At 40.5% G+C, this 144,179-nt stretch overlaps 1 long non-coding RNA gene across 1 annotated transcript; it reads right to left on the bottom strand.

Moving 5' to 3' along the window:
* Positions 1-23,621: 23,621 nt before the first annotated feature.
* On the bottom strand, positions 23,622-120,862 carry LOC135984118 (uncharacterized). Its single transcript, XR_010602026.1, has 6 exons — positions 120,736-120,862; positions 31,032-31,117; positions 27,888-27,965; positions 26,866-26,937; positions 26,223-26,279; positions 23,622-24,220 (listed from the first exon to the last, which is right to left on the bottom strand). It is a non-coding gene; the product is annotated as an uncharacterized LOC135984118 (long non-coding RNA).
* Between the last annotated feature and the right edge of the window lie 23,317 nt (positions 120,863-144,179).

Below are 144,179 nucleotides of genomic sequence, written 5' to 3'. Positions count from 1 at the left end.
GAAAAATTAGGCTACTGTACGACTTACAAGACCCAACTATAATTACCCAAAATAGCCAGATGGTATTGTCCTTCTAATTCTGCATTTGGGGCAGAACCAGACCTTCTGAATACTTTTTCTTTTAGATTCTGGAGGAGTGAAATATTAAAAAAAAAAAGAAACCTCTCTTCTGATGCCTAAAATTACATGCTGAAGAAGATACTGGTTGATTTCACTGGCTACTGGGCAGTTTGTAACATTTCCATCTTACTTAGCAAACTAAAAGTTTACTTACAGGACATGAACTTCAAATGGATGTTTTCTGCCTAAAACAAATCTTACAGTAAATCCTTTGTAGAGAAACAGAAGTTCTGTAATGGGTGCAAAGTTTTAAACATATCACAGTAAGAGAATAAATATCACAGTAAGAGAATAAATAAAAAAGTTATTAATAAGGAATCAAATACTGACATAATTCAAGAACTCTTAGTGTTAGAGATTTGGAGAGCTACAAGAGACAGCCATCAAGGAATGAAAAAGGGAAGGAATTAGGAAAAGGTCAAGGGTGTTAAAAATGGAAAAAACCTAGATATTGTCAGAATTTGAAAGACAAAAAATAGGTTCAGAAAGAAATGAAATGAGAAGTCTAAATACTAGCACTTGCAAGGTATATATGCGAAAATATGAACCTCTTCATGCTGTTCACTAAGAAAGATTAAGGTACAAGTCCTCATCTACACCCAAGGCTAGTGGAATGTAATTTATTAGGTGACATTAGAATAAAGCTCTAGGAGTCTAAAAAAAATGCACTTGATCTATAAAGACGAATCCAGAAACATTTCTGATTATAAATATAATGGGAAAGTGATTTTAAAGGGCAAGAATCTTAATTTTCTAGGGATATGAGGAGGGCAAGTATAGAAGGAGAATGGGTGGGGTGTTCTTTTAAAAGAGCACGTTTTCAACCGTCAGATGTGGCTGAAGCATTCAAAATGAGATTTCCTCACTTTTTTTTGCGCATTCTTTTTCAAATGACAAATATATATTTCGTTGTTGCAAACATATGATCAGTTGTTAATGAAATGCCTGAATCCATAAAATCTAGTTAAATGTGTTATGTTATTTCCAGAGTTCAACTTTTGAGAGAAATCTTAGATGAATATGACTATGATAGAATGTCCCATTTAGTTCCCAAAGAAGCAAGGATACTTACCTAGGTACTCCGTCAAAACTCTCACAACAAGTCTTTCTTGTGTCATCTAAAGGCTATATTCTTTAGCAGTTGAGAGATTGGAAAAGATGTAAGATTAAGTGAAGAACATTACAGAGAATTATTTTGCTAAAGTGAAGTGTATGAAAATAGATCAGCTGAGTTCACATAATTTCTGTCCCAATATGCTAATTATTATTTCTCTACAAAAAAATTTTTTATAGTTGTTGCCAGACTTAGTCTAATATTCTATCTTTGTCACCCATAAATCTGTACACACTTATGATAGTTGCATTTGGCTCAGTTTATCCCAAGATCTCAAACATCTTAAACCATGCCTTACCCCTTTAAGAGAGGGTAATTTATTTGCTGAGGGTTACCCAATGGGTCAGTGACAGTAGTATAAGGGCCCTACCGTCCATCAAACCCTAAGCCCGCCCCTTTACCCCTTAAGCCCCGCCCCTTGATCCATTGGTCCCTCCCACCTGTCACCGGAAGTCCCACCCCATGGGGGTATTACTTCCGGGGTCAAGGTGCCACCTGACCGGAAGCAAGGTGTCTCATGTGACCCCTCTAAGAACTCACCCCACCACCCTCTACCAATCAGGAGGGGTTTCGTCCCAAAAGGACCGCCCCAAGAGGAGATTTTGACCAATCAGGGTGACTTCTGGGGCGGAGTGAACCGCCCGGAAGTGGGTCACGTGACCCCTCTAAGAACTCCCCCACCACCCTCTACCAATCAGGATGGGTTTCGTCCCAAAAGGACCGCCCCAAGAGGAGATTTTGACCAATCAGGGTGACTTCCTGGGCGGGGTGAACCGCCCGGAAGTGGGTAGTGTGACCCCTTTAAGAACTCCCCACCCCCACCCTCTACCAATCAGGAGGGGTTTCATCCCGAAAGGACTGCCCCAAGAGGAGATTTTGACCAATCAGGGTGACTTCTGGGGTGGGGGTGAACCGCCTGGAAGTGGGTCACGTGACCCCTCTAAGAACTCCCCCACCACCCTCTACCAATCAGGATGGGTTTTGTCCCAAAAGGACTGCCCCAAGAGGATATTTTGACCAATCAGGGTGATTTCCGGGGCGGGGTGAACCGCCCGGAAGTGGGTAGTGTGACCCCTTAAGAACTCCCCCCCCCACCCTCTACCAATCAGGAGGGGTTTCATCCCGAAAGGACTGCCCCGAGAGGAGATTTTGACCAATCAGGGTGACTTCTGGGGTGGGGGTGAACCGCCTGGAAGTGGGTCACGTGACCCCTCTAAGAACTCCCCCATCAGCCTCTACCAATCAGGATGGGTTTTGTCCCAAAAGGACCGCCCCAAGAGGATATTTTGACCAATCAGGGTGATTTCCGGGGCGGGGTGAACCGCCCGGAAGTGGGTAGTGTGACCCCTTTAAGAACTCCCCCCCCCCACCCTCTACCAATCAGGAGGGGTTTCATCCCGAAAGGACTGCCCCGAGAGGAGATTTTGACCAATCAGGGTGACTTCTGGGGTGGGGGTGAACCGCCTGGAAGTGGGTCACGTGACCCCTCTAAGAACTCCCCCATCAGCTTCTACCAATCAGGATGGGTTTCGTCCCAAAAGGACCGCCCCGAGAGGAGATTTTGACCAATTAGGGTCACTTCCAGGTTGGGGTGACCCCTCCAGAAGTGAGTCATGTGACCCCACTAAGACCTCCTCCCAAGGGCTTCTTCCAATCAGAGTGCAGCACCATTACCCCATAAGTCCCAACGCCAGACAGAGGAGGCGGCCATCTCTTACCAAGAACACGTGTTTTCGAAATCGCGGAAAGGCTGCTGGGAGGAAACATGGACTCCTTCACCACCCCCGTGAGAACTTCGGACTTTGTTTTAGCCCTGAGGGTCTTTGACCATCTGCGGAGAAAGCGCTACATCAGCAACAGTTCCGAGGAGGAGGAGGGAGCGACCAAGGGGAGCCCTTTGGCCCAGCCGTTGCTGGATACGCCAGAACCCGACCCTGAAACCCTCATGAGACACCCCGATGAGCGTGGCAGTCTCTCTTTGTCCACCCCCTCAGAGGTGGAAGGCGACTGCGGCTCGGGGGAGTCACCGGCAGACAAGGTGAACGGAAAAGATGGTGTTCAGGTAAATGAATGATTAAGAAGCGGCTGTCGAGGATAATGGGTTAGGAACTGGGGACTGCGTAAATTAAAAAACAAGCAGTGAGGGGTGCTTACACGTTTTCTTTTCTGAAAAATTTCTCAACAGCTCGACGATGCCTTTCTAGAGGACCCGGACAATGTTGCATCAAGCAGCAAAGATGAACTGGCCCCACCATGTTTTTGCTTAACGCCAATACAAGTTGTTGAAGAGGACTCTGAGGATGATGGCTATGAGGAGTTTAGGAGGCAGCTTGGCATAGAACTAACTGAGCCAGTGCCACGTCGTGAGCGTAAAAAAGTCATGCGGACTATTGTATGCATTGCTGTTTATGCTATCCTTAAACACTGCCTTAGGGAAAAGCTTTTTGAAGATTGTGAGGACTGTGTCATAAATGCGCCAGGCCAAAGGCACCATGACTGCGTGACTTGGACTTCAGTGGATATAAACTGCAAGCTCTGGGGCCTGTGTGCTGAGCTGTATTTGGAAAGCTTATTAAACACTGTTGTTGCCATAGGTTATGGTATGCAATGTCTGTGCCTAACCCAAGAACATTTAGCGCAAGGGGTGACCTTGAAAAATGCTGTGCAATTCAGTGCAGACCCTGACCGTGTTCTAAGGAAAATGACCAAACCGGAAGATGCCTGCTTAGATCATTATATTGACAGTTTAGTCCGCACAAAAAGTTACAGAACCCTGCTTAAGAAAAAAACTATTTGTAAGAAATCTAAAAGGATTAAGTTAGAGAATGGTGAGGGGACAAACATGTGATGTAAAACGTGGTAGCTGTACATTTTTTTAAAAATGGGGTTTGTGACTATCTGTGTTTTGTTAGAAGGCCTTTGGCCTTTAAGTGAGCTAAAAAGTTTTAATGAAGCATCTTGGTTTTGTTTTCAAGAAACTGTATGTTTTTTAAATAAAAAAAAATAATTGTGAGAATTAGCTCTTGTGTTTTTGCGTGTAGCAAAAAGCTGAAATGTATGTTGTGGTGGGGGAGGGGAAAAATCCTAAAAATGTGCTTAGAATAAAACAAACAAGGCTAGTTCAGACATGTGTCTGAGTACAATAGAGTTAATATGGAGATTTACCTATCTCATAGAGCTGCCTTTACTAGCAGGGCCAAATATTGATTTTGCTGCAGACCCCTAAGTGGCCCTCTCAAGGCTTGAAGTCACAACCCTGGCTTTAGCAGGCCAATGCTTAAACCACTGAGCTATCCTTAGTCTTTAGAACTGAATGGGGTTTTAACCACACACACCCAGACAAAATGGTTTCACTACCCCAGATCACAAAAAGGAATGCTATGGGAGGGGTGATTAAATTAACCTGTTAGCAACTATGTTGAAGTTTTGTTTGAAACAATGGAAACAAGAGGGTATAAAAACCTCAGGTATGCTGCAGTTTGTCCTTTTCAACAGAAAACTTTCTTGGATAGCTGCTGGACTGCAAAAAGAGGTAAGACTTGCTGTCATTAACTCTGAAACTATATATTATATAATGCCACTCTTTGCCCATGCTGTCTTAGTAAATAATGGTGCCTATGTTTATTGCAGTGTGATCTGTTTAGCATGGAACCAGTAACTTTAAACTGCATTTCACCACCAGGCCAAGATAAATCATTTTAACTATAGTTGTGCTTAATACTGTTGAATTAAAAAAAAAAGTATTACACAGGCTGTATAGGGATTTGGTGGTAATACTAACTAACATTTTTGCTTGTTCTTGAACCTGAAGGCCCAAGCACACATCAGGGGGAACAGAACAAGCATGTGCCTGCAACACTTTATCCCATAGTGAAAGGTAACTTTATTTATTTATTTATTTATTTTTGCAACAAGCTTTTAAATGCATGTGGGTTTTTAAAAAGTATATGGCTGCAAACTTGGTTTGGTGTGTTTTATAAAGCTGCCGTTTTTTGTGTGTATGTGTGTGTGTGAAGGGCCTGTGCAAGGCATAGGTTTTTTTCTTTTAAAGTACTTGGTTTGTTTTAAACTAACAGGGTTTTTCTTTTTACTGTGCATAATGTGATGGGTTTTTAAAATGGGGTTTGAGGCACTTGGGGTGGGGTGGATGTTACTGACTAAACCAAAGGCACATGGCTGGGGGTCAGAACAGCCATGTGGCTTTTAAAATGCATGTGGGGTGTTTGAAAACTATTTGGTTGCAAACTGTGGGTTTTAAACTGGTGGTATGTGTGTTTTAAACTAACAAGGGTTTCTGTGCAAAATGGATTTTAAAAGCAATTTTGGTTTTTATTCTGCAAAATGAGATGTATTTAAAAACCTGTTTGTTGTACAGCCTGAAATGGATTATTTTGTTGTTAAGCTATGACTTTTTAAATAGAAAAACACCCTAATGAAGTGTGTGTGTGATATGTATGTTTACAAGACGGTTTCATGTGTTTTATAATAATGTTGTTGTTTGCTCCACAGTACAGTCAAAACATGAGAGATCCTTAGACCAGAGGGAAAACAAGCTGAAAAGAAAAAGGAAAGAGACCACTGAAAAGGAAAATTCACCAGCATCAGTGATGGATGGATGGATGAAGCCCGGTAAATATATTTTGCTTATTGGTTTGGTTGTTCTATGAAGTTTTGTATTTTAAGTAAATACATAGGTGTGGGTGAGAGAGGTGGTAAAGTTCAGTTTTTGTAAAATGTTGTTTTTTCCCCCTCATAGGCTTGGGCAACTTTTCTGACAATGCTGTAGTCAGAGATACAAGGACATATCCTCCAGAACTGCCAACGAACCAGGAATCTGCTTTGAGACCTTTAACAACGCAAAACAGCACAAAAGTGCAGCTGAAGCATCCGGGCGGACCAAACCTCATATACGTCAAACCCAAAGACAAAACAAAAGACTCTGGTAAAAAACAACCATGCCACCACAATTCCAGTTCCTCAGTGGCCACCACCACACCAAGCCCTGAAGAAACTGTGAGCGAAAACACCCACATTCACAAACCCAGAGCACGCATTCTAGGGGTTCTTAATGTGCGCAAACCCAGAGCATGCGCTCTAGGGGCTGCATTTAAAAAACCATGGACTAAAAGCTTCTGCGATGCTGAGCTATTGCAATCACACAACCAGCACTCTAGTTCCTCAGCGGCCACCACCACACCAAGCCCTGAGGAAACTGTGAGCGAAAATGCCCACATTCACAAACCTGAAGCATGCGCTCTAGGGGTTGTGAATAAAAAAACCAAGAACTGACAAACCATTCTCCCAAAACCATAAGCTTGTCACAGCTACCCCATATTCTAGTAGTTGGGACGGGCTTGAGGCTTCCCTCAGAAAAGTGATGGAGGATGTATCCTCGGGTAGTCTAAAAGAACGGGATTCTAGAAAGAAATGGGAAAAATATGATGCTTGGTTCAGAGCCACGCTGAAAAACATAAGGGCTGGAAAGGGTGGCTCTGAGCAGGCATGACTAGTCGTGAAAAGGGGCCTGGGTAAAAGGGGCACCCTCCAGGGTACACATCAGCTCATGTAAACAAAAGGGGGGACAGCGCTTGGGGGATAAACAGATGGCTGCCAAAAAGTTCCAGGCCCGGGTTGTTGTAAAAATTTTAAAAAGGGCTAAAGAGGTAATGAGGAAAAAAAAAAACCAAAGAGATGCCCCCTACTGGAGGCTCTCAAACTGGCTTGTCTGAAAATGGGGAGGCGGAATTAGACTCTGGTTTAGCAAATTCCCCAGAGGGCTCTCTAGACGGGTCCCGTTCTACTCCCAATGACCCTCATGGAGGCGCCTCAGAGTCTGACTCTCAAATAGCATCTGATGTAGAAGATGCCGCTAATGATCCCATAGAGGAACCCCCAAGTAACCCCGAAAATGCCGAGGTGTATATGGAGAGAGTGAGAAGTTGGCAACGTGAAGTATCCAGATTTGGGGGGTCGGTGTATTGTGAGGAATTTCGTTTTGTCAATCTTGAGCAAATAAATTCAGCTCAGCAGGTTGTTGAAGCCATACATCGGGGAATACAGTTAGTGCTCACTGACATTAATGGTAGGGTAGGCCCTGATGATTATGTTCAGTTACGTTTAGAGAGCCATAATTTAACTAACTCTTTGTTTTCGGTCAAAAGAACTAGGGATGAGCTGTCTGCTGAGGATTTCTTAAATCAGACCTCAAAACTGCTACAGAGCAATAGAGAGTTGCATGTCGATGGGACATTGCGCCTCGTTGTCACAGTTGTAAAAAACAGGGATGGGGGTGCTCGTAGAGTTTTTTAAATTCTATCCTTAATAGTCAAATTATTCATAAAAAGAGACCGTGTTTAGTAGACCTGACTTACACCGGTACCAATCTGTGTTTTGCGGGTGGACTCTTGGCCGTCATGTCTGATCGTAAACCTACGGACACGGAATTGTTAGCGGAGGTGAGAAAGTTACATGAGAAACTGGGGTGGTCAGATCAAAAAAAGGTTATGCTCAGCGACGTAGCAAAGTTTGAACAGCATTTAGGAGTTAACATGCAGGTGGTGCTGTATACGGCGAAAGGCGACTGGGGCTTTTTTAAAACGGGGGGCACCGTGTACCCCAATACTTATTTTATCCTGTTGCACGATGAGCATTACTATGGGGTTCTGGATGTAAAAAAGTTGTTCAGAGCGAAAAATTATTGTGAGTTTTGCCACACGGTGTACAGCCACGACCACTCTTGCAGGTATCATTGCCGCCTCTGCTTGAGCGTAACGTGCTCAGACAGCATGGGCATGCAGCAGTGGTGTCCTAGCTGTAGACTATATTGTCGGTCCAAAGAGTGTTTAGACAGACATATCGACTGTGCATCAAAAAACCAAGTTGAATGCCTGTCTAAAACTTTGTGTGAGAAGTGTCAGTCTTACGTGGACAAGTGGCATAGGTGTAAAGGGAGACGGTGTAAGCAGTGTCAGGGTTTGATTGTTGGTGATGTAGACTGTCACCTCTGTTTTATGGACAGCCTTAGAAAGCCCGAATCTTCAGAAAAGTATATATTTTATGATTTCGAATGCACGCAGGAGACCGGGGTGCACATTCCCAATTACATTTTTGCTATGTCCCTAAAGCCAGAAAAATCCTGGAAATTTAAGGGCAATGAGTGTCTTTCGGTGTTTAAGACCTGTATTGGCAAAGAGTTTCGGGACTACACGTTCTTAGCACACAATTCTAAAGGTTATGATGCATACTTTATTGTTAGACAGTTACTCAAGGAAAAGATGGGCCTAGAACTGATCACTCAGGATAGTAAACTAATGTGCGTGGAAGTTAAGGCCCTGGGCATTTGTTTTATAGACTCTTTAAACTTCTTGCCCATGAAGCTTAGCAAGCTACTGCAGGCGATGGGGTTTGAAGGGTGCAAAGGGCATTTTCCACACTTTAACACGTTAGAAAATCAAAATTATGTGGGGCCTATGCCCGGTATGGAACACTATGGTGTAGAAAGCATGATGCCCAGAGAAAAAGCAGAGTTTCTCGACTGGAATTGGGACCACAGCTCTGTGGCGTTTGACTTGCAGAAAGAGCTCGCGTATTACTGTCAGCCGGATGTAAAAATTTTGAGACAGGCCTGTATCCTATACAGAAAAGAGATTATGAAAATGACAGAGAAGGGAGATGTAGTAGAGAAAGAACCTGGTAAATTCACAGAGATAAAACTGTGTATAGAGCCATTCCGGTACATAGCCATGCAGGCAGATGCCAGTGTTATGTACAGGTTTATGTTTTTGGAGCCTAACACGGTAGCTCTTCTCCCTCCAGACAACTATCACAGGCAGAAAAAGATATTCGACCCCATCTATTCAGTGGCTGTTGTATATCTCTCACAAAGAAAATATACAAATACGGCACGCTTTACAGGGTGGGTAAGTACAGGTAGGCCCCTACTTTTTAGACAGTTATGCCGATGTTGATGGGGTATGCACAGCCTTTGAGTTTAATGGGTGTTTTTTCCACGGCTGTGTCACCTGTTGTTGTGAGAAAGCACAAAATCCTATGACGGGGACATCTTTTGGGTTTCTTTATTACAAGACGCAGCTCAAGACCGACTATCTGAAACGACTTGTTTTTTTAGTGAGGACTCTTTGGGAGCACGAGTGGGAGGTGATGAAAGAAACAGACAGGGAGCTTGCAGACTTTTTAAATTGAGCCCAGTTACCCCTGCCTCTCGTGCCTAGGGATGCTCTTTTTGGGGGGAGGACAAACGCTATCCGCCTATATTTCAAGCCTAACCCCGGGGAAGAAATCCACTATTATGATTTTACCAGTGTGTAAAACCAAAGAATACCCTATCGGACACCCCGATATAGTCTATGACAAATTTGGACCCCTTGCAAATTATTTTGGAATTGCAAAAGTTAAAGTGTACCCCCCATGAGGCCTCTTTTTCCCATTGTTACCTATCAGAGTGGGTGGCAAGCTTACGTTCCCGCTGTGCCGAACCTGTGCAGAAACCAAGCAGCGGGAGACATTCACCCATACTGACGAGGAGCAGGCCATCCTGGGGACTTGGTGCACGGTGGAATTGAACGCAGCCATAGCGAAGGGGTACGCGGTGGCTAAGATCTATGAAATCTGGAATTTTAATAAAAAATCTGATAAACTCTTTCCAGAGTACATAAAATTACACCTCCGCCAGAAACAAGAGGCTTCAGGGTATCCCAGTTGGTGCACAGACAAGGAAAAACAAAATAAGTAAGTTAGCGATTTCTACCAGAAAGAAGACGTGCATTTACGCTAACACGAGATCAGATCAAACCCTGCTAAACTGTTTTTAAATTCTCTGTGGGGTAAATTCGGCCAAAGATCCAACCTACCCAACACCAGCATTGTGAGAGACCCTGACGAACTCTTGCAGTACCTGTTCTCCCCCAATTATGAGGTTTCATCCTGCGAGTTTATCGATGATGAAACAGCGTGTGTGTCGTGGAAGCACGCAAAAGAACTGTACTCTGTCTCTGGCAATACCAATGTTTTCATAGCCTGTTTCACCACCGCTTATGCCTGCTTAGAATTATAAAGCCTCCTAGACGGTTTGCAAGAGCGGTGCCTGTACCATGACACTGACTCGGTGATATTTGTGAAAAGGGAGGGTGACTGGAATCCCCCTCTGGGGGATTATTTAGTGGACCTCACGAGCGAGATCCTGCCAGATCAACACATCACCGAGTTTGTGTTGGCAGGCCCGAAAACCTATGGGTATAAGCTGTCAGGTGGAAAGGCCTGTATGAAAGTCAAAGGTATTACCCTAAACGTAGCAAAATGCAAAAAGATCAACTTTGACAGTTTGAAAGATCTAGTCTTGGACTATTGCACGGGTCTGCAAGAAAACACCTCAAAAAAAGATAGAGGTGCAGCAACCCTCTATCGTAAGAAACAAAAACCAGTGGCAAATAGAGACAAAAACCCTTAAAAAGACACAAAAAGTGGTTTATAACAAGAGGGTCCTAGGAGAAGGTTTTAAAACCCTGCCCTACGGCTTTTGAAAAAAATGGATACGAGGTGGAAACACCCCTTTTCTGCAATTCTCGCGGGGCCTAGCAACTGCGGGAAAATTACTTTATAAAAAACATGTTGGATAATGCCAAACACACACTGTCTGTTATGCCTGAGAATATCGTGTGGTGTTAGTTATTGGCAACCTCTGTATAAAGAACTGCTTTGTAAATATCCCTTTATCAATTTTGTGGAGGGTCTGCCTGATGCTTTTGATGATGACAGTTTGTTTCCTACTAATAAAGTAAATATGATTATCATAGATGATCTGATGTACTCGGCTTGTGAAAGCGATGAACTCGAGAACGCCTTTACCAAGTACGTGCATCACAGAAACCTCACAGAAATGTATTTTGTCAGGGAAAAAAGAGTTGCACGATTAACCTAAACACAAAGTATATGGTTCTGTTTAAAAACCCCAGGGGTAAATTACAAATTGCTACGCTCGCTCGGCAAATGTACCCCGGCAAAGCTCAATTCTTTCTAGAAGCTTTTGAGGATGCTACCAAAAGACCTTATGGTTACCTGGTGGTGGATTTAAATGCTTCCACACCAGAAGCTTATAGACTAAGAACTGGTCTTTTCCCTCCAGACTGGCCGGCGGTTTATACTTTGAAAAGAACAACAGCTGGGTATAAAAAGAGATGACGTATCGGCAGGCCCCTTTTTAACAGCCGGGGGTGCTGACCGAAAACATGTCTAGCTGCGTGAAGAGAAACCTGGGCCTTTTAAAATTACTTAGCAAACCGTCCCCACAGCAAAGGAGGGCTATACTGTGTTTGGCCTCTAAATTTAAATTAATGGAGATATCCCATCTCCTAGAACTGGAAGGAACCTTGAAAGGTCATTGAGTCCAGCCCCCTGCCTTCACTAGCAGGACTAAGTACTGATTTTGCCCCAGATCCCTAAGTGGCCCCCTCAAGGATTGAACTCACAACCCTGGGTTTAGCAGGCTAATGCTCAAACCACTGAGCTATCCCTCCCCCCCGATGAGCTAGTAGCAGCCATCTCAGAAATAGCGCTCAATACCTTAAAAGGAAACGTACTTTTAACACAGAATCAAGTGCATGTGCTGAAAAAGAAACGCATGCTTATAAAAACTTTGTGTAATAAAAGGGTTTCACTTAAAAGAAAAAAGCAGCTGGTAAAGCAGTCTGGGGGGTTTATCGGACCTCTGTTAAGTTTTGCTATCCCTCTGATAATGGGGCTTTTAACTAATCGATAATGGAGTATGCAGAAAAAATGTTCCTGATGCCCAGCCACCAGTTGGAGCAATTAAGGGCTCCCCCTCTGGCAGAGGAAAATATCAAAACAACCGCAACTCGCTTACTGGATGCTGAAATGAAGTCTGTTCTTCAAAGAACTGACTTGGCCGAATACGAAAAGGCTAAACTTTACAGCGCCGTGCTTCAGAGGTACCTAATGTACGTGAAGCAGAGCGATGCGGATAAAGGGAACATAAGTCTGTTTCTACCGGAACAGGAACAAAGTGTGACTGCCAAACCCCCAGAAACACCAAAGAACTCAGACTCTGTTGCTCAGGAGGTGTTGGATAACGTAAATAAGCATTATAAGAAAAATGCAATAGTATTGCTAAATAAGCTGGGCCAGGATAAAAATCTCTCTTCATGGAACGATAAAGGGTCTTTTGTGTACAAAGGCTCTGTGGTTAATGGTTCTAACATGCTCGACTTAGTCAGGGCTGTCACCCAGACTCACTGTGTTCCTAGCAGACATGTACCTAAAGGATGGGATGTGTTTATGAATGCCATGGCGGAACTGAACGTACCATCTTCCGTCATGGGCAATGCAGCCAACAGAGATCTTTTGGAATGCCTCAAGGCCTCGACTGCTGACACCGGGGTGGATTGAGAAACCGTGACCCCTTTTTTGCCGTCTAAAAAACGAAAATTGGCTAAAAGAGCCAAATGACTCAGTGTGTAACGTTTTTCACATTCTAAATTTTAAAAAAAACAGTGGTAATGTTTTGCTTTAAATAAAAAAATTCTGTAATTTAAAAAAAAATCTGTGTACTTTTTCCTCAGTTGGTGTTTTTTGTTTTTTAAATCCCACCAAACATCATTTGTCTTTAAACCCCTCACCTGGGGTGCTTTATTGGGTAACATGGCTATGAAAATCATTGCAAGATACACGTCTGGGTTTGTTGAAACATGGTTTGAGCAAGGTTAGGCATGCCCAAGAATTTAAATTTACTTTTTACAAAATTCATCACCATCCGGTCATTTTGCACTAAGTCGTTAGAATACAATTTTAAAATCCGATCAAAAGATAAACCCTTGCTACGATGATGTAAGAAAAACACGCAGTGATAGCTGCAGGTGACGGAGCGGGGGTCTTGTAATTGTCTATTGTGAAACACCATGTCTGTGGCATTTTTGTTTAAAAATTTCATAATGCTTTTAGGAAACAACACACTGTTCGGGGGGGTGCCCCTCTGAGTCAAAAAACTCTCCACGGTTACGCTCCGTCAGATACAAGGCGAGCCAGTGTTCACCTGGTTGGTTGTGTGGATGCGTGTTCACCACCAAGCCTAGGGGTCTCTGAGACAGCTTGCCTCTTGGGAGCCAATCGCAAGGGAACACATCTAAGAAATTCTTTTTCGTGTAAGGGTCCGTTGATAAGACACGTGAGAGCTGCACGGTGTCCATGTTCACATGTAGTCAAACAGAACGTTTCTCCTCTGATTTATTTCTATGACATTGTCAAAAACACCATACACAATCATATTGACGGTAACCGTTAAAGCCTTCCCAAAACGTATTTCTGCTCTCAGGTTCCCGGTTTTAATCAGGGAATAGTGATCAGCACATTCCTGGTCGGGAGACAGGTCAAAGGCAAACAAGGTGTAACCCTGTGCAAACTCCTCACGGTCGATTAACAGAGAACGATCTTTCATGTGTTTACCAGCTGTCTGTACCAGATTCATGTATTCTCTCACGCAGCGTCCTGCCTCGAAGTCTGGTTGCAGAGGCTTGGTCGGTATCTGTTCACCATCCACATACAAGGCCACAAAATTAATATTGTAATGTTTAAAATGAAAGGGATTTTTTAGCGTAACTTCCGCTAAAGGCATCGTTATCCACAAACCCTAGGACAAGCATTTTGGGTAACTGTCCCAAGAACAGGTTCTCCTAGTTACTGACCCTGCTGCCCACGGGGATGCTAAGCACTTTCATTCCCACACGGTCCACGGGGTATTTAGCATTAGCAGTAAGCAGGGCCTCTGCGTGCCCCAGACGGACTCCCGGGGCCACCTGTACTTTCTTCACAAAAAGGGATGCTGATACAATGCACAGTTTAAAACCTTCAGCTGCACTGCCCATTAAACAGAAAGGGTCTTTACTGCAGGTCAGTTTAATTTTCACATCCACTCCGTTTAACAAAAGTTTTTCTTGAAAAACAAGTCGCTGTGTAAATGGCCCAGCAGCTCTACCATTCTGCTCCTGGCCGTCAGCTTTGCACGCCTCAAAAACCCTAGATTCCCTCCATCCAACTCTGTTTCTTCATGTTGTCCAGCAGTGTCTTTGTAAAACAGGCCGGCGGAAAATTGCGTGGCGAGGGTGTCGTCGCTGTAATTGAGCACCGATTCTATAAAGGCCCTGTAAGGGTAGCAGTTGTTGCTTTGGCTTATGAGGCGGTCTCCCAGCATGACATCCAACTGACTGAAAATAGAGGCCACGGGGTAATTCACCAGACCCTCTTCGGCGTTCACGGCGAGATCAGTTCCGTCTCCTTTTACAATCTTGCAACACAGGTACAGCAGCGTGTTGTTTAAATCCATATAATCTATGCCATTCCCTGCTATAAAAAAGTCAATAGGGGCAGACTCCGTAATAGCCGATAGAGGCGGCACCTCGATGTAGATGCTTTTCTCGATGCTGGTCTGCGTAGGGGCTATTTGAAACAAGTCTAGTTCGGATTTGGTATACTCTTCAGACCCGCAGTTAACAAAAGCCATGTTGATTAAAATATGTCTCTTTTACCAGGCAGAGCGTGCCTCCTCTTTCGCTCAGGCTTCCTCTTGGACTTTCACTTATGGCCAGCCCTGCGTGTCAAAGCCCTTCTTTTAAAGGGTTTCAGAGGACCTGTGCGTCGCGGGTATGATGTATTTCTCTTTCTCTTCCTCTTCCTCCTTTTAATGTACTTCCTGTGAAGCTGTATTCCCCACCTTCTCCAGAACAGCACGGAAGACATGACCTACCAAATCTTTAGCTATGTTTTGAGCGGCGGTTTTCACGTGGGGTTTAATAATCTCTAGCCCCCTCCTCAAAGGCGGTACGGCTACGAAATATTCCACTCACACCTGCCCCGTACATCACGGGGGCCCCATGATATCCAGGAAGGGCGTATCCAGCCTGGGCTTTGTAATAGTTCCTGTAGATGGTGGGGTCGTCATAATTTTTTGGTGTCAAGTATCAGAGGGGTAGCCGTGTTAGTCTGAATCTGTAAAAAGCAACAGAGGGTCCCGTGGCACCTTTGAGACTAACAGAAGTATTGGGAGCATAAGCTTTCGTGGGTAAGAACCTCACTTCTTCAGGTGCAAGCAATGGAAATCTCCAGAGGCAGGTATAAATCAGTGTGGAGATAACGAGGTTAGTTCAATCAGGGAGGGTGAGGTGCTCTGCTAGCAGTTGAGGTGTGAACACCAAGGGAGGAGAAACTGCTTCTGTAGTTGGATAGCCATTCACAGTCTTTGTTTAATCCTGATCTGATGGTGTCAAATTTGCAAATGAACCAGTCACATTGAAATAAGGTGGTATTGGACTGTTAGGAATACAATCCTGTCCTGATAGTGTGGGGTTTGTTTTTTAAACTCAGGATGAAGGCTCATGAAGCATGAGACCTTATACAAATTGATAATTGTATTCCTGTAGCTGTGGTCAATATTCTCAAATTATTTTCTCATTTCTCTGTACATTTGACATGTCTGAAACTGAGTTTAGTAACTAACTATAGCCTGTGGCAGTGAATTGAGATGACACTTCAAGATATACAGCAGAACATTTAAAAAACGACAATCGAGAAATAGAAATGTCTGTTTTGCTGGTGCCTTTTGTTGTAATGTTGCAAATAACATCACTCACTTGATATTTATGGTATTAATCCACAATAAATACTTAACAGTAGTGTGGTCCTTATCCCCACCCCATCTTCAGCCCCATATTGTTTAAATAGATTTTTTAAAATAGATAAGCTCTTCCATTCAGAGACCATGTCCCCTTGACTTCGTTATTGACTTAGGACATTGAGGTTTTGTATAAACAACAAGTAACATGTTTATTTTTCTTATTTTTATTGTGGTAAGTCATGGATCAGCTAGGCACTGTACAAACACAGAACAAAAATAATCTCCTTGTTTCAAAGAGCTTACTATTGAAGTATAAAAGGAAAGACAACAGGTGAATACAAGAGACAGGTAGAGGATAATAAGGAAACAACGAGGCAATACTGATCAGCACAAAGTAGCAGTCACAGCACACCAGCTGCCTAGTCACTGTCACGATTTTTGTAGGCCTCACAATTTAGAAGGGATTCTTATAGGGGTGGGGTGGGGATGGGAACAGGGCCAGCTCTGGCTTTTTTGCCGCCCCAGGCAAAAAAGCCTCCCGCCGCCCCCCGGCGGGCAGCACGGCAGGGAAGGGTGCCGAGCCCGGCCGCGGCCCCACTCTCCCCGGCCGGTCGGAGTGCCGGGAGGAGGGCAGCTAGCCCGGCCGGGGTCCCGCTCTCCCTGGAGAGGACCATTTCTCCTTCCACTTACACAGTCATGTATAGAAAGGCTAATGATTCACAAGAGGCTCTCTACCAAGATGTGGTCCTTGCAATGAAAATATTTGATAGTCCGTGTACTAGAGAAAGAATTACTCTCCCAATATTACAAAAAACATCCCTGAGTTGAAAGTTAAGTTTGTTCTTCTGTAAGAGTAGAGTTCCGTCTACTATGGGTGGAGGCCAAAGCCTACCATAAGTAAAAGGTCGTTAAGGGTTTCAGAGTTCAGATGTTCTTCACTCAGATTGAGATTAGGAAGGAAAGAGGATGAGCGGATAAAGAAAGCCAAAAGGATCTTCCACCATATGGTAGATATTCTGTAAACCCTGCTGAAGGCTGAGACCAGGAACCAAGACAAAACATATCCAGGCTCACAAAATGTCAGCTATAGCTCAGAAACAAATGAAGATTTTGTAGGGTTAACTGAAAAACATTCCAGTTCAACTGGATGAGGTTGTCTAATAGATTAATAATTTGAGTAATTTGTGCTGAATTTTGTGTTTTCATCATGAAGTATCCTGCAGTGGATTGTCATTTTTTCCATATTCTTCAAATCTATGGCTTAACTATCTTGTATGAACAATACTCAGGCTGAAGCTGGCTTACAAATAGTTAATTGTATTTAATATTTAAAATATGAACTTTTCTGAATGGAGATGTCACACTTCCTTGTATTCCCTAATTGGGTAAGATAACACTGATAATCATATTTCAGGATGTTATACTCATGATTAAGAATTCAAAATTCACTTTCTACATTTTTTATTTATTTATTTTTCTTTCTGCCAGTAAATTAATTTGCTACACTATTAATGGAAAACAGCCACAAATGGGATCCGAACACAAACTAAGTGAACCAATTAACTAACTTGGAACAAATATCTACTGAAAGTGTTTTGCAGTATTCTCTCAGTTCATTTCCAGAGCTATGGAAAAAATCTCCATAACAGAAAAATCAGTTGCAAGAGGAATAGGAATTCAAAGCTACATTTTAACAGCTAAGGATAGATATAGTACAAAGAGAGATTATTAAAACCAGTGAGGGTACAACTACTAGATTACCGTAACATCAAGCAGCATAACATGGGATGTTACGTATTACATATAGACTCTTATTTGAAAGTATCTTCTCTGTCTTACTTGCTGTGCTAACTGCAAATATGTACAGTAATGCTGCTGTTGGAGGAATGCAATAATAATGAAATCAACAGGAGTGCTAAATGTGCCTATAACTGTCCACTTAAAAAAAATGTTTTTATTTACTAACTTAGAGGTACTGTGCGTCTTTGTTGTAAGTGTCAAACCTTCCCAAATATATTTTGCATTTACTTCACTTTGGGTTAAGGATTTGTGGGATCACTGTAACAGGTTGTAAGTGTATAAAATTAAAAATATTTGCTCAGAACACATGCAGATTAAAGGCAGTGATTTATCAAAGTGAAGCTATTTTCTCCAGTATCAACTGAGATACAGCCTGATGAATCTATCAACTATTTTCTGGGTTCTTACTTTACTACTAAACTCAGGTGCTGCTCATACCACCTTACTTGAATGCCTTTCACCTACACAGACACCTGGCAGTCAGCTAGCTTGTGTGTAGAAGTACCGAGGGAATGTCTACACTATAAACTTAAGTCGACCTATGTCAGGTTGACTTATAGCCACCACAGTAATTACTGGGGCGGTTTCATGTCCACACTGCCCTCCTATTGGTGGTGTGCCTCCTCACTAGGAACACTTCCACTCACTTAAGAGGGTCAGTGGGGGGAGGGGTGGGCTCAGAGCCAGGGCTCTCAGCTCCATGCACAGCTCTCTATTGGTAGCCCAGCTCCCCCTGCTCCTCTCCCAGCTCCCCACTGGGAACAGGGCAGCCTCACCAGGCTTCTTGGCTCCTTGCCAGGAAGGGCAACTGCACGAGGCTTCTCTCTCCCTGATCCCCACCAGGAATGGGGCAGCTAATTGGACACCGGGAGCCAAGAAGCCTGGAGGGACAGCTGGGCTCCTCCAGGGAGATCCAAGCCCAGAGTCCGGTCAGCTGCTGTTCTCCTGGAGTGGAGTGGGAAGCTGAGACCCCAGCCTGCAGCATGGCTCCGCACAGCTTGTAGTAGAGACTGGGCAGCAGCCCACTGGAGAGCCAGCTTTCTTGTCAATTTCAAGGCTCCAGCTGTTTAGTTTTCTCAGTGCCATGCAGATTAGAGAAGCTGCACACTTCATTTTTCTGCACACCAACATTGATTTGCTGCTCCATGACTTAGTCAAACACAAAATGAAGCCGGTGTATATGATAACCAGTAACTAGCATATTCAGAAGTAGAGATCATTTCTATATTATCTGCTTGTATTGTGGTAGAATATAGAAGCTCCAGCCCCATCATCCTGGGGAGCTGTAAAAACGTATAAGAGATGGCCCCTGCGTCAAATATCTGACAATCTAACATAATGGCAATAGAATTAAAAAGCCTTTCCAGAAAACCAATTCAATTAATCTCAGGCTAGTAGTAACTCAGTGTTATACCAATGATTTCTGGTGGACTATATGAAAGAAATTGATGGTCTAGGTCCATTTTTAAGTAAACCAGATCCCAAAAGTCAATTGGCACTGACTGGATACTCTTGTTGACTTTCTCAGTCAAGAGACTCCAAGAATTGAATACTTATGGAGACCAATTACTATATTTTCTTTAAATGTAGCTGAAGAATAGGCACTCAGATACCATGTTGATGGATGTGGAGTATGATCCTGAATACACTAGATCATATAGATGGAACAGTGTGGGAAGCCTGGACTTCGATAGTCCTTGTTTGCCAGTTCTATGGGTAAATAGATATTCCATTACCATTTTACGTAATTATTCAATAGTACAATAGATTCAATAATAATAAATCTGTGGACAAGGTTTCCCACATTGCAATAGTGACCCATGAAAGGCCGTGATATTTAATTTGTTTTGTGTTTATATAGAAGAGCAATGACACACATTGTTTAGCTTATTCTTTATTAATTATTTGTTTGTGCCTTGTGTCTTATGAAGATTAAATTCTTCTTATCTGATCAGTGGTTCACTGTTCCTTCATTTTCACTAATTTTCTTTGGCTCCAGGGTCTTCACCTGCTATGCATTCCAACTGCAGAACTTCATTCAATTTATATAAAAGTTAGAATTAAAGAATTAATTTAAAATGCATACTAATGCCTTCTTCACTTAGAAGTATGTTTAGTCCTAGGCGGTATCCTGTTAAAGAATCATAATCACACTTCAGCAAACTTTAAAAAAAATGTGATATTCTACCTACAATATAATGAACTTGTGACATTTTGTATTTTAATTTTCTCACTATTGCTGAACATAAGATTATTTTCATTTATATTTAGTTTGTTTCTCAGTAAATGAATCAGACAGAAGGCACAACATAGGATTGACATGATATCACCATTCACTACCAAGTAAGCAAGTGTGAGGTCACAAAAATTTCACTATGGCTTAAGTGAATTAATCAGAACAAACTTTTTTCTGAAGAGCAGGAGCTGGCTGACTGCAAATTTAGAGTCCTGCAACAGGAAATCTAGAACAAACATAAAATCACTGTGGAGCTGAAGAACTATCTAGCACTCAGGGCACACCCTTTCAGTTTATTTTTGAAAAATCTTTGCAGATCAGAGAGAGAGAGAGAGAGAGAATTAGATATCAAGCCTTTTTCACTCAGTGGGACATTATTAGATAGAAGAGTCTACCCAAAAATGACATTACTAACATTCAAAGTGAATTTAAGGGTAGAATGGATAAATTAATGCACTGACTCATTCTGTCAGCAAACACAGGAACAGTATTGGTTCACAAAATGATCTATTTCTCTCATTATTGAAGTGCAAAATTTTGGACCTACCGGATGAACTTGGAAATACACAGACTAGGTCTTGAGATCTCTAATTCATCAGTGTGATTGGAGAATATCAAGTCAATTGTAATTAAATAGCTTTGAATGTGTTAGATAAATTTAATCCAAAACTGGATCCTTCTGTGACCAAGTTTCAGCTGAGGTATCTGTGTGTTGACATTTTTCTTCCGAAGCAAATATTACTGTGAAAGGGACATGTTGAAATAGATCTAAAACAGACATTAATATAGCCCCCATAAAAATATCCATGTCAATCTCCTCCATGTTTTGAATTAAACCTTTTTTTTAAAAAAAAGATAAGTGTTGGAGACAAGGTTATCCTGCGAATTGTCAAGGCTTCTGTAGCTACCAGTAGATAGCTGAACCTCTTGGTAATAGCAACCATAATATAACTAAATTTAACTGTGTATGGGGTGGGGGAGAATACCAAAGAAGCCCACCACAGTAGCACTTAATTTCAGAAAGGGGAACTACACAAACATGAAGAAGCTATTTAAATTGAAATTAAAAGGAGCAGTCACCAGAGTGAAATGCTTGTACAATGCATGGAAACTTGTTTAAAACACCATAGTAGAGGCTCAAATTAAATGTATACCCCCACATTAGAAAAAAAAAAAAAAAAGTAAAAAAACCAAGAAATGCCATCCTGGCTAAACAGGGTAAAAGAGGTGGTTAGAGGCAAAAAGGCCTCCTTTAAAAATTGGCAGTCAGATCCTACTGAAGAAAATAGAAATGAGCATAAACTCTGGCAAGTCAAGTGTACAAGTATAATTTGGCAGGCCAAAAAATAAATTGAAGAGCAATTAGCAGAAGACTCAAAACCTAAAACAGCAACAACAAAAAATTAAGTACATAAAAAGCAAGGAAGCCTGCAAACAAATGATCTGTGGGACCACTGGACAATCAAGGTGCTAATGGAGCACTCAAGGAAGACAAGGTCATTGCGCAGAAGCTAAATACATTTGTTGCATCCGTCTTCACTGAAGAAGCTATGAAGGAAGTACCCACACCAGAGCCATTCTTTTAGGTGAAGAATCTGAGGAACTGTCCCAGATTGAGGAGACAATAAGGAGGTTTTGGAACCAAATTGAAAAATTAAACTGTAATAAGTCACCAGGACCACATGGTATTCAACCAAAAGTTCTGAAGGAACTCAAATAAGAAATTGCAGAACTACTAACTGTAATATGTAACCCATCACTGAAATTAGTTTTGTACCAGATGCCTGGAGGATAGCTAATATAATGCCAGCTTTTAAAAAAAAAGACTGCAGAGGTGATCCTGCCAATTACAGGGGGTAAACAGTGAGGTGGCAAAGTTTGCAGATACAAAATAATTCAAGATACCTGTCATAACTATAAAGGGAAGGGTAACAGCTGTCCTGTGTACAGTACTATAAAATCCCTCCTGGCCAGAGACTCCAAAATCCTTTGCCCTGTAAAGGGTTAAGAAGCTCAGGTAACCTGACTGGCATCTGACCCAAAGGACCAATAAGGGGACAAGATACTTTCAAATCTTGGGGGGGAAAGGCTTTTGTTTGTGTTCTTTGTTTGGGAGTGTGTTCGCTCTCAGGACTGAGAGGGACCAGACATCAATCCAGGTTCTCCACATCTTTCTAAACAAGTCTCTCCTATTTCAAACTTGTAAGTAAATAGCCAGGCAAGGCGTGTTAGTTTTCCTTTGTTTTCTCAACTTGTAAATGTACCTTTTACTAGAGTGTTTATCTTTGTTTGCTGTACTTTGAACCTAAGACTAGAGGGGAGTCCTCTGAGCTCTTTAAGTTTGATTACCCTGTAAGGTTAATTTCCATACTGAGTTTACAGAGATGATTTTTACCTTTTTCTTTAATTAAAAGCCTTCTTTTTAAGAACCTGATTGATTTGTCTTTGTTTTAAGATCCAAGGGGTTTGGATCTTGATTCACCAGGAGTTGGTGAGAGGAAGGAGGGGAATGGTTAATTTCTCCTTGTTTTAGATCCAAGGGGGTTGGATCTGTATTCACCAGGGAATTGGTGAAGGTTTTTCAAGGCTTCCCAGGGGGGGAATCCATTGGAAATGGTGGCAGCGGACCAGAGCTAAGCTGGTAGTTAAGCTTAGAAGTTTTCATGCAGGCCCCTACATTTGTACCCTAAAGTTCAAAGTGGGGATACAGCCTTGACAATACCTAAGTCCAAAGCAAACTGTGAAGAGTTACAAAGGGATCTCACAAAACTGGGTGACTAGGCAGCAAGATGGCAAGTGAAATTCAATGTTGATAAATGCAAAGCAATGCACATTGGAATACATACTCCCAACCATACATACAAAGTAATGGGGTCTAAATTAGCTCTTATCACTCAAGAAAGATCTTCAAGTCATTGTGGACAGTTCTCTGAAAACATCTGCTCAATACACATGGCAGTCAAAATATAAATAAATAAAGCAAAACCACAACAAAGCCAAAATGTACAGAATGTTAGGAACCATTAGGAAAGGGATAGAGAGCCATAGAATCATAGGACTGGAATGGACCTCGAGAGGTCTTCTAGTCCAGTCCCCTGCACTAAAGGCAGAACTAAGTATTATCTAGACCAGGGGTTGGCAACCTATGGCATACAGATCCTTGGGGGACCCTGCTATTTACCTCTCCCCATTCTGAAAACTGGGTGTCCCTAAGCCTCTGATTTCCAGATGTTGGGACTGGACAACAGAAGATGGATCACTTGACATTGCCCAGTTCTATTCATTCCCTTTGAAGCATCTGGCATTGGCCACTCTCAGAAAACAGGATACTGGACTAGATGGACCAATCGTCTAGCATAGTAAGGCATTTTATATATCATTTATTCTGTCTGAACTCTGTCTGCTGTATTGATTTTAATAGTTTAGTAAATTTAAAAATGATTGGTTTTATTACCTTTTTTTGGTCAAATATTGAATTTTTGCTTTTTGCAGCATTGCATTGGAGGGGCTGGGGCAGCAAAAGGGAAAAAAGTTAGCATATTCCAAATATTTGGCAAAAAAGAAAAGGGAAAAAAACACAAAAAGAGGCTTTATTAAACATACTAAGCTATCAAGAACAATACAGCAGAAAGATTTCACAAAGAATGAATTCAAAATAAGAAGCTTTAGAAAACTTGATGAAGACAATAAAGCAACAGAGAGACACACAACAAACAACTGAACTTGATAACTTACAGGGCTTGAACCTAAAGATAAGGTTATTAGGTGAGCCCCCACTCAGAGTGCTGGCTCTTGTGAATCCGATTTCTATCCCCACAAATTGTATAGGGAGATGGATGAATTCCACTAGATGGCAGGGTCCTTAAAGTTAAGCATTGCATTGCTCAGCCTAAGTCCTCCTTTCTGACTGCCACCCTCAGTAACTAGAATAGGTAAAATTTTCCACTTGAGGGTGGAAGCCATTTTGGATATTTAGGATTCCCTGTACCCCCATTTGCATCTTTATCTTCTTCCATTTCTCTTCTTTCCACTTCCTATCAGATCATTTGTTGTGCAGCTGACTCAGTCTATTCATGTGATGACAGAGAATAATAACTGATTTCCATTATGAAACTCAGGATTGAAAAAAATCTAAATATATTAAATATAGCCAATTTTAAAAATAAATACTTGTAAATGTTTCAGTGGCCATAAGGCACAACAGGAATATTATAATCCAAACTCTGTTTTGTGATGAATGACTTCAGCAAAACAAGTTATATTGATAAAACCACCCCTGGAGTTCATTATTGTTTGAATTGCAGTCACTGACCTTAAAAAAAAAAAAAAAGTGGTTTGTACGAACCATGACTATATTCCATTAATTCCAAATTCTCTTTAATATTCTGAAGGGAGCAGATCTTTGGCAGAGCTTAGAGATGGTTATTTGAGTAAGCGGATTATCATATTTTTCATTTTAAAATTTTCTCTTTGGAACTAAAATTACTGCCTTACAATAAATTCCAAAATACCCATTATTGCAGGTCTTTATTTCTAATAGTAAATCATTAAATAATTAGCTTCACAGATTTCCACAGGAGGACTTCTGTTCCGAAGTAGAAGTGGTAAAAATTATGAAGGTACCAAGAGGGTCAATACTCTGCAGATATTTAGCAATTCTTATGCAGGGCTCAGATTTGCTAGAAAGGAAAATCTAAGTTTTTTAATGTGAGGTAACTGAAATGAAGCAACCTTTCATGCCCACAAGGTTTCGGGGTGTGAAAATGATAATTCAAAACATTTCCTTACATCATGAACTACTATCTGATTAGATTTTCTCTGATTAGAGAAGAGATAAAACATAGCTGTTCCTTTTATGATCCCAGATGCAAAACAAGAATTATTAAAAGGAGAAAAGGAAATGATTTTAGTTTGAGTTTAAAATACACTGAGTGAATTTTAAAAAAAGCATAAGATGTTCCATATTGGCATACACTATGAATCCAAATCCAAAGATTGCAAAAAAAAAACCCAACAAGCCATGACTACTGAGATTTTGACAAAACCGAAGTACTTCCTTTGTCTTGTCTATGCACAGGACCTGAAGAAGAGCTCTCTGCAGCTCGAAAACTTCCCTTTCACAGAAGTGGGTGCAATAGAAGATATTGCCTCCGTCACCTTGTCTCTCTATGCATAGAATTATTTAAACTATTATGGAAATGCAGCCACCTCTGATAATTCCAAATGTAGTAATAAATTCTGTATTTCTATTTCATCAATATAAAGATATGGCTTAATTTGGAAGAAAATTGACAGATTTGATTGTTTCCTGTGAATAGTTTAGTTAAATAAAAGTGCAAAGCATACTGTAGCTATCATCCATCTGGTCAAAGCTAAATTTAATTTATTCCAAAATATGGATTTAAAAATTGTTACTCCAATTTGTATTTAAAATATTTAGAGATGTAATTAGGAAGATATATTTGCAAGGATGTTGACTGATGTTTTAATTTAGACTTATAATTTATATATAATGACATTTTATGTTATAAAACAAGATGAAAACAACTCATTAAAACTAAAAGCAAAAAATATCTGATGACTATATCATTCTGTTCTACACATTGATATCACTTTTTTTTTTTTTTTGGATCCTGAAAAGAAAACTCTGGAAGATACGTAGGGACTTTGATAAATCCTAGAGGAATCTAAGAGTCTGATTTATTTAAATAAATGAGGAATTTGGGACTTTGAGACATGATTCTACCAACACTTGCTCACATTGAATAGTGCCTTATTCTGCAAATAGTTCCACTGATTTCAGAGATGAGACTGCTCACAGAATCAAGTATTATTTAACATGTGTGAGGGTGGCAGAATCAGAACCTCTGACTTCTTTCTTTATCTGATAATTCATCTGATTATTCAGTGCTCTCTGAGATAAATTAAAATAAAAACTCAGCACATAATTAAACCAACCAACCATCCGGACATTTTTTCCGGAAGCCCCACTGCTAGAACTAACCTCAAAAATGAAAAAAAAAAAATGAAGTCTTCTTTCCCCTCTTCCTCTCTTGATTTTTGGCAATTTGGCTATCCTCTCTGCCACCCAGACTCACAGTTTTGTGCTCTGTTGTGCTGATTCTCTTCCCTTCCTCATACTTGACCCATGCAATCACCAAATCCTACTAGTTCTTCCTCTGTAACATCTTCAAAATCTATCTTTTCCCCTCCATCCCTACCTTTCAAAACCATATCCATGCAAGTCACAGTATTCCCCTTTTTGTATCTATTGATTGGCCTCCCTTTGGCTTCAAAGTAAGGCTCATACTCACCTTCCAGGCCTTGCATACATCTCGGTTGTCATATATTTCTGTCCCAGTATTACCAACCTGGGGCATTCAAAATAAATAAATAAATAAACAAATAAATAAATAATAATCGATAGGTTGGCTGAAATATCTTGAGATATGTAAAATAAAATAAATAAAAAAAACAAATGTATTTATTTCTCTTCTGATTTTGAGCCCTTATTGTAAATTCAGCTCATATGTTCAGGCTTTTTTTCCACAACCACGAGGACTAGAAACATTTTATTAATTTATTATTATTATTGATGAAAGCAGAGATTCTCTCACAAAATCACTTGACTATAAAAACTAAAACAAGTATCTTCAAACTTTCCATAAAACCATGAGAGTTGACAACACATCTATTCTTACCCTCACTCCCTGCACTCACACAGAGCCTCCCTCAAATCAGTTTGTTTTGGGTTTGACTCTTCTCTCACTGATTTGGGTAATCTGGAGTAATGCTATTGAAAAATCAATAGGTTTTATTCAGCCTGAAATGAATGACAACATTGTCACAGGGGAGGGAGTAGGCAATGACAACATATTTTGCTAACCTCATGAGAGAATTAGATGGGGAAAGTATTAGGAAGTAATTAAAGAGTATTTATGTTCTAGAAGTAGTTACCTCAGTTCAAACAGTATTGCCAGTCGGGAAACACTATCTTTTGCAGATTCCGTAGGATTAGGAATAACAAACCTGAAGAAATAAAGGTTGAAAGTAACACCACTGCTCCTACCCAGCATGCCAGTTAAAAGGACCAGAATGGCATAAAGGGACTCTAAATGCCCCTGGCACAGGAACTGGGGAAGACAGCTGAAAGTCTGCCTTCTGAGGAACCCTTCACAAACTCTGGTGTAGGGAGTGGTAGGGGCATTTAGGAGACAAGGCTGGACCATTCCACACTGCAGAGATTTCATGTAATGCTTTAGCCTGAAGGCCTCTTAGGATATGTCTACACTGCAATTAAAAACTCATTGCTGGCCCATTCCAGCTGCTAAGGCTACAGACGGTGTTTAATTGTGGTGTAGACATTCAGGCCTGGGCTGCAGCCTGAGATCGGGGACCCTCCCACATCGCTGAGTCCTACAACCTGGGCCCTAATCATCCACACCACAATTAAACAGCCTCTTAGCCCAAGCCCCATGAGCCCAAGTCAGTTGGCACTGGCCAGCCATGCAGTGTAGATATACCCTCTGAGGAACAGCACAGAGTCTCATTCTAGAGGTGTTAAATACAATAGATTAGAATTACTATGGAGGATGCTCACAGGTCTCCTATACCAGCACTGTAAAAATGACAGCATAGTTAAACATGAACTGCGGTTATGATGTCATTTGTATCACTTTTTGTAAAGTCTGCTTCACATTCTACTCAGGTGGGGAAAGGAACATTGTATTACATTGTGCGAGAATATAACTGCATATGGATATGAAATGCATTGTGGTGGAACAAGAAGCTTTAATGAAAGCCAAGTGTGCATCGTTGCATATCAGAACATTTCCAAAATGTGTTTTGTTACTGAACTGAATAGGCATCTCTTATGTTAACAAGTGAGGTTTTTGATTTGGTAGATGACTTCTGCTTTTCCTAATAGACACCTTTTGGGGGACTGTATGGGTCATAGGATGGTCAGGTTTGCCACTTACCATTATGGCAAAGAGAATGATGTATCCTCTCTCACATAGAGGTAGATCATCCAGGAAAGGCTGACTGTTTTATCTGTCCTGTGGATGACAGAGGACTTAGAACACCCTTAATGTCAATCTACTCGTGTTTCATGAACACTGCATTCATAGTATCTTCAACCCCTCATCCTCAATCCCTACACACACACAAACAAAACCAAAAATATCTATCCTTGTTCAGTATCCAGCTTGGTTGCATATTTGAAGAAAAAAATGTAACTCATTTTTCCTCTTGTCCAGTATGAGCACACAAGCGTGTGGTAGAGGTGAAAACTTATATCAAAGCCCATCCTAAAATGAATGATAACAGTATTGGACACTGGGAACATTGTTAGTGTAATTTTCTGTTTCTTTCTAGACCAGAGGTCAGCAACCTTTCAGAAGTGATGTGCCGAGTCTTCATTTATTCACTCTAATTTAAGGTTTCGCATGCCAGTAATACATTTTAACGTTTTTAGACGTTCTCATTTCTGTAAGTCTATAATATATAACTAAACTATTGTTGTATGTAAAGTAAATAAGGTTTTTAAAATGTTTAAGAAGCTTCACTGAACATTAAATTAAAATGCAGAGCCCCCCGGACCGGTGGTCAGGACCTAGGCAGTGTGAGTGCCATTGAAAATCAGCTAGCGTGCCACCTTTGGCACGCGTGCCATAGGTTGCCTACCCCTGTTCTAGACTATAATGCCCCAAATGCACTCATTTATAAACTTACCAGGTGTATATTTATCTGTTCTGAACATTTGCTAATTGTGTAGGCCTTGACAGAATTAGTCTACTTAAAAAGAATGTGTGTCAATATATTGAAAGAAAGAACCCAATTTAGAATTGTGATAATTTTCTAAGGTTTTTTTAAAAGGTGAGAAAATGACACAAATGGCAGCTAATGCCTAATGTGTCAATGTTGCCAGGTAACTGACTAGAGAGATGTGTCAGTGAGAGCCATCTGAATGCAATAGATTCAGCAGAAGTAATACAGCATCAGGTAGGTAAGACTAAACTCTCATTATTAGCTTGTATTTATCTTTTAAGAATGAACATTTATATTTTTTCTTTGCATTTTAGCACAATAGGAATAATGAATACGTAGCTAGGGTGTACTGTGTGCTTAAGACCAAATTTTGAGATATTTTAATCATTGTAGTAGTTATTCAGAGGGGGATAGGTATCCCTCATAATTATTAAAGAGAGATTAGGATAATTAAAATAACCCACCCTGATTCATATATATTCACAGATTAGGCCCTAATATAACAAAGCACAAGCACTTAAGCATAAACTTAGCATATGTCAATGGAACTAATCATATGCCAAAAGTTAAGTATGAACTACTTAAGTAGTTTGCTGGATCAGAGTCTAAAAAAAAAAAGCAGAATTTATTTAAGAACATATGAATAGCCATACTAGGTCCATCTAGCCCAGTATCCGGTCTTCCAACAATGGCCAATGTCAGGTGCTTCAGAGGGAATGAACAGAACAGTCAGACAATCATTGAATAATACATCCTATCATCCACTCCCAGCTTCTGGCAATCAGAGGCTAGGGATACCCAGAGCATGAGGTTACATCCCTGACCATCTTGTCTAATAGCCATTTATGGCCTTATTTTCCATGAATTTATCTAATTATTTGTTGAACCTTGTTATAGTTTTGGCCTTCACAACATCCCCTGGCAATGATTTCCACAGGTTGACTGCATTGTGTGAAGGAGTACTGACTTTCGTTTGTTTTAAACCTGCGAGCTATTAATTTCATTGGGTGACCCCCGATTCTTGTGTCACGTGAAGTAGTAAACACTTCTTTATTCACCAATGATTTTATAGACCTCTATCATATCCCCTCTTAGTGGTCTCTTTTCCAAGCTGACAAGTCCCAATCTTTTTAATTTCTCTTCATACAGAAGTTGTTCCATACCCTCAATCATTTTTGTTGCCCTTCTCTGTATCTTTTCCAATGCTAATAAATTTTTGTGGGAAGTGGGGGGCGGGAGGCAGTGACCAGAACTGCATGCAGTATTCACTGTGTGGATGTATCATGGGTTTATATAGTGGCATGATATTTACTGTCTTATTATCTATCCCTTTTCTAACACTTCCAAACATTCTGATAGTGTTTTTGACTGCCATTGCACACTGGAACAACGAGGAGTCCGGTGGCACCTTAAAGACTAAACAGATTTATTTGGGCATAAGCTTTTGTGGGTAAAAAACCCACTTCTTCAGATGCCACTGGACCCCTCGTTGTTTTTGTGGATACAGACTAACATGGCTACCCCTCTGATAATTGCACACTGAGCAGAGGTTTTCAGAGAACTATCCATCATGACTCCAAGATCTCTTTCTTGAGTGGTAACAGCTAATTTAGATCCCATCATTGAGGCTGGTTAGGATTTATTTAGTCATGTTATTTTCTATTAAAGAGTATTCATATTGCCACTAACTATTTATAATAAAGGCAAAAGCCTGAAATAATCAAATTTTAGTATGAATGAGTATTCATTTGAAAACTCAAACTTGTAGTGTGCTGTTAATTATGCTGCTTATCTGAAAAAAAAAGACAGTCATCCATTCAGAGAACAGAAATCATGACATGTGATTTAGATGACCAAAGGGGAGTTCAAATAGTATTTTAATTGGGAAAGGAACATTTAAGAATCTAGAAAGAATCAAATACTGTGAATAATAAACAGAGAAAAGCAGGAAAGTAACCAATAACAAGGTGTAAGAAGGGCTATATTACAGCTATTGTTATTACAAAGAATGTCATGAATTCTCAGTGTGACAGCACGTAATGTGAAGTTACCCACTCAATTTAGGGCACCCTGCCTATACCCAACTGAGGGCTCAAGGCTTGACCCAGTCAATTTAGGCACCCCCCACCCTTTTCCTTACTGAGGGCTCAGGGGGTAAGGCATCTTACCCTTTCCCACAGGACTCAGGGAGAAACCTGGTCAATTTAAAAACCATCCCCTACCCACAGGGCTCGGGGCTCTACAGATCTGCGTGACCTTTTCCCAGTGAAAGAGCCTTATACAGCTGTGCTCTAAACATCTATTGTATTAGCAACACACAGAACATATATACCAAGCAAATCTCTTATGCTCACCACTCCCTATATACAAATTTCATCCGATGGCCAGTCAGGATCCACTCATCTCCGGGTTCCTGGAGATGCCTCTGAACATCATGGTCCTGCAGGGGTCAGAATTACAACAGCTTGAGGTTGAACTGTAGTCTGGAAATGGCTCCCAAAGAGCATTGTTTTTCATTTACATCATACAGGTAAAACTAGTATTTAGTAAATTTATCACATTATCCCACATTCCTAAATAACAAAAATTTTAACCAATTACACACTGGCACCTATGTGTCCTCTTTCCTGTCCAAGTTTTTTTTTTTTTTTAACATTTTATCTTTCATGCCCAATCTGTAACATAATTGTGACTTTCTCTATTTGTGCAGATGATCAGTATAAAATGCTGGTCAGAGCTTATCTTATCTTGTTGAGTCTCTTTCTGTAGCCTCCCTAATTTCCCAGCGTCTTTACAACCTTGGCGGTTATAACTCTCATTAGGGATATTCCTGAGGTGGGGGTGCTTTATCAGCAGCAGAACATTCTTCTCCCCCTCTCCTTCCCGACTGTAGTGGTAAACTCCCTGAGTTTCACCCAAGGCTGGTTTAATATGGGGTGGGGAAGGAGGAGGGGGTCAGGTCTCAAGGCTACAAATTCTCCATAGAAAACATTAAATATATAGGGCCAGGTCCATCAGACCCACATATAATCACATGCAGCTGGTCATTCAGCACATTATTCACCTGGATCTGCTGCTTATGGACTGTCAGGATTCCTTCCCCACTCTGAACTCTGGGGTACAGATGTGGGGACCCACATGAAAGACCTCCTACACTTATTTTTAGCAGCTTAGGTTAAAACTTCCCCAAGGCACACATTCCTTCCTTGCCTTAGTATTGCTGCCACCACCAAGTCATTTAACCAAACATTCAGGGAGAACTTGGAGACCTACCTTCCCCAAATATCCCCCCCAAACCCCTACACCCCCTTTCCTGGGGAGGCTTGAGAATAATATCCTCACCAATTGGTACAGGTGAACACAGACCCAAACCCTTGGATCTTAAGAACAATGAAAAATCAATCTGGTTCTTAAAAGAAGAACTTTAATTAAAGAAAAAGTAAAAGAATCACCGCTGTAAAATCAGGATGGTAAGTACTTTACAGAATAACAAAAAACTCAAAAAACACAGAAGATTTCCCCTCTAGGCAAAACTTTAAAGTTACAAAAACAAGGATAAATCTCCCTCTTAGAACAGGGAAAAATCACAAGTTAAAACAAAAGGTAATCTAACATTTCTTTTCTTCTATTATTTACTATTTCTGCAAGACTAGCTGCTTAGTTCAGATATAGCTAGGGAGATGCATTTTTCCCTGCCCTGTTTCCTGTCTGGCTCCAAGAGACACAGACAAAAAACCTTCCCCCACAGATTTGAAAGTATCTTCTCCCCTTATTGGTCCTTTTGGTCAGGTGCCCCCAGGTTATCTGAGCTTCTTAACCCTTTACAGGTAAAAGAGGGATTTTATGCTACCCTTAGCTGTATGTTTATGACATGGACAATGGACTTCCCAGTTCACTGGCAATTCCAAAACACTGAATAAACCATTGTTTTGTGGTGCACAAAATGTTTCATTCAAACTGAAATAAAATGCTTTCCTCTCATTTTGAGGCTTTAATGTTCAATTTTATTTTTTTAAATCAAAAGGAAATGTCTAAACAGTTTCAAATTGAAAACTCAAAATTTTGAGATCAAAACAATTTAAAAAAAAATGTTTTGACAAACAAATTTGACATTTCAGTGTCATCAGATATGCATTTTTCAACTAAAAATGTTTCAGATGAAAAGTTTCATTTCTCTCTCTCACTTACTACTCTTTTTCCTGGTTGGGAACTCAAAAAGGAGTGGGCTTGGGATTTTAGCCATCTCTATTGAAGGTGAACTGGACTTGGTATATTTTTGAATAAGACAATTATACTAAAAAATAAAGAGAAATTGGTGACAGTCTCTGGGTAATAGGAAACTAACTCTGCTACCATTCAGCAAAGGGCAATAATATACTCTTCTTTGCTTTCCATGCTACATCACCCTTCTTACTCCCCCACAGAGCATACAACTAATATTAATGCTGACATTCACCTTAGACCCCTCCAACTATGCTAGCTGTGAATTTGGCTCAGTGTGTTTCTCTATCATTGTGCAAGCTCAGTACAATTTTGACATGCTGGAGCTGCATTTTGAAAGGTTGGAGCCTATGCTAGACCTGCAACAAAACATGCAGACACCAATCCTGCCTGCAAATTGTATAATACCCGAGTATGGAAAAGGAATTTATGCACCTGTGCATTTTGTGCAGATACAAATTAGGCATCAGCCTTTCAGAATTTGACTACAGCTGTTTAAGTGATGGGAATAGTTGAGTACCTAAAGTTAGAATGTAGAACACACCACTAGTGACCTAAAGGTTAGATTTCCCATATGCTGCTAAGGAAATTAACTGCATTATTTCCATCAATAGCAGAATCAGGTGTCTAAGTGTGCATCTGTCTGAAAAGGTGTACCATGTACTAAGAAGACATTCAGAGATGTGTAGACTTAATTCTGCAGCAGATTTCATTTAATTTTTTTCAAGTGGCATTAAAATATTTATAGTTTTGCTATGTATTCCCCCAAAAGTGGTGCCTATAAACAGACTTTGTATTTTGGCAGATTAGCTACAAGCAGAATCTATAAATTGCAGGTCTGCACGTCTAATATCTTCTGTAGAAAGCATTACCAAAAGAAAAACATAAAAAGGCAAAAAGAGGAGAAATAAATAGTATCAATGGAATTCAAGTAAAAGCTCAACAGGCAGTGGTTTATTTTGTTGTCCACCGTACATTTAAAAGTTGTCCAGAAGTCTTAGGCTCCAAACTTTGATGAAACTAATATTTTTGGGAAAAAACAAGTGTTTCTATTTCTACATATATCTTTATAAATTATTTTAAAATTCAGTATCAGAAGGGAGAGAGGATTTGTCATAACTATAAAGGGAAGGGTAATAGCTGTCCTGTGTACAGTACTATAAAATCCCTCCTGGCCAGAGACTCCAAAATCCTTTGCCCTGTAAAGGGTTAAAAAGCTCAGGTAACCTGGCTGGCATCTGACCTAAAGGACCAATAAGGGGACAAGATACTTTCAAATCTTGGGAGGGAAGGCTTTTTTTTGTGTTCTTTGTTTGGGAGTGTGTTCGTTTTCGGGACTGAGAGGGACCAGACATCAATCCAGGTTCTCCACATCTTTCTAAACAAGTCTCTCCTATTTCAAACTTGTAAGTAAATAGCCAGGCAAGGCGTGTTAGTTTTCCTTTGTTTTCTCAACTTGTAAATGTACCTTTTACTAGAGTGTTTATCTTTGTTTGCTGTACTTTGAACCTGAGACTAGAGGGGAGTCCTCTGAGCTCTTTAAGTTTGATTACCCTGTAAGGTTAATTTCCATACTGATTTTACAGAGATGATTTTTACCTTTTTCTTTAATTAAAAGCTTTCTTTTAAGAACCTGATTGATTTTTCCTTGTTTTTAGATCCAAGGGGGTTGGATCTGTATTCACCAGGAGTTGGTGAAAGGAAGGAGGGGGAAGGGTTAATTTATCCTTGTTTTAGATCCAAGGGGGTTGGATCTGTATTCACCAGGAGTTGGTAAAAGGAAGGAGGGGGAAGGGTTAATTTCTCCTTGTTTTAGATCCAAGGGGATTGGATCTGTGTTCACCAGGAGTTGGTGGGAGGAAGGAAGGGGGATGGTTAATTTCTCCTTGTTTTAAGATCCAAGGGGATTGGATCTGTATTCACCAGGAGTTGGTGAAGGGAAGGAGGGGGAAAGGTTAATTTATCCTTGTTTTAGATCCAAGGGGATTGGATCTGTGTTCACCAGGAGTTGGTGGGAGGAAGGAGGGGGGATGGTTAATTTCTCCTTGTTTTAAGATCCAAGGGGTTTGGATCTGTATTCACCAGGGAATTGGTGAAAGGTTATTCTCAGTGCTTCCCAGGGTGGGAATCTAGAATTGGGAAATGGTGGCAGCGGAACCAGAGCTAAGCTGGTAGTTGAGCTTAGAAGTTTTCATGCAGGCCCCTACATTTGTACCCTAAAGTTCAAAGTGGGGATCCAGCCTTGACATGGTGGCATAGCGGTGGGATCATTTTAAACCCAAAAGCCAGTGAGATTTTTTTTTCCTTCTAGCTGCTTGGAAAGCCCAGCTGGAGGTAGATAGATGCATATCTTATCTCTCCTTGCCTGAAGGCAGAGGTGTTAAGTTTTTTTAACAGGTCCTTTGTTAAGAGAAGTGTTCAAATGGGCAAACAAAGGTAAAAGGAATTTACAAGCTGAATTGTGTTTTTTTTTTTCTTTTTACATCGTCGGGAGTAGCTAGTTAGAAAGTCTCTGTTAACTCAGCAGCAGCCAGAGCTGAGAGCTTCCCAGTTTCAGTCAACTGCAGAGGGGGTGACCCAGCACAAGAAAACAGGAAAATGACTACCAAAGAAGTAGCTAAAAAAATACAACTGGCCAAACTAGAAGCAGAAGAAAATGAAAGAAAACATCAGAGACTGCTTCAATTAACAAAACTTGAGACAGAGCAGAGAGAAAGAGAAGAAAAAGCCAAAGAGGAGGCCCACAAGAGAGAGATGGAGCTGAAAGAAAAAGAGATGGAGGAGAGAGAAAAAGAAAGGAAGCATGAACTGGAAGTAGCGAAAGCTAAGCCAGATACAACAGCCCATCCCAACAACCCCTCTCCAGGTACCACTTCCCATCCCAGAAAATTCCCCACCTACAAGGCAGGCGATGATACTGAGGCCTTCTTAGAAAATTTTGAAAGGGCCTGCCTTGGATACAGCATCGCTGCAGACCAGTACATGGTAGAGCTGAGGCCGCAGCTCAGTGGACCCTTAGCAGAGGTGGTGGCTGAAATGCCTAAGGAACACATGAACAGTTATGAACTTTTTAAAAACAAGGCCAGACTCAGAATGGGGCTAACACCCGAGCATGCCCGTCGGCGGTTCAGAGCCCTAAAGTGGAAACCGGATGTGTCATTTACCCGTCATGCCTACCACATTGACAAAAATTGTGATGCCTGGGTATCAGGAGCAAATGTTAAATCTCTGGAAGATCTGCTTTCCCTAGTAAAAATGGAGCTGTTTTTAGAGGGTGTTCCTGAGGAAATAGAAAGGTACATCCTAGATAGGAAGCCTAAAACTGTAACTGAGGCGGGGGAGATTGGAGCCCAATGGGTGGAGGTGGCAGAAAAGAAAAAAACTAGTAGCAGTTGGAGCGAATATCAGAAGGGGCAAGCCGAAACAAAACCTTACCACCGGGGACAACCCAAGGCCCCACCCACATCCCAAGGGAAACCCCAGACGCCTTCTCACCCCACCACACCAGTCTCCACCAACCAACATCGTCCCGGTGATACCTTAGCAGGGCGATGTTTTAAATGTAATGAACTGGGACATATAAAGGCTCACTGCCCCAAGAACCCCAACCGATTACAGTTCATTACACCCAAATCACACCAAAGATCCCCAAACCCAGATGCCTCTCTCATACCCTCGGAGCAAAGGGAAACCTTGAGAGTGGGCGAAAAGAAGGTTACCGCTTGGAGGGACACTGGGGCTCAAGTGTCAACTATCCACCAATCCCTAGTGGACCCCAAACTCATCAACCTGGAGGCTACAGTGACAATTCAACCCTTCGTGTCACAGTCTGTAACCTTGCCTACAGCCACGTTGCATGTCCAGTACAAGGGCTGGTCAGGAATGTGGACTTTTGCAGTCTATGACAATTATCCCATTCCCATGCTGCTGGGGGAAGATTTGGCCAACCATGTGAAGCTAGCCAAGAAGGTGGGAATAGTCACCCACAGCCAGGCTAAGCAAGCTTTCACCCCCATCCCTGTTCCTAAGCCGTCCACCAGGGCCCCGTCTGTGTTACCAGAGACCCAGACAAAGGTGGTGGAACTGGATCCCCTGCCAACGACTGCAACAGCCGTAGTGGATCCAATCCCAGAGACCCAGCCAAAGCCAGTCCCAGAACCGGAACTGGAAATGCAACCAGCACCAGAATCATTGCCAGCACTGAGTCCAGCGCTTGCAAACCCGTCTACAACTCCAATGCCAGAGGGCACCAGCGAGCCTGACCTGGCGGAAGCAGTAGATAACCCTACCCAAGAGGCTCAGCCAGAGCCTGAGATATCACATAGTGCACCAGCGGACAGCAGTTCACAGTCAATGGAAACAGCCCCAGCACCTGCATCGCTTCCAGAGGGACCAAGCCCCAGTCCACAGTCCAAGGAGGAACTGATGTCTCCAGCATCAAGGGAACAGTTCCAGGCCAAGCAGGAAGCAGATGACAACCTTCAGAAAGCTTGGGCGGCGGCGCGGAGCACCCCACCGCTTCTCAGCTCTTCTAACCGACCCCGGTTTGTTGTAGAACAAGGACTTTTATACAAGGAGACTCTTTCTGGTGGGCACCAGGAAGACTGGCATCCTCAAAGACAGTTGGTAGTTCCCACTAAGTATCGGGTAAAGCTCTTGAGTGGCCATTCTGGGGTGAACAAAACCAAAGACCGGTTGGGGAAGTCCTTCCACTGGGAGGGAATGGGCAAGGACGTTGCTAATTATGTCCGGTCTTGTGAGGTGTGCCAACGAGTGGGAAAGCCCCAAGATCAGGTTAAAGCCCCTCTCCAGCCACTACCCATAATTGAGGTCCCATTTCAGCGTGTAGCTGTGGATATTCCGGATCCTTTCCCAAAGAAGACACCCAGAGGAAAGCAGTACGTACTGACTTTCATGGATTTTGCTACCCGATGGCCGGAAGCAGTACACTTAAGCAACACCAGGGCTAAAAGTGTGTGCCAGGCATTAACAGACATTTTTGCCAGGGTAGGTTGGCCTTCCGACATCCTTACAGATTCGGGAACTAATTTCCTGGCAGGGACCATGGAAAACCTGTGGGAAGCTCATGGGGTGAATCACTTGGTTGCCACCCCTTACCACCATGAAACCAATGGCCTGGTGGAGAGGTTTAATGGAACTTTGGGGGCCATGATACGTAAATTTGTAAATGAACACTCCAATGATTGGGACCTAGTGTTGCAGCAGTTGCTTTTTGCCTACAGGGCTGTACCACATCCCAGTTTAGGGTTTTCACCATTTGAACTTGTGTATGGCCGCGAGGTTAAGGGGCCATTACAGTTGGTGAAGCAGCAATGGGAGGGGTTTACGCCTTCTCCAGGAACTAACATTCTAGACTTTGTAAGCAACCTACAAAGCACCCTCCGACACTCTTTAGCCCTTGCTAAAGAAAACCTAAAGAATGCTCAGGAAGAGCAAAAGGCCTGGTATGATAAACATTCCAGAGAACAGTCCTTCAAAGTAGGAGACCAAGTCATGGTCTTAAAGGCGCTCCAGGCCCATAAAATGGAAGCGTTGTGGGAAGGACCATTCACGGTCCAGGAGCGCCTAGGAGCTGTTAACTATTTCATAGCCTCCCCCACCTCCAACATAAAGCCTAAGGTATACCATGTTAATTCTCTTAAGCCCTTTTATTCCAGGATTGCAGAGACATGCATGTTTGCATGTTACCGTTTTAGCAAGATACTATTATCCGTCCATACTGAAAGACAGATGACGTTTAATTAGTTCACAATTAGTCCACAACTTCATTCACTTATATCTGGGAGTACCCAGCAACAAGTTGTACAATGAAGGGAGAAGGGGGTCAGCTTCTTGCTGATGAGAGTTTCCATAAAAGATGCTTTTCTTCAAATCCTTTTCCAACCCATTTTGTGGGATAACTGTACCCTTCCATATAGGGAACCTGCATTGGACATCTGCCACAAGGCGGCACCAGCAAAATGTTTGGCTGCCTCCTCACAACCCTGCTGGCTTCCCAGTTATCCACAGATTCCTTCCTTTTTAAAAAAAGGGAAAAAACCCACCAAGGTGACCCATGTTTGTATCTGTTGTCTGCTCTGCCAAAAAAATTGCAAGGTGCATCAGCCCTTCATTCCATGCTAGCTCAGGATTGCCTCACTCCCTAGGCCCAGATCTGAACTGCCCAATGACTTGGAGGTACCATCTGTATACCCAGTATACAATACCATGCCTGCAAGTCCACACCACCACTTGCTTAGCCTTTTACTGTATTAGTCCTTGCCCTTATGGTGCAAATCTTTGCCTCATCCCTCTTCTGTATCATTAAGGACTCACCTTGCCCCCCTTCCCCCCAAATTGGTTTTCGAGATCCTCAGGGTTAAGACAAAAAACAACGAGGAGTCCAGTGGCACCTTCAAGACTAACCGATTTATTTGGGCATAAGCTTTCATTGGTAAAAAACCCACTTCTTCAGATGCAAGGAGTCCATGCATATGAAGAAGTGGGTTTTTTACCAATGAAAGCTTATGCCCAAATAAATCTGTTAGTCTTGAAGGTGCCACTGGACTCCTCGTTGTTTTTGTGGATACAGATTAACATGACTACCCCTCTGATACAGGGTTAAGACAACTATTCTTCCAGTTGTAAATCCCTCCATTGCAATGCCCTTCTCAAAGTATCCCTAGCTGATCCCTAGGTACCGACTTTAAAAGCTCAAAAAAAAAACCTACTAGAATGCAGCCTTGAACAAGGCTGTATCTTGTCTGCTTCTGCATATTTGATTAAGAACTTCCACTAAATGTCTAAGCATTTGAACAGTGATAGAACAGTGTGGATCTTCGCTATGGCCCATATCCCAAGACCTCCCCACTGAAAAAAAACCTCTGACCTAAGAGCCCACTACAAGCATCTGGGTAATCCCTAATGCTACTGGCAAAGGCAAAGACTCGATAGGTGACTAGAGATGGTAGATACTGCCAGCCCGAGACACCATGTATTGCACTATCTGCACTTCCAGAATGGACAATATCATGGACAGGCCTTCCCTTCTCTGAAATTCCACAAAAATCATTAAAACTCCAGTCATAGGCCCAAACATTTGTGGTGCTACCGATCTCTTTACTACCTTGAGAGCCATCACATGCCAAGGTTACAGAGTGCTACCAACATCCACTCTGGTTCTTTGTTGGCTCATGGGGCCAGGTCCTGATGTGTCCAAGTGAAATCAGGACAATGAATCGACTATGCCATTATCTATCCCAGGCATATGTTTGGCAGAGAAACACGTTAAGATTTAAACACTAACGTAAATGCCCTTAGCAACCTCATAACCTTCAGTGCTCTTGAGGACTTGTAATTGATAAAATTTACTATTACCATGTTGCCACTCAAAAAACTCTTGTGTTTGCAAATATTTTCCCCAAATAGTTACTGCTACCAAAATGGGAAAAAAATCCTTTCCTGTCCCCCTTTGTATCCTATCTGAAGGCCATTTCTGGCCAGACCACCTGTTTTTGCAAAATACTCAAACTTTTCCCTTCAGATGCATCTGAAGGTAGCTTTAAATCTGCCTCTATCATTCCTTCCTTCCTCCAAAAAGACATTCCATTAAATTGGATAAGAAACTGTTCCCAAACCCCCAAATACTCCATCATCTTAGTATTAACCCTTATAAAGTGGCTGGGCTTTGCTATTTCCACAGTGGCAGCTCAATCCAGTGCAAAATCCCTGCCCTAGGACCACCACTTGGCATGCAAAGCTAAGATGCCCAATAACTGACTCTAGCTCCCACAATGTAACCTTTTTTACTGCTCTAGTCTTCACAATCAATCCCAAAGTTTCTCTCATCTTATCCTGGGGGAGTCTGGCAGCCTATGCATCTAAGACAGTCCCCAGATAGGTCAGCTTTATAGAGGGTCCCTTTGTTTTCCATCGGCCAAAGGTTCCATCAACCTATCAGCCCAGGCCTGGAATGTAACCAGTAGGGTGGAACCCTCCTCAGGATCTGCCTTGCCTGCAAACAAGAAGGCATTCAAATAGCGTACCACTTGGTACAAACCAGACTTCCACACTACTGCCTGTTTCAGTATTACACAGAATTTTTCCAAACACTGAGCAGGAAATGGATAATCTCATTGAAAGTGACTTATTAAAATAAAACTGACCGTCAAAACAGAAACCCAAGAGGGTAAAACTGGAAAGATTTGCTAGCAGTATTTGGAAAGCCAACTTGATGTCACATTTTGCCACCGCAGCCTCCCCCTCCCTTGCCCCCCCATCCCCCCAAAGAAAAACACTATGGTAAACATAATTCGGTGTATATTTACTGAATTACCCCAGGGGTATGACAAGTGGTGGATCAAACAGGTGCCTTCTTGGAAACCAAGCTCAGGGGAGAAACCCAGACATTCTTCACAGTTAAATGATTGAATAGATCTGAAACTGTTAGCGTTTTTCCCCCCGGTGCAATCTTTTCTTACAGTGTGCCCCTAACTCCTCTATCGGTTTCAAATTTTTAGACATTGTATGACCTCTTACTTCCATATAGGGAATCCTAAACCCTTCCCATAACTGTGCCCTGTCTTGTTAATATAATCTCAAAGTAATACCCATAACACATTGATTTTAACAGACAAAGGTTGTTCCATTAACCCCATGCCAGATCCTCCATCCCCACTTTCCTCTTTCCTAACCTTCATCCACAGTTTTGTATCCTAGGGTCTTCCCCAAAAGCTACAGCCATTGCAAGCTGTGTGGGCCCCAAAGTACATGTTACAGGCATATTTAAATTTCCAGATGCTCTGAAAAAAGACCCATTCTCATTAAAAGCCCAGCAAATGTTATTCAGCGCATCGGTGTGGTGAGTTTGCCGAGTGATTAATAGGCCTCTTTCAGTGTGAACACCTGGCTCCCCTGGTGTCATCCACTCCAACCAGTGCATCTGATGTGGGATGTGACTGTCCCACTAAATCCCAGCCTGTGTTGCACCTCCAGCTCAACTTAGTTTAACCAAGCCATGACCCCCAAATGTACTATATGCTTGCCTGATAATATTCATATACTTGGACAACACTGGGCTTCTTTCCAAGAATTGCTCTACCCACTATCTGTCACAGCTTCCCTGTGGGGCCATCACAAAATGTCTATTTATTCACCTCTCAATATCTTATCTTTAGTATTGGAGAGAAGATGACCCCCCACTGGGTCTGACACTTCTGCTTAGCCATATTCCTGGCTAATCTGCATGGAACCCGGAACATACTGAGGCCCCTTGGATACTCCCGGAACAACGATCCTACCCCATGAATTAACATTCCCTGTCGGGGGAGAGAGCTTCTGAAATTTTCTTCTGTATTAATGACTCCCACCCCACTGAATGGGAACTGCACCTTCTGGTTATCTCCCATATCCCAAACCTGAGCCCTTGCAGGATGACTGGGACCACCTCTTCCAGACTCCACTCTGAGATAAGCCCCCAACAATTTACCTAATTTTAAATTAGTTTGCAACAGATACGAAAAGCTATTGACCTTTGAGGTAGTCGTGCACCTTTGAGGTAGTCGTGCTATCCTTAGCCACCCTGGGCCCCGCCCCCACAATATTGTAGGTCCCTCCCCCCGCTGAGCCCTATTTCAATAGACTGCTTGTTTCAGTAGCTACAGCCAGGGTGGGGTAAGTGGCTTCCCCCCCTCCCCATCCTGCTTGTATCCCCAGTTGGGAGCCGTAGGTCATATCCCTTTGTCATGCCACTCCTCCCTCTAAGATTTCCAAATGTGGCATTGAATGAGAGGTGGTTAAAAATCAACATTCCCAAATCTACCATCCTACTCCCTCCCACCCGAAAGGCTCTTCCATGTGTGTAGCACCATGCTATCCTCAGCCATGCCTGCTAAACTTCTCTCCCTTGAATTCTCTTGCCCCTCAGCCACCCTTTGGTGTCTTTCTACCTCACCCCCTACCCACCATCTTGGTCTCCAGCTAACCACAGCTACAGTTATATTTGGCACTTGGAAATCATGATGCAATATAAATACTTAGAATGAAACGAGTGAACCCTAGCACTCTAGGGTAAGTGGCTTAAAAGAACACATTTCCACCCCTAAAGAGGTGAGGTGTAAACTCCCTTTTGCTCCCTGTGTCTGTCTTCAAAGGATTTGCTGCTATACTTGAGCAGGAATTGTAAGTTTAGTTATTAAATGTCTCTTGTGAAGCTGCTCAGGGGTCTGCACAATCATTTAAAATACAAAATGCTTTAAAATGTAATAAAAGCATATAAACAGGAAAAAAAGATGGCTGGTATGGTGTCATTTTAAAAATGGAGAGTGGCTCTTATATAAAATTCCAATATGTAAAAACGAAAGAGTATTGAATGAGCTAATGATTACCAATATAGCAAGCTAAAAAGTTCATGAAGGTCAAACAAAAATACATTTGTTTGTATGATTCTCAAAATCCTACCTATTCCCCATACCTAAGAAAAAATACTGGATTCTGTTTAATGTTAAGCGTACAGGATGAATTGACAATACAATTAAATGATCCAAAAAGGTGTAATCCAAAAAAGTCTAATACAAGAAAACTATTTTACATAGCCAGATGGGGATGTTATTAAATATGTAAAACACAAGTGCTGCAATCTTTAACCCAGTGGCTACGTAAAAGAGGTGTTTGTAACTTTTGAGAAACAGTATTGCTATCTTCAGGGGCTCTTAGGGATGAATCTGTAATTCATAATTTATTCATGTTTTCTGCTGCTCCTCATGAAAAATGAATAATATTCTACATATTCTACAGGCAGAGATACATATGACTAGTAAGTGGCTTTTTGTAGGTTATGCAAATAAAATTAAATCTGATCTATAGGACTGAACATACAAATAAATATAGCTAAGATCTAATTTTTCTGAACATTTGGATACTTTTGTCATCTCTAGCAAAAAAGTCTCTTTGTGTAGATATTTATTCGCATGCTGAATTCTTTTAAAGTCAGTGGGACTCTGCAGTACTAATGATTCACCTTTGCAGACTCTTTGCCTAACTTCTTGAAATACACTGCACACATAACCCTACTAGAATATTACAACAAAAAGTGAACTGTCAGTAATCTATTTGGCAAGGATCAACAGAGAGTATGCTAGAACACCAGTGTTCATAAACCCTTGCAAAATAAAAAACAATTTCCTGATTTGGGAATTAGAATTCCTGGTTTGTCTGGCTTTTACTTTGTTTTCAACCATAAAAAGTAACATCTGACTGTTCTCATGGGAAAGGTTTAGACTAGAGTTTACATAGTGATATCTGGTTTTGTCCAGTAACGAAAATGATTTCCCATTGACTTCAAAAGCATGTGATCATCGAGAATTCTCAAATCCTAAAATTCCATAGAAAAATGTCTTCCCACTAGCTGTACACAGGATTATATAAACATTTGTCTGTTACCCAAGTGTGCTATGTTGTAACTCAGACGAAGTTATACAGCAGTTGTAACTCTAAAACAAACTATAGAATACTAATTTAACTTCTGTTTTTATTTGTAACAGCAGAAAATTTCAAATATATAATATAGATGAACTGTTTTGAATAAACTAGATGGCTTGCTTCAGTCTTCCATCTGAACTCATGTCATTTTCTGACAGAAAAGCTTACAGATAGCCATGCTTCCATATGGAGCAAAAGACAGAAAGGTCATGGTCACCATTATCATTCATCAAGTCGTTATTGACTTACTATCTCTTCAGCTTACTTAGGGGGGTCCTATTGATCAGCTTCTGTCAGTCTCAGTAAGCCTCAGCCCATAGAATTAAAAGGGGATTTTAGTGCCACAAGTATTACAAACTGAATTGACCTGGAGGATGCAAGACAACAGTCAAAGCCAAATGTAAGTAATAGTGCACGTCACTCTATAGGAATCTATTAAATGACATGCATTTGTGCAGTCCAAGCGGCTTAGGAAAAAGAAATCGTTCCTGTCAATGCCTCTTTTGCTGCATTGCAGCTTTTGTCAATTTCTCTAACTTATTCATTCAAGTTACAATTTTCCCAGCTTAAAGTAAAAACTTCAATGTGAAATAAAATACATCTATTTGTGAAGAATATTTTATATATTTTAAATGAGCAAACAATTAACCTAGAAGCTGCCATCTTGAAGTCTAATGCAGTTTAGGACACAGGAAATGTTGTTCCACATATAAAAGTATTATAAAAGTAGGAAATTCTTAGTTATTGACAGATATGGTCCAAATTGATTGAGAATTTGGTACAAACCCCAGTTTCATTATTCAATTTAAAAATAAAATAATAAATAAAAACAACAACAACAACAACAACTACCCTTATCTAATAACTCTGAAGGTCTCCTGGCTTCCTGAATCAGTAACGTGCTAAGTAGCACTTCCTATGTATCAAATTATAGCATTAAACAACTTCCTTCTGGGAAATATCAGTAAAATAACAGCTGTCACTGAAACATCGGAAGCACTCTCAGTTACAAAGATACTGAAAAACTGGCAGGTATTTCAGAAAACTGTTTTGAAATTGCACTTTTAAATATTTAAGACTTTTTTGGTAAATATTTATCTGAATAGTGGCCTGATCCCACTCTCATTAAAGTCAATGGGAATTTTGTCACTCACTTCAATGGGAACATGTCTGAAGTAATTACTACAATTTCTCTTTAATTTCCCTTAAGGCTCCTAGTCACGTCATGCCAACAAGGAAATACAATTTAGCCTTAATATGCCAGACACAATAAGAAAGCTACTTAAAAAACAAACCCCCATAAAGCCTCACTTATTGTTCCTTGTTCTGAAGGAAAAAGCACTGCACTGAAATGAAGGAAAGGGATAGCAGCTCAACAGAAGCTGCAAACATACCCACTTCAGTCTGAGAACCAGATTCATTTGCACTGGTATAAAACAGGGATTACTTCACTAATGTCATTTTACTTACACCAGGCACAGAAGTAACAGGGAAGGAAAATTAGCCCTGACTTTTTAAATATGGTCTCTTCAAAGGAGGCCACGTTCTTCCTGTTGGTGGTTCTCTACTGTTTGATCAAATGCCAGGATTTCTAAATGTCAGCTGCAATATCCACATTTTTAGGTGAAAGCTTGAGGCTATCTAAAATGTGTTTATCGCCAGAAAGTAAGTATGTAAAAATGTCACTCAACAGATCTGCTTCCTCTGTGTATTCAGGCTCACACCTGCTTAGTTTAGCTTTCACTACATTTTACTGACATAGCTATGGGAAAGGTAGTAAGACACTCTCTCTCTCCCCCCTCCACACCCCCCCCCCCAGCAGAATTTCTAACTAGTTCCGATTCTAGAATTTTTATTACTGGTGAAAATGCAGAAGCCAGACTGATTTTCAGACAAGGTAGGCTGTTACTACCCTCACTCCTCTTCCCCCTCCCCACCCCACCTTGTTACTTGTGAAACTAAGCACATTTGAGGACACAGTTTGTACACAGGCACTTTTCAAAATATAAACACACCAAAAAAAACCCCACACCATTTTTGGACACATCCCCTTGTCAACATAAATATTACATTACATATTGATTCTGATTTTTATCTGAGGGGTATTCATACACTGTGTCTAGCACAGCACAGTTGAATTTCATAACTATCAGAAGCAGTTTATAACTTTGACTCATCAAGAACTTGGAGACAATGAGCCAGATCCAGCCTATAAATCATACCAGAACTTGTTAGTTATGTCTAAGGTAACACGAATGGAAGGCACCAGGCTTTTTAATTTAATACCTATGGAAATTTCAGACCTCACACATCATATAGCAGGGTAGTGAGCACAAGCCACACTGAAAATTGGTTCTCTTTCCAAGGTCACTTTTCAAAAGATCTTATAACCCATGACATTATCCAAGCCTAATCCAGATAAATTATTCTTCTCTAAAGAAATTATTGGTATATCTTTCTAGCCTTTACAGGGCAAAAGATCTACAACCACATTGCTCCATCCTTCTATATCATGCACAATTCCCTTGTGAACGGTGGCTTTTCCCTTCAACACGCATAGTGGATAAAACAGCATTTAATCATGTCAACTGCACCCCTTCATAATCCCTGACAAGACTAACAGTAAAAAAATTCATGATGAGGAAAACAATGCATTAGCACTCTCCTTTTACACTAGTGTATTCCTATTCAACTAATCATATCTTATAATTGTTCTATTTCACAGCTGTACGTACATTCAAGTCTGTTATTACAAAATCACCCAATACCACTCATGCCTTTAACACATTTTAGAGATCATAGCCATCATTTTCCATACACTCTTGTGTTTAGGTACAGCTAAATATACTTCAGCAGAATCCATATTTCCGCATGCAGTTGTACTATTGTTAACCATAGCACTTTAGTGTGCAGTCTGAGGGAATGTTCACTTTTCTGTCCATCCTCGTGGTTCTTAAGAACCAGAGGGGCAACAATCCCTACTGAGCAAAGGCAAGTACAGCTATTGTCCAAATGGCTTTGTGGTTTGGGGGAGGGCTTAATTGTCAGCACATTCTTAAAGTTCTTTGTAGTCTTACATCAAACAAGATTTTGTATAAAATAGGAAGATTAAAATAAAAAACTTTAGAGAACTCATGATACTGAAAACAGAGGTGTCATCTGGTAGTCTACACACTTGAAGCTACCCATTGGGAAGAGAGACAATAGAGCCAAGAAAACATCCCGCATCTCAGGACTGTAGTTAAATGTAGGGGTTGTTTCATAGTTGATGCTTCCTATTTCAGCTACACCTCTCCCCCAATATAACGTGACCCGATATAACACGAATTCGGATATAACGCAGTAAAGCAGTGCTCCGGGGGGGGAGGGGGCGGGGCTGCGGACTCCAGCGGAACAAAGCAAGTTCAATATAATCCCATTTCACCTATAACGCGGTAAGATTTTTTTGGCTCCTATGGGCACTATTAGCAATTAGGTTTAAGGTGTTCAGAGTTTCCTATGGTATTACCCTAATAAAGCACATGTGACATATTTGGGAGGGTTAACTTTGGGGTTTTGGATCCCCTTTTCAAGGAGTAGCACCAATGTAAGGTTAAAAAAAATTAATCTATTGCGTATAGAGAACGTAAGGGTTTATTACCCCCCTCTCCCCGCCCCCGGGTTCAATCTCCAACAGCACTTGAAGGGAATATTGAGTAATACATCACCTTTCATACCCACAAGGTGGCTCCATTCACACTACAATCAACCAGGTGGCCTGGCAAAACATTGGGGTACCCCATGCAGAAGACAAAACAGAGGTTGGAACAGCAGGGAACCAACCCCCCTTTCTTATAGCCCACCTTACCTCTCCTACGGGGGGGGGAGGTGTGGAGAGAGAGAGAGTAGATAAGATCCCAGCAATGGATTTTCTGGAGGGACTGGATGGAAAAAGAGGAGGAACTAGTGGAAGCCCCCCACCAGGTAATTACAAAACAAACAGGATTTACCTGCACTGTACACTGTTATCTGCCGGGTAGTCCCAGATATCTAATAATAAAGTTAGAGCCTGATTAAATTCATATCAAGTATCTCCTGTCCTTCTTTCGGTATAGCTGGACAATCTCGTTTCCCAATTGCTATTAGTCACCTTTTTCTTCTCTTCTCACAAATTGCTTGTAATCACCACATTGTTTCATAACTTTTTATATTTATAAAACCGTTAATAACACTGTTGTATTCAAATGAAATTTTTGATGACTTGTATGCAACCTGAGCCATTCACATTCAAACTTTCCTCTTGCCAACTCAGTCTCTTCATACTCTTTCACCTTGTCCTATCACTTACTTTGAATTCCCTCTTTCTTGTTTTTACAGAACGGGCTTTGTTCTACTTTTTCCTTATTGAGAGTAAGCTTCACTCCAAGAGCAACAAGTTTATACTTAATGTAGTATTATCGTGTAAGGATTTTATTAACCTGAAAAACAATTCAGTCCAGATATTCAAAACTGTTTGTTTTGATAAATACAGTAAATCATGAAATGTAGTTTGTATCCACAAACTGTTTTGCTCAAATTTCTAGAATTTGAAATTCAAATAAATTTTGCTATGTTTTGATATATAGATATGTTTTTTAGAAAAAGATTAGCAGCAATTATTTAACAAAAAGTCCAAAAGAACAGACTAATTTTACTAGGGGCAGCAGTTTAGCAGCAATTTAGAAGTACAATGAGTTCTCTAAGACTCTGTTAAGAGTTCAAAAGAAATAATCAAGCAGTAATATCCCTCAAAGCGAATACAGGCTACATTTTAATAGCATAGAACTAAAGGAAGATGTGTAGAGTAGGAGATGTGTAGAGTAGGAGAAACAGAAGGTCACATGTTGTCCACCCTGTTGCTCTTATATATTTAGTCATATGAGGAGACAAAAGGTCAACCAGTGCCCTTCAACAGGGACAATGAGTAAAGAATATGAATGTGTGTTCACATTTTAAGGCCTGATGATTGCAACATTGCATGACTGAATTATTGGTATTGTCTATTCCTTGGAGTCTATAGGAATAGGATGGTGTCTCAACATCATTTGAGAGTTCTCTAGTGGCACTCACAAAACTATTGAAAGTAATAATATTCTGCTCCTATACACTGTTTTCATATATCACCATAATGTTTTCATAGCACCTCTGAGATAAAAAGAATTTAAAAATTTCAAAATCATTCCACATCAACACTAACAAGGCACATGGGCAACTTATTCCCAATTAAATACACATAGCTTAATATGCCAAACAGTCAGAGGATAGAATGATAGAGATCAGCAAGAATCTATTCTTTGTTACTAATTACTACAGCTATTCCAAGGCTGAGCAAGACAGCTATGAAAGAATATCTACTTTGAATAAGTTAAATGAAAGTCATGTTCTGATCCTCTCCCATTTCAATTATATTGAAATAGAATTCCCCAGGGCAGTCCATCAGAACCCGGCCTGTGATTCAGCCAAATTGGTCTAATCCCACTCATTTTTGCAAGAAATTACAGGTTTGATGAACCAGCATTGACAAATCTATTTTGTTGGAAAATTTCTATTCAGCTATATCGGTATGTGAGCTGTGTATGAGAAGAGGAAGCAAAGTTGTGGAAATGTCATACAGCAGAACCTACAACCATGTGAAATTTGCCTGATTTCTGATTTTGTCGCAAATTCTGGGTGCAATCCTGTGTCCATTGAAGTCTATGGCTAAACGTCAATGGAGACAAAAACTTAAAACCTGGCTCAAACACAGAGGATATGGAAAAGTTTCCCCAGATTTGTGATTTTTATTTTTCTTTGCAAGTTTTTGGAGAATCAAAATTAAGCTTCAAGAGAACACATTCTGAATGTTGGATGAATCTAGGCAAAAGTAAGGGTTTCCATTTAAACCCAAAGAAAATGATTTTCACATTGTTTCAACCTGAAAATGATCAAAATTTGATGTTTTTAAATTGATGGGTTTGTTTGAAGCCAAAACTCAAAATGAAACCAGAGTGTTGGGAGGTTGAGAGAAGTGTTGAAACTGAAAAATCCAAAATGCAAAAAAGTTCACATGAACCACTGCAAGCTGAAACCACAGTTTTCAGAGCTCTAGGGATAAATTGCCTAAGATTAAAGCCCATAATACCTATTATTTTGTATTGTCACTTCAGTGAAAAAAAAATACAGGCTAGCTAACAGAAAATACCTAGATAGCCTGAAAGCAAACAAGGAGAATTATATGTTTAAAATGACACTACTAGCAAACAAAATACATCTCATATATGAGAAAAGAAATTAACAAACATGACAGCTATAACAATGAAAAAAGTTCATCCCATCAAATTCATCCCAGATTGAACTCCATTGATTTAATCCAGAGGGAAAAAATGCCAAAATATTTGAGCAGTGGAAATGTTTTAACATATAAGAATATTAACTCAAATGACTCCTTCTATACTTACTGAAGGTGTCACATTTACAATATGGTAAATGCTTCAATCAGATTTACTTTTTCAATTTCCTTGATTTCAAGAGCAGTTAGGAACCCAGGAACTCTTAAAAATCTCAACAGGCATCTGTCTGCATCTTTAGTTACCTACACACTTTTTTAAAAATCTGGCCCAATGGCCTCCATATCTCCTATGGGAGCTATACTTTTAGGGTATCCCCTACTGCTGCCTCCAATGCTTGCTTCTGGGGTTTTACAGGGTAGATTCTAGAAGCCCAGTTAGCTCCGTCCCCATACCCTCTTTCCACCACACTTCCAATGCTGCAAGCCTGGAAAGTAATGGAGTCCATGGGGATGTGGAAGGGAGTATGTTCACTCTCTCTATTTTATATATTAATTTCCAGTTTATCTGATGAACATAGTCTCACATTTCCTCTTGCAACCAGCTTCTTTGCTGAAAAAAGTCTGTTCCGTCTTAATTTTTCCTGATAAACATTCTGTCTTTGTATTTTTCCTATGCTGTTTCAACAAAAGGAAATAGTTGGGTTATTGTCTCTTCTTGGTTTATACTGCATATTTATATAAAAATATACAGAACCATTGGACAGAAATAAATACCAATGTAGTTTTTCCTCTTGCTCTTTCTTGACCTCAAGTCTTGCCTTTGAGTTTATATTATGCAGACTTTGTGTCTTCCATTTTCAACAAAGACTTTTCTCAGAGAACTTCCAAGCAGACATCTTAGGACTCAACTGAAAGTAACTTATTTTTATATGCTCTAGAATCACATTCCTGCAGTTGTTTAAGGTGTTGAGAAAATGTTTCTTTAAACCTTGTTTCACTTTGACAATTTATGAGACTTCTATCAATTGTTGCAAACTGCATTTAGAAGGAACCACTGCTTGTTTAAAATATCCACCTCTCTTCAATGAAAAGATTCTGGGTCATGTTTATACCTGCTGTAAGCCAGTCCAATTCCATTGTCCCAGACATGCAGGAGGAACGACAAGATTTGAGAGCTGTGATTTAAATAGGCCACAACTTTATTCACTTAGCTCATTTGAGAATGCCCAGTAATAAGTCGTACACTGCAGGTCGTCCTTCCTTCCTTCCTTCCTTCCATTATTTCTACCTATTTGGGAGGGCTACCAACAGCCCTCCCCCACTCTCACCCTGGTCTCAGCCCATTGCCCCCATATGAAGGGAAAGGGGCTAGAGAATGGGGGTTGTGTCCTTGCTGTACCAGTTCTTAGGCGCCCCAGTGCATTCCCCAGCTTCTTTAAGGGATGTTTTCCCAAATTACAGTTTATCAGGGAACCAGACTCCTTATAGTACAAGTACTACACAGGACACCAGCCACCAGGAAGCACCAGCAGTGAGTTAGGCTGCCTCCCTACAGATGGTAAGGGAACTGCTAACCAACATCAGCCAAAAACATATCCACTCCAAAGTTGGAGAGATGCACCTCCTCATTCTTAAATAACTCAGGTGTACAAGTGATATTTTTGATGGACAATTTCCAATCCTCCTCATTCTCATATAAATTTTGCCACCTTCCAATTCACATATCTTCAGGACTTTTCAACCTCTGGAAGCCTGGTGGCTCCCTGCCATGCCATCTGCTGGAGCATTTCAGACTAGTTCACACAGTCACCCAAGGGAAAGGTCCTGGATCTGTCCAAAATCTCTGTGCCCCGATGACTAAGTCAACCCTTTTACAAAATTGCAAATTGTTCACCTGGGTAAAAGCTATCATGTCCAGTGGCTGCCAAAGTGTGTCAGCAGGGCATCAGCTGGTCCCAAGCCAACTCAAGATCAACTTACTATTTTGGTCCAGCTTCAAACCTTTAGGTGAACTCTCTGCCCAAATGTGTTCCCAATAGGCAAAGCTGGATAGGTCTACACTGAAATTAGACACCAGCAGCTTGTCCCTGCCAGCTGACTCAGGCTCAAGAGGGCTTGGGTTAAGAGGCAATTTAATTACAGTGCAGATGTTTGAGCTCAGGTTGGAGCCTGGGTCTCTAGGGGTCTGTGAGGTCCCAGAAGGCTTCAGACCAAGCCTGAATGTCTAAACCACAATTAAAGAGCCCCTTAACCCAATTCCAAGTCAGCTGGCACAGGCCAGCTCCAGGTTTTCAAATGCAGTGTAGACATACACGTTGTGTCTGCAGGTCCACATACTAGCTCACCTGATTTGTTCCTAAATATCTGGTAAATAGTAAAATTAGCAGTTCACACCATTGGACTGATTACAAACTGGAGGCCGCATGTATGCCCTATATGAATTTAGATGTCAACACCTTATTACCTATGTGCCTCTAACCCTTAATCTGTCCCCAAAGAGACACTGCCAACAAGATGGGAAAGAATTCTACTTTACTGTTCCCAATCCACAGGACATTTCTGAGCACACCACCTTCCCTGGTGAAAAACCCCCAAACCCATTGCCCCCCAATGCATTAGAATGAATTTTTAGATTGACTCCTAGCATCCATTCCTGTCTCCAAAAGGAAACCACACCGCATTAATGTGATTTAGGAACCATTCCCACACTCAAATACTCTTTTGTTTCTGTACTCTTATAAATTAGCTGGGCCTAATTATCTACAGGTGATGGATGAGAGCTGGCCACAAAATGCTCATTCTGAGGCCATTCTGTTTTAAGTGTATTGTATTTTAACCATTTTACAATATTCTGGCACTTCTGGGTGGAGGGGGTGACATTTTTATAAATAAAATACAATATATCATAATAATATGCAAATATTTAGAGGACACAGTTTCCAAAGTCTCCAGGAAAAAAAACACAGACACCTATTCAGCATTCCTTTGAAACTGAACTCATATGTTTCTCCTGAGATATTCAAATGTACATCATTTAGAGCTATCATACAGCTAGCACGGGTTTGTGATCAATGATACTGAAGTAGCTAAACAATTTTATCTCCAAAATGCTGTCCCCCATACAATAATTGACTTATCAATTTGCAGTATTTCACTAGCATTTAAAAAATATCCTTGTATACCCAAAATATATTTTTCTGCATTTTTAAATTAGCCAAAATGACAGTTTGTGAAGTATACTGAGTTCATGCTTGCATGTAAGCAGAATATGTAAGAGAATTCATATGGTAAAAGCATTGTAAAAAAGCAAAATATACAATGCTGCCATGTTATTGCCAGGGAAAAGGAAGCACCAATATGGTAATAATTTCAAACACCCAAAATTAGCTAGTTACAGTATTGCTATAACTTGCAGAACTTGGGGATTGCAAAGTTATCATAGTATGAACTAGATTGTTTTGTTGTCAACTAGATTTTGAATCATGGTTCTCTGCAGACCGTGCCCTTGCACTGAAAAAACTAATGGTTGAAAAGGAAGAAACCTGGGGAAATGCCAAAACTAAAAACTGCAGAGCCTACATTGTGATTTATTAATGCCAGATGAGAGGTCTGGATGAGAGAATTATTTTTAAATATCTTAAAAAAAAAAAAAAACCCAGTGTGTGCCTGCTTCCAAACACCAACCTTGTAGCAACTTCACTTCTTCTGTGATCTTACTTCTTCTCAAGAGATACTAAGGTTTCTGTAGATTGCTTGAGGCACTGCAATAGTGACAAAGTGCACCAAAATGAAGCAATCTCAAAGCCCTGCTTACACCACATTCATTGTATTCTGTTTCAAGTTGGTTAACTTCTCAGTCATGAGCCCTCTTATGCCTTCTCCAATTATACCAGAGAAGGAAATCTTGGAAAACAAGCCTCCCCCCCCCAAATATTTTACTATAAAGGATTATGCCAGAAGATTCACTACAATAATCTAATGTCTGCTAACAGTCGGACACAAAGATTTAGGCCTGATTCATCAAGCACTTCAGATCATGCCTAATTTTAAGCGTGTGTGTAAATGCTTTGCTGAATTGGGTCATAAGGCTCAAATGTTAGTCAGCCTTCAAGTCTAACATTTTGAAATGCAAACTTCTACATTAAATGTGCGGTTCAGTTCAGTGAATCAATACCTTTTTAGTAGTTATACTTAAATTTGTTTGTGATGATTTTGAATCACTTCTGCAACATGTGAAGTGAAAATATTCATGAATGAATAGTTGGAATGCATATACCTTCATGGTTATATTTTAACATTTTATATATGGAACATGTGTAACTTCTCTCTCCCTGCTTTCTATTTTAATCTAGTATGAAACCATTTGTTCTCTTCATCACTGATTACAGTATGGGCATTTTGTGTGGGGTGGGGGAAGGATGATTTGAAGAGCCCCTCTGGGTGTTCTAAGCATGAGGGTGTGTGTCTATCTGTGTATCCGTCCATTGGAGCAGGATGCCATTTCCTGAACCAGGTTCAGTTTCTGAATTTATTTTTGTTACGACCCAAAACAGGTTGCACTGCAATACCTCACTCTTGAGGTGACAGACATGGATCACTGAAGCAAAGTCAGTAACCAAATGGAAGTTCTCTTTGTTTTTTTGTACAAGTAAGTGATCTTGATTTACCTATATATGGCCACTGTTTTCTGTCATGGTTTGGCTGCTCTGAGTATCAGAGATATGCTGTATATCTCCATGACAATATATACTGTGTAAATATTTAAAAAATAAATGTCTTAAAAAAAAAAAAGATTTTTAGTCTTGGAAGAAGTCCAACTATGAAACAATAGTTGTGTGTTAAAAGCTAAAGAAACAAAAATTAAGGAAAAAGGGCAGCGAGAAAACTGGAAAGCAGAAGTGGGAGGATTTTTTATTTTGTTTTTTTTTAATCTGGACGGAGATGGCATTAATACTTTTAAAATGTTTAAAAAATTCTTTGACAGAATGGAAAGCACATTTATTACCTGTAACCCTCACTCATATCCTGTAGTTGGTTTACATTTTAAGTTTAGGGATATGAAAAAGGATGCAAGACTCTTGCGTAGAATAAAAGCTGTTGGTGCTGCTCCTCAGTTGCAAAGACAAAAACGGGACTATGACTACATAAAGGCAGTAGGGAGCATGGCACATATCGCACTGGTAGGGATTGTGCCACACACCAGACCCTTGCAGTAAGTAATGCTGCCTAGGGCTGGGTGATTTTTTTTCAGATGAATAGTTTATACATAGAAAAATGTAGCTGTGGGTTAATCAAAACTATTTGTGAATCTGGCTAGGGTTCAGTGACTAGTTTCAGAAAACAAAACAAAAAAAATAAAGAGTCAAATCAGTTCATTTCAATATTTTCAAAATCAAACATTTCAACTTTTCATTTTGAAACAATTATTTCTTTGAACTTTAGCTAGATTTGTTTTTTAATAAAGGATATAAACCCCTGAAAACTTTAAAAAACAGACAGGGAAAAAAATTGGGGATTCAGAGAGACATTTTGGTGAACCAAAAATGAAATGAAACATTGTTTTGAGTCGAATGAAACATAAAATTCGACTTTCTAGTTTTTCATTTTGGCAAGAAAAACTGAAAAAAAAATTAAGTTGCAGGTGGATCCAATTTTTTTATTATTATTAATTGTTCAGTTTGGCCAAGGAATTGAAAAATTAAATTATTCACTCCATTCTAATGCTGCCCCACATGAGGGACAGACACAAGACAAACATTAATTGTGACCCCAACCCCTGCTTAAATGGGTACAATTCTCTACTCTGTGGGCCAAATCCTTTCATTGGAACCACTTTCTTATCCAGATGAGTGGCTCAAGTGAAATATAATTTGAGTATTTGGCTATAAATATTTGGATGGATTAAGGAAAGACTCTGGATCCTAGGCCTGGACTGGGATGGGGATTGTGGAATCAACACATGGAATTGAAGGGTGGCCCCCTTGCCAGAATCGCTTGAGTCTGCTATGAGAACTGTGGAGTAAGAGGTAGCTTTGGCAGGGCAGACAGCCAGGAATGCCATGAGGACTTTTAGCTGGATTGGATCTGGCGTTGTTTAGCTTTAGTCCACCAATACAGTATTTAAATATTGTATTAAACTGGGTTTTATGCTTTATAGATCTGCATTACAGGAAATAGATCCTTTAAAAAGAGCTAACCTCTGGCCAAAAGGGGACATTTTGAGCCCATTTAGATTCCATATCACTCAAAAACAACTCTATTTTAAGGCAGCATATCTGAAGGACAGTAGAGTAGAGCCAAGATGGGAATGAAAAAAATATGAACTGATCATGAGAGTGTGTAGAAAAAATGTCAAGACCGTATGATGGAAATTAGTTGCATTGGGAGGGTCAGAGGGCCTGGGCTTATATTTGGGAAAAGTACAGTTTAAAACCTCTTACTAATTAGTCACTTTGCACTGTGGTTTTGTCCTGTGTATTTACCACCACTTTGTGATTATCCTAAAACAGTACGATATTTGAACTTGTACAAAAGAAACTCCAGATGATGATAGACAAGGAACAGCCATGAAGGATATAGAATGGACTTGCTTAGGAAAAGATGATCAAAAACCTCCATAAGTCTTCAATGATGGATTGAGTTACAATCAGCATCACTGTTTGAAGACCTAAAGATCCTTCATTGCTGTGAGTTAAGTGACTTTCCACATAAAACTGCTCTGCAGACCACCAAAGGACCATGGACCACAGTTTTACATCCCAAGAGTTAGAACATAACTAAAGAACTTGCTCTGTTCGGCAACTAAGATAAGACACTATAAGCACGAATTTGTGCTTAGGTGTAATCTAAGGGGTTAACTATTGGTTGAACATCAACCATTTTACTTGAGTAGCATAGGTACAGTGGGAACTCCTTTCTAATCATTACCTCACTGCAAGATTTGGATTTATTTTCAATTCATTGTTCATTTTCAGAAGATAGGGCCAATAGTCAGGAAAACTCATGACAGATTCCACCAAGCAGTAGAATTTCGCTATCAAAGCTGTACATCTGTCTCTTGCACCATTTCCTTATCAGGCCTAGGCAGGGTATCATAGGCAAGCAATGGTGGACCATATGATAATATGACTGACTTCATGAAGCCAGTCCTTCACAGGGGAGCTGAAAACAGCCTTTCACTTCAGTCCTTTCAAACAAGTTTAAAAATGTTCATATTTAGAAAACCTGCTTATGAAAAACCTTGAGAAAAAACAGAGATCAGAAACCATCAGGGCATTGGTGCATTACAGAAGAGACTTATCCAGTCAATTTAGAACATCTTTTTCTCCTCACTGCATGTCTACTTGTGTCTTCCAGTGGTACATTTCCAAATGAATCTTCCAATTGTATCACATTTTTAAAAAGGAAAAAGAGGCCAGAAACCTAAGAAGGGACCTGATAAATCTGTTTGACACAAACCAAAGAGAAGCTTTTTGAATTTGCCAGCAGGCGAGTTTAGCAGATTTCACAGACCTCTCATAAATATATCCGCATGATGTCCTACAGTGAGACAGAACAAATCATTTCCGCCAAAAAACTGACAAATAATGTCAGCTTTAATGATGATGCAAAGTTTAAGATTACCCATTAAACTTATTTACAGCACCTGGCCTTTTTAGTCATGTAATTCATCAAGTGAACAAAATATTGATGGCAAATCTTGTGCTGAAGATTTATAGTTGCTTTTTTCTGTCACTTTTTTTTGGTGAGAGAGTTTGATTTGAAGCAACAGCATTCTAGATCAGCACCTAGCGTCTCAGAATGACATCGATCACCCTCAATCCACAAGTAATATTATTTGGAGAGAATTTTAGTCATAATGATTAAAGGCTCAGTTGTCATTTTAAGGCACAGCTTTGCATTGGGGGCAGGATGATCAGAACTCCCCATCTTAACGGGGGGGGGGGAGGGGAAGAGTACCCACTGTTGCACCCATAAATAGTCCCATCCCCTACCCACTGCATTTGAGCCTATGTGCACCTGCAGTGGAGAGTGGAAGGCATAGGTCTTGCATTACTCTGAGTGCAGGGTTCCTAGTGTCCTCTTTTCCCCATTATGTATCTGCATAAGGGCCAAGTGTAGTCTGGCCAGATGGTAGGAAATGCTTTCATTTATTCAGATTGAGAAGAGAATTTTGAAATCCTATAATCTGAAAATGAGGTTTCAATAATAACAAACCCCAAACACCGCTGTGTTTAGGTACTAATCAGGAATAACGTCACTGAAGACAATGGAATGGCATCGGTGTAAAACTACACAAGTCAGAGCTGACTCAGACGATCCTTAAATAAAATTAAGGCTGTGACAGAAAAAAGTCTGAGTCAACTGTATCTCCTAATTTTCTGAGTTGGGTATAAATGGGTCTTAATGCTCAAAAGTAGTTTTGTTTGGTTTTAAGTAACAAGACAAAAAAATGTTCAGGTTTCTGCGCTGGTGCCTGAATGTGGATATGCTTGCCATGTCTTGTGGGATGTGTGCAATATTTGTTCAGCATGAAGGGCGCATCAGTACATCAGGCTAAATTTCAAGAGGGCCAGTCTCTACGCCAAATCCTCAGTTCTTGTAAATCAATATAAATGTCAGTGGAGTTACACCGGTTTATATCTGTTGAGGATTAGGCCCTGTATTTTTACTTGCACAAATGGTATGCAAAAGCTAATCTTTGCACATAAATGCTTGAGCACACACGATAGAATATACTTGTGCAAAAGCCATTTGTTCTTGATTTGCCTGTACAAAATCAAATTTCTCATGTAAAAATATAAGTTTAGAAAAGTAACAGTGCATAAACACTGCAAACAGATTCAAAATTGCATGCAGAGGCCATACTTTGAAAGTGTTGCCCGTAAAACAAAACTGAATAAATGGAAGTAAAAAGAAAATATTTTTCCTGTGAAAGTGTACAATCCCATGTTAACATGGGTTGCTTAGATAGGAGCTCCCTAATTATCAAGGCACCATCTTATCTGGGATGCCGGAATGATAGATTGACCAGACTTAGAAGATATCCATCCTAATAATGTCAGGAAGGAAAATGGTAGGTTATGACATTAGGAACTTCTGCCTATTGCTACCTAGGATGACCAAATGTAACTTCCCAAGAGGAATATGCAATATTAGGTAAATATTGATAATGCACTGGTATTCATTTAATGAAAGTCAATGGACTAGTCAATGTTATCTCTTAAGCTATTTCAATAGTGAATGTGGGGGTGATCATGCCACGGGAGTGGGGGGGGGGAGAACGGGACGGGACAAACATATTCCAATCTGCCACCAGAAAACAGAAATAAGTTTGCCAATCCTTTCAGCCTAGGCATTAACTAGAGCATCAGACGATGATGAAATTGAAGAGACTATCAGCCAATTACAGAAACACTAATAGTGTTATAAAACACAACATGTTGATTATATGGGAGTTTAATGTTAATGGGAAGCTTAAAGATTGGCATTCCAGTGGCTGGGAGATACACAGAATGAGATCACTCAATCATAGAACACATTATTTTGACATCATGGAAGGAGGAAAAACCACTTGAAGCTCTCCAAAGGAGTCAAATTAATTACATCATTGTACAGAGAAGTTGGAAACCAGCCTTCTTAACTGTAAAACCCAGCTACATGCTGAGTTTATCAACTTAGTTTTATATTTTGAGAGGAAGTTTGAACTATTCACTACTGTGGTCATTCAGCTAGAAATAGAGCACTATCGTGCTTGGAAGCATGTTACGTTAAAAAAATCTGAAAACAGTTTAAGTGCTAAAATAAAAGCAAGGGAAAAGGGAAAAAAGAAATTGGAGCTGCAATGAAAGGCATATTCACTGATATTTCAATGAATACAATCTATTTGAAAATATGATAGGAAGAATGGCTCTCAGATGTAGTCAGGAAAAAATAAAGGCACTAAAATGCTGCATCTAAACCAGTGATTCTCAACTTTTTACTAAGGTGACCCATGTGTAGGAGTAGGATTTAATAATAACCCATAAGAATCAATGTATGATTTGATTTCATCCTATCAGCTACCCTTTTTGAATAGCAGAAAGGAATGACAGACCAGAACAATCCTTATGACTGATCATGGTCACCCTTTTGTTTTAGGATAAGTTATAATGTCTACTATGGTTTCCTATATGTATTACAAAGTAGGCACTCTAGTTAAATATACATTTCTTTGTTTTAAGGTTTAGTAAGTAAAAGACAGGATTCTCTATTGTGTCTATGTTAAGTAGATTAGAGGAACATTGAAAGCCTGGGCCTCAATGTAAATCGTCTTGGTTATTGATTGTAAAACTTAGCAAGGTTTAATTAGCAATGCCTTTTTGCTCATATAAATACTACTGTTTGTATTCACAATCTGTTTGTCTGAATGAGGAATGTATGCATCAGGAAAAGATAAGGTGTGAAGGCCATTGTTATAGCCAGAGTCAAGGAAGGAGGAGTGAAGAGACTTAAAGAACATCAAAGAATCATCAACGCGCATCCATAATGAAAGGCAGATTGAGGACCCTGAGGTGAAGGCTGGCACCCCTACGGACAATTGATTAAATCGGAACAAAGGACAGGATGACCCTCTCTGAGGTGTATTGGAATGTGTCAGAAACTGACACAGCAAAATCCATAGACTTCAATAGAGGAAAAAAAAACTATAAGATCAGGGTGCTTTGCCATGGGACTTTGAGTTCGTCTTGCCACACTCCAGGAGCATCGGATCGCGACCGATAGAGCCTCGCTCCCTTCTGCGACCAATCTGGCTGGCCACTAGATTGATCCAGACTCTGGACTGGTAACTATAAACATCACTGCAGGTGTGTGTGTGTGTGTGTGTGTGTGTGTGTGTGTGTCTAAAAAGCATATGCTAACTGTGGTATTCTCAAGAAATGCTGTGTATTTACCTTCCTCTATAAAGATCCCGTTTGCTTTGTATGAGCATAACATTTTTGGTGGAGAATTGCGAAAGGGGGAAGAGTATATGCACTGTAATTACTGATAATACTGCTAAGTGATCGATCATTCAGGTGTGCACACCCCCGGTCATAGAGATACTGGGCAGTAAAAAGGAAACCAGGTGTGGTTAATATTGTATTCACTGTTGGTATTTTATGAATTGAGAATTTGTTGATTAAAGGTATACACACCCTTGGTCGTAGCAGGGCTAAGAGATAGGAGAGAGGTTTAGCATCCCTCTCTCCACCCCAAACTGCTGGGGGGAAATAATTGGAGGTGGGTATACCCCCAGTCGTAGACGTGCCGGGCAATAGGGGGAGGATTAGAGTCCTCGCTCCGACCCGTCTGTCAGGGAAAACTAGAAAAATAACTATAGGTGCATACACCCTCGGCCGTAGCAAGACTGAGCATAAGAGGAGAACTTACAGTTTCTCGCTCTGCCCCTGGGAAGGGTTTTTTCTTTTTTTATATTTGGTGTATGAACCCTCGGTGGTAGAAGGCCGAGCAATACGGGGGGCAGGACTTAACGTGTCTCTCTCTGGCCCAGAGTGGGTTAAAATCATAAGCCCCAGCACTGGCACGGGCAAACATAAGGTCTTAATTAAGGTAATTGGAAATAAAACCTAACACCTTAGATACAAAATGTTCAGATGAAGAGAGTCCTTTAAGGACAATGCTCAGACAGAACTAAAAAAGCTGCCATGTGTGCAAGAGATCATTCCTTTTAAACAAATCTTGCAGAAATTTGGCCACAGCCCATGGAGAGAACAAGCAATAGCCGATGTCTACACAATAGCCGACTTAGAAGATAAACTGGCAAAATATTTGTTGATTTATAAACCTTCAAACCCAGCAAAAAAAAAATTCGGCTGCACTCTGGCTATTGTGGGAAGCCTGTAATGAGGCGTTCCTCCGGCTGGCCAATTACCAGGCAGAAAACACTGTACTGCGTGAAAAGCTCAGCACTAGTGAGCGGCAGGCAGAAAACCTGAAAATAATGGTTACAGGAGTTCACGGCCAATTAGACGTACTTAAAGACACTGTACGGGAACTGAAAATAAAAGAAAAGGGATTACTGGAACAGGTAGAAGAAAAAGACAAAGTTGTAAGAGAAAACCAGGTCCTACAGGGCATGGTAAAGAAACTAACATTAGAGCAGGGCAGAACTCCTGCAAGCCATAATCGCTGTGAGTCAATTATCAAGCAGCTTAAGCAGAAGCTAGGCTTCGCAACCCGCCAGGTTGCAGCAGTAACAGCAGGTGAATGGGATCAAACACTGTCCAGGGGAAGCGTGGGTTGGGAGGAAGAGATATGGGACCCCAGGGAAACTTGGGAGGGAGACATTTGGGATAATCCACAAGAATGTCTATATGACGGGTGTACCCCCACTCCCACAGCCCCGGGAGCAGCTATCGAACGACGCACTGTGACAGCCCCCGTAGATGGTGGGGGTAGCACGACTGTTACCACAGTTCCAGTATCAGCCACCGATTTAAAAGCAATGGCTGATCACTTGGGGACCCTAAACCGAGACACCTTTTCTAAATGGTGCACTAATGCGGTCTTACTTGCAGGGAGGGAAGGGCTAACTACCCCAGAAGTCTGTCGACTCATGGGGATATGTGCCACCCTGGATAGGATAGCAGTTACCAACGATGATGGCCTCCTGGCCCTGATGGCGACATTTGGGGAATGAATAGGCAGGCGTAACTTCATAGCACAAGCTGTAGCCTCCACTCAGGAGCCTAACGAGGACCCTGAGAATTACTTAACCCGATGGGCTCTGATGCAACTAATGGCTGGCCTGGTGCCAATCGATGGTAGTACTCCGATAGATGAGTTAGCATTCAGTGTCCAGTCCTTAAGGGATTGTGCAGCATCCTTGGCCCCGTATTACTCTGGTAAATTTGCAGTTTGGCAGGAAAATCACCCAGCTAATCTGGGGGAATTAAGGGGACTGGTCCAACAAATAACCACGCACTCTGGACCACGACCCACTACAAAGAGAGAAAGGGTCTCTTATGTGGCAGCAATAGAACCAGCAGTCACATATACAAATGAGAGCGGTACAAAAGGGATCATTAAAAATCGGGGAGGATATGCTAGAGGTCGATCCCAAGGACGAGGGAATAGGGGTCGGCAGGGGGACCGGATATACCCAGATCTCCGGCAATATCAGACTGATCCCTCTACACAGAAGGAAGGGGGAGAAGAGAAAGAGCTAACTGAGAATGAGATTCGCCAACTAGCCTGGCGAACCCTGATGCAGTACGGAGCCAACCGTGCACAATGGGATGGGGCACCCACAGCTGACTTGGTTAGAGAAGCTACAAAGTTACAATATCCCTATAAGGGAGTAGCCTGTGTGACCCCCAATGCACCTCCACCACCAGCATCACTACAGCTTCTCCCCGATGCATACCCCCCATCCCGCAAATGAATAGAGAGTCCCGCTGAACAACGAACTTCCACTATCTGTAGGGGCACAAGGGTGGAAGTTCATAGGAAAGGTCCATTGGGACCCTGGAGGAAGACCGTGCGTGTATGTTCAACAGGGTGAGCACACCCCTACATTGGCTTTAATAGACACAGGAGCAGCAGTGTCTTTAATCAAAAACACTCCAAAAGCAGGAAGGCAGGTTAAACAGGTAACCCTGAACTCCTTCCAAGGCAATCCCAGCATTGGTTGGGAATGAGATCAGGTTCCCTTTTCAGTACAAGGATTTAAAACTTATGAGAACCTAATCCAAACTTCCGACATGACTAATGAAATTATTTTGGGCTCAGATTGGTTGTTCACCAATAATATAGTAATAGATATGCCCAGGGGTATCTTATGGAAAGTTGATATTCCCCCTCCCCATTCTGGGAAAATTGACCAAAAATATTATTACAAAAGGGGGAGGGAGACCAATCGCAGCATCATCAGCCCAGCAAATTAAAGAATGGCGCCAGAAATTCCCCTTGGTCTGGACTCAAAAGAAAACAGACTGTGGCAAAATTTCAGCCTGTGTAAAAAATGTTGGGGAATTAGTGCATCCCCAGAAACAATATTCTTATCCAAAGGAGGCAGAGGCCCAATTGGTACAAACTATCCAGGAGCTAGAACAGCAGGGAGTAATCCGAAAAACAAATTCACCTTTTAACTCCCCTGTTTGGCCAGTCCTGGCACCTGACAATTGACTACAGGAGGATTAACAAAGGTACAATACCCATGGCTCCTATTGTGGCAGACATGACACAGGTCATACAAAAGGTCCAAGCCACATCAAAATATTTTTCAGTAATTGATTTGGCCAATTGTTTCTTTGCTATTCCCCTACACCCTGACTCACAGGATCGGTTTGTCTTTACTATGAAAGAACAGCAATGGACTTTTTGTCGATTACCCCAAGGGTACCACAACAGTCCAGCAATCGCACATAGGCATGTGGTAGATATGTTGGGTAGATTAAGCCCACAAGATAGACTATTTGTGTTTTCATATGTAGATGATATTCTGGTCTTTGGGGAAACTGAGGTACAGACACAGACAATAACTGAAAAAGTGTAGCATTAATTCAAGAAACGGGATTTAAGGTAGCCTTGGATAAAGCTCAATTGGTGCAGCCCCAAGTCACATATTTGGGTATAATTATTGGACAAGAAGGGAGGCAAATAGATCAGCGCAAGGTGAGAGCCCTAGTGGAAATGCCAGCTCCTACTGACGCTCATTCCCTGAGAGTACCGTTGGAGGGTTTTAATTTTCTCAGATCCCAAATTTACAAGTATGCTGAGATAACCCATCCCTTGTGGCGATTATTAAAGAAAAAGGCCGAGTGGGGAGAGGAGCAGGACGCTGCTTTAAGGCTCTTAAAGCAAAAAGCTCTCATAGCTCCAGCACTGCGTTTCCCTAATGAATTGCAGCCTTTTGTGATTCGCTTAGCTGCAGTGCAATCTTTTGAGCCACTCACAGGCACAGCTCCAATCACTGTTCAGAGCACCCAGAGATACTCCACTAAAATACATTTTGTCAGGAAAACTGATGGGAGGGAAAGTTTCTAATACTCGAATGGCACAATGGACTCTAATTTTAATTAACAGAGGAGTAACTAAGATACAGAGACAGTATCTAAACCAGATATGCTAACACATGCTTTAATTGAAAAAGGAAACAGACATGACTGTCCAGAAATCACTCTGGAACAAAGAATTGCTTTAGTAGAAGCACCCCCCACTGAAGGAATTGGATACAGTAGGGCAAGAAAAGCACATTTGGTTCACTGATGGAAGTGCAATGGTAATAAATGGAAAAAAGTGTGTAAAGTATGCAGCTATCAAATTTAGATAAAGAAGTTATTCAGGGCCAGCTGGACCATGGGTCAGCCCAACATGCTGAATTACATGCCATTTATCAGATTCTGAAACAATATGAGCATTCCCCATGACCAGTGTATATTTATGCTGATAGCGATTTTTGTGTAAAGGGAATTCAGTTCTGGATGCAGGATGGGAAAAGAAATGAGTGGAGGGCAGCAGATGGTAAAGATATTGCATATCTAGATGAATGGAAATGGATTTATCAGTGGGTAACACAGAATCCTAGGCAACTGAAAATCAGACATGTAAAAGCCCATAACAAGGGAACAAGTGAGGAAGCCATCTGGAACAGTCGGGTAGATAACATAGCCCAGCAACACAGTATAGCAGTTGTAACTAGAAGCCAAACTAAGGGCGCCCCTACTGAGGCCCCTGAACCAACAGAGGATGCTGTAAATTACCGAACTCCAGGAAAGGAGGAGAGACAAGAACTGATTAATGTAGCCATCAGTTCATGCATGAGGGAGTAAAAGGAACCTTAAATCGGGTAAAACAGGTTGCAAAATGGAAAACCATGGAGGATGATGTTAAAACATGGGTAAGGAATTGCATTCGGTGTGCATAGGATAAAGCACGGCCTCCTCACTGGCAACCCATGATGCACCAACGGAGGCTCGGGCCCTGGCATAGGGTTCAGATTGATTTTATTGACAAAATTGCCAAGAAGTAAAGAAGGATTTCAATATGGGTACATGTTTCACAAATTAAACCTTTTGCAAGATTAATAATGTTTTGGACTTTTTACAGAAAAGGACTCCTGGGATTCGGAAAATAAGACTCTACTCTCGACCACTACTACCTCTAAATCCATGAAACCTCAGTATAAGGTTTGGCAGTCCCTGTCCTTGGGGACCTGTATGTCCCAGATATTTCGGGATATTTGGGAAAGCCCACTGTCGTTTCTCCCCTGATAACGAATAATTCCACTCTAGCTAATCAATCATGGATCCCCATCTGGGAACCAGGAATTCTCTTAGAATGGTATGATAAAAATACAAATCGGACCCTGAGGCCGCTGGGAAGCACCAATATTTATGCTTGGGAAGGGGAAGTGGGACTTAAGGTTCACCTTACAAATATCACAGGAATACCAAACCACTGGGAAATAGGGGTTAAAATAAAGGGTCCTTACGGGGACACCACCTGGAGTGCCAGCTACCCACGATTACCGTATCAATGGGATGAGCCTGTTAAGACAGGAACAATACTAACCGTCATAGTAGGATACTGTCCAAAACCTAACGGAAATTCAAACTTTTGGTTCCCAGATATGTGTACTAAAACTTGGACCAAGGATGTCGCTTTTAAAAGAAGCGCCCCATCAAAATGAAGAAACCAAAGTTGTTTATAACCCAAAGTGACCCCATAAGGGTCCTTCTAAATCCTTTGTTAGTAGAAATTAAATTCAATATGGATTGGACCCAGTTAAATGTGTCAAGAGTGGAGCCAAAATGTTTGCCCTATGCTCTTCCTATTTTAAAGGCATGGATAAAGACACACCAAAGCCCCTATGATCGAACCAAGCGAGATGTAGCAGACACCATATTAGGAGGGGTTGGTTTTGGAACAGGAATTATGAATACGGTAGATTTGGAGGTAATTAAAAATAAATTAAGTGCCTTATCACAATTGCAGGAGAGTCTTATACATGAACAGGCAGATGATAATGTGGATCTGGTGCAAATAGGCATAGGCAATCTGAAAGCGACATGGAATCTGTGGAAATGTTTAAACACCACCACCTGGCTATTATACAAAGAACAGCTGGAATTGGGAGATAAAACTGCCTTAGTTATGGGATGCACTGAAATGCAAATTCTTAGTTTGGCATCACTTGAACATGAAATGTTTTGGGTAATATCAGGCAATGTTAAAGTATTGGAACATTTGCTAGAACAACAGAAAAGATCTTTGTTTGATACATATAAACATGAATGGATACAGTATATCTCCAGTAAGGTTAAGCCGGAATTGTTACTAGGAGAAATTATTGTTAAAATTGCCCATCAACAATCTGTGGAGGCAGAGCTATAGAAAGTCAGTCCACTACCAAAATTGGCCATGAGATTTTTCTGGTTACCTCGCATTATGGGGCAGTGGGCTGGGGAAGAGAAAAAATTATTAGACACACGACAGTGTACAAAGTGGGACCCTCGCAAATGGGTATGCCTCTCCCTGCCTGCCACCACAGAACCATGCAGTAAGGATACATCGCTAGGCACATGTGTTTGGGATGAGCTAGAAAATATAACCCGTGTAGTATATAATGGACAATGTGTATGCGTTGTGTCCTGGGAAACAATATTTTGGGAGGATTATAACATCAGCAAGCCACCAGTGGATGAATGTAGATGCAATGCAAGCATTCTATATACTAAGAATCACACTTATTACCTTCCTAAGCTGGAAAAAGCCCAAAGTACTATGTTTGCCCCCTTAATGAATTTCTCTATATCTCTTGGTTTGGATTGGAAAGAGTTAGCAGATCATCTGCTTTTAGGAGCCAAAGTAACACAGTTTTTGCAAACAAAATCAAAAAGATGTAGGAAAGCGAGTTCTCCAAATAACACATACAAATGGAGATATGATTAAAATTGCTGACTCTGAAAGGGAACTCACTGCATATCACCGGCGTGTTGTTTTCTCAGGCTGGTCTCCCACCTCTAAAGGCATACTGTCAATCATGCTGCATCCATTGCTAATTGTATTGGTATTATCCTGCATTTGCCTAATTGAAATGTTATATATGTGTTGCTGGATAAAAAGAATGTTTGTTAAATTGCAACCGCAAGCTCAAATTGCCTCTCAATATGTGGCTATGAAACAATTATATAAGATATGACCCACTCAAGAATTGTTCTTGAAAGGTCAAAAGGGGGATATGTAGGAGTAGAATAACCCATAAGAATCAATGTATGATTTGATTTCATCCTATCAGCTACCCTTTTTGAATAGCAGAAAGGAATGACAGACCAGAACAATCCTTATGACTGATCATGGTCACCCTTTTGTTTTAGGATAAGTTATAATGTCTACTATGGTTTCCTATATGTATTACAAAGTAGGCACTCTAGTTAAATATACATTTCTTTGTTTTAAGGTTTAGTAAGTAAAAGACAGGATTCTCTATTGTGTCTATGTTAAGTAGATTAGAGGAACATTGAAAGCCTGGGTCTCAATGTAAATCGTCTTGGTTATTGATTGTAAAACTTAGCAAGGTTTAATTAGCAATGCCTTTTTGCTCATATAAATACTACTGTTTGTATTCACAATCTGTTTGTGTGAATGAGGAATGTATGCATCAGGAAAAGATAAGGTGTGAAGGCCATTGTTATAGCCAGAGTCAAGGAAGGAGGAGTGAAGAGACTTAAAGAACATCAAAGAATCATCAACGCGCATCCATAATGAAAGGCAGATTGAGGACCCTGAGGTGAAGGCTGGCACCCCTACGGACAATTGATTAAATCGGAACAAAGGACAGGATGACCCTCTCTGAGGTGTATTGGAATGTTTACATCAGAAACTGACACAGCAAAATCCATAGACTTCAATAGAGAAAAAAAACCCTATAAGATCAGGGTGCTTTGCCATGGGACTTTGAGTTCGTCTTGCCACACTCCAGGAGCATCGGATCGCGACCGATAGAGCCTCGCTCCCCTCTGCGACCAATCTGGCTGGCCACTAGATTGATCCAGACTCTGGACTGGTAACTATAAACATCACTGCAGGAGTGTGTGTGTGTGTGTGTGTGTGTGTGTGTGTGTGTGTGTAAAAAGCATATTCTCAAGAAATGCTGTGTATTTACCTTCCTCTATAAAGATCCCGTTTGCTTTGTATGAGCATAACACATGAACTGCATTTTGTCTTTTGTGACCCATCCAGAATCCAAATTTGGGAGCAGGTGGCAAAAATCATAAGCCTACATCCTTCTCCATCACTGCCACTTCCTCCTCATCCCACTGAGGCGTCACCAACCACCTACAGCATTACTTTCTGCCTTAGCACAGCAACCCTGACCCTCTGCCCCGGGCTGAGAGAGGCTCCAGAGGGGTTGGCTGGAGAACAAGCCCACCCCACTGCAATGGCTCCTGTCCTGCAGAACTTGGCCTGCCTCCCTGCTCTAGTCATTGCGACCTGGTGCACAGGGTTGCAGAACCACTCAGTAATAGTTAGCCAACACAATACAAACAAGATACACTTGAATCTAGTCCTACTTTTCAATCTCATATGAATATATACCTTTTCTCCATTGCCTATAGTAAATAGTAATAATACCATCTAGCTCTTATAGCTTTTCTAAGTTGATATCAAAGTGCTTTATAATCTTTTATCCTCACAACACACCTGGGAATAACAATGCTTCCCTACCTCCACATTTTACAGATAGGGAACTGAGCCAGAGAGGCTTCTCAAAGTCATGCTATACACTTTACAATTTCTATCTTCTTCAGCTATTACAAAGTTAGACTAATGAATCAGTTTCTTAGTTTCATCTGAATAATACAAAAAAGTGATTTGTGAATAGGAAGAGTGAGTTTGGTTTACAATTATTTGTGGGTTCTTTATTTGCTTTTTTTAAAAATCAGTATTTTGACATTTGCTGGATATTTGAAAAAATGTTTGCAAATTTGATGAATTTTAATGTCACCATTTGTTTGAAAATTCATAGATGAAGTACATTAGTCATTGTTTGTTGTTTTCAATTGTCCTGTTTTTAGGAAGTTTTCATCCAAAGAGAAACAATACTGTGATTCAGGGAAGCAATTAATCACAAAAAGTAAAGACTTGGAACCACCAGTACAGAAAATCTGTAAGCTTTAAAATAAAATAAGCAAATACTGTATGAATAAATGCATTTGCAGAAATCAAGACTGGTTAATGAATAAACTGTCAAACAGAAAATGGGCTACATTTGCAGTTAATATTATTTGCAACAAAGAATTCAACACACTGCATAGGTAAGCAATTTGGGTTTGTATGAAAATGCTATGGAAACTAAAGACTCTCTCCAGTTTTTAACAAAATCAATGGGAGTGTTGGTATTGACTTCATTGGGAGCAGGATCAAATTCTAGACATTTTACTGTGGGTTTGATTTGCATTTGTCCTCCCTCTGCCTGGCTTACAAAAGAAATACCCTAATCAAAAGTACCCTAATCCATGCATTTTAAAATAAGCCACAGGACTGAAATAAGCACACAAATTCTAATTCAGCTTCGCATCTGAGAGGTAAAGTTGATACAAACATGAGGCAGTCTGTTACCAAAGTCATTTTACTCTGTTCTAAAATTCAAAGGAAAACCTCTTGAAATTCACTAAATACAGTGACTCAAATGACTCCTTCTATACTTACTGAAGGTGTCACATTTACAATGTGGCAACTGCTTCAATTCAGATTTACTTTTTCAATTTCCTTGATTTCCAAAGCAGTTAGGAACCCAGGAACTCTTAAAAAATCTCAATAGGCATCTGTCTGCATCTTTAGTTACCTACACACTTTTTTAAAAATCTGGCCCAATGGCCTTCATATCTCCTATGGGAGCTACACTTTTAGGGTATCCCCTACTGCTGCCTCCGATGCTTGCTTCTGGGGTTTTACAGGGTAGATTCTAGGAGAAGCCCAGTTAGCTCTGTCCCCATACCCTCTTTCCACCACACTTCCAATGCTGCAAGCCTGGAAAGTAATGGAGTCCATGGGGATGTGGAAGGGAGTATGTTCACTCTCTCTATTTTATATATTAATTTCCAGTTTATCTGACGAACATAGTCTCACATTTCCTCTTGCAACCAGCTTCTTTGCTGAAAAGAGTCTGTTCTGTCTTAATTTTTCCTGATGAACATTATTCCAGGGAAGATTGGTTAAGAATCCAAGATAGCTAAAACTTCTCTTCAGCCTCAAAGATGGGCTTACTTTCTTTCAGACTCCTAGAATAATCTGGGGATTCTTCATATTCTCTTGCATTGCTATTTCAGTCAGTCATTTGAGCTTTCCTGGCCCTCTATTAGTTGTATTTTGTTAGTGCCCCAAGGTAACAGGGAGGATCAGGCAACCTATTGTCCTGTACAACCACACATAGGAAGATGCCATCCCTACCCTAAAGAGCTTACAAATTAATTTGTTGAACTGTTACTTTCATGTTCTTGTTCTTGCTGTGTACCTCGTGGTCACCAGTATGTCCCAGAATTTTGGTAAACACATTTAGACTTTGGGAAACTGAAAGGTTAAACGGTAGACCATTTATCTATCCAAAGGTTACAAATACTCATGCTAGCTTGCTTTAGCTAATCAATACAAAATATAATCAAATTAGTAAATAAAGACAGGATATAGATTATATGGACTACAATAACAGGGAGGGGTAGAGATTGAAGATCCAGAATAAGAAACCTGAATTAGAGTATTCATATCAAATAATCCTCTCACATGGGGTCTATATCTAGGAGTGAAAACAGTCAATAACTGTATTGACTTCCTAACAGAAAAGGAAATGGATGGGTCTATAATTACTTCTAGGACAAAATGAATGGAAAGTTACATGCACAAAACCAGTAATTGTGCAGGTAAGCAAGTATTGGGCACATGCAATCATTCATTCATGTGCACATCTTTGGCATTTTGAGAGAAATTAACGGTTGTTAGTAAATGCTCACTCAGTAATTTGGGGGTGCATTTGATAATTTGTTGTACTATTGCCAAAAGTCATACTGCTCTCAGGAAATTAAATGATTATATCTCAAAGGACTTCCCCTAGTAAAATAATGCATAAATAATTAAGTGGCAAATCCTTGGCCAAGGGTAAAGGGGGAAGACTACAGAGATGCACAAAACTGTGTGCGTGTCTCTGCATATGTGCACTGTATGGGCCACATCAGGCCTGTGAGCCACTTAAATTCATTAAGAGTTCTGACTCAAGGAAAATTCCTTCTAGAGGGGCTTAGGAATAAGAAGGAAAACATTGTTTGTATTACACTAGCATCTAGTGGACTCACTGAAGTTTATGCTAGGCATTGTAGAAACATTGTAAAGTTTGGAACAAGGACTGTCCCTGCCTATATAAATAGATAACTGAGGAAAGTAGTAGTATTGTCCCCATTTTACACATCATGAACTGAGGCAGAGAGGGATCAAGTAGATCATATAGGAAGTTTCTGGAAGAGCCATTGATTAGATCTCCTGAATTCCAATCTTATGCCTTCACCACTTGTTGAAGAGATGTTGTTGCCCCAACATGAGGGCTTTTTGAAAGGATGTGTTGTGCATTCTTTGGCACTAAGGCAGCTATGTTGGCCTGGTGTGTTCAGAACTGGGTGAGGGAGGAGAACAGGACTCACCAAGATTATGGGTCAGCCATTACCAGGCTCTTATTAAGGTGACTAAGGACACCCATAGCATCGGCCATGAATTCCCTGCTGAGAACTCCTACTCAGATACCACAGTGATGGGTGGCAGTATAACATCCTTAGACAGAATGCTAGAATGTGACAAAGGCATAAGATGGGAAAAGGCTCCTTTCAACATCTTCTCTCCCTCCCTTGAGCTCTTATCCCAGGCCAGCTGCAACCTGACTCATTATCCCTGGCTAGACTTTAACTTGCACTGCCTGAATATTTGCTAACCCTCCAAGAAATTCAATGTATTTGTTATTGTTTTCTGCATGGTATGGGAGGAACAAGAGGTGTTTCAAGTTAAAAGCAATGGTTTTGCCTCTAGGTTTTTGTACAGGTTTTCTAGAATTTGGAAATTTGATATTGATTCCTCAAGATTGTTTGCTGAAAATTATTCACATATAGCCATTTATAAACAAGTGTATCAAATGGGGAAGTTATGGAATGTACAGTGCAGTCCTAAAACATAAAGCCAACTAAAGGAGGACTTAAGCTTATCCATTTAGAAGAAATTCTTGTTTTAAGTTAATAAAGCAAAGCTAACTACTTTAGTCATAGTCAAAGTACATAGTATAGTCAGTCTGCAGTCGTGAGACCAGTGTTGCAAATCATTCAATAAAGTCAAACGTAGTTACATAGTTATAGGAAAGTATAGAGTAGCAGTGCAAACTCTGATTGAGTTGTAATCCAAGAAGCTGAATTTCAAATCTAAATACAAAGAGCCAGATTCATCCCTAATATAACTCCGTTGAAGTCATTGGAGTTTCACCAGGATTAATTTAGTATATTACGTTTGCCAGATTTAAAGAGTTTTTTTTCCTGACAAATGTTAAAAATATGTTGGGATCTATTTCTCGTCACCCACTAGAATAGAAAAGGGTTTATCCAAAGCCCTTTTTATGAATTTAACTGATAGCTTGTTTATTTCAAATCGCTAAAACAAGTATTACATTGTTTTACACTTGTAAGACACTACAAAAAAAATTAACGATCCTTCAGATATTACATGTTGCAAATATAATGAAGACTTAAAGAATCAGAAATAAAATCATATTAGTTTCTTGAACTGTGTTCATGCCAAAAATATAATTAATGTATATTTTAATCAAAAAGTTTAAAACCAAGTTTGCTGGATTTGTCAACAATAGTGCTGTTGATGTCAGTGCTTCAATATCAATTTACACCAGCTGAAGAGTTGGCTCTGTCTCTACAGAATTCATTAAACATAGGACCCATCACAACAACAGTCCCATTCATGTGTAATAAATTGTATTACATTAATACAGGTAACATTTAATATTAGAATGTGACAAGGAATATAAAAACCATGAGATTATTAATATCCTGGTACAACATATCCTGAGATGGTAAAATAAGATTAGAATCAATACATGTAATAGACTGTTTTAGCAACCAAGGGCTTAATCTTGAAATGTGCTGACACGCCCAGGAAGTGTTGAGTTCCCTCAACCCCCAGGATCAGGCCACACAGCATCTGAACTGATTGGGGAGATACAGGGCACCACCTGTTAGGTGTCAAGAATCATAGAATATCAGGGTTGGAAGGGACCTCAGGAGGTCATCTAATCCAACCACCTGCTCAAAGAAGGACCAATTCCCAGCTAAATCATCCCAGCCAGGGCTTTGTCAAGCCAGGCCTTAAAAACCTCCAAGGAAGGAGACTCCACCACCTCCCTAGGTAACGCATTCCAGTGCTTCACCACCCTCCTAATGAAATAGTGTTTCCTAATATCCAACCTAGACCTCCCCCACTGCAACTTGAGACCACTGCTCCTTGTTCTGTCATCTGCCACCACTGAGAACAACCGAGCTCCATCCTCTTTGGAACCCCCCCTTCAGGTAGTTGAAGGCTGCTATCAAATCCCCCCTCATTCTTCTCTTTTGCAGACTAAACAATCCCAGTTCCCTCAGCCTCTCCTCATAAGTCATGTGCTCCAGACCCCTAATCATTTTTGTTGCCCTCCGCTGGACTCTTTCCAATTTTTCCACATCTTTCTTGTAGTGTGGGGCCCAAAACTGGACACAGTACTCCAGCTGAGGCCTCACCAATGTTGAATAAAGGAGAACGATCACGTTCCTCGATCTGCTGGCAATGCCCCTACTTATACAACCCAAAATGCCGTTAGCCTTCTTGGCAACAAGAGCACATGGTTGACTCATATCCAGCTTCTCGTCCACTGTGACCCCTAGGTCCTTTTCTGCAGAACTGCTACCTAGCCATTCGGTCCCTAGTCTGTAGAACTCACAACTCCCCTTAGAATCCAGGGAAGTAGAGAGTGCAGAGCACATGACAGAAGGTACTCAGCAACTGACATGATCAGATCTGTGATGAGGAGTCCCAGAAAAGATTTTCTACTAATCTACTGGTATTAGTGTTGACATACCTCTTCATTTGATGTAATGAAGAATATCACATTTAAGCCCCAAGACTTGAGGTTTTAATTAAAAGGCATAGCCAAGAATGCAAAGGACTTTTGCATGAAACAAAAAAAAAATGAGACCCAATTAAAATAAGGTATGAAAATTCCATTTTAGAAGACCAACCAAAAAACAGAGTGAACTGTGAGAGCATAAAAGATGAACAGCATCAGCGTTACTGATAAAAATGCATCAGTGTCATTGCCAAGGCTTTACTATTTATTTATAGATGAAAAGTTAAGAGAAGTAATCATGACTTACAGTAAAATCTAATACAAAAGCTAATGTTTTAAAATAAAACAAAGATATATATTGTATATCAGATAATCAATTCTGAGGGATCCATCTTAGATTGTGAGCTTTTTTAAAAATATGTAAGTTGACATGAGGCATTTAAAAATAAACTTAATGGATTACATCACAATTTCTTATTTCACTGCTCAAAAGTAATACAAAAGCTGAAAGCCCTTCTGCTGTTGTTCATGAATAGTCCCACTGACCTCTTAAGGACCAGATTTTGATACCCATGTTAAACTGTAAGGGTGTCAGAATCTGGCACATAAATAGTTCTAATGGAATCAGTGGATGGGCCTAAAGGAACATTAGTTGGTTCTTATACAGCAAATGAGCACTCTTGTACCTAGAAGGCATTGCCTTTAGTGATCTTGAATCAACATTTGAGAAATGCAAATGAGTGCTAACACAGTTCGAACTGTCATGGACTAATGAATTCAACTTAACCTCAATCTTTGTCAGAGCCTCTCTTCAGTGGTGTAGCTAGCATTTTTAAATTTGTACACTACCTCCCATTATGTTGTTCCCACACACCCTGGTGATAAAGCTAAAAATCACATCCTCTATCAAAGTCATTGTCAAAGTCTCATGATTGAGCTCATTTTATTTAACATTTATTTCATATGCTTAATAAACATAGCTCCAAGATTAAAGTTCCATAAAACACAAGTTTTCCAGTTCAACAAGTGTCTTCATTTATCCTTTGATAGGGTTGTGGGGTGAAGGGGCAAGATAAAATGAATTAGCACCAGGGTCTGTAAAGAGATGGGAAACAAGAAAAAAGGAAGATAATTCTTAGGAATGATTTCTTGTAAGGAATGCTTGGTTACAAGTTCCAATGAGGAAACTTATGCCACAGTGGGTGATATAGAGTATGCTTGGCAAGACCCCATTTGCAAACAGATTGCTTTGTTTGCCATTGTAATACATAGATCATGCTCTTGAGAGGAGGTAAATAGGGTTTTGCATTTGAATTGAATGACTAGAGAGACATTTACATTGGGGAGTACGTGGAAAAGTAGAATTTCCTTCAGGAAGGCCCTAGTCAGAATCTCGGAGATCTGCATTATTACAATAAAGTACATTGTGTGGGAGATTCTTTTGAAGAATGGCTCTTCCTGATATCATAATAGAAAAAAAATCTCCAGGAGTACTGGAGCTACTGTGGGCCCTAAAGTGAAGAAATAGTTTGATATTTGGATTTGGACAGGCCAAGAAAACTCCAGTATATATTCTTTATCTGCAGGATTCATCAGAAAGCTCATTTTCTAATGTTAGGGTAGTTTGCAAGCAGCTTTTGTCTTGTTTGATAATGCAATTTTAACATCAGCATCCAGCAGCTTAAATTAAATGGGTTTCAAGCAATAAGGTTAAAAAAAAAAAGCACTTCTATAGCCATTTCTGCTTCTGCTCAAAATTCCACATCCATGAAATTTCAAGTGAATGGAATTTTTCCATGTTTTTATATGGAAGGGAATGCTGCATGTGAGCAAAAATTGCTCTGACATTTTGAAAAGTTCAGATTTTGATCCAGAGCCAAAATTTCACAGCTTGAGCTCACTTCTAATTGGGGGCATTGCAACGTTACAGACTATGCTGTGCAGTATCATGCATGATTGCAACTCAGATCATTAGAATGCTTCCATATACTGCATGATGAATTATGCTTGCCCAGCATAACTCAGTGTACTGGAAGATGCAATGAGCTATTTCCCCTGCTCATGCTCCCGTGCAGACACTAGGCACATGGACTGTGCTTGTGGCTACCTGATAGCAGAGCTCAACCCATTGAGCAGCTCTTGGCATCTTGGGAAGTGTTATGCCACACTTATGCCACCTTTCAGCCCCTAATAAAATGCTCCCTCTAATAAGGGAAATATGGGTGGGGATAGGAAAAGGGTGCCCATTCCTTGACTATAAAGTGCAAAACTATTTTCTTAAATTGTGTTGAAAAATATTTCCCTAAGGCACATTTCTTACTAAATTTCTATTCATGAATTGTAAGCTTTGCAGAATGGAGTTTATGAGAAAGCATGAACAATAAAAACTGTAGCAGTACTAGCAGATGCTGCTGTCCAGTAACCTGTTTTAGGGTTTTTACTGCCAGCCATCACTGTATTGCAAGCATGTAGTAGTAATAAGCACCAGACTGAAAAGCTAACTTTCTTTGACTAGAGAAGAGAGTGAGCTAATACAATTTGGATCTAGATGTGAATTTTGAACATCCCAAAGTTCAATGGTAGCAAGATGACTACATGCTAGATGTCAAGATTACTATAGAGGTCTATAAAATCATGAATGCTGTGGAGAAAAATATATATTTACCCCTTCACATAGGACAGGAACCAGAAGTCACCCAATGAAGCCAATAGAAAGCAGCTTTAAAAACAAAGAAATACTTCTTCACACAATGCACAGTCAGTCAAGCTGGAAAACTCATTGCTAGGGGATGTTGTAAAGGCCAAAACTATAACAAGGTTCAAAATATAATCAGGTAAATTCATGGAGAATAGGTCCATCAATGGCAATTAGCTCAGATGGCCAGAGATACAGGCCCATGTTCTGGGTGTCCCTAAGCCTCTGACTGCCAGAAGCTGGGAATGGATGACACTTGATACTTGCCAGTGCCAGGTGCTGCTGCGGGAATGAACGGAACAGGGTCACAGGGCTAGATAGACCACTGGTCTGAACCAATATGCAATTCTTATGTTGTTTTGGGTCATTCCCACATAGAGATCGGAGGCAAATGTAAATCAGATTGTGGAGCTTAGATTTGGGACCATCTCAATTTTAACATCTCAAAATAATCATGTCAATAAGTTGCACCAAAATATAAAACAGCCTCAATATTTTCCAAAGCCTTATTAGGCTATACATAGTTATCAGATTGAAATCAAGCTGGCATCCTTTGCAAATATTTTGTTCACATAAGTTTTAGTAGAAAATGATGGAAACTGGTGTTGCCTCTACCTATCTATTTTTATGTCATGTTCCAAGAGCCACCAGCTTCCACTGTTAGTCATCTGAAGAGGATCACTGAGAAATATCACTGTATTAGCTAATCAACACTCCTTATTGCAGCAATTTCATTGAAATAGTACTCTACATCCAATGAGAGATTAAATCAATTAGTCATAAGCACAACCTGACATTGGAACATCAAGTGTTCAGAGAAACCGGATGATTTCTGAGACCCATTTTTAATTCTCAGTGAGCCACTGCCTAATAGAAAAAAAATCCACTAAAGGTAATGTATACACTTCCAAATAACTAATAGATGAGTTATTTGTGTCCATGGATACCAAGTCATTGTGAACAGCATTCATTTCAGTGCTGTGAACAACCACCTTACCTTTCAGGCCTAAACACACTACTTAAATTTCCCTTGTCAGATTTTAGTGATAAACCACACATGGATACAATTAAGAGATGAAACCCAGCATTTATTCTAATCTTAACTCTGGAAAAAGATATATGGAATTTATTTGACACCGCACTTAGCAGCAGGGACTCTACTTGTGCTCATGCAACTATTAGCTGCTGATCCTGAAGAATTGAATTAATTTTATTTTAAAGCAGTATATTTAAAGTAGTTCCATGATGCAGAAGAAGGCACTTCAGATATTTATTCTACATTTACTCTGAGGCATCAGAGCATGTAGCTGCCCTCAGCAATGTTCAGAACAGCGGGAAACATTATTGGCAGCATAGTTGTTTTTCATTCCTTTTCTAAACGATGCTGCAATTAGAATCTGTCTTAATGTGTTTTGGTGCTAATGGAATGGGAAAATTACTTACCATTATTAGAAATTGTGTTTGTCAGCATCTCCTTTCCCCCCTCATATGTTATGGAAGAAAGCAAGCAAAAAAAGCTGTCAATTAAGGTAGAGCTAAATAGCCCAACCTTCCCACTATTTCTCTCCTGTTTTTCATCTTTTAGAAAAAGACAAGTTGTTCAAGATACAAGGATAATACAAGGGAAGAATAATGGAAAGGAGAGAGTCAAATTTGATATAGCACGTGATCAGAAACTGCTTGTTTTTGGAAAAGGGAGGTTACAAAATTTTCCACCAGCCTGTCCAAAACTGTTAGGGCGTTATCTGTCTGTTAAAAATTTCAGCCATCTCTGGCACTGGGACTAAGTACACTACTGTACACTCAGGTAGATGTATCATCATCACTATTGTTGTTTTAGTAACAGCAGATTCCATAAAAGGAACTCCCCTCTTATAACACTCAGCAGCAAAGCGAGGAGCGCATGGAAAATTCACTATATAGTCCTTGCACGCACATGCACACACACCATTCCAGCAGAGCATGAGGAGGAATAAGAGAAGTGCAGCCAAGGTGCTACTGAATTGTGTGGGAGTCCTGCAGCAGCTGAGTCACATTTTTCTTCCCACCAGTGCCTACCTGCCTAGCCTAAACCCCAGCCAGAGTTTACCGCCTGTACTTGAAAGGAATCTGGAGTGTTGTTCTACTGACCACCACCAAAGGGAGACTCATTTCTCTACCTTGCTCCCCACACTACCTGCCAGTAGTCATGAAAAGACCCACTGACCTCAAGAACCCTAGAGGAAGTATGTGATAACCAACCCCACAGGATGACTCACTTACCACTGCTACTGTTGCGTCTGATAGGTAGGCGAAATATTCAGAAGAGAAATTATAGTCCTATCAGTCCCAGGCTTATAATGGACCTTACTGATAAAGAATTAAGAGGGTAATATAATAAATGCCAATCAACAGTGGTTTAAAGAAACTAAATCTTGTAAAACTACCTTGATCTCTTTTATCAATGAAATTTGTAATCTCATCAAAAAAGATAGTAGTGTTAATGTAAATTACTTAGACTTTTGTCACGTGTTTGATTGTGTGATACCAACACTTCGTTTAAAAAAGCCCTAAAATTAAGATATAAAATTAACCATGGCGCACATTAAATGGATTGAAAACCAGCTGATTAGATTAAAAATGTAATTGTAAATGGCAAATCATCAAATGAGTCCAGTAGGATCCCACAGGGATTGGTTCTTGGCCCTATGCTACTTAGCATTTTTATCAATGTCCTGAAAAGAAAGGGGGGGGGGGAACACCACTGATAAAGTTTGCAGATAGCAAAAAAAAAAAAAAAAAAATTGGGAAAGTGGTAAATAACGGAGAAGACAAATATAGATTGATTTGAATAACTTGGTTTACTTGTCTCCTGCTTACAATAAGCTGAGCACAAGCAAATAATGTGTTTTAATATGTCTAAATGTAAATGTATATATCTAGGAACAAAGAATGTCACCAATATTTAAAGAATGGGGGACTCTATCCCCGTTTAATCTTGTAGCCAAAAGGGCTAATGTGATCCTCAGATGCATAAAAAGAAGAATCTCAAGTAGGAATACTGAGGTAAAATAACCTCTATTGATACTGATACAACTACTGCTAAAATGCTGCACCCAGTTCTGGTGTCCACAATTAAAGAAGGATGTTGATAGATTGGAAAGGGTTCAGAGAAGAACCATGAATATTATTAAAGGATTAGGATACACGCTTTATAGTGATAGCATCAAAGAGCTCAATCTCTTTAGTTTAACAGGGAAAAGGTAAGGGACACACGATCACAGTTTATAAGTACCTACATGGGGAATAAATATTTGATACACCTCTACCCCGATATAACGCGGCCTGATATAACATGAATTCGGATATAATGCGGTAAAGCAGTGCTCCAGGGCGGCGGGGCTGTGCACTCTGGTGGATCAAAGCAAGTTTGATATAACACGGTTTCACCTATAGCGCGGTAAGATTTTTTGAAACCTGAGGACAGCATTATATCAGGATAGAGGTGTAATGGGCTCTTCAACCTAGCAGAGAAAAGAAAACATGATCCAATGGCTGAAAGTTTCTTCCTTCAACTTTCAGACTGTAAATAAGGCATATAGACAGGTTTCAGAGTAGCAGCCGTGTTAGTCTGTATCCGCAAAAAGAAGAACAGGAGTACTTATGGCACCTTAGAGACTAACAAATTTATTAGAGCATAAGCTTTCGTGGACTACAGCCCACTTCTTCGGATGCATATAGAATGGAACATATATTGAGGAGATATATATACACACATACAGAGAGCTCCTGGCCGCTATGGACGTAGAAGCCCTCTACACCAATATTCCACACAAAGATGGACTACAAGCTATCAGGAACAGTATCCCTGATAATGTCACAGCTAACCTGGTGGCTGAACTTTGTGATTTTGTCCTCACCCACAACTATTTCACATTTGGGGACAATATATACCTTCAAGTCAGCGGCACTGCTATGGGTACCTGCATGGCCCCACAATATGCCAATATTTTTATGGCTGACTTAGAACAACGCTTCCTTAGCTCTCGTCCCCTCACGCCCCTACTCTACTTGCGCTACATTGATGACATCTTCATCATCTGGACCCATGGAAAAGAAGCCCTTGAGGAATTTCACCATGATTTCAATAATTTCCATCCCACCATCAACCTCAGCCTAGATCAATCCACACAAGCGGTCCATTTCCTGGACACTACTGTGCTAATAAGCGATGGTCACATAAATACCACCCTATACCGGAAACCTACTGACCGCTACACTTACCTACATGCCTCCAGCTTCCATCCAGAACACACCACACGATCCATTGTCTACAGCCAAGCTCTAAGATATAACCGCATTTGCTCCAATCCCTCGGATAGAGACAAGCACCTACAAGATCTCTATCAAGCATTCTTAAAACTACAATACCCACCTGCTGAAGTGAAAAAACAGATTGACAGAGCCAGATGAGTACCCAGAAGTCACCTCCTACAAGACAGGCCCAACAAAGAAAATAACAGAACACCACTAGCTGTCACCTTCAGCCCCCAACTAAAACCTCTCCAGCGCATCATCAGAGATCTACAACCTATCCTGAAAGATGATCCTTTACTCTCACAGATCTTGGGAGACAGACCTGTCCTCGCTTACAGACAACCCCCCAACCTAAAGCAAATACTCACCAGCAACCACACATCACTGAACAAAACCACTAACCCAGGAACCTATCCTTGTAACAAACCCCGATGCCAACTCTGTCCACATATCTATTCAAGTGACATCATCATTGGACCTAATCACATCAGCCATACCATCAGGGGCTCGTTCACCTGCACATCTACCAATGTGATATATGCCATCATGTGCCAGCAATGCCCCTCTGCCATGTACATTGGCCAAACCGGACAGTCTCTACGCAAAAGAATTAATGGACACAAATCTGACATCAGGAATCAAAATACTCAAAAACCAGTGGGAGAACACTTTAACCTGTCTGGTCATTCAGTGACAGACCTGCGGGTGGCTATATTACAACAGAAAAACTTCAAAAACAGACTCCAACGAGAGACTGCTGAGCTAGAATTGATATGCAAACTAGACACAATCAACTCCGGTTTGAATAAGGACTGGGAATGGCTGAGCCATTACAAACATTGAATCTATCTCCCCTTGTAAGTATTCTCACACTTCTTATCAAACTGTCTGTACTGGGCTAGCTTGATTATCACTTCAAAAGTTTTTTTTCTCTTAATTAATTGGCCTCTCAGAGTTGGTAAGACAACTCCCACCTGTTCATGCTCTCTGTATGTGTGTATATATATCTCCTCAATATATGTTCCATTCTATATGCATCCGAAGAAGTGGGCTGTAGTCCACGAAAGCTTATGCTCTAATAAATTTGTTAGTCTCTAAGGTGCCACAAGTACTCCTGTTCTTCTTTTAATAAGGCATATAGTGAGGGTATTTATCCATTGGAACAATTTATCAAGGATCATGGCTGATTCATCATCAGTGGCAATTTTAAAATCACAATTCAATGTTTTTGTTTTTTTTAAAAGATATGCCTGAGGAAATATTTTGGGGACATTTTATGGCTGGTGTTATGCAGGAGGTGAGGAACACAATGGTCCCTTCTGGGTCTGGAATCTATGAAAGCATGACTGATGAAGAACATTGGGATGGAAGGACTGATGGATTTAAATGGGTCATTGGTAGGTTGGGTGTGTAGAGTAAGGAACTGATGGGTTAACTTAACTTTTTGATCTAACCCTAGGTTAAAAATTTGTATCCCCACAACTCTGGTGTATTTGAAGGAAAGATTTCATTCTGAGGACTACAAGCAAATTGGAAATACTTCAAACTGAGCTGTCTTGTGTTCAGAAAGTAAGATTGAAATGCTCTTCTATATAGATATATTTGTTTTAGCAAACTGTTTATGAATTTAGTAACCTGCCAGGTACTGCTAACATTGCCAATGCTGAGATTTGTCTTTCTTCTTGAAAAAATGAAAACAGTGAAAATAGAAGAGGTGCTGAATATTGCAAACAAATATTTATGCCATGTCCCCTTCTCAGCCACTCTATATTTATCTTCTCCACTGAATGATTTTCCTCCCCATGGGTACTACAATATTTTTGATTAATATTAAATCACATTTCTATTCATACTTTAGTGTATTAAATGTAACATGGAGGATTTTTCCTATATTGTTGATTTTGTATCAAAGCACCCATTAAATTCTCCTCAATATTATCTCTTCATTCAGAACCCATTCTTACCACCTACTGTTCAATAGGAAAAAATTATTACTATTGCTTAGGAAACAGTGGCATCTCAAATACTGCTTTGTGGTAATTCTGGCTAAGTGTTAACATTTTTATAACCATTGTATATGATTCCTTCAGTTCTAGAGTGAGAGTGTGTGTAATTTCTAATGTATATTGGACAGATAATATGTGCACAGTGTAACTAAATTTACTGGAATTTGTCTATATACATGGGTAGGAACTTGGAGTATTTTGTAACTAGTCTTCCATACTACAGATTTATGCAAGCATCTCAAGGTCAGTCCTCATATGAAGGCAAAATTATATATCAGCTAGGCCCAGGATCATTAGATTATCCAGTTTAGACAGGAATGGGGGCAATTAATTTACTTAGGAGTGTCATAAAACTCAGCAATGTATAATGAATTTACACAACAATAAATGTGTAGATTTCAGTTAATTTCATCATGAACTCTGCTGTGAAAGAGGCTGTGAGGAGTATTAATGTTGTGTTGCCTGACACATTCTAGGCAACGTCTTTTATTAGTCCAACTTCTTTATGATATTTAAGACTAAATATTTCTTTGGAAAGTGTATATTGGTCATATTCATCATAGAATATCAGGATTGGAAGGGACCTCAACAGATCATCTAGTCCAACCCCCTGCTCAAAGCAATCCCCAACTAAATCATCCCAGCCAGGGCTTTGTCAAGCCTGACCTTAAAAACCTCTAAGGAAGGAGATTCCACCACCTCCCTAAGTAACCTATTCCAGTGCTTCACCACCCTCCTAGTGAAATTTTTTTTCCTACTATCCAACCTAAACCTCCTCCACTGAAACTTGTGACCATTACTCCTTGTTCTGTCATTTGCTACCACTGAGAATAGTCTAGATCCATCCTCTTTGGAACTGGGATTGTTTAGTCTGCAGAAGAGAAGAATGAGGGGGGATTTGATAGCCGTTTTCAACTACCTGAAAGGGGGTTCCAAAGAGGATGGACCTACACTGTTCTCAATAGCATAATGCATATTAATGGAGTAGGCATACAAGTTTGATATTTACTTCTATTGATGCAGATGACTATGCCTTGTATTCCCTGATGCTCACTATGTGAGGATTTGCAGGATTGAGGTCAACATATGTGAGTTGTGTTCGGCAGTTTCTTATGAGATCCTTGCTGGTCCTCCCCCAAATCCTAATGAAGTCTCTGTGCCAGTGGTGCAGTTACACTAAAACAGTTGGTGATGTCTATGGTGAAAAGGACACTAGAAAAACTGTAATGAAATGTAATGAAAAATGAAAGACCTCTCTGGACCTGCTTAAGAATTACAAATGGTTAACCTTGTTATACTAGTTTACCAGCAATATGGAGTAATAAACTAAAGCAAAATTGAAACTGCCAAGATTGGTGGAATATCTATATTCTGAATCCTGACACTTTAAGCTCCTGTCAGCAAACAAATATTTTAAATAAAAATCAGCAATTTTTAGTGTAGTAAAAACTCATGTACATTGAAGGTATGAATCCTTTATTAAAAAAATTAAGTTTACTTCAGGAAGGTTTAAGAAGTGATTATTTTGTACTGTCAAAAATTGGCTTAGTCTAAGAGCAGTGGGAAAGATATATACAGTAAGAGCTGTATTACCTGGCACTTCATCAACCGCCATTTCTGATATCTCCCAATAGAAATCTTCAATCTAGTAACTGGGACAAGTATACTGCCCAGGAAGTTATACAATTTCACGTTCTGCTCTTTACTTTTATGCAAAAGAGAGCAAAGACAAGTAAGCAAGCGGATGTCAGGGATTTATTTAAAAAAATCTTCCAAGGTGTGTCATAGGGTCATTACAGATTCAACCCAATCGCCAACACCGTCTACATCTACAATGATAATTGATGTTGATAATGATGATTCTGAGGCACTGCAAGATCCTGAAGTGCCTTCTGAATCAAAGAAAGATTAAATTATGTTCAGTGTAGTTTTATTCTTAAGTGTATTTTTAGTGATCTGGGTGTATGCCAGGCACTGCCCATAGTGAGATGTAGTGTCATAAGATGACCTACTGTATAGAAAACTTTACATGTATACAGTTAAGTGCTTCAAGAAACCAACCACTCTGCAGTGCAGTACCACTACTGGATTGGTGAGTACCTGTATACTATTTTATACTTTATTCATTTGATTGTATTCTAATTCTTTGAAAATTGATTATTCCATTGGTAAGTATAACTCTTAATTAACTGGAATATTTGAATAACTGGGACCCCCCAATCACCCAGGATGCTAGATAACAAAGAGCTGAGTTCAGCTGAGAATCTGGCAAAAGGTTGTGTGACAATGTACTTATTTATGTCACTTACCACATCACAAAATCCAAGGTTGTGTTGGAATGATGAAATATCCATTACTTGATAAGAACTTCGGGTGAAATCCCAGTTATTGAAGTCAATGGCAAAATGACCATTGGATTTCAATAGGAGCAGGATTTCACTACATGTATTTTATGTGGGCAGTGTAAGATTTGATATCCATAACTATTCATTTTTGCTCTTATATGCTGTGTTTTGTAAATGATGTGCTGGATATGTATCTTGTCATTCAGAAACCTTAATCATTTTTGAAGCAAAGATTTTCAGCATTTTGCTAGAGAGCGAACATGTCAAGCATTCCTAAAAAGAAACTACAGAGATTTAGTGAACAATTTATCAAAACCAGTAATTATGAATTAACTTTGGCTTGTTTGTTTGTTCATTCAGTTTTTGTGAGGGACTTTTAAAGTACTACCTTGCTACCAATAACTAGGTACAAGGAATTCCATATAGAAAATGCTATTCAACTCTCTGGGCCAAGTTGTGTTCTGTTTTACACACCAGAGGACTCCAGTGGAGTTTGTATTAGAGAAATCCAGGCAAGATTTGGTGGTCTACTTGTACAATATCTAGCACCTGCACCTATCTTCAATTTAGACACAGAACAGGAAATTTATCTCAGTACTGAAGGCCAATACAGGACTATTAGATGTCACCATTTAAATAGCATCAATCCAATTTAGCCTCACTCTGTTCAGAGGTAAGTTTTGCCTACATGGAAAGCTCATTTTCCTTGGTGTATTTTTATATTTGCTCGGGTTCTGTCAACAAATATAAAAAAGACTGGATTTTCTCTATCTCATATAGTCAGGCAAAAGCAAGTTTTTTAACATCAGTATGATTCTTTTGTTCATGGTTCTGTAGAGTTTATCAAGACATTTCTGAATTAATAAACTGCTTCTGGTTCAGCTAGAAGTTATTAAACCAATGGGGGCCCAAATCTATGAAGTTGTGAATTTCTCCTGAGAGACTCATCTCAACTTCCATAGAAGATAAGGGTAAATGATATTATCAAAGAGGCATTCAGGCTTAGCTGGCTTGAGTCCTAAACAGTGTTGCCATATCTTGAGATTTTATCATGAGACTCACGGTATTTAGTGTATTCTTGAGAGTTCCAACTCCTGGAGTCATGTGAATGAGAATTTCAGCATTCATTTTTTAAAAATTAAGTTTCTAGACCTCATATTTATGGAGAAAAGTTTAAAAGTGATGAGTGTGCCTTAAAGTTAAAAAAGTAGAAGGTTAGTAAAAGGAACCCAAAGTTTCTTTTAAAAATATTGTGATTTTAAAGCCAATCTCCTGATTTCTATTTTTATTTTTTTGGGGGGGTCGGGGGGAGGCTCACAGATGATTTTAGAATGCTTGGGGTTTGCAATACCAATGCAATGAGATTAAATAATCGTGTGTTGTTGGCTCAGTGTTCAATACTGCAAATTTGCATGAGTAAATGTTGTCCCTGTGAATGTGTGGGGTACAATTACTGAGCATTTGTAAATTTTTACAGCAATGGATCCAAAGGTCAGCCCTAAGACAGTGTAGTTAGTGAAACCAATGACAGGTAGATTTACATTATCACATCTGACATCAATCTACCTTTTCAGCTGTGCTTGAGAGTTGCACAGACCAATAGAATAGTGACTGTTTAAAATATCCTCTAAAATTACTCATCAGGGGCTACTCATTTGACCCTAATCTTCCATGATAATCTTAACTAAATGATTCATTTTAAAAGTTGATTTCTTTCATTGAATAGTCTCTATTCAGCAAATAAGCATTATTTAAACTGAAATCAATTTAAATTCATAAAATGGTCTTCAAAGCTTAAAAAATTAGCATTTTCAATTTCAGTTTAGAAGAATGACTCATTCATGTGGTTAATAAAAGCTCACTTAAAAATGATGGCTTTCATTAAAGTTATACTATTTGGGATAATATTTGCCTGAAGTATAACCATGTACTATTTAAAAAATATATATTTCTACATCACAAGTATTTTTTTTAGAAATTATAAAATATTACTTCTAGTAAGACCCTAAGGAGTGTACAATAGTCTAATAGTGGCTTGTCCTTGAGGTTAATGGCAGAAACTAAAGTATTTGATATTCTGAAGGTCTTAGTGCTTAATTATTTTTGGAACAAAAATTTAATCCAATTTTTTAAATTATAACAGCTTTTTAAGTCTTTAGTTGGATAGAATACTTTCCAGGGTCATAGTCTCAAATCCCCATAGCTCATTGCATACATTTTTTTTTAAGGCAAAATTCTTTGCTAAGGTTGTGCTCCTACTCCTGACGTCAAATCCTAAGAACGAAGATGGCAACTCCCTGTATAGTGCTATTCTTTTACATGGTGCAAAGCAAGCACTAAAATATTATTTTTCAAATCCACTAAAGTTTGGATAGGCATACTGTTGTTTATGAATACTCCACCATCTTGTCCTGTTACCCTCATTTTCAGAGCATTACTAAAGATCTTAAACAATGTGGCCTTTAAATGTCTCCATGGAATCAAGCTAGATACTCCCTACCAATTTAATGTACTCATTTGTCATTATCTATTTTTAGGGATCCTTCAATGAATTTTCAATCCTAACATTTGTATCCAACTCAGATTCATTTTGAAAATAAGATCTTGTGAGTATTGCAGAAGATTCAGAGGAAGCATCTGTTAGACTGAAATGGAAGCTGGTTTGAAGTATTGTCCAAATCTGGATTTGATGAAAATTTCTGTTAAGTGTATTAAATTACTGTATATGGAGACTCATGTGGCTATCATTTCTACTGAAGTGACATTTCCCATTCTTAAAAAGGATTTTAAAAGGGAAGCAAAAAGTTTCCAAGATATGAGCTACAATATGGCTTTCATTATATCTCTCTGCTTCAGTCTCATTTAAGTATTTCTAAAAACAGTTTCCTGTTACCAACTTTCATTTATGTCCCTCTTCCCTTTACAGAAAGATTTTTATATTAGCCTTCATTTTCCATTATAACACTACTACTCTTGACACATGCCCGTGCTGTTCTGTTTTTGAAACTGCCTTCCTCAGGATCCCTACTCATAAGCACCATTTCATTTTTACTAATCAAGGAGAAGTTGACATCTGCTCTCACCCAATCACTTTTCTGCTCTTCTCATACAGCAGCAGCTGTTTCCTCTAAAGGATACACATTTTCAGGGTTCTTGCACCTACAAGGCCTGTGTGACATTTCTATCACATATGTTATTGGTTAGGATTTTTGCTCTGTGCAGAAGTCACATATGCTTTTTCCTCTATAGCTTATATTAAATATAAGACTATGAAGGGTCATGTTTTAGTTTACATTTTTGTAACATTTAATCCATAGGGTCTTGAGGGGGTGGGGAGGGAGAAATAAAAAATAAGGGATGGTTAAGACCACATGCTATTTGGACCCACATTAGCTTGAGAGGTTCCAATAACAGGTTCCAGATTGGACCACCTCTAGTTTCTGTTGAGAGGTTTTCCCTCCCCATAATTTTCAAGATCTCATATTTTTAATTCCAAAATAAATTTAGTCAGCTGAGAATTTATTTCTGATTGACCAGTACTAAATTTTAGACTCAGATTTAAGGTCAGAAGGGATTGTGATAATGTACTTTGATCTCCTGCACATTGGAGGCCATGGAACCTCACCCACCCACTCCTGTCATAGGCACCAACTCCATGGGTGCTCCGGGACTGGAGCACCCATAGTGAAAAATTAGTGAGTGCTGAGCACCCACCGGCAGCTCTCCACCCCCACGCCCCAGCTCACCTCTGCCTCCTCCCTTGAGCGCGCCGTATGCCCACTTTTTCCCCACTCCCTCCCAGCGCTTGCGCCGCAAAACAGCTGTTTCACACGGCAAGCACTGGGAGGGAGGGGGAACGCGGCACGTTCGGGGAAAAGGCGGGGCCGGGGCAGGGATTTGGAGAAGGGGTCCAATAGTGGCAGGGAGGGGCGGAGTTGGGGCAGGGCAGGGGTGGGGAAAGGGTGGAGTCAGGGTGGAGCCATGGGCAGGAAGGGGGGGCATGAGCACCCACTGGCACCAGGGAAAGTTGGCGCCTATAACTCCTGTAACAGACCCATAACCTCTGGCTGAGTTACTGAAGCCTTCAAATCATGATTTAAAAAAAGGACTTCAGTTAGAGAATCCATGATTTATTGTGACCCATGCTGCAGAGGAAGGTGAACCCCTCCGTCCCTGCTAGTCTTACCTGAGGAGAATTTCTTCCCTACCCCAAATATGGCAGTCAGACCCTGAGCACATCAATAAGATTCAATAGACAAAGATCTGGGAAATAATTCTCTGCAATAACTCAGAGCCCTTCCCACCTATTACCCCATCTCTGGCCATTGGGGATATTTGCTACTAGCAGCCACAGACGGGCCACATGCCATTGTAGGCAAACTTATCAAGCTCAGCCCTGAAGCCAGGCAAGTGTTATGCGCCACTGCTCCCCTTGGAAGGCTGTTCCAGAACTTCACTCCTCTGATAGTTAGAAACCTTCACCTATTCCTGAATCTAAACTTGCTGATGGCCAATTTGTCCAAATATCCATTTGTTCTTGTGTCAACACTGACACTTTCCTTAAAACAACTCCTCCCCCCTCCCTGCATGATTATTATGCTAGCCAGTAGTAAAATCAGAACCTAAGGATTAGATTGTGACTTTGCCTCTGCACATAGTAAGGGGCAGGGTGGGGAAAGTGATTTAGGTAAACATTATACCTGCAGAAGCTCCTGGGACTGATTCCTCTCACGCTACTGTGAATCAGGACAACACAAAACAGCGAGAGAGGTGAATCCAGTGCCAGAGACAATCATATTGCTTCCAAGAGCATAAAGGAGTATATGTGCAGCATTTTGGCCACAAAAAGCTTGTAATACCTACCACTGAATGAAAAACTGGAGTTGTCAGACATTCCACCACTATCTTTTCCATTAGCCATTTACTTCCACCTAAGGCAGATCAAAACTAAGTATTTCTTTTTATAAAAGGGATTTGCATATATTCTGCAGGGGTGATTATGAACAGGTACCATAAAAACATCTTGTTAAAACAAGAGTTCTCATTTTCTCTAAATTTCTGCATAATTTGTTTCTCATACACAAGAAGCAAGACATGCACTTTTAGGTTAAAGAGAGATGCACCCCAGAACACACACACAGGCCATCTCTTATGGTGCAAGACAGCAGCTTTGCAGTTCCCTCCACTGCTACAAAGCTACAGTAAAAGATAGCACTAAAGGAGCTCGCCACCTATGATATGCATCCTCTCTGCAGCAAGTGCAGCGAGCATGGCATCTGAAGTCTGGTTGCTGGGGTAGCCCGCTTACATCCTTTGGCAGCTGGAACTAATTAGAACTAACTTTACATTTTAAGCTCTTTCCTACTTCATGGATGTTTGCATATGACCATTAGAGTGATAAAAGTATGGTCTTTATAGCACTATAGATTTTCTAAACTGAATTTCCAGCATGAAAATTCTCTGTCTCAAAAGTATACCAGCTGTACTGCTCATCAGGATAAGCAAAAGTCCCCCCCTTCACTGGGAAGATGCTTTCTTTGTCTTCTGATCTTTCTAAATTCCCATCCACTTCAGTTTATTTTTCCTGTCTAAACCACCTCTGAGTTTAGACAGCAAGAAACACTCAAACATAAGAAAAGAACTCAAATGTTTATACAAATTCAAATTTGTGAAGCTGTAAACAGATCTTTCCTAGATTTCAGCTTTTTATGAATAGCCAGAAAGAAGATTTGGACTCTGTGTGAGGAGCAGGGTTCTGTCTAACACTGGCTCCAACTAACTAGATTCCAGTGTAGAAATAGGAGAAAAGGAAAGCCAGTGAATCTTTAAAACAGGCATTTTTCATTTTGTTTTCACTATGGAGACTTTTGAACATTGTGTGACTGTTTGAGCTGAAGATTGCTATTGAGAAGAATATAGCCCACAGCAACTCATATGTACAGCACTGTCAGCATGATTGTGGAACACTGTCTGTATTCTCCCTATGCACTAAGGCAGTGGGTTTTTTTATTATTTATTTCATGCATCATTCAGTACTTGCTACACAGTCAGAACATATTGTATCTTTGGCACACAAAAAAGGGAAACCATTAATCTTGTCTGCACTTCCAGAGGTACATGATTGGATACAAATTTTACTGTCATTAATCTACAGCATCACAAGCTACATCAATGCCTAGAAAATGTGTGTATGCATAAGCAAACTAGGAAAAAGTTGTGCTTCAATGGTAGAAAGTCTATTGGACCAGGATATCAGTTCCCAGCAATATCACAAGCAAAACTGATTGAAAAAAAAAAAGATATACAGTATCAACATTGCTTAATGGAGAAAAAAAATGAATGCTATTTTGAAGGGAGGGCTCATTCTTGTATAGAAGAATGGCCATACTTGGTCAAGCCAATGCTCCATCTAGCCCAGTATCCTGTGCTCAGACAGCCATCAATGTCAGCTGCTTCAGAGGGAATGAACAGGGCAATTATAGAGTGATCCATCCCATGTTGTCCAGTCCAATCCAAGCTTCTGGCTGTCAGAGGCATAGGGACACCCAAAGCATGGGGTTGTTTCTCTGACCATCTTGGCTAATAGCCATTGATGGACCTATCTTTCATGAGTTTACTTGATTCTTTTTTGAACCCAGTTATACTTTGGGCCTTCACAATGCCCTCTGGCAATGAGTTCCACAGATTGATTGTGCATGATGTGAAGTACTTCCTTACGTTTGTTCTAAACCTGTATTAATTTCATTGTGTGACTACTAGTTCATGTGTTATTTATCTCTTCATGTAACACTTCCTTATATCTTTCTCCACACCATTCATAAATTTTATAGCCCTCTATCATATTCACACCCCCCATCATCTCTTTTCCAAGCTGACCAGTCCCAGTCTTTTTAATCTCTTTTCATATCTAAACAAGGGCCACACACTGCTGCTGGTTTAGCATCCCTAGGTGCCCTTTTGGGATCCTCCATCTAGCACTGCATTTAGTTCTAGGGGCAGAATTGGTGGACAAAGTGACAGAGGCGGAGGACCCAAATAGCGTTTTAGATGAAATCATCCAAACGATAGATACATGTTCAATGCAAAATGTTGAACGTCTTCTTCATTCAGCAAAATTACTAAATCTTGCTAAGAAAAAACACTAAAAGTTAGAATGTGTTTTAGGAACAAAACAGGGCATGTTGTAAAATAAAATAAAGATGTATGTTTTAAATAATGTCAGTTGAAAGTAACTGTGTGAAGCATGTTTTTATGGAGTTCAAGGGGGTTGTCAAAAGGGAAGTAGGTTGCCCCCGTAGTATACATGCAGTTAAGTTACAGTTTGTCAACAACAACAAGAGGTATATGAATGGCCTGTTCCTCTAACAAAGACCTACCCACCCCACCCAACTTTGGCGCTTGTGCATGAGGGATATAGGTGGTTGGGGCATCTGGTCCATTGTAGAGCAGCCCCAGAACCCCTCTTAAATCATATGGTCTTCCGCTTCGTCAGTACCTTTTCATTCCCCTCCTTCCTCTCCCCCTCCAGGCCCTCTGCATTAGGACTTAATCATGACACCCCTGATTTCAGCAATATCTAAGGTCTCTCATCTACTGTTTCATATTTAATGCTGTACAGCATTTAGGGTTACAGTTTGCATAAAAGTATTTTATAAAAACAAAACAAAAAAATATTCTCTAGGGGCTTAGACAAGATAATGATAAACAAAATTGTTGCTTTGCAGGCTCTGCTTCAAAGTATCTTTAAGTTCGTTTTTGTTAATATTTCTGATAGGCTATAGGATGGGATAGATAATATCTCATAAATTGGCAGTGTTTCCAAATGACAAACGCTTGCCCATGCTAAAGCATAACAACTAACACAGATTGGCTCCCTACAGAAAACTGTTTCACTAAAAGAGTCATCAACATTCCCCCTAAAACTCAGGACAGCTTTCTTACCCCCATGGCCTGATCTCTGTGGCTTTTTAAAAATTGGTTTGTCCTCAGTTTAGATTTTAAACAACATTAGAAAAGAAGAAAGTGGGAGGGGGAGGGGTGGGACAGACTCCCTATCTCTGGTTAAAAAAAAAAATCAGCTAACTCTTTTACATAAGCTAATTTTCTCTTGTATTTTTTGTATAAATCCAAACTTTAAAAAGCAATCTCCTGGGTTTTTTGTTGCTGTTGTAGTAGAATTTTTTTTTTAATTAAAACAAATATAAACTCCCCTCAATTGCTGGTTTTCATATTCTTACCCAGTTGTTGTTTTGGTACTTTAAAAAACACTATTTTTAAAAGGATAGGCTAGTATCTTAAGCCTTTTTAGTTCACTAAACTTCTACAAATTATCCCTAAGAGTGGCCTTGTTTTGTTACAGCTCAGTCAATACTGCTTTTTCATGTTAAACTTTAAAAACAAAAAACAAACAACAAAAACCCCACATATTGCTTCAAATAGACCTCACTGCATACAGAATATCCTTAAAAAAGGTCATTATGTTACATCTCAGTCAATTCTGTATTTTCATGTTAAATGTTAAAAATCCCTTTATTTAATATAATGAAGCACTGCATTTTACAAGTGTTAAAAGTATCGGGGAAAGTCAAGGGGCATGGGAGAGTGTTCTTCAGATAGCCTATCTCGGAGCTTCATTCAGTCACAAAGCGATGGTTTTTGTCTTTTACAATCAGTAAATCGAATAAAATACTTGTTATAACTTTCACAAAGTGTCTTTCAATTCAATCTCACCATTTGTTAAAACTTTAACAGCATTTAAAAAGTTAGGAAAAAAATCTGTGTAAAAAAACAAGCAAACCAAAAGGGCGACTCCTAGAGCATTGCTAAGGCAGACTATAGCGCATGGATCACTGGCTAGCCAAATTAGTCTTATCTGTTTTTAAAATGTAGAGAAAACCACAGTTCCAGCCTGTGATGTATTTTTTTTAATAAAAATCTATGGACCCAAAACAAACACAGGAGCTTTTACCTGTCTCTCAGCACATGGGTTGCAAACATTTCAAAACAAAGATGCTGATAATGCAACAGCAAAATTCATAGTTAAAAGTCGTAAGAAAATGAAAGCTTAACATAACTTACATTTGTATTGGTTAAAAAGTGGGGGAAGAAGCAGCCTTCTTATCTCTGATCTACTGGCTTACAAAACCTGTTTTTGCTGCAGCTTCAAATTGTCCTCACCAAAAGCATAGAGAAAAAAACTTTTTAAAAACTGTTTGTTACAAAAGGCTTATGGTTTTAGCCTTTATTAAAGCACCTATGTAAAAGTGCTACATGGCTGGGAAGATGCTTGGTGTCTATTTTTTTAGATAAAAATAAGGCAGTTAAAGGGGGGTAGTGAGGGGAGGGGAAGAAGATGGCTCCTGTTTAAAAATCTTGGACTATAGGATTGGTTCAGGAAAATGTATTCTGTGACGCAGCTGTAGAACAGCATCTGATTGGTCTGACCCAAAGGCGGAGATAACTAGCCTGAGGGGTTGTGAGCCTTGGGAGCTCCTCTTCCCCCAGGAACAGTCACAAGGGTAAGATCTCTCTCTCTCTTTCTCTCTGATTCAACCAGGTGCTGCCTGTCTTTGCCCTAACCTAACATTATATTTAATACATCTTTTCAATTTTTCAAATATTTTTATTTAATAACATGACAAACTAGTCCTTTAAAATCCTCTCTCCTTACTAAGCCTAACCAAACAATCTTTCTTCTGTTTAAATAACCTCTTTCCTTTTTTCCTCTAAACCTAACCAAAACTTAAAACAAAACAAAAAAACAAAAAAAACCAACTCCTTTCCTTTAAGCTCTCTTACTCTATTATTTCAACCTCTCTCTCTAAACAATCAATCAAATGTATCAAAGCACAAGCAAGCAAGATTCCCCTGAACATATATATATTTTTTTAATTTAATTTAAATGGCCGACTGTGCCAAACCTCAACACCAACGAAACGGTAACAGCAGGTGGGACATAAGCCCAAAACAGGGCATAGAAAAAAATACATGCTGATGAATGCTATAGATGCTACTCGGTGTTCCCCTACTATTATATTTGAGAGAAATTGAGTTTTGTGGCATAGTGTAGTAGGTGCCCAGACCCAATCAGCAGTGTAAAAAGTGGTTGAAGCACTACTGCAGACCAACTACTCATGTCCCCCCGCCCCCAAGTTTTGCTGGCATGACCCTACTGGTGTCACTGACAAGAAGTGATGCTTCCAATGCCTTAAAATCAGTTAGGAGGTAAAGAGATAGTGGTAAATTACACTGGCAGTAGCAGTAGTATTAGAAGGAAAAGGCAGTTGGGATCTGAAAAGGTGAAATACAGTATCAAGAATAATGGTAGCATACTGGCTATACTGCTGGAGCCGCCAGCCCCCCCCGAAAAAAAAAAAAAAAAAACCACATGATCTTACATCACCAAATCATTAGTGTCTTTATCTGACACCACTGATGTCAATGGAAGTTTTGCCATTGACATCACCAGGAGCAGGCCATAGCTCTGACAGAAATACATTACTTTGTTTGCCTGCCATTTCAGGCCTTTTCAAACAAATTCCTCTTTGCTGATAGAGGAACATTAGGGTTACCATATTTCAACAAGCAAAAAAGAGGACGGGAGGAGCCCCGCCCTAGCCCCGCCCCTGCCCCTCCCACTTCCCGCCCCCCCAGAACCCCCAACCCTCCCCCCGTTCCTTGTCCCCTGACTGCCCCCTCCTGGGAACCCTGCCCCTAACTGCCCCCCGGGACTCCACTCCCTATCTAAGCCTCCTTGCCTCTTGTCCCCTGACTGCCCCAACCCTTATCCACACCCCCACCCCCAGACAGACCCCTGGGACTCCCACGCCCCATCCAACCACTCCCCACCCCCTGACAGCCCCCGCCAGAACTCCCAACCCATCTAAACCCCTCTGCTCCCTGTCCCCTGACTGCTCCGATCCCTCTCCACACTCCTGCCCCCTGACAGCCCCCCCCAGAACTCCCAACCCATCTAAACCCCTCTGCTCCCTGTCCCCTGACTGCTCCAATCCCTCTCCCCACTCCTGCCCCCTGACAGCTCCCCCCCAGAACTCCCAGCCCCCTACCCCCCGCTCCTTGTCCCCTGACTGCCCCCTCCTGGGACCCCTGCTCCTAACTGCCCTCCAGAACCCCACCCCCTACCTAAGACTCCCTGTTCCTTGTCCCCTAACTGCCCCCTCCTAAGACCCCCCCCAACTGCCCCCCAGGACCCTACCCCCTACCTGTACCTTGACTGCCCAAAACTTTCTCCACTCCCCTCCAAAAGCCCCCCCCCCGTTTCTTGACTGCCCCCTCCAGAACCTCCCTGTCCCTTCTCCTGCCCCCCCTTACCCTGCTGCTCAGAACAGGGTGTTGGGCTCTGTGCCAGCCGGACACATGGCTGAGCTCCCCTGCACAACACAAAACCCGGTCCCTGGCCCTGCACAGGGCTGCCGGAGCGGGCTGCAGGAGGAGGAGCTGCCGGCCGGCTCAGAATGCAGGGAGGGGGGGGTGGGAGGAGGAAGCTGCTCCGGAGTCCAGCCCGGGACTTTCCTGCAGCCCTCCCAGCCGCTCGCTCTGCCGGGGGAGGGGGAAATCCCGGACATTGTGAGTGCTTTACAAATTCCCCCCGGACGCTATTTTTAGCACACAAAAGGAGGACATGTCCGGGTAAATCCGGACGAATGGTAACCCTAGGAACATGCACATCTTTTTCACTATAGTATCTTCTGTTTGAGAGCTAGTTCAAAACACTGCCAAAGATCGCATGGTATCTGAATCAAAACAGGGCCAGCTCCAGGGTTTTTGCTGCCCCAAGCGGCGGGGGGGAAAAAAAAAAAAAGGCCACAATCGCGATTGGCGGCAGCTCCACCACGCCGCTTTCTTCTTCGGTGGCAATTCGGCGGCAGGTCCTTCCCTCTGAGAGGGACCTGCCACCGAATTGCTGCCGAAGAGCCCGACGTGCCGCACCTTCCCCTTGGCCGCCCCAAGCACCTGCTTGCTGGACTGGTGCCTGGAGCCGGCCCTGGAGATAAAGCCTGCTCTGATAAACTTGAAGAGTTTCTACTGCTCTTCAGAGGAGAGGAATTAATATGGACTCTTAGAAGAATTAGGACCTGAATACATGTGAAAATTTTGCTCTGCTGTCAGAGTAATTCTTGAATTTCTAATTACGTCTAATGTTTGTTAGCACATTACTAATAATAATATTTGAACATTTTATTTTCAGCGCTAATGAATTTTTCCTAAATATTGCTTCATATTAACTGGTTTTAGAATGCTGGGCATAACTAAAGCTTTCAGACTTCCTGGCTCTGATAACCATCCTGCCATGAGGAAGATAGTGAGAGAAATGCATTTTACCTTAAAACTTTCTTGTAGAGTTTGTAGAGCATTCAGATACCATGGTAATGAGTATGGTATAAAGATATGTATCTTGAGGAAAATATCAGTGTCAAAAAGAATGTAGACCTTGACATTTCAGATATGATTTATTCACAAATACTTTAGCAAGTTCTGAACTAGGCGCCAGGAAAGCCCTGAAATACATGCTTAAGTCCCACAGAAATCAATGGAACTTGAGCACATGCATGAAGTCAAGCATGTGCTTAAGTGCTTTCCTGAATACTGACTGCTTTCCTGTATAAGTACCTCAATACACTGAATATTTTGGAAGTCATTCACTAGAGCTGGACAGGAATTTTTTGACAAACATTTTCTCATTAAAAATGCCATTTTGTCAAAACTCTTCAAATTATTCACCAAACAGGTTTGGTTTTGACAAATTTCTTGACTTATAATTTTCTGGAGAGAGAGTTGGGAAATTGTCAATACAAACAGTTTGTTTTCCAAATGGAAATGACTGTTTCAACATTTTGGCTAATCAGACTGAAAAAGTGTCAAAGTTTCCAAAATACAGTCTCAACTGGCCTGAACCAGTTTTTTTTCTTCCATTTTTAAATCTGAAAATTTTTGGTATTTTGACTTTTAGTCCTGATCTGAAATGGTAGTGTCTGAATTCTCAAAAATATTTGTCAAATGGGAAAACCGTTTCCCACCCAACTCTATGTACTATTGAATTTTGCACATCAGAACATTCGGTCAGGCTACTGCAGACTGAGACCCCAGAAAGAGTTTGAAAGATTTGCCAAGGTTCTACTAAATACTGTAAAATATGTTAGCGTGTTTGTTCAAATATAGATACTGCATAAATAAGCTTTATTTCCCCTTCAGATTCCCTGGTACTAAAATTCCCTGCCATCATGCAGCCACCAACCCACCAGCCACCACGCATCCAGGCCAATATATTTCCATTTGTGACATTTCTTATTCCCACATAGCAGACTAGGGAACATCTTCAGATTCTATAGGAAGATCTGATGAGGCCCTTAGCAGAACCAATCAGGTTAAAGATGTTAATGAGTCTGAAAGCAAAGCCTTATCATAAAAGTTATAGTACGATGAATGAAGGAGCTTTTGTTAAAATGAGGAATACTGTAGAAACCTGTAATACCTCTAAAACTGGAATTATTTTTTCAGTGTGCCATAACAGATCCAAAACTTGGGTTATTTTTATGGAGTTGTGATCTTGTTTGTCAAATATAGTTTTTCTAATGACAATTTTTATCCTTTAGCTCCAACACTGGCAATTTCAATTAGAGAACTAGTAGCCCAAGTACTCTGTTTCTAATTCTTACCTGGCTAAAGAGAACCATTTGAAGAAATTCAACTGGAATTTCCAGGAGGGTTATTTTCTAGGAAATGGTTTATTACAGGATTCAGGAAAAAAAGTGATATTTACAGTAGAGTTAGTCAAATATTATGTATTGACTACATTCATTCATTTAAATTTTTCATTAAATAATTTATTCAACAAATGCTTTTTCACAGTATTCAGCCAGTTCTATAACTGTTCAAATACCATTTGTCAAATAATTTGATAATGTCAGTGTTATTCAAATCATTTATTCAACTAATTTTTGTATGATATTCATCTACCTCTAATCTATGCCACAGAGTCAAGCTGCCTGAATATAAATTGATGATATACATATTATGATGTTAGACTTCAGCACAAATAATGGTATATTTTTCCAGCAGAAAGGATAGTATCTGTTTTAACATCACTTCATATGCTACCGGATCAGAAACAGGATGGTAATTCAAGGTACTCATTTCCATCACAATACTTCAATGGTGGTGGGTTTTTTTTATATTGTATCTTAATTTAGACTATCCTACCTTCTTAATGTTCCTTTTTATAAAACTTCATTCAACTCCCCACTCCCAAAGTTATAGAATTATATTTCCAGCTATACCTACAGTTTAATAGATTTTTGTCTGAGATGTAATTATGTTTTGCACTTAGTTGTGCAAAGAACCTTACATCCAAGAGTTGAAACAAAAATTCATGTTACAATCTTTAATTACATGATCACATACTGTGTTTTCCACAGGCCCCATGTCTCATTCAGTGTGTAATATGGACCTGCTCTGGGAAGGAATTAGGGTTGTGTAGTGAAGGAGGCTGATGTGTCAGGATCCCTGCCTCATTTGTTGAAAGTGTTGGAAGATGTATAGTGAACGAGGCAATGGGATTGCAGAAAGAAAAGATTTGGTCTCATGGGCAAGGAAACTAAATGTCCCCCTGGAAACCTGGATTCTATCCCTGCCTCTGCTTGAGTGTTCCTATTTGATAATGGGAAAGTGAAACAGACGTTTACAGTTGGCCACACTGTTTTCCTCATTTTCAGGATACCTAATATAAGAAACCTGAAGCCAGATTTGCTGAGCATTCCCCACAACAACTGAAATCATTGGGAGCTCTACTTTGAGCACAGAAATGGTTATGAAAATATTACAGTACTCAAAAGTTAGGCTGTTGGCTTTTCAAAGGGATACCCAAAATTACTGAACACTTCTTAAGTTCTATATGACTCAGTTCCCTATCTGTAAAATGGAGATAATGCCAGCCAATGTTACTAAGGTGTTATGAAAATAAATTCACTAATGTTTGTGAAGAGCTCAGATGCTATGGTGAGAGCACCATAAAACTAGGAGGAAATGAATAATTCTGCGTTCTGTACAGGGTTGGGATGGCTTGCATTAAATATGGTCTGAAGCAACAGATTCAATGAGAATAAAAGAAATACTGAACAATCCATTTACTCAATTAGGCAGGGTCCTGTGAAAATACAGTAGGTTATGTAATAAAAGACTGTCATAATACATATGTACAAGAGGGCTGAATTAAGGTAGTACAGGTAACTAATTCTGGAATCTCAAGACTTGAGTACTTAACTTTGCAACCTTAATACTACACAACTAAATTAAAAATGACATTAAAGGAATTCTCACACATGAGAAGTTCAGTGACAATAAAGGGCCATTACCATTTAGTGTAAATCATTTCACCAGATTTCTCACACAGAAGCGCAGTCTCCAAGGAAATAGCATTGACCATTTGTCAGTTTCTTGAGTATTAAAAATGGAACTAAGAAATTGTTAACTTGAGCTTTTAGCAATGAAATAGTAATTAAACAAAAATACCCCTTAAACTAGGTTTTCTATTGTCATTGCTTCTCTAAAATCTAGCCCTTTCCACAGCAGACTTCAAATCAAACTCCTTTAGCGTGGGTGCATCTACTTCAGTGTAGCTAATTGTTCAGATTAAATACAAGAAAAATATAGACAATTAAGATATTTAAAATATGTCAAGGTAATCGTAGTCAGAAATATCCTAAAAATTGCTATGAAGTTCATCTTTCCACAATCATAGGCTAGGCTGTGTAGATGAATTGCTCTTCCACAGAGAAATATGAAATGTTTTGATTTACATTTTACACTATTCATCCTGTGTGGTCCCAAGTTTTTATTTTTTAAATGTACATTTTATATTGTTACCAATACCCATAAGGACACTATTCGGATTTTTAGCAAAAGTTAACTACTTCTTGCTTCAAATTATTTTCAAATGGCTTTGGATGGTGTATGGGAGAGAGATAAATGTATGTTTCATTGCTGTCAGTCATACTGCTATACACTGTGGGCCCGATTTAGTAAAACGTCACTTAGTTTCCAAAGAGTGGAAACCCACACAATGTGCAAGAATACAAGGACTACAAATAGTGGGCATAGGCTGATTTAATTGGCCATGGCCCTATTGTATCTACATTAGGGAATATCCATATATTCTGTAGCATTTTTCCATGGGTGATTGACATTAATAGCCCTAACATTTCCCTGGTTAACAAATATTTATCTACATATACTTCAGCCAAAACAATGAGTAGTCTTTATCAGCTATGAATGAATTCAGAAATATTTAACAGATTATATGCTTCAATCTTTGGACTGAATTAGTTGTATTAGATGGGATCATCTGACATGAAATAGTTTTCTGGTAGTGCTCAAAAAATTTTGACCAGCCAACCAGAAAAAACCTCTTGATTATACTCCAGTTGGCAGAGACATTAAGCATAATTAACTCAAATTAGTAGACACTAAAATGACAACTTTATCTCCCAATGTCATTATATAGTATGAAAATATATATATATATTTAGCTGCTGCTAGATAAATCCCTGAGACGTTTAGGATTATTCAGCCCAGCCAAATTTGCTTGGTTCTTAATCTTACTCTGCTGCCAAAAGTTAGTTCACAGTCCAGGTTTTGTAGATAGAAATCTCTTTTTTCAAAGACGTGAAAATTTCACTCTTACATTTGGGTCAGGATCCTGTTTATCTCTGGTGATCTATTGCCCCTGTGGGCTGCACTCAGCTGCATTTGCCAATCACATCATAAGTCCCTATAGTCACTGGAGCACGGAGAACTACAAAGTTCTGCATTTTTTAATTAACTGGAAATTAATAAATGTTGATCTCCAGGATGATCAGCCATAGATAGGAAAAGGTGTAAAGTTTCATGTTATCATTAGGGTGCACCAAGTTTTAAGAATGGTGGTGCCTGTGTGTGGTTTTCAGCATCTTTAAAACCAGGAACATTCTGAACAGAGAACACAATCTTCCCAGCTAGAAGCAGCTGGAGTTGGAGACTGAACCTAAGGAACAGCGGCACTGGATGTAGTTTGTAAAGAAGTGCCCTTCTCATTAGGCTTACTTGATTATTTCCATTACTTTGGATGGAGTAATTAGGCCACATCCCAGCAGGTTTATATTGTGGTCACTCCATTGAAGTCCGAAAAGTAGTTAAATTGAAAAGCTTAATTATCTTACCGGATCTGAGGAGACAATGTAGAGATGGTCCTAAACCAAAACCCCAGTTCCAAACACCAAACTTTGGGTGGGTTTTGAATCCTAGTAAAAAATCCAGATCTGAATGTCAGAACTGGCTTCTTTTGCTAATGAGCAAAGCCAAAACCTCAAATTTTCAGACTATCAGATCTTTTTGCAGCTTGGGCACATCACAAGATAAAATATGAAGTGGAGAGAGGAAGGAACACATATGGGCTTCAGTTCTGTACCTGGTTCCATACACTTTGTGATGCGCCACAAGCACAAAGCAGTCCTAAACCCAAATGAGCCACATCCTGGAAAATCACCATGGGGGTAGGGCAGGATGCGGCACCCTCGCATAGCGTTCATCATAATAGCTCCTATGCCACTCTTCCTGCCAGCAGAGGATGCCTGATTGAAGGGGAAGAATAAGGGTATGTCTACACTAAGAAATTAGGTTGATTTAATAGTCAATTTTTTAGAAATCGATTTGATACAGTTGATTGTGTTGTCCCCACTAAGCGCATTAAGTTGGCAGTGTGTGTCCACAGCACAGAGGTTAGCGTCGATTTTCGGAGCGTTGCACTGTGGTAGCTATCTCACAGTTCCCGCAGTCTCTGCGGCCCATTGGAATTCTGGGTTGAGCGCCCAATGCCTGATGGGGCAAAAACATTGTCACGGGTGGTTCTGGGTACATGTCATCAGGCCCCTCTCCCTCCCTCCGTGAAAGCAATGGCAAAAAATCATTTCTCACCCTTTTTCCTGGTTTACCTGTGCAGACGACATACCACGGCAAGCATGGAGCCTGCTCAGCTCACTGTCACCGTAGGTCTCCTGGGTGCTGCTGGCAGATGCAGTACTTGCGGACGGCAGACGGTGCAATACGACTGCTAACCGTCATCGTCCCGTGGGTGCTCCTGGCTGACCTCGGTGAGGTTAGTCGGGGGCACCTGGACAAAAATGGGAATGACTCCAGGTCATTCTCTTCTTTAAGTTTCGTCTAATGGAGATTCAGTCCTGCCTGGAATATCATGCCAGCTGGAGGCTTCTGCCTTAGGCTGCTCTCCCAGTCGGCAGCACCGTGCAGTCGCACCTACCCCAGCCTACCCATTGCTCCCATGGCTCATGAAGCCTGGACAATAGTAAGGAGCAGTTCAACTATAGGCTGAGTAAGTGCATACAGGTGGTAGAATGTGCCTTTGGACGTTTAAAAGCTTGCTGGCACAGTTTACTGACTCGGTTAGACCTCAGCGAAACCAATATTCCCATCGTTATTACTGCTTGCTGTGTGCTCCACAATCTCTGTGAGAGTAAGGGGGAGACGTTTATGGCGGGGTGGGAGGTTGAGGCAAATTGCCTGGCCGCTGATTACGTGCAGCCAGACACCAGGGCGGTTAGAAGAGCACAGCAGGGCACACTGTGCATCAGAGAAGCTCTGAAAACCAGTTTCGTGACTGGCCGGGCTATGGTGTGAAAGTTCTGTTTGTTTCTCCTTGATGAAAACCCGCCTCCTTGGTTCACTCTACTTCCCTGTAAGCCAACCGCCCTTGCCTCCACCTTTGATCTCCGCTTGCAGAGGCAATAAAGTCATTGTTGTTTCAAATTCATGCATTCTTTATTAATCCGTCACACAAATGGGGGGATAACTGCCAAGGTAGCCTGGCAGGGGTGGAGAAGGTGGGAAGCACAGGGGTAGGGTAGTTGTAGGGGCACCCCCTAGAATGGCATGCAGCTCATCATAGAAGTGGCATGCTGGGGCTCTGACCTGGAGGGGCCATTTGCCTCTCTGGTTCTTTGGTAGGCTTCATGCGGCACTGCTGTGGATCCCTGTTATAACCTCTGTCCTTCATGCCCTTGGAGATTTTTTTTAAATATTCCGGCATTTCGTCTTTTGAAACAGAGTTCAGATAGCACGGATTCGTCTCCCCATACTGCAATCAGATGCAGTACCTCCCGTTCGGTCCATGCTGGAGCTCTTTTGCGATTTTGGGACTCCATGGTCATCTGTGCTGATGAGCTCTGCATGGTCACCTATGCTGATCAGCTCGCTACACTGGCCAAACAGGAAATTAAATTCAAAAGTTCGCGGGGCTTTTCCTGTCTACCTGGCCAGTGCATCTGAGTTGAGAGTGCTGTCCAGATGGGTCACAATGGAGCACTCTGGGATAGCTCCCGGAGGCCAATACCGTCGAATTGAATCCACACTACCCCAAATTCGACCCAGCAAGGTCGATTTCAGTGATAATCCCCTCGTTGGGGAGGAGTACAAAAATCGATTTTAAGAGATCTTTAAAGCAACAAAAATGGCTTTGTCGTGTGGACAGGTGCAGGGTTAAATCAATCTAAACTCGTAGTGTAGACCAGGGCTAAGTATGGCTCAACTTCTCTATGTCCCAACTATTCCCAGTTGCTGTTGTCAGTTACCAGGCTAACTGCACCTCTAGTCTCCTTAAGTACACCCCTTTTCACATAATTTTCCCACTCTCAGACCATGCTTTGGGCTGCTGTCTCCTGGTACTAACCAGGATTATCTCACTTGGTCTAACTAGATTCAGCCCCTGCAACATCCTGGGAGCAATGACAGTGTTCAGCCAACCTTCTTAAAGCAAAAAGGATTTATTTATAAGCAAAGCAGTTCAGAGAACAATATCTTAAACACACAACTATACACTCATCCAGCTTACTAGGTGTCTACCCATCTTCCACATGGGGATCCTGAAAGGTTTAAGCTTTCTACAGAACGATCTGTGGGGTCTGGGTGAGAACCTGTTCCCTTAACTTGCAAACCAGTTCGCTCTCTGCTTAAGGCAGTGGGTCTTTAAACCCTCCTCATTCTTTTCATCACCCCTCTTTGCTGGTGCCAAGTCACTTTTTAAACTATTAATAGCCCAGTACTCAATTTCCTAAAGAAAGGAAGCATTGTAACAGTGTCCCAGCTGCCAAAAGACTGCCAGAACAGCATTCCAAAACAATCTGAGCCCTTACTGTAGCCCTTTGATTTGTTAGTTTGCCACTTAAATGTGGACATGATGTATGATTCTCAAAACAAATAAGTTTTCCTATTGTCTTTCAAGGATGTGCTGGGATGTCCTTTCCCCCTCCAAGATAAACATGCAAAAGAATTCCATTTAACCAATGTAACTATAGTCTCAAAGTCACACACAGTATTAATACATATGTAGCAGCTCCATATCAGACATAGGTGCAACATGCATTGGGGCTGTTGGTAGGTGGCACAGATTACTGCAGTCTTTGGGAGAGGGGCAGTTCTCAGCCAAGCAGACTCAGGATTGTAGGAGCACAAAGGACATCTCTCATAGATTCCAAGCCAGAAGAGACCATTGTAATCATCTAGTCCGACCTCCTTGGTAAGTTAATTACCCTCACCGTTAAAATGTATGCCTTATTTCCAGTCTCAATTTGTTTAATTTCAGTTTATAGCCATTGGTTCATGTTATACCTTTCTCCATATATTGAGGAGTCCATCAAATATTTGTTCCCCATATAGGAAGTTACAGACTAATCAAGTCATCCCTTAACCTTCTCTTTGTTAAGCTAAATTGACTGAGCTCCTTGAGTCCATCCCTATAAGGTATGTTTTCTAACCCTTCAATCATTCTTGTGGCTCTTCTCTGAACCTGCTCCAATTTAATATCCTCCTTCTTGAATTGTTGGCACCAGAACTGGACACAGTGTTCTAGCAATGGTCACACTAGTGCCAAACACAGACAAAAAAAATGGTCTACTGCTATTTGAGATTCCCCCATTTATGCATCCAAGGATCACATTAGCCCTTTTGGTCACATCATTGCACTGGGAGCTAATGTTCACCTGATTATTCACCTACAACCCCAAATCACTTTTAGAGTCATTGCTTCCCAGGATAGAGCCCCCCTCCCTCATCTAAATATGGTCTACATTTTGGTCCTAGATGCATAGATTTATATTTAGCCATATTGAAACAGTTTGCTTGCACCCAGTTTAATCAGGAGATTCAGATTGATCTGTTTCAGTGATCTGTCCTCTTCATTGTTTACCACTCACCAATTTTGGGGTCTTTTGCAAACTATCAATGATGATTTTATGTTTTTTCCTAGGTCGCTGATAAAAATGTTAAATATCTTAGGGCCAATAACTAATCCCTGTGGGACCCCACTAAAAAACACCTATTTGATTATTCCCATTTACAATTACAATGAGACCTATCAGTTAGCCATCTTTGCTTTATATTATTTTCATTTTTTAATTAAAATGTCACATGGTACCAACTCAAATGCCTGACAGGAGTCTAAGTATATTACATCAGCACTATTATCTTGATCAACCAACCTTGCAGTCTCACCAAACAGAGATATCCAGTTAATTTGACCGGATGTATTTTTCATAAACCCAGATTGGCATAAAGAAAACAATAATTAATATTGTTCAATCAAGTCCCATAAGCGCCACTTTATTTTCTCAGCTAGGATCGATAGACTAATAGGCCTAGAATGATCCAGGTAATTATATTTACCCTTTTGAAATGTAGGCACAACATTATTAATTTTCTAAAATTAATAGCTTCTGATAGGTTGTAATGCATATCTATTTCCCCTCTCTTCCATTTGTTATATACTTAGGGTTTCCCCCTCTTCAGCTACCTTTGTGAGAAGGAAATGTTGTTAACCCAGTAACATGCCTAAACCATTGTCAGCAGTTCAAATACCAATTGTTATGCTTATTGCTGAAATCTTAGCACAACTAACAGGCCAGGAGGGGAAGGGGAGTGACCATGAGAGCCATGAGGACTAAACATGACCCTGTGCTCTCCTGACTTCAGTTTTTTCCAGAGCACACGGTTTTGCAATATAGAAAGTCTGGCAACCATTAACCAGCTGTATTTCACATACTGATGGAAATCTCTATACTTTGCTGAGCAGAAGTTTTTTTTTTTAATGACTAAGCTATGTAATACTAAAATTCTTTAATTTTTTTTAAATTTTGGATATTAAAAAGGGGGAAGAAATCTGAGCTCAGTGGACACTTGAGCACCTTTCAAGTTCCCCTGCAGACAGAAGGCTGACCACAGGACATCTACAGTTAACCACTCAAGACCCCCTCAAGACCCTGGGTAAATATGACTGATGGTAATTTGGGGTGCTCTACTAACCTATTGCGGATGTGTGCAAGTTCTGGAGACTAAATAAGTAGAAGCTTTGAGTGAAAGCACTTGTTTGCCTTCTTGCCTCAACTATCTATTGGCTAGATGGCCATGTCCCATTGATTTATTTCCTGCCACCGCCTTCCAAAGAATAAAATTGCCAAAAACTTTGGGTTCAGCAAAACACCAGGTAACACCTTCACATTCCCCCTAAACCAGGTTGTTCTTTTAACCAATATGGCCTTCTTCCTTGATTGTGGGAGTATGGCTTTTGGTGCTTTCTTAATTCCCAATTATCACATTCTTCTGCAAAATTCTTTCTCCCAGATGACTTGCCTCAGTTGTTTTCAGCTTTGCAAAATTGGACCTTTTAAAGGAGAGAGAAAGAGAGAGAGAGAGATCTGATCTCTCTCTCTCTGACTGGTCTGGACTTTATGCTACCTTCACATTTTAAATATAATCAAGTCATAGTCACTTGTACCTAAGCTACCATTAATTTGTAGTTCTATGCATGATGCTGCACTCCATAATGTTTTATGGAAATATGCTTATGAGTGTGAATATAATGTAACTGGCATATGGTTTATGCAAAAGGTCTCTTTTAACATATTATTAGAAAGCTTACAATCTATTGAGAGTGTTCAACCTATTTGTTTGTATGTATCATTCTTGTATCTGAAGCTAGAAATATAAAGTATAACTCTGAGGTCCTATTGTAATTATGCAAAGTGTGGGCCACTGATGATGGTTTAGAATCTTGATGGCTCCCATTGACTAGGACAAGTGGTTGTAAATGGCTCTGTTTATTTGCAAGCCTTCCTGTGTTCCTGTAAGCCAGGCCAGGAAGAATGGTGGAATCCATCTTAAACCTGGTGCTTTTCCATTTAGAAGGAGGGGTGGGGATCCAGAGACACAAAAGATTACCATCTTGTGCCAACACTATAAAAGGAGGCTGCCAGTCATGCGAACACCCCTAGTTTCCACCTAAGATGTCTGCTGGAACTCACAAGGACTGTACCTGGGGAAAGGATTGGGCCCAGACTAGGAAGAAGTCTAATCTGTGAAAGAAGCTTATTGGAACATCTGAGGGCGAGATTTTACCTGTAAACAGTTTCTTAATGTATTAGGCTTAGACTTTCGTGTTTTGCTTGGTAACTTACATTGTTCTGTCTGATATTACTTGAAACCACTAAAATCCTACTTTTTCTACTTAATAAAATTGTTAATTAATTAATTAAGTGATTAATACCTGGGGGAGCAAACAGCTGTGCATATCTCCATCAGTGTTATAGAGCACAGACAATTTATGTGTTTATCCTGTGTAAGCTTTATACAGAGTATAATGGATTTATTTGGGGTTTGGATCCCATTGGGAACTGGGTGTCTCGGTGCTGGAGATAGGTGACCTGCTGAGCAGTTTTTGGTAAAGTCTGGAGCTTTGGGGGCATGGACCAGACTTGGGTCTGCGTGCAGTAGGCTAGCATGTCTGGTTCAACCAGGCAGGGTTCTGGAGTCCCAAGCTGACAGGGAAAGTGGGCTCAGAGGTAACTTCAGCATGTCAGGTGATAGTCCCAAGGGGGTCTCTGTGACCAAACCTGTCATACTATGCAGTTCTTTACCTGCCAAGATTAGTTCTAATATAGAATTGTTTCATATTGGATGCAACACTTTCTGATTTAGGAAATTGTCATCTAATATATTTAGAAGTTCTAAGGATGTTTTAGTACTGACAGCAAGAGACCTCCAGCATGTCACTCAAATTGAAGTCCCTCATGATCATGCAGCTTTTTGGGGGGGAGGGAGAGAGGGGTATATATTACAGATTGGCTCCTTATGAATCTGTTCCCTAGTGTGATTTGGTGGCTTATAGCAGATACAAACTAATACCCCCATCTTGTGCTTTATCTGTTAGGACATAAATGCTGCCTTATGGATCAAAGATCCTTTTGTACCGCACTTCACCCAGTGCTGAGGATCTGGCCCATAATATTTAAATAGAATGCAAGAAGTTCTACCTAGGGTTCCAGTGATCTTTATCTGGTGATATAACTCATGTAATGGAAAGTAACAATACAGATGCATTACATTTATGTGGAAAATAACTCCATTAATTAAAAATAGAGGGAGTTTAACAAAACTGATTACTTCCTTTCAACTTCCTAAGTTGCTCTTATCTTGAACTTTAAAACCAAATGACGTATTCCATAATATTACTACAATTTAACTAGCTGCATTTAATGACTTCTTATAATTAAATTAATACCTAAATTAGGTTTTGTACTTCAGTAAGACAAATGTTACTTTATATATATATATATATATATATATATATATATATATATATATATATATATATATATATATATATAAGTAAGTATTAAACTAAAAATGACAGCTTGTGTATGCACATATATGTACAGACAGTGGAAATGTAACATGTCCCTAAGGACTAGCTGGACATAACAGGTCTGGAGTGAGAAGCAAGGAACCACCTTCCCCTCTTTCTGGGCTTGCATGGACTGCATGAGGACCACACAGAGTTGCACCCCCTGCACTAAATTACTACCTGGTGATGCCCCAAGTGGATGGAGAGGGACAGAGAATATGTAGAGCTGTGGTTCAGCTGACTAGCTGTGCTGGGAGAAGATGCTTCACTTTTTGTGCACTGCCATCTGCACTGGTGAACTTTGAGGAATTCCTTCCCAGATGGCATAGTCTCGCTCTGAGTGAACTATGCAGCATTATATTTCCATGGTTTCTGACTTGAATGTTCATGTGCAAGCTTTTCACATTTCACAAGCCCTTTTATCTGAAGGGGCACATTATGGCAAGAGCAGGAAAAAAAAGATGGATTCAGCTAATGTCCTGAGAAACAGACTGTATACATTTGTGCTCATTTCCCTTATATGGATTTACTATTATTTCAAAGACACTGGAAATTAAGGGCCTAATCCTGCAAGGTGCTGAGCATTCCCCATTATCATTAAATTCAGACAAATTCTGCTCTGTTAAGCCAATGATAAGGAGCAACTGCACTGAAGTAATAAATTAAATAAATAAACTAATAAATCATTTTGTCTCCAGATTTACAGCAAAACTTGACCTAAGGGGACAGTTGAGGGCACTCAGCATCTTGTAGGAATAGAGCCAAAGTTTGGTAATTTCTATGGCTGAAGAAAGTAGACAAAAACATATGCTGATACTTATGTACTAAATGTCACTTTCCTTTTAAAGCTGTTTTTACTGTAAGGTTGCTACAGCTTGTTTCCCCATGGTAACTATAAAAATTTAATTTCTACTCTAAATATTTAAATCCCAATCAGACCTGTTAACATTTTACCAAACAAACACAAAGGAGTCAGGTGATTACTTTGCATTAATCCAGGCATCACAGGGAGATTTATTTACTGTAACTGTTTGGATTTAGGGATAGAGATTTCTTAGCAGCTTTAAATGTAATGTATTCTGAGATAATCGATTTGTTCCAAGAAAAGCTAGTTACAACACATTAGTAAACTGTCAGGTACTGGAATGTAATTTCCTGCATATTTTTACACTGTAAATTAAAGCATTAATGAATTGCCATATCAGGGAGTTAGCAAGTTTTTTTTAAATGTTTGCAGTGTTTAGGTTGACATGATGTAAAGTTATCAGCATTAAAATTCCACTAAATCCTTCGGTTTTTTAAAATTGATTAAAAAGGCATCCCTACCTAATCATCAGAAGTCAGCATTTTCTGAGAGCTACCACATAGTAGTAACTCAGAGGTGATTATTCAATTTAGATTGCATGCTCTGTGGGGCTGGGACTGTCTATTTGTTCTTTGTTTGTACAGCACCGAGTACAAAGGTGTCCTGTTCTAGGACTTGGACTCCTAGATGCCATGATAAATAAATAGAAATATATTTCAGTAGTGCTCAGAGTTCCAATCAGTTTAAAGGCAAAAGTTTATGAAGACATGATCCCTACCACAAAGAGTTTATAATTGAACTGGCACAAGGTGCAACCAATTATTAGAAAATAAAAAAAAGGGGGGGGTGTAGAAGAAGCAGAGAATAACATTAATAAGATCAGTTATATACGTTTCCTATTGCATAAATTGATGATTCCAGATCATTACAAAGTTTTCTGTTGTTGCTCTTTTATATTAAAGATGCCTGTTAACTTTGTAAGCACAGTAGATGAATAATGAACAGGTCAAGTGCTAATTGCTGAACTGTGATATTTCAAAGTATTATTCATAGAAAATTTGCACAGTTCAGTATTTATGGATTCCTAGTTTTCCATGTTTTATTATTAACTTTGTTGAAAAAACTAAATACTAAACATTTCAGTAAGTGGCTTAATGTTGATCTTAGAACAGTTCTATACCAGAAAAACTCCATTGACTGTGAGTGACTCGTGCCTTATTGTAACTGTTCTTTTGATTTTAAAAAAAGTAGAAAATATTTTTAGCCATATTGATTTGAGAAAAAATGAGGCAAAATAGAAAACTAAAAAGTCATTTTGTACAGTTTTTGAATCTTCCTTCTATCAGCAGAAATTAGATTTGTTTGAGAAAATAAAACTCCTGATTTTTTTTTTTAATTGGACTTATGTCTCAGATTTACAAGAAAGATTTTCCACAGGCTAATCTCCCTACCTCCCGAAGAGAAAATAGTTACAGGAAATGAAAACATTTTTCCAACAATCTCAAAGTTGTAGCCAGAGGCAACAAGAATGCAATATTTTCTGTTAGAACAAATAAAAAATGTGTGTGTAAAGCTGTTGAAGAAGCGTGATGTATTCTTTTAACATGCACATCAACAAAACAATGTATTCCTTTTATTAATGAACATAAGAATTGGGAATAAGACAATTTGATCCACAACAAAGAAAATGCAAGTCCTCTGAACCTACAGTATGATGTTAAAAGTGATGGTTAACACATTTATTGTGTTATCCATGGTATTCTCCCCACCACAATATTACGGTAAACTTTTCTCCTGTGGTAAAATACCCATGGTGGATTCTGTGCTGCACTTGACAGCCCAGAAGGGTGGGGAGGGTTTGGCTAAAGTGACTGTAAGACACCTTTGTGTCATCCTGGTGTTCTCCAGAGCCTGAATTGCCCCTCTACCCCAGCATAATTTAGACAGCCCTGAGGTAGAGGGTGTCTAAATTATGGCATCCTCCCTAGGCTGCCTTAAGGGCCACACCATTGCCTGGAAACTCTGTGGCCCTGCACAGAAGGCAGCACTGCCTCCTACACATCTCCCCTGTGCCCCCCCTCCCTCCCCCATGCCAGGGCTTCCAAGGGGTCATTGGAAGGCAGCCTTATGGCTGACACTTGCAGTGCCTGTGTCAAGAAAATATTCCCCCAAATATAATCAGGACTTTGAGCCTCTCTGGCCCTTGTATTGAACATAAAGGGGCCAGTGCACTTCCAGGTTTCAATTATACTGACTGTACATCTCCTCCTCCAATAGCTGCATCTTCGATTTGCATTTTTTTGGGGGGGAAAAAAAGTCATCCATCTCATTTTTAAACTGAGGAACTATGCTTACATTGCTGAATTAGCAGCACAGTACATATTCCAACCATCCTTTCTATAAAGAAATTTCTACCTAAATTGCTTGTACACTAGACCTTCCTCAATCTAAAGTCCATGACCTCATGTTTTTAAATGAGTAACTATCAGTTTATCAGTCCTTTCCTTTATGGATCATATACATAATGTAACTTACATCTTTGAAATCCCCTTCAGTCTCCTCTTTACTAAGCCACAATAGTCTTCATTGTCTTATATATGCATTTTCCTTCAAGATCTGGATCATTTTGGATTCAAATGGCATTGCAGGATGTATCTGAGCATTGTCTTTTATTTGAATTAAAAATAAATCTATTTTTTCCAAAGGGAAAATTATGGCCTTGGAATTCAGTGCTGCAACAAGTGAATTACCATCAGGCATTTGTTAAACCCTTAACTGAAGGCTTGTGAACGCCTGGAGCATCCTGTGATGTGAAAGTATTACCAGCAGGAGTTTTTATAACAATGATATAGATGGACAAGAGGGTGTTATATACTTCAAGGAAAGACCAGGCTACAAAAGTTTGAAACAGACATTGAAACAGTGGTACAGAGAAAAATCCTACTTATTTTCCCCCACAATGGAAGAGCAATGTAATATCTTAACTACAGCATCTGAAATGGCATTGGTGAAAGCATTAACATTCGAGGGGAATGGAAGCCATGAGCCTCCTAAAGCTTGAGAGAGAGGGTGGGTAGAAGGTCGAGTAGACCAGGGATTGAGAGAGTCTTTACTCCCTAAGGGGCCCTACACAAGGTATTTCAAAGTGTGGAGCAGGTACTCGGAGCAGCTCATGGGGTCAGAAAGAACCAGGGATGCACGATTGCTACCCTGCCTTCTCCCCCTGTGAACCTCTGGTGGTTCATAAAGGGTTTTCATTGCAAACCAAAGGAGGTTCATGTGATGGAAATGGACTCTCATACATTTCTCTAACCTTCTCCTCCTGCATCCCTGAGCTGCTCCTGAACATAACACACACACACACACACACACACACACACACACACACACACACAGAGGTAACTCCCCACCTGCATCACTCAATTCCTGACACCACACATCCAATCATAGCTGGTATGAAGAGCATAAGGCACAGAGGATATCAGGAGAAGGAATGGAGGATAGAGGAAGAGAACATAAGGCTTTCCTCATTTGCACTGGGACCTCCATTTGTCACTGGCTAGTCTCAGAATCAAGTAGCTTCAAAGATGGTACAAAGTCCCATGAACTCTTCCATTATCCCTTAATGTAAGTCAGTGGCAGAATGGAAGTATTCACCTTTCAAAATATTGCAGAAGTTTTCTTCAGGTGTTCCCCAGATCCATATAATTACATACAATTTAGGTTTTATAGAACAGTAATCTATGGAATGCTATGGGGAAACTTCCCCTTAAATCCTTACCACTCCCCAAAGAAGATGCGGCCATGAATTATTTGGAAGATTGAACTTACATTTCATGACTCTTCACAGATGCAATAAAAGTATTACATTTTGGAATTCCCCAAGAGTACTTCTGCTAAAGCTGATGAGCTCAAGTGTTCATTTGCCTCCACTCCATGAAAAGAATTTCTAAAGCCACTTAATGAGTGAAAGAGTGAAAAGGAGCATGGAGAATATAGTCTGAGAAACAAGTGAAAATCCAGTGATACATGGAATGTATTCAGATGCCAGTGAGTATGGTTTTGTTGTGGAACTGTTAGGTTTTGTTTATTCTTTAAAGATAAAGTTGACATTGTTTCTTATTGGAAATATTACTTATTGTTAAGGGCAAGTTGAACAGGATTTACATCTGTTCCAGTTATTCATTGAAGAATTTAATGAATATATAACAAGTGTGTCTGTAAGCCACAATTGTGTCATTTGAGAATGCAGTTTGCAGTAAAGTTTTCTGATAACAAAATTGATTGTGTCTTACCATACAACTGCATTTAACAGCAAACTACAGCATACAATATTTTTAGTATTCAAAAATGTGTTAGATACTCCACAGTAATAAGTAAATACATGTTCCCTGCCCTTAAGTTCTTACAAGCAAAGGGCTAAAATGAGACTTCTCTCTTGGCCCTTACCAAGGGGTTCATACAGCTTCACAACTCCAGGAATCTGAAGTCCCTCGATGGAAGGTACTGTAAAATTTAAAGTACTGGTATCCAGAATGGGATGTTTTGTTTTTTTCCTACAAATGTGTGGGAATTTGTTCCTTATACATGGGAGGGCAATAGTTCTGGCTGCAGCTGGATATAGTGTGTGCAAGCTTCGACCCTACCGCTCTGGTACTGCCTCTTCCTCACCACCATCTCCTTGCCCTTCCCCCTCACCAGTTATCCAGAAATGGGGCCCAGCACACATAGAAGAGAACAGTAACGGGCACTAGGACCCAGGAGGCAGCATCATGGAGCTGCCTGCCAGCCTCAGCCCAGGAGAGGGACAGAGGGGAGCTTCGTCCCTCCCTGACAGCTAAGCAAAGCTCTGGTGAAATCGGGGGTGGAGTGAACAAGCAGGAGGATGACAATGCCTGCTCAAACTACACCCATGACTGGCAGGGGTAATTGTCCGGGTCACCAGTGTTAACCAGGTACCTGGCAATGTATTCCTGCAGCGCAGGGAGATACAGACGGGAGGGGCTGACGGACTGGGACCTGAATCGCCACCGCAGATCGTGATCGCGGCTTTTTTTTTTTTTGGCTGCTTGGGGCGGCCAAAACCCTGGAGCCGGCCCTGGTCCATAGCTTGAGAAAAAGCCCTGCAGGGCTTGGCTTTGCACTGTGCCATGTAGAGAGCTGAGGGTAGAAGCACAAGGTTGAAAGAGGTGAGCAGGATGGGGAATATTGCAGTGTTCATCCTCATACATATGAGCACTTCGCTACCTAGGAGGAAGGAGGCCTAAGAGAAGGACAGCGTAGCATCCCTCATGATACCTCTTACTCAGAAGTATCTGTTTGAAGAATTGAGTGTAGTGAGAGTAGAATAAACTTGCTAATTTTACATGAATAAATATGAAATCAAACATTTATCTACATACATAAGTTTTTTTCCAATATGTAATTCATACTTAGGCCCTTCCCTCCCATTAGCCTTAGGCCCCTCATAACCTTAATCTGGCTGTTGTAAATAGTAATAGTAAAGCTATGCACAGTCGTTAGTTAAAAAGCTTATTAACTATTTCCATTCAACAGCAGGTGCAAGAGGGAAAAGAAATGAAAATAGCACACCGAATTAGGATTCCAGGAATTGACATTTTTTCTCCATATTGATGACTTAACTGATTGCTGAGGTCTACACACCATGACCACAAGACAAGATCACCTTGATTATTTGTAATGGAAAACTGAACATAGCTACATAATAATCATATTTCAGATAATACAAAGAACAGAACATTAGCTCAAATTTTCACTACTCCATCAGAAACTGCCAGCTGACAGCAATCAATACAGGTTGGAAATAACTGAATTAACAATCCTGGAAAAAGTTGAGTTGAACAAATGAACTGAAAGGGGGATAAATTCAGCTTTTAGGCGACTGTCATATAGAAGGGGCAAATTATGACCCGTCCAGGAACAAAGTACCTGAATCCCATTGCTATCTCTAATAAAACTATGGAGTTATTAGTGCACAGGTGTGCAATAAAGCAGCATCACGTATTCTCACACACACACCATGGTTTGAGTCTAATGCACTATGATGGTGAGAATCTCATTCTTTAAAAAAAAAAAAAAAAAAAAGGAACGTATTTACTGAAAACTGTAAAATCACAGAAAAAATTAGTAGTATATATTTGAATCACACCACCATACAAAACATGAGATCTTCCAGAAAAAAACAGCTGCATGCAGGGGTGCTGGAACAATTTTTATAGTGGTAGTGCTGAGAGCCATTTAACCAAAACTGTTAGCCCCGTATATAATAGGAACCACTTCAAGCCAGGGGGTGCAGTAGCACCCCAGCACCCCCTACTTCCAGCATAGTCACTTTAACAACCATCTTCTCCTCATAGCAACCACATCTGGGTGCAGAGATGACATTCCTGGAGAAACTTGCCGTTTGCTATTCAAGATATTAGGCAATTTCAGTTTCTCTCAGCATTCAAGCATATCAAGGAAATTCTCCAATTACTCATTTTGTTGCTTTTCTTAATACACCAACCACCAAATGTTTCATTTGTTGGTTTCTCTTTTAAGGATGACTGGTTGGCAAGACAAGTCTGTCTAGTATTATATTCAAGGCTAGGATATTGCAGTGCTGCCACAGTAAAAATGTATTTTATTGTTAAATGTGCTTTTGTTTCAAATCCTCTTTAGGACCTATGTTAACTTTGTTTTGTAATAAACCAATAATAATGAAGAGAAGAAACAAGTGGTCCAAGTACATGATCAAGCTGAACCAAATGATCTGTCCTAAGAGCAAACTTCACAACCTGCTGGCAATCCTTTTTGCCAAATAAAAAGTGTCAATTCCTTGTTAATAACACACCTGATCCCCAATCCAGTGAATTCAATGGACAGACTGCCACTGATTTCAGTGGGCATTGACACAGGCCCATAAGGAACAAGCATAGACACATTGAGGATGGCAAAATTATTTTGTATGAATTAAAAAGAAAACCAGGACTATAGCCAAAAAAACCCTGACCAAGCAGGTGTTGGCTTTATTCTCTGACCCATGGGAAAGATCAGGAACTCACAAAAGCACCGCTTCTTGAAAGATTTCCTGGCCATTTTTGCAAATACAAAGGCTCTGCTAGTTCAGATAAGAATTGAAATCTGAATCAGAGAAGGTCCTGGGTCATAACACTGGATTACAGACCACCTAAATACACTACAAGATAAAGGAAGTTCAAATCTGTTTTGGAGCTTTCCAGCTCACATCTGTTTCCATAAGTGATTATGAGCTGAACCAATATTTTTAATGACCCGACCCCTCCCCCCCCCCTGCAAAAAAAACCTGAGAAAGTTCAAATTCAGACCTAAATCTAGATGTACACTCAATTTCATATCTGATAACGGAATCTCTGAATCAGAAGGTTGCATATCATTAACTATAGGTAGGACTGGCAACACTGATATTACTCAGCTTGCCCAGCACTTCCCACTATAAGACCCTGTTTTCAATTCCTTATAACTTTACCAGATTTTAACTATTTAGGCTGAATTTTCCACACAGGGTGTCTGCCTCTAGGTAATTTGTTTTTTTTTTTAATTTGTAGCCAGAAAGATTCAGTTGTTTCCAAAAATGAGGCTAGGAAAAAATACATTGTTTTGCCCACTGTGATGGTGCTCTACTGAGTAGAGCACCATCACAGTGGGCAAAACAATGGACAACACCTCCGCCTGGCAGTTCTGAGGCTTAGTTCTGAATGTCAGACTCCCCTCCTGCAGGTGCACTCCACCTCTGTCTCTCACTCTGCAGCCCCTCTTTCATTCCAAGAGCTGATGCAACCTCTTCATGACTCAGCCATTTCCCCTTCCAGGGTAGTCTTTCAGAGTCCCTATCCCCAAGCAGCATCAGGCAGCCCTCAAGCCTGCTGCCCTGAGCCTATCACTCCAGCAGTGACTCTGGCAGTCTTCCTGTTCACTGCCTGTAACAACACCACACTGCAGTGATTGGTAGGGAAACCCAAGTCCACCCTCTCCTCTGGGTCCAGGGCCCTGTAGTGAACTGTGAATGTTTGCATTGCCACCAACCTTACTGCTTTTACCCCAAGAACGCCTTCCTACCAGGCTTGTTCTCTCTTAGCTCAGGGAAGGGGACTAGTGACTTCCTCCCTGCTGCTTTCTCCACACTAATTCCAGCCACCTGGCTTTAGCAAAGCCCTGCCTGTTCTCTCACTGGTGAGCTTCCTTTTAATTAGCCTCCACCAAACAGCCTAAATCTCCCTCCTTTGCAGCCTAATTGGCTGATTGGACCCTCTTGGCCTAATTCAGCTCTTGCAGCGCCAGTGTGTGGAGTACACCCCATCACACCCACATTAAAAAATTCTGACCACCTTTTATTTGAAAAGCTGTAGGAACCCTGTACTTTGGAATAGGGACTTGAAATTCACAGGGATGTGCCTTCACTGTGAAAATCTGCCTAGATTTGGTGAAATTATAAGACTTTGAAAACATCAATTTGCATATGCTCAGTAGAAACTTCCTAGATTTGAGCTGCTAAATTCCTGAAAGATTCCACCAGCAGTGAGCAGGACTTTTCCTGCAATTGGAACTCTGAGCTGGGCTCTGCCTGATTCAGTGAAGGGATTTGAATGTGGGTCTTCTACTTCCCAGGAGAGTGTCCTAAACACCAGGCTATAAAGTCCAAGTCTCTCTCTCACACACACAATCTCTGTTGTAAGAAAGTTCCACTTTGTAAAAATAATTAAATACTAACGCAACCAGGGAGATTGGCTTTGTATCCTGTTGGTTGGGATACTCATCTGGGGTATGGAAGACCAGTTTCTAGTCCCTACTCAGACAGAGCAGAGACCTGAATCTCTCACATCTCAGATGAGGGTCCCAACCACTAGGTTAGGTCACACTCTCACACTCCTATGTTTTAAGCATATATTCTATCCTGGGCCTGAGAAACTTTTCTGGACAGTGTTGCTGAAACAGATATGTTTTGGTTTGGACAAATCAGAATTTTCTGATGGAAAAGTGTTTTGCTGAAAATTCCCAACCAGCTCTAGCTAGCAACACTCAGAATCTGCTGGAGAAGCCAGACCCATAAAAATTGGGGGGGGAGGACTGGACTGTGCCAAGTGAAGTCCCTCCCCGCAGCAGCTTAGCACTTTGTTCCAATGGCTCATATGCCCACCTGGGGCACCACATAAAGCAGCAGTTCCCCAAGGGGTGGAAATGAAAGAGCCGGGCTGGGCTTCCTCCAGCCAAATTCTGGGCCCAACACAGAATACCAGCAACCCATCCACCCTTTTTGAATAATAGACTTTTCCAGCTATTATAGTTTAGTCCTGCAACTCAAGTAGAAGTCTTCTAGTATAACATTGACAATTCAGAATTCTACCCCTGCTAATGACACATGATAGGGGGTTATTACACTTGTCTAAAATAGTTTTTTTAAAAACTCTTTTCTTAAAAAAAAAAACACATACACACCAAGAAATGACATACAAAAAAAAAAAAAACCTGTGATAAATGAAGGTTATTTAAGTTGCAAAGTGAAAACCACAAAAGTTAGGAAATGACAGATTTACAATTGCTCATGCCACCTTAGTTCTGTGCTGTTGTGCGTATGCATTCTGATGCAGTCTTTAACTGCATGATCACATAATATTTTTCCCCATTGACCCTGTCTCATTCAGTGCACAGGGACCTAAAGTTGTACGGGCAACCACAAGACTAAGAGCTCCAAACTTTCAAATGTTTCCTAAATAACTTATTTTTGGATGACGGGGGGAGGAGGGGGGGGTGATTAATGTTTGTTTCTTTTTATTCAGTTTCTAATTTATTCTAGGTCAATTTATTTATACTTCCATTGTCAATGACAGAATTCCTGCACTATCACATTTTTAGAAATTACATTTAGAATAAAGTTCTATTTGGCTTTTCAGTAAGTAAGCAACCTTGAGTCTAGGTATTTTTTTAATGTATTAATGTATTTTTTTCCTAATGCCTTTTGAGCAGTGCCTGAGATTATATATTGCATATAATACTGAATAATCAGAGCTAAACCACAACCAATCAGTATGGTATTTGTGCCCCCTAAAACATCTTTCCTTTCTGAAAACCATAGCTTTATTGTACTTTACAATTCATCAAGGGGGATTCATGAGAATTGCTGCCTGTGTAAAAATTCTCAAGCAAACTGCTTTATGCAGTTTCAGCCAGAACTGAAGAACTGACTCTTTGCACTTGTTTCCAAATACGCAACATGGTATTTTTTAATTCTGATTCTTGTAAATATGCTCAGCAGGTAGGAAATCAAAACTATAACAATAAAACAGTTTTAATACATCAGTGTTGCCATGCTCTTCCAAGAACAACAATGGGATATTCAGCAGGAAATTGTGGTATTATTAAGGTATTATGGATATGGTCATTAAAAGCTGCAGAGGATTTGTGTTTGAGCAACACTATGAAAACATTGTTGACAGTTTTCATCTTTCTAGGAAAAATGATATATGTACTACCCGACAGCTTGCCCACAGGGGCATCATTAAAAGCATTTACTATGAGAAATCAAGATAACATTTCTTTTCCAGCAAAATGTAGCCGAAAGCTGTCAAATGTTGGTATGTTCCTGTGCATAATGAGCTGCTGCTCTTGCTATATTGTTCTGACTGATGCAGGGATTGTAAGTTATTCTTTAGGCATGTACTTTTACATTTGTCATTTGCATGTTCTTTGGAAATGTTGTTTTGAACGTTTATTATGTCTATAACCTAAGCTCCCTAAGCTGTTCATCCCCTGCTCATCACCTGATGGAAATAAAGAATCTGCATGAAAGCAGCAGAAGGAGCTTCTCTGCAAATACACAGACTCTCAGCTGTAGCATCAAATTGAGTTAGCTGTTTGCTTTATCTTTTCTATTTTTCCAATAGCTTATAGACTTTATGACTTAGTTACTTTCAATCTTGTTTGGGCTTGCCAGTTGTAATGTTCCACCCACAGGCAATATATCATTTGTATGTTTTAATGTCAGAAAGCAGTTTCTCCCCCAAAAAGCCAAATTTTTCAAAAGCAGCCCCTGACTTTAACACATCTTTGGCATGATTTTCTAAGATGCTGAGCACTCACAAGTCCAATTAAAATCAATGGAAACTGAGTGCTCGGCACTTCTGAAAATCAGGCATATACATTTGTGTATCCACTTTTGAAAATGGGACTATTAGTGTCAGGGCCAGCTCCAGGCACCAGCTTGGCAAGCAGGTGCTTGGGGCGGCCGCTCCGGAGAGGGGCAGCAGGTCCAGCTATTCGGCAGCAATTCGGCGGACGGTCCCTCACTCCCGCTCGGCGCGAAGGACCTTCCACCGAATTGCTGCCACAGATCGCGATCGCGGCTTTTTTTTTTTTTTTTGGCTGCTTGGGGCGGCCAAGACCCTGGAGCTGGCCCTGATTAGTGTTCCTGGGCCTAATCCAAACCTTGTTAGAACTAACGGGTATCATTCCCTTTACTTCATTGGGCTTTGGGTCAGGCCATCAATGAGAGAAGCATACACTTCCCCAGGGAGCATCAAACCTTCAAAACTAAGCTAAATTAGGATCTATACTTTAGACCAGGGGTTCTCAAACTTCATTGCACCACAACCCCCTTCTGACAACAAATATTATTACATGACCCCCAGGATGGGGGAAGCAAAGCCTGAGCCAACTCGAGCTCTGCCTCCCTGGGGGTGTCAAAACCGAAGCCCAAGGGCTTCAGCCCCAAGCAGGGGCCCTATAACCAGTGGTGAGCTGGAGCCGGTTTGCACCAGTTCATGGAAACCGGTTGTTAAATTTAGAAGCCAATTTAGAACCGGTTGTTAAAGGGGTGGGCAATTGGGAGAGGGAGGTGTTTCTGTTGTTACACCAGCCTGCGGGCCACACCCGGCCCGCCTGAGCTTCTGGCTGGGGAGGCTCTCCCGGCCCCTCCCCTGCCTTTCCCCCTCTTGCAGAGCCTCAGCATGCCGCGCCGCCAGCGCCAGTGCTCTGGACCACTCCTGGGCAGCTCTGCAGCTCCTGCCGCTTTGAGCAGCATGGTAAGGGGGTGGGGCTGCGAGCTTCAGCGGGCCGCGCGGCATCCATACACGCTGCCCTGAGCAGCATGGTAAGGGGGCTGGGCCGGGGCTGGGAGGAGCGGTTGGAGGGGGTGGAGGTTCTGGGGGGGTGGTCAGGGGACAGGGAACGGGGCGGGGTTGGGTAGATGTGGGAGTCCTGGGGGTCTGTCAAGGTGGTGGTGGATGGGGTCGGGGCAGTCAGGGGACAGGGAGCGGGGCAAGTTGGGTAGGGGGTCGAGTCCTGGGGGGCAGTTAGGGTGGGGGGGTCTCAGGAGAGGGTGGTCAGGAGACAAGGAGCAGGAGGGGTTGATGGGTTGCAGGGGGGGCAGTCATGGGCAGGACGTAGGTGGGAGTCAGATGGGGGGGAAATAGGCTGTTTTGGGAGGCACGTGGGGCTTGTACTCACCGGGCAATTTCCCTACCGGTTCTTTGGCAGCGGGTCCTTCACTCGTTCCGGGTCTTCGGCGGCACTGAAGGACCTGCCGCCAACATGCCGGCGAAGACCCGGAGCGAGTGAAGGACTCGCTGCCGAAGTGCCGGCGAAGAACCAGTAGGGAACTGGTTCCTAAGATTTTGGCAGCTCATCACTGTCTATAACCTGAGCCCCGCTGGGTCTAAGCTAGCCCCAGCGACCCCATTAAAATGGAGTCCCAACCCACTTTGGGGTCCCAACCCACAGTTTGAGAACCGCTGCTTGACACACAAGTTTTGGTTCTCAGTTTCCATGTTTTGTGTGTACCAGCCAGGACAGTGATCAAATGGGAACCTACAGCACTGCACAGTCCATGCTTACCTGAGAGCAGCTTTTTAACCTGCTCCAGGACTACCAGACCTGTTGATAAATGTCCTGAAATAGCAGTCGGCTTTCACTGTCTGCAGAGGCCACCCTCATTTGGGGCTTAAAAACGCATAACAATTTTCTAACCTTAATCAATTATTTTTATTATTTCCATACCTGCAACTTTAAAATGAGAAATAAAATACAGAAATTCAGGCTTTAGGTTCCCAAGCCACCAAAAATGTCATTATGGTAACAATAAAGGTCAAGGTCAGGCTGCCTCTTCTGCATATGTATAAGCTTGTAAAGAGGCACTCAGGAAGTACAGAACCTCAATCCCTTAAAATCCCTCGTCAGTTCTAGTTTGCATTGTCATACCAAGATTAATCTGCCAGGGGATGTACATGAGGCCACTGTCAGGTCTGTATTAATGCTGCTTTTGCTTCTGGTAAAGAAGAGCTAGCTCCTTTTGTAGCATTAGTGTATACCTTCCTTCCCGTCCGTCCCCCCCGTCTCCCAGAATTGATATAGCCTGAGTTTGGCCCCAAGAGCTGTATTTTTTAAGCGTCTATGCCTGGTCACTTTTAACACCTTTTTTGTTATCTTCTTAATCTGTTCACATCTAGCTTCCACTGCAGCCTATTTGCAGAAGTAGACTGTTTCCTGCAGTCACATTCAAATGTCATTGTTCAATGTATGGTGAAATGTGAGGTACATGCTAGCACTGGAAGTTGGTTTTGTTCAATACTTATGTTAGGCAGCTCTGAACCAGCCAAAAAATTCTTGCCACTCTCAATTGCTAATCATTTTTAAAGTATAATTGTAGAGAGCAGTTGCCAGAGAAAAACTAGGTCCTCACCTTATGGAAGCTGTGTGCGCTTAATTAAAAAGAAAATTTAGAGAACTACAGAATGTACAAAGTATTTTGTGGAAATACCCTCTATAATCTCCCTTTTCTCCTTCAAAGAATCTGCATTAGCCAGACCCATTCTACTGGCCAGAATGTGAGCTTTTTGAATCCCATCAATTTGCTTTATGGTCAGCTGGAGGGAGGTCAATGAGTGATGCCAAATGCTTTGGCAGTACTCCCAGCTGCCCATGCTAGCCCAAAAATAGTCTTACTGAATGCAAAATGAAAGGGGAAAACATTTCTACCACAGGAAAGAACAAAAAATACAATATGTACTTATCAAGTACAGGAAAACTGGAAATGTGTCACACTGTGCTGATCAGTACAGAAGCATAAAACAATGGTCTATATTCAGTTAATACAAACACTGTCTTTAGTGGTGTAACATTATTGTACTTGTTCTGTAAATGAAACACCTCACAATAAAGAAGATGGGTCCTTTAGAAATACATAAGAGACCACACTACAGCTGGCTGAAATTTTTCAAACAATTTTTTTCTGTGAAAAAGTAACCTTTTGTCAAAACTGGAAATTTTGGCAAAAATTGTTTTTTTTTTTTTTTAATTTATATATTTTATTGATAAAATCAGAAAATAGTGCTTTTTTATTTTTCCTTCTCCCCCCACTTTTTTTTTAAGAGGCATAGAGAAAGAAATCCCAAAATAGCCAAAAAGTTTTTGAAAATGAAAAATGTTCAATAAAATATTCACACAAATATTTAATAATGAAAACTCATTCCTTTTTGAAACCTAAGGAATACGAACTTAGAAAAAAATTCACGCTTTTCCTCCCTTTTCTGACTAGCTCCAGACTACATTTTGTAGACATATGTATCCTCCTATTTGGTAAGGGAGACAGGTTTTTTAAAAATCTAAAGATTTGCAAGTGGCTGTGAACTACATAGCAAGGCCAAAAAGGGTTTATAAATACTAGAGTTAAGCAAGTATTACAGAAATATCTGTGAATATTACTTGACGATTAGTGTATTCCCATGGGCCATTCTAAACTCCTTCTCCCCATTTTGTGTTTGATTCCTGTGAACATTTATATGATTGAGTTTTACTAGCACAAATGTTCACAGAAAATTGATTGCAAAGCTGCATGTGTATTTGTGGAAGTTAAATTTTAAAGTCTCTCATGCATGATTTCATGCTGGAAGAGCTCTGGGGAAGAGGAAGTACTCTAAACAAATAGCAAATTACATCCTCCTCTGTGCAGGTGCAGCTCCATTGGCTGACACTTAGGTGGCGGGGGAAAGGAATGGAGTACAGTCTTCATCCTCTCCCTGTCCTGCCTGTCCACTTACAACTCACCTGTACTGCATGTGAGTAGTGACTCTGTAGAGGCTGCTCTACCATGCATGCTCTGTGCTATAGGATGCATAGACCATTTAGAAGAATATGGGGTGCTTTTGGTCACTTTATCTCCCTGCACTCATGTGTAAGGCAAGCAGTGATGTTGCTCTTAAATAGCAAACAAACAAACAAAAAATATCCAGAGAGACTTGTACAGATTTAGTCCATGAAATTAGAAATTTCATCCCAAAATTGTAAAATAATTTCAAATAGTAAATAAATGTGAGGAAAGCAGAATCTGTCTTGGAGATAGCAGAAAAGAAGTTATATTCCTTGGAAAAATTATTCAGTGTGAATTATTCTTTTAGCTCTTAAAGATAAACTACTTATGGAAAATCTGTTTATCAGTGTTGGAAGAAGGTCCTCATTTTCTTTATGTCATTAAAATATGCACTCAGAATAATGCAAGTAACATCCATATGCACACATGAAAAAAAGGGAACTCTTCCCATCCAGGTCCACAGATGTTGCAGTGAATCTCCAGGCTACTGTACTTAAGGAATCAGATTTATCAATCAAGGGCTTGGTGCTAAAATCTGGCCCCTAATGAGCCTACCAGTTCTGTTACACCTACTGTACTGTATCCCAGAACCAGAAATCTCTTTAAAGAGCATGAATTCTCCAAGGCTGGGATTTTCATAGGGGCCTAAGTCCCTTAGGTGCTCAACTGTCATTGAATTTTAATGGGAATTAGAACCTTTTGAAAGTCTCGGCCCAAATCTAAGAAACTAAAAATGTCCTTTCCATTCAGTACAAATTGATTTCTCTCTAGGTTCTTTTCTATTATGGGATCTGGAGCCTCTAAATTGCTGAATGAATTTGTTCTTTTGTTTGGTTGGGTTAATTCCCCAACAGTGAGAGAGACACTTCAGTTGTCTTTTCTTTCTGCAGCACAGCACTGGGGAAAACATAGAAGTACTGAACACTAAAGTAAAGGCAAAGGAATGCAGTGAGGTGACTCCTTTCCATACATCAATACATGGATTTGTGCCTCTTCTTCTCTTGAGAGAGCACCATGTGCTCAACACAAAAAGTCATCTAGAGAGGGCTCTCCAGTCTTCCTGATCCAACACCAGAGCCTGGCTCTCAACAGAAAAGCATCCTGCAAAGGAGTATTTTCCCCTTCTCCATCACATCAAATATAAGCTACTTGTATTCAGTTCAAGGACCTTCATGTTCTCTCCCCCACTGAAAATGATAAACGTATCTTCAGTCTTATACCATGGCGCCAATAATCCACCAGTAATACACACTCCAATTTCGTTCTTCATCCTCAAAAGCCAATGGAAATGCCTCAGGTTCTGGGACACTTCTGGGTCACCAAATGTTTCACCACACCCTATGGCATTCATCATCTATTTCCAAGGGAGCTCATCCTTCCCTTTTGGTGCTGTCCTGGACGGAGAAACTTCTTAAGTCTTGCTGTCCCAAATCAAAGTCCAAGAAAACAGCTGACTGACTGAGCAGGAAGTCAATAGAACAGTCATAGTGGAGACAGAATCATTTGTGCAGAACCCAGGCAAGAGGGAAAACAAGCACTGAACCTTCTCTAATCATACGGTAATACATTTTTTATATTAGGGTTTCAGTGAGATCAAGTGAAAATATGAAAGAAAAAGCCTCAGAAAAATCTACTACGCTGTTTTTATCTTGGCACCTAATACAACCTTACTGGAAATCTAAGGAAATCCATTTACTATTTAAAAAACATAAAACCAAAGTTTAAAGTCAGGAATCGTTATTCAATTCCTTATGCCATCCTGTGATAGTACGCAAAAAAAAGGCTGTGTGCTGCCTCAGATTTTGGATCAGATCTTCAGCTGAGGTAAATTGGTGTACCTCCACAAACCTTAATGGAGCTACACTGATTTACACCATTTGAGGAATGGGCCCTTTATGGAGCTATGTGTATATATGATCTTAAACCTTTCAACAAAATCCAAGAGCAAGTAACAAAAAATTTTAACTGTACTTTTTTCCATTTCACTTTCCCATTTTACATTTTTCTATGCTTTTACTTTATATCTATAATGATACCGAATAAGACATTTTGCTAGAGATTTCTACTTGATTTCTACACACATCATTCCATTACAGTCTACCCCAAAAAATGATGTAATATTTAAAAACCAATTTTGTCTGAGAAGCAAACAGTAGAAATACACTGCCCTGGAGATGAAAATTTGGAATGGCACTAATCTGGTCTCTTGGTGCCACTCGTTGGAGACTAAAACTCAGTCCATGGACCAGATTGTGACAGCTTTTAATATGGGTGCATGGGGAAATGGAAAAGGGGAAGACAACACACACAAACTTATACTGCCCACACAAGCGCCTGTCGCAATTATAGTCAGGGCCGGTGCAAGGATGTTTCACGCCCTAGGCGAAACTTCCACCTTGCGCCCTCCCTGCTCCCCGAGCCCTGCGGCAGCTCCCTGCCCCCCCTCCGCCCTGAGGCACCCCCCTCCCCCCGTGGCAGCTCCCCACCCCCCCGGCCTACGGAGCCATGCGGCAGTTCCCCACCCCAGCTCACCTCTGCTCCGCCTCCTCCTCAAGCACGCTGTCACTGCTCCACTTCTTCCGCCTTCCAGGCTTGTGTCACCAATCAGCTGTTTGGCGTCGCAAGCCTGGGAGGGAGAGAAGCAGAGCGGGCGGCATGCTCAGGGGAGAAGGTGGAGCAGAGGTGAGCTGGGGCGGAGAGTTCCCCTGCGTGCCACCCCACCTGTACTTGCTGCAGGTGGCCCTCCCTGCGCCCCCCTGCCCCAGCTCCCTCTGCCTAAATGCCAACGACGACCGGGGTGGCCGAAGACCCGGCCGCCGCGGTCGCCACCGAAGAAAATGCTAGTGCCCTAGAAAGAGAGTGTCTGTGTGCTCCTCTTATAAGAGCTAGCTGGGCCCTGATTGGGGCATGGCCACATCTGTGGCTGGTTCCCCAATCAGTGGAGGCTTGCTGCTTTTCTTAGCAGCAGCCCTCTCACAGCCTCAGCCCTCTCCCAGGGCTGATTTAAGCCTTTAAAGGCTCCCACTACAGGCAGCTACAAATTACAGACTGCATGTTCCCTGTACACAAGGTTACGTGGATAAGGATTGGCACACTCCTTCCCCAAGCCTCCCACAAGGCTTGGTGGCTCTTCACCAACACTCAGGACACTTGCTAATTATCACAATTTGGCCCTTTGTTTACATATTGACATTAAAAGGTAAGAAAATAAGATGAAACAATTAATTTATCCAATAAGCTTAGCTTCTTTTTCTGCTCACAAAATATCTGCAGGTAGATCAAAATTTCTTTGAATTTCTTCACTATTATTAGATGACTCTGGGTAAGGTTTTTGACTCTACAGATTGTGAGCAGTTCTCTGAGTAATCAACTTTTTAAATATGGCAGCTGAGTTCATTAAGATTATGATTGGTCAGATAAGTCACATACTCTTCTGTAGACTTGGGTGTGTGTAAAATTATTTCTAGCACAAATGCTTACACAAGAAAATTTAATATTCAGTTTCAATTAAGATTTCTGTATGTGCTTTGAAATTCATTTGCCATGAAAATTAATTCCAATGAAACTCAATTGTTCAGATGTTCATGGAAGATAACACAAAAGGAGATTGAACAGGCTATTACAAATTCATTAAAGGCCTCTGATGCCATGGTATAAGAAATTAAATAGCTATTTAACTATAAAAGTTCAAACAAATAGTTGCAGAATTATTTTATATTATTTACCCAGACACTACTGCCATGATTTCTGTTTAGCTGAGAACTTTTTGTTTTTCAGATATGAAAGGTGATTTTTCTAAATCCTCTGATCATACGCAGTTGTCTTTTCTATTTATTTGCATTAAAGATCTCATTTCATTAAAACTGTGGGACAAAACTAGTCCCTATCCTGGAGCTGACTCAGAGCAGTAGACCCCTACATCTACACATCGCCCTCAGGAAAATCATAGTTTAAGTGCCAGCTTTTCCTCAATCAGACTAAATTTCATGTGTGGGGCCTTGGATAACAGTAACTGAACATAACAAAACTTCTTCTTTTTTCTGTTGAGAAAGTCTATTAAAAGGTGCTTTTTTTGTTGTTGTTTTAGACAAAATGCAGAGGGACAAGACAGCAGACAAAAGCATCATGAGCTAAATGTATATGTAGTATATTGGGATATTTTTACAGGACATATAACTCCTTCCCCAAAGCACATACGAAAATACAAAATTTAATTTTAAAAAAAGGTTGAATTCATTCCAGGCTATGCTCTTTTAACTTTTGAAGGTATGTACTGTAGGTTTTTCCAATATCAGTTTATTCACAAATTTCATATTATCTTCCTCATTTTCTATGTTAAAGCTATAAAATTCCTTCAGATTTCTTTTAAAATTCATTGCTGATCTCTTTTGTTATTGGTAATAATTGAATTTTGTCTATTCTTTGTGGCAGAGATCATAGTATAAGTGCCAGCTTTTCCTCAACCTTTAAGTCAGGAGTTTGCTGCCTGCTAGATTCAAAGTGGTTCAGTCTCCATCTAAAAAGAGCATATTACATCCGTCTTGGTTAACAAGCTGTCAGGGTCAAATGTATCTTGAATCAATTTATGTTCAATTTGCTGTAGAGCTGTCCCTACTGAAAATGTCTTTGAGTCTTAATTCCAAAGGAATGTTGTGGAATTTGTTGATTTTTACAGAATGAGGAAAGGCAAATGATTCCTCCACTCAGTTACTCTTAGATGTCTCCCAACATATAAACTAAGGCTGGGTCTACACTACCCACCTGAATCGGCGGGTAGAAATCGACCTCTCGGGGATCAATCGATCCCCGAATCAACGCTCTTACTCCACCAGCGGAGGTGGGAGTAAGCGCCATCGACGGGAAGCCGCAGAGGTCGATTTTGCCGCCGTCCCTACAGCGGGGTAAGTTGACTGCGATACGTCGAATTCAGCTACACTATTCGCGTAGCTGAATTTGCCTATCTTAAATCGACCCCCCCCCCCCCCCCCCCGTAGTGTAGATGTAGCCTAAGTGTCTGAGGGACTGCAGTAAAACAAGAGAATGTTTCTTCTCAGGTAAAATTGGAAAAAAAACTCTCCTCTTTTAGGCACTCACCACATCTCTTTGTACATGGCTAGACTGACAAAGGGATTTAGGTGGCTAACTGGCATTTTAAGCACATAAGATCAAAATTTAGACCCTCAAAACCCCTGTTCAGCTCTTGCCTAATCCTATAGGTGCCACCAATGGTATTTGCAAAGTGAAACAGCTTAAACAGGGCAATTCTTACTCTCAGAATACCCAATAATAGCACAGTTAGCACAGTCACCTGGAAGGTGAGAGATCTGGGTAAAAAATACTGCTCCACATCAGGCAGAGTGGGGATTTAAACTTGGGTCTCCCACTATGGACCAGGATATAAGATCTGCTCCTCCTTCTTGGTTTTTTGCAAGTAATGAGTGATCTGTCTTAGATGACTAATTCCAGGAGAGGGTTCATAGCCATGAATCCCAAATGGAAGGAGGCACCTCTCTGTGGTCCCAAGTTCAGCCCCTAACTCCCTTTAAGGGGTTGAGGCTTAGGCCACATCCCTCTCCTCATCATTTCCTATCAGCTATCTTAGGCAGTTCCCTGCTTTGGGGAACTTAAGTTAGGCAATCCCTTTATGGATCTATTCCGTACTGTCTAGCTCTATGGGGCTCCAACTCTAGTTGGTGTCTTTGGACACTACAGTAGAAGTAAGAAATGATAATAAAATGTGCTTATTTAACAAAGCTAGACTAATAGACACTATAGATTGAAAAGACTTCCCTGTGTCAATGCAGAATTTTTCCTTATGGTATATGTTTTATTGCATTCTCCAGGTCCATTTTTAAGCAAATAAATCATACTATTACACACCACCTTTAGGATAGCATTCCTGAGACTCACTCTGTTACCATTAGAGAAGTCAAAATTTTTCTGTACTTATTTTCATAGCATGATTATTTTGTTATCCCCTTAGACTATTCTAAATAATTATGCTCCCTTCTTGATATTTATGCCTTTCAAATACTTGTAGATTAAACTTCCATGTGGAAGATCCTGATATTGCATCACCAAAGGCAGGGGTTCTTGAACAGTGATCCATGGACCACTTACTTGTGGTCCAACTAGAGCTGGCTGACGACATTGTGTAGCTGCATTCTCCTTATACCCAGCTGATAAGTTTAATTAAAAGACATCTAAAAACACACTATATATACTTTCCCATATAGGCAAGTGTGTAATTGCCATATACATATTATGTGACAGTGAATAGGAGGGATTTTATTATACACAACTGAATTCCTATCACTTAGGACACTTAAGAAATAAGATTAGTCTCATCGCATCCACACACTCGCCCTTCAGATCAGGACACTTCTCACCTGAATGGAGTAGTTCCCATTTGACCCCTGTGTCACTGGTGACAGTGAGTAGATAATATTACAAGAGGCCAACACTTGCAACATATCCCTTTGTAGTTTAAATAGGTATATAAAGAGTTAAATTAGTACAGTGTGCTTTATTATAGGTATAGGACCTGGGATATATCTGATCAGAGAGAAGGAAAATGCCCTGAAGAAAGAATGACAAGTTGCAATTCTTATCTTAGGCCTGGAGGACCTAAGAAAAGATTCCAGCCCTAAAGTGCCCAAACTAGTTCTTAGCTAAAGTTAGAAATTGGCAATGACGTCTCTTGTTTGTTAAAGGGTATAAAAGGGTGAATTTTTGAAGGGTTCATTGCTAATACCTGCCTGTCCAGTTGGAGCCAGCCAACATGGGTTTAAGCACCTCTGGGTTTAAGCACCCCTTTTGTGAGCATTTTGATCAATACTTATGAATGTTTGTTACTGGATGAACATATAAATTGCTTATTATTTAGGCTTTTAAAATATGTTTAGAACACCTGTATAAATATAATTTGGCCTTTGGATTTAATAGATGAATTTAGGGTTGAATTAGTGTCTGGAGGTACCTTGTATTAATAATATTAATTCCATGCCATTTAATTTAAAGTACACCCACCTAAACATCCCACAGTAACAGGAAACACAGAGGACTGGACAAGATGAAACTACAAAGAGTTCATCTTGTGTGATGAGAATAAATAAGTAAATAAATAAAAGAAAACATGAAGAAGAAAGCCAGGAATTAAAAATCCCCTAAATAATGGATCTAAAACACCCGCCCTAGTTTTCACCAGACATGAAATAGCCATATATGTTAAAAGTTACATTTAGTAATTTATTAAAGAAATATAAGTATGTGAGGAAAAAGAAATTGAAAAAGCAGATTGAAAGTGAGATATGTAAACTGATCTATTAATTTCCCATTTGTGAATCCAGTATAGATTAACTAATTGAATAATTCAGAAGTAAATAATTATTGATCGGATTTCTGTTATAAACTATGCAAATAAAAGTATTTCCATAAGTGTGGAATTATACATTAAAATAGAATTAACTATAATAAACTAGGAGCAGATTCATATTCCATCAAAGTAGTGTTTTACTTCACAAGTAGTCCCGTTGACTGGTAGAGGAAGGCATTATTCACCATGGGCTGGACTCAGAAGGAGGAGTTTAACTTTTAGGCACCCTGTCACCTAGTAGAATTCACAGACCAGAGTTAGATGCCCAGGCTCCATATACAATGCATAGGGAAAGTTAGGCACCTAAAAAAAGAAGGGATTCACAGAAGCCAGCACACTGAGAGGGGAGCTGCTAAAGCTAGCCAGTATGAAATTCTGAGGTGAGAAGTGCAATCTCAGATCAGTCTCTCAAGGAGATCTAGAGCTGTGAGTCAGGCAGAAGAGGGATTTGAAATTGGATAACTCACATTGTGGAAGAACTCTGTAACCACTGAGCTACTTGCTATAAGGGGACCACTGTTTCCTCCTCCTCTGTGCAGGTGTCCCCTAGTTTGTGAATCCTGTCAGGGCTTTTGTGGAGTTAGGCACCAAGCAGCTCTGCCATTAGACATCTTTGCACATGTCCACCAGCAGAAATATATGTGCTTATGGGACTTTACTGGTGAAAATTTAGGTGCCTATTGGGTTAGGGGTCAGCTGAGCAATGGTTTTGTGCTGCCTAAATATTGGATTTAACATGCCTAAAGGGTTGGACTTACTGTGAATCTGGCCCTATGAGTAAATGTAACTGAATTTGGAACTTATAAAATAGTAATAAGTTAAAACAAGTATACTTATCAAGTTAGTGAAAGCAGATGTATGCACGCTAAACATCAATAAATTATATGTGAATTACAAATTGTAGATACAGGAGATGTTAACTTTGATTATATATTTATGATTTATATAGACTATTAGAGGCCACTGGTGGAACAAGAAATTAAAAAACAAAAAGGGCTGAATAATGTATTTTACTCGCAGTGTTGATGTCTGGGATAGTAGTTAGGAATAAATGAATGCATTGAGACTATAATCAAGAAGAAAAGAATTATTCCACGTACCAAGCTCATACCTGTGCTCCTGGTTCCCAATTAACGACTTGACAGCTTCTCTGATGAGTTTTATGGAGCTTTGCCTGGTGAAGTAGTAAAAATACTTGGGCAGGATCTGTGCTGTTCTTGCAGGAGAGGCTCAGCACAGAAGCTGCAGCCCAGGGAACCACAAAAGTGGTTTTAATTTGCAGCATCTCCCCTGAGGCTGTGTATGGGATTAGGATCCACAGCAGCTCAGAATCCCTGAAGTACTCAGCACTACAGGTATGTGTCCTTCTGTCCCTGATCCACTCCTTCCCACTTATACCTTACCCATGCCCCCCACTTGGAAGGAGGTGAAGCTGTAGGTGGAGGTGTGAGGGAATTCTCCCTTCACAAAGTGTGGCTTGTTTACAGGTTATGTATGCCACAAGAGTAAAGTATAAAGGTCAAGAGTTGGGAGGCAGAATTAGCTCTACTCTTAAGTCCACTGATGAGCAAAAAAAGCAGCATCCTGAAATCAGTATGACCTGTACTCATTATGGTCACCCCTCTCCTAGTCACTATTTACTGCAAAAACTACACATCTCTTCTTGTAATAAATCAGGCTCATAAACAATTAGTGCCAATTTCTGCCCTCTGCTGTGTTGTTGTGCAAATTTGTAACAACATATTGAAGAAACTACTTCTTCCCACCCATTGAACAAGAAGGACAAGATACATCCATAGCATGTACTGGGAGGAATGCCCAGCTAATGAACCAACCGAGCCAACATATCCCCAAGAAGGCATGAACTGCAGAAAGAGGGGCATGATCAGCCCCCAGCTAGCTAGCTAGTAAATATGTTGCTGTCTGCAGGTTACCAAGCAAACTCAACTACTGCTGAAAATAACAGCAATATTCTCACACTACTGCCACATAACTATGAGACATCAATCCCACCTTTGACTAACAGGATGAATAAAATTCTGGTAACAAAGACACATACGCAGCATTACCCTAGCAGGACTGAAGCAGGAAAAAATTCCTTGGAAGTGTCCTAACCTTACCCATCTCAAAGGGACCAAACTGTTAACAGGAAACCAGCTAGCAAAACAAAACAGCTTCTGAAATCCATCAGCAAGGCATACTCAATGGATATGGCAATTGTGGTTTTTTTACAGAATGCTGGAAATTTTCTAAGGGTAAAATCTGTGCATCTTTTTCAGATCTTACATCTAGTCAGACCAGCTGCTGACATATTTCATGTTTTCTTGGTATTACAAGAAACTCCATGAAAAAACTGTTATTTAGGAAAAGTACATGGTCAGTGTGACACACTGGCACCCCAATATTCACCATTGGCATGTAAATAGGATATGTTTTGCATAAAGTATGCCTTGTGAAGTATCATTCTAAAAGTCTTGATCTGCTAGACATTAATATCTCCTTGGATTGTACATGCTATTGTCGTTTATGAAGTTTGGCTATGTATGTGTTACTGAAACATGTTGTGAGGTTGAAAACACACACAAGCAGCCTTTCAGGTACAAAAGTAAAAAGGCCAAACAATGTTAATGGATTATTGAGGAAATTCACACAAACACAAAAATTACCCCAGGAACTGTGTACAATAGAAACCTCTCAGAGATAGCACTACACAGTGGTAACTGTTTGACCCAGGTCACAGCAAAAGAGCTTTCCAGCAAGTGGGAAGAATATATAAAAGGGTGGAAATGACATCATGGGGGGATCCCACTCTCCCTACAAGAACACACCAAGAGACACCTGAGGAAAAGGACTGAACTGGGGGAAGTGATGGTCCCAGGCTAAAGGAATTTCTAGCCTGTGTATGAAAATATGGGAAACCCAAGCTGCAAAGCCAGGGCAACTTGTACCTTAAGAATCTGCCAGCCTATTTATCACTCAGGGTGAGAATTTGCTAATTCATATCCTACCTATCTAGTATATTAAGATCAGTTTGCAGTTTTGTTTATTTACTAGGTAATCTGCTTTCATCTGTTTTCTATCACTTATAATCACTTAAAATCTATCCTTTCATATTTAATAAACTTGTTTTATGTTTTAATCCAAATCAGTGTGCATTTGACTAAGGTGTCTGAGGAAAATCTCAGCATGGTTACTACAAGTGTGCATGGTCTTCTTCAAATTGTGGGAGAGGCAGACTATTAATCCCATATACTGGCCAGATTTGACCAGGACAGGATGGTAGTGCTCTGGGGTCCTAGGCTGGGAGGCTGCTGGTTAGAGAGCCTGCATATAACTGCAGGTATGTGTGTCTCTACCTGTGTGAATGTGGTGAAAGTGCAAGCTTGCAGGGCTTTGCAACTTGTCATGGCAACACAGTGTGAGAGGGAGCCTAGGCTAGTGGGTCAGAGGGCTCAGTGATACCTCAGTTCCAGGTGGCATCCTGGGGGGAACCCATCACAATCAGATCTTTGTAGATTTCTCTTGATTAATTCTGAACCCTGAAAATAAAGAATATCCTTCCATCTCTTCAAGCAGATTTAAAGCAGAGGTATTTGGAGACTGTTTAATTGCAGTATAGATGTTTGGATTCAGGTTAGATCCCAGGCTCTAGAACCCTGAGAGGTGGGAGGTCCCAGAGTTCGGGCTGCAGCCCAAGCACAAACATCTACACTACAGTTAAACAGCCCAAGCCCCATGAGCCTAAATCAGCTGGCATGGGTTAGCTGCAGGTTTTTTATTGCAGTGTAGACATACTCCAAGTTAACAGGCCCTGAGTATCTACACTCATGTTTAACCCTAAATTAGGAATTGTTGAACCTCAGGTCCCAATCTGGGACTCCAGCATTTAAACCCATACCCCAGACTTCTTAGGTCTAGCTCTTTGTTCAGGGTACAGCGTGGGAAAACTTGACTGTCGAGAAGACAAAGAAAGTTGGCCCATGGGATTGTGGAATAATTTTGACAGACTCCCAGAGCATGAGTCCACTGAGGCTGCTTCTACACAGCAAAGAAATAGGGCTTGAACTGTGGGTCCTGGCTTGACTCAGGCTCGGACTCTCCAATCCCATGGGGTCCTGGGACCAAATCTGAGTTAGAACAATTTGTGTGGAGATAGAAGGGGGTAGGGGGGGTAAGCTTCAGCCTGAGTTGAACCCTGATATTATAGTATAGGATAGACATAACCTGGTGGGCCTTGCACATGATGGGCATGTGGCTTAATGCCTTGGGTAGTGGCTTCCATTGCTCCAGCTATCTTACTCCAAAAAAGAGATTAATTGCTTCTTGCATTTAGTCTGAATGAAGAGTGCCCACAACTTTAATTAGGTCTATGATTTTCTGTTTATAAAAGACATGCTTGATGTCAGCCCACTAATACCTTCCAGCATAACAATACTTGTAAAAAAGCTGTCTGTAAGTATTTATGGAAAAGCTATAGTATAGTATAGTATAGTATAGTATGGAAAAGGTTAACAAAAACCAATCACAGTATTAAAAAATGTATTTAAATAAAATGTATTTAAATAAAAGTCACAAAATAAGTGTGTTTACTTGATTGGAGCTTAATTGTGAACATTAGCAGGTTGATACTGATTATTTAAGCATGAATATAAGCAGAATTGTTACTATAATTTAAACAATTAAAATATATTCTTTTAAATCATTGAAAATCATTTAGCTTTTTAACAATAGAATTAATTGCTAATGGGGATGGGTTTTGTGTGCTGGAAAATAGCTCGGACAAAAAAATGTCACTACCACTCCTCTTAATGTAGAGTTGAAGGCAAATGGGTGAGGGGGCCATGCCCTTTCAGACATAGCTTAATTGGGAACACTAGCACTGCCAACAGTGCTATCCACCAGAACCCACTCTGCTAACCAGCATCTTTTAAGTAATGTATCACTGCCCCAAGATCTAATTGTTTTTGTATAATCCTAACTGCTTAGAGATAACAAATTTGGGAAGACAATCAGACTAAATGAACTTAGTCCACATGAACAAACCTAGCAGTATTTAAATGGATTTACACAGAAGTAGGGTTAACTTCACATATGGCAAAATTCTGATATGCCTGTTGATTGTATTATTTGTACTGACTTTATCTAGTTGTATTATGTTAAAGTGCTGGACAATACTTACACTTTCCATGTCAATGTGAATCCTTATTCTCTGTGTAAATCTAAGTAGTTTCCACCCCAAAACTCCTAATGATTATTGTAGAGTTTTGTATTAGCTTTTGTCCCTTTATGTTTACCAGCCTTGCCATTACTTGCCCTGATCCCTATTGGGATATACCAGTTTCACATCACTCTAACTCCATTGATTTCAATGGAACTACATGAGCCAAAAACTGATGTAAAGCAGAGGAGAATCATGCTCAATGTTGTTTTTCTCCTTGTTAGTCAATATTATAGGTTAGTTGCACAGTAATATTTATTATTTGATTTTATTGTTTATTAGAGATGCTCATCTACTTTTATTTTGTTATTAAATCTTCAAGCAAGACTCCACTCTGACAATACTGACAATCAGAACCTCTCATTGCTCTGATTCTCCGATTAACAACTTTCATACTTTTTTGTCTGTCACCTTTGTGAATAAAAACTCAATCCTGCCAAGTGTTCAGCACACCTGTGAGATGCTCAGTTCCCCAATTTCCCTTTAATTTCAGCAGGACTTAAGGTGTTCAGCATAAGGCAGGAGTGCTCACCACTTTCAGGATGCCTACCATGAAGCAGCCCATAAGGCCACTTACCTATTCCTCTTGAGGGAGGCACTTATTTAGAAAGCATCAGCTAATTAATTATAGATAGGTAGATGGGGGGACATCAGTATTAGTCAATATGTGTTTATTTAAAAAACCACAACACTTACATGATAGAATTTGTGCACCGTCATTAGCCTACATCACCCTGTTACCCTCCTTCTTTGTTACACTCACTTGTGATATTTTATTTCAACTTCCATTGGAGGCACTACAGGCGAGGCACAATGGTTTCCTACAGTCCTCTCAACAGGTTTCTTCTAGATTGAAAGATTCTGTCATTTAGAGAGTTTCCCTATACTTAAAATGTGGACATTACCACTGAAACTGTTAATATTCCTCAATACAATAAAAGCTTGGGGTCTGGGTGCAATCACTGCATATACTGGTAGATTACCTGGTACAGAGTCCCAGCCCTTATTGAAATCCTAAGCTGTACCCTAATACCAATAAATAATAAAAAATGTTATAAATGATTTAGCAAGAAAGATGAAAAACAGCCATCTGACAGCCCTAGAAAACCCCAGCAAAGAGGGAACACAGCCTCAGGAGATAGTAGTATTGTGGGGCTAGGTGTTAATGTGGAAATCAGATCTCTGAGGTGGCTTGAAACTATAGGATATCTCAGTGAATCTGAATCTCCAAACTTCAGGAGTAAGTCACATAAATATTTCAGGTTTGGGCTCTTCACTATTCCAGACAGAAATGGAGAAGAAAAGGGCTGGTTCTAGTTTTGCAAGTTTGCAAAGTTTTGTTTTGCAAATCCCAGACAAGGCTTTTAAAAATATGAGTACTATTGTATACTAAACCATTAAGTCTGAGGACAAAGAAGATAGTATTTTACCTCCAAGAGTGTTGCTTTTAAATCCAGTGCTCTCCCATCAAGCATTGTCACAAAGAATATTGTATTGTTAGAACTGATCTCATGCCTAACTAGCTTAATTATTTAAACAAAAAATGCAGTGAATTCTCCAGTATAAAATACATTTTGTAGTTACTAAGACAGAATCCATGAATGAATTTCCATGAAGCTCTTTAGCAATGCTGTATTAATACCTATCACAGTTTCAATATCTACCCAACTGCGAACTGTTCTGACGTCTCTCAGGGAGGGCTGCCATTTTAATTCTATTTCCTCAGCAGGAACTGCCTATGGTTTGTGACAAAGAAAATGCTACAGAAATCAACAGATGAATGCACAAGAAAGGCTAGAATATTTTGTTGTTTAAGGTAAATTCTGTTACTCACAAATGTTTGAGGAGGTTACTTTACGGCTGGTCCACTTTTCCATAGCAAGAACATAAAGGAAAGATCTCTTTCAGCCCTCCATCTCAACCACCTATTTTCTTCCTGATCTTTCATTAGATAATATGAGGAAATATATATTTAAAAGACAACATAAAAATCAAATATTACCAATGTCATGTTACAGAGACAATGTAGGTGGCCCAACTTCTGGTGGACCTCACCCACTTTGTCTCCCTAATACTCTGGGACCAACACGGCTACAACAACACTGCATACAACTATGGCATATTGGAAGAAACACTGAGATGTCCGAGCAGCCATCCCCATTGGTGTCTGGCAACACCATGAGTGATTGTGAGAAGAACATGTATTACGTGTTGATGGCATGTCACATTATGAGCACCTTCCAAGGAAGACTTTTCCCAGATCATCTTGCTCCTTTAACTATGTAGACAGCACAGCTATGGCCACTCTACCTCAGAGTTCATCTGAACACTCAATCATTTTGTTTAGATCAAGAATACCTTGCTTCCCGTGCCTGATTATTATTCTCCTTCTGCGGCTTGTGATGCTGATTACTGGCTCAGTTGTCCTTTGGCTGACTGCTGACCAGTGACAGCAGTGTATGTGACTCTGCTTGCTGAATCTTGCCAGGCTATTTTCCTGCTGGTGCAGATTTCCTCATTCTGCCTGCTGACTCTGACTGCCCTGCTTCCCCTGCAGTCTCCGCTCACCTCATTCTCTCTGCTGACACCTGCTGAACCCTATTGAACTCCTGTCAAAACTTTAGCTTCAGCAGCAAATAAGTGTAAGATCGCAAAGAAGTGTTATGTTGCTTTGAATTAATTTTTGCTACAAGTTATGCAAATTATGTAAATTAGGTGCTGCCTGGGGCTTGTGGGAAGTTGCTGAAGTGTCCTACATTGTCACAATATTTGCATGACCCTGACCTCTGTGTGAGGAATATGAGGAAAATGTAGATCCATCCATTATTCATTTTGCAACATGGACAAAGTGGAGCAGCATCAGACTATCATGGAAGTTTTGACAGGTGCAAGTGAGATTTTCCATTATTCACTTTCAAGAAAAACCTTCAGAGTCTAATAATTAATTACATGTGACACAGGTTCAGTCCTCAATAAGCTTAAATAGAAAATACGCAGTGCAGATGGTAAATGTAAATGCTCTGCTGAAAATGCATACTTAGAGAATCAAAGAATGTGCTTCCTTTGAAGAATTAGTTTATGGCAAACAATGATATTCTTCAGTGTTACAGAAAACTGGTATAGAAAGGACTAAAGCCATACCAAGAAGTGAAGATATAAATTCGTTTGTCACTGCATCTGTGTTCAATGCAGTGTTCTGACAAATATTTTTAATGGTTATTGCTGTACCATTACAACCATGCTGATAGAGAGTGTCATAGTCATAGTGTGTGCCCAGATGCAGCAGCCATAATACTTAAGCATTAATGTCACAGTGGTCATTTGATGCATCCCATCCCTCTTTGGCTGCAACTCAATATTTGTACACCTGCTGGTATTGTAGGACTTCACCCTGACACCAGGCATTTTTATGACTGTGTTTTAAAGAAAGAAGTAGGTTTCATCTGTGCTTGTGCCACACTATAATTTTCATTTTATTGAGTTTTAGCTTCTTTACATGTTGTAATTTTAATTTAACATCTTTTTTTGAACCCACATTAAAAAGGGTAGTTTAAAAAAAGGATGGAAGTAACAATTCTCAGGTTGAATATATTCTGTGTAATGTAAGCAGTTCTGCTCACTACCATAGCACCCCCTAGCAAGGGTCCTTGTCCTTAGCATTCCCTGTCACCTCTTAGCCTTCTAGCTAAGTCATGTCTAGCCTGGATCCCCTTTCGGGGAAAACAAGAGTCCCAAACAGAAGTCCAACAAATGTTCACACAAACAAAGGGTTCTTCCACCCTGCTTGGGCTCCTCTT

The sequence above is a fragment of the Chrysemys picta genome, chromosome 5, assembly GCF_011386835.1.
Source record: "Chrysemys picta bellii isolate R12L10 chromosome 5, ASM1138683v2, whole genome shotgun sequence".
NCBI classification, from domain to species: Eukaryota; Metazoa; Chordata; order Testudines; family Emydidae; genus Chrysemys; species Chrysemys picta.
The sequence above is the reverse complement of the archived record's forward strand: the minus strand, read 5'-3'. Positions and strand labels throughout refer to the sequence as shown.